A 121896-nucleotide genomic window follows, 5' to 3' on the forward strand; every position below is an offset into this window, starting at 1 on the left:
AAAGTCTAAGGGTGTCGCGACATACCCCTGAAGACACCCCAAGAGGAGTATACTGATTCCTGTGTCACGACATAGGTCTTAGTGTGTCGCGAAATCGACTTTAGATAAGAATTAAACATGAGCCAAAAGGCGTTTTGTAACACCCCAAACCTGGCCTAGATGTTATGGCCAAATTTGGCGATGTCACACGGAAAGGGATTTGAAAACTTGTCTCTTAGCGGAAGCTTTTGTAACCAATTAATTTAGGGAAAATCGTTTCTATTTACAAAAAACTATAGTTTTTAGAAAAAAATCGTGTTTTGTGGAGTTACAATTTAAAAAAAATCCATAAAAATAGTATAAAGTCCCAAATTTAAAGCCAACCAGCCCATAGTCTAGAAGACACATAAAAAACCCCAAATAAGTAATAAATTCTAGGCATTAACATAAAATAGTCTAAAACTTACGTGTGGCCACCGTCGAGTTCTCTGCTGCACCGACCTGTCAAGTCTGGGGATTACCTGTACAAATTAAACAAAGAAAGGGTGAGTTTTCGCAAACTCAGTGTGTAATCCCCACAGAAAACATGCATACAAATAATTAACCGAATTCGGTTAGATACAGTCCGGGGCCTGTGCCCATCACAGAATCAATTTGGGCCTTAGCCCGTTCAGATACAGTCTCAGAAATACATTAGGACCTTGGCCCATATCAGATACAGAATGCAGATACAGTAAATCAGAATCCTACCCACCAGTCTTTACACACCATGTGGGGATTAAATCAACCCACCCATCCCTACACACCATGTTTGTCAAAATCGACACATAATCGAGAAGGTTGCAAATGAGTACGCCATAACAAGCTTAATAGCCTTTCAGATACTTCGTCCAAATATCATCATCCCACCCCGATGTAATCCAACATACAAAATATGCCATGAAATTATCCAATTAATTATACATACATTCAGATATCATAAGTGATGCTCGGTATAGAAATCAGACAGACAGATCACACATGTAGGGTCTAAATAAAGTTTACTGACCCTACAATAGGTCCACAGTCGACTTGGGCGACCCGTCCAACCTTATAGAACTTTTTAGAAAAATGGGCTCACATGCCCATGTGGCCCATTCGGCCCAAATTGGCCTTGGCTGCGTGATCCATTTTTAATGTAACCCATGCTAGTTAATTATTCATATATGTTTTCACTATTTACTTTTATGTTCCTTCAAAGTTGTCTTCTTGAGTCACTATTACTAAATTATTTATATCTTGAGCTACAAAATTTCAAATTAAGATCCTCTTGATGTTTTTGAAACTAGACATAAATAACTTTCTACCTTAAAATTTTTAGAATTTTTGGTTTAGCCAATAAGTACAGTAAAATCTTCAAACTTACCCCTATTCTGCTGTCTGATAGCTTTGGCCCTTCTTTGCTAAAAAATAATTATCTCTTAGTACAAAATTTGGTTGATGTTTCCATTTGTTTCTATTGAAAATAGACTCATTAATAATTTAAACAGTAAATTTAAACCCCTAATTATTTTCCTCCAATTTTTGATAATTTTTCAAAGTCAGAACCAGGGAACCCGAATTCATTCTGACCTTGTCTCACAAAGTTGATTATATCTCACGATTTACAATTCCATTACTTACACCGTTTCTTCTATAAGAAACTAGACTTAATTAGCTTTAATTCTATATTTTGTTCATCCTCAAATTCGATTTCCAAAATTTATGGCTATTTTTCAAAGTTAGCCTACTACTACTGTCCAAACAGCAAGCAATTTCGGCTTTTCACCGAATCCCTCATTTTTGCGTTTTAGGTACACACCTGGTTTTGTTTGATGCTAAAACAGTCCCCGAGCACTCCAAAGCCTATAATCAAGATACTCAACATCAATTTAATGGATTTACAATCGAATTGACAACCAAGAACAAATAGAAATCGAACTTACCATAAACGATAACCCTCCGTTTAACTATTGTTAAGACGAGACACTGAATTCACTAGTCTGAGCCTCCCCCTACGCCCAAATCGCAGAGAAAAAACATTACCACTTCAGTCGCTAAGAGATTCATGATAGAAACGAAAAGAAACACTTACTGAAACTAAGCGAGCACTAACTGCGTGCGAAAACGAAGGAAAATAAATGGATTAGGGAAAAATCAAAAAGAAGAAAAAGAAGAGAAAGATGGAAAAACTCAGAGAATTTCGGCAAGAGGAGAGGGTGAAGAATAGACGACAAATTTTTTTTGGAAAATAGAGTCAAAATTCGGTTATGAGAAAAAAATAAAATAAAATCCTGATAACCCCCAAAATCCCTTAATCTTCTCCCCTAATTCCCACTACACACCCACTACTCAGAATCCCCCTATTACACAACTCTATCCCAAAATCTGAGGAAAAAACAATACTCTTTCCTGCATAAGGATTCGAACACAAGACCTCCACCATAATAACACACCATTTAACCACCAGACCAGCAGGCCAATTCTAATATAATTTACCCAAAAATCTAATAAAAGGCTACTGAACAAGAGTAAAGCCTAATTCATTCAAATTACCAAAATTTGCCTAAGCGAAGGCTTGAAATTGGGACCTCCCAAACACACCCAAAACACATAACCACTAAAGCAGACAGATATTTTATGTCACACATTCACAATACCCAAAATTAAAATTTTGGGGTGTTACATGTTTTAGTCCGTACAATCAAACTTAAAGCTCGAAAACATTAGCTAACCTATGGTTAAGGACGACGACCACCTAAAATCTATAAATAGGCTCCTTTCTCACATGCTATGGGCATTAATTACATAGGTTAGAATTCTGCTTTTATTTTTCAGTTTAGTTTTTCTTCTTCATAGGTTTTTAGATTTATTTTCAATTGTTATTGTAACACCTCTAACCTGTATCCGTCGCCTGAAGAGGGTTACGAAGCATTACCGTAAAAACATAACTTTTAAAACATACATTTGCAAACTTTAATATAAACATACCATAATCCATACATAAACACGCATATCATCCCTCAATAGAGCCCTCGAGGCCTTAGAAACACTTTAGAAATGACTTAAGACTAAATAAAAAACATTTGGAACATTTAAGAAAAAGTTAGAAAAATTTAACTGCAGAGGTCACACGGCCATATGGCCAGATCGTGTAACAATCGAATTAGGGACACACGGTCATGACCCAGCCCATGTCCATGCCCGTGTAAGTCTCTGAGTTGGGTCACATGGCCAAGTTATGCGCTCGTGTGCCAGGTTGTGTGCTAGACCATGTAATTGCCTGACTTGCAACCTTTAAAATCTACAGGGGACACACTTCCGTGTGTCACATATGGCTGAGACACACGCTTGTGTCTTAGGCCGTGTGGACAAGAAATTGGCCAAAATCAATCTATTTCTTTTACCCATTTCAAGCATGTACCTACAAGCAATTTGCACCCTTGTCCAAGGCATCAAAACATATCAAAACATGCACAAAATGACCAATTCAAATGACCAAATTCCATTCAACAAATATGCCAAATAGGCACCTCAATCACAATCAAACTAACATACCTAAACTTATGCATATTTGAACACATTGCTACCATTTTAAAGCATACCATACTGGACCTATACCATGTCAATAATGACTTACCATTTGAACCATTACTCACATGCATCAAAATCACCCAAGTGACACAAACCAACCATTTCCTAATGGGACCAAACAATCAACATATATATACATGCCAAAATCAACATTTCCCATTCAACCCAAACTTTAAACATAAGTCCACTTATATATACCATTATACCCTTGATCAAAACTTCAAAAACTACCGATATATTCGATGGATAGTGTGATAGATCTCTGACAAGCTTCCAAACCGATCGAGCTTCCGATAATCTATAAAACATAGGAAAGAAAACTATGTAAGAATATAATGCTTTGTAAATTCATAAATTATGAACATAACTTACCATTTCAATGCATAACCTTATAATTTAAACATGATTCAATCCAACATAAGCTTGGCACATGACTAAGCATCATCAACAACACATGTTAACATATTCAAGCATAATCCACATGAATTTAACATAGGTAAGCCATTACATGTAAACATAATTCATTTGAATTCATCATTATCCTTAACATATCATACTTTTAATGAAACTTACCAATTCAACCCTTTTCATAAATAAATGACATAATTCCTTTGTAAACACTTACCATTCCTTTCCCTTTCATGGCCATTGAACCGTTTAGAATATCAATGAATATGCAAAATAGCTCACAATAACTGGGCTAAACATATAACCGTAACCTTTCCTTTCCTTTACATCATTGTTCACACGAGCTGTGAAATGGGCCTGCTCACACGAGCTATGGGTCAGAACGTAAGCTACCTGATGCTGGTCACACGAGCTATGGAATACCTACAACAAATGCAGGACCTTAGCCATTGGTAGGACATTCAAGACCAGCACTTGAAACATGAAAACCCTAATGACATGTCATTTGTATCCTATGAATTTTTAAGGCTCAAACGGGGTTCAATAATCGTCGTGACATCGTTGGATTTACATCATTCAGTTAAATAGCAATCAACATATTAACATATAGATCAATATATAACAATAAAAAGATATATAATCATATGAACTTACCTCGATAACAAAGACGTAGAAACGATATCAACAATTTGAGGCTTTTGCTTTTCCTCGATCTAACTCCGTACGAGGTCTATCTTGATCTAAATATAAAAATGAAATCCATTTTATAATTTTATTATTCAATTCAGTCCAAAATTCATACTTTTGCAAAAATACAATTTCCCGTAATATTTTAACTTATTTACAATTTAGTCCTTAATATCGTAAATTAAAATTTATGTAATTTCATTCATATTTGATGCTAGTCGAATTACCTTGGGACTTATATCAAGCCATACAAATCATCATTTCACGATTTTACCATGATATTTTACTACTTTAACAAATATGTCCAATGATAATTTCATAAAAAATCACTTTACAAAACTTGTTTATTTAACAACAAGGACTCATAATCTTTCATTAAATTTGAAGAATCATGCAAACATGCTCATGGAAAAACCCTAAACCTTTAAAAATTTTGCAAATTAGCCCTTGGGCTAGCTAAATTAAGCTACAATAATCCCAAAAACATAAAAATCATTAAAAACGAGACAAAATATCACTTACATAAAAGAGCTGTATCTAGCCGAACCTAGCAAGCTTCCATGGAGTTTCATTCTTTTAGCCTTCGGTGGAAGAAGATGAAACTAAAGATTATATCTTTTACTTTCTTTAATATACATAACATATTTATTGGTTTACTAAATTAACCTTATTAATAAACCTTTAAATCATTTCATTTTATGTCCATAAGTGTCCACTAATAATAATGGTTTAATTACCATCTAAGTTCTCTTACATTAAAGTTTCATAGCTATTGGATACCTTTAACTACTAGAACTCTACTTTTGCACCTTTTACGAATTACTCCTTTTTACTTAATTAAGCATGCAAACATCAAAATTTCTTAACGAATTTTTTATACAACATTACTATCATACTGTAGACATCAAGATAATACTAAAATAAAAAATTTCTCGTCGAATTTGTGGTCCCAAAACTACTATTCTGATTCCACTAAAAATAGGCTGTTATAACTCTCTCCCCCTAAAAAAATTTTTGTCCCCAAAAATCTTAACAGAAAAGAGGTTCGGGTATTGCACTATCATAGCTTCTTTCTATTCCTAGGTAGCTTCTTCTATTCCCTGACTCTGCCAGGGAAATTTAACTAAAGTTATGCTTTTATTTCTTAATTCTTTAACCTCTCGAGCTAGAATTCTGATCGATTCTTCATTGTACGTCATATCAGGCTGAATCTCAATGTCAACAGGTGAAATCACATGTTATGGATCTGATCTATACCGTTGTGACATAGACACATGAAATACATTAAGAATCTTTTCTAACTCTGACGGCAATGTTCATCGGTAAGCAACTGGACTGATTCTCTCAATGATCTCAGACGGCTTGATAAACTATGAACTTAACTTTCCTTTACGATTGAATCGAAGAAATTTCTTCTAGGGTGACATTTTATAAAACACTTTGTTGCTGACTTGAAATTCTATGTCTTTTATTTTCAAATCCACATAGGATTTTTGTCGATCTAAAGCTGCTTTGAAACTCTCTCGTATCACTTTAACCTTTTTTTTGGTTTCTTATATCAATTCAACCCCGAGAAGCTTTTTGTCACTAAGCTCAGCCTAGTATAATGGAGTTCGACATTTTCAACAATACAAAGCTTCGTATGGTGCCATCTTTATGCTCGATTGGTAACTGCTGTTATATGCAGATTCAACCAATGGTAGAAATCTCTCCCAGTTACTTTTGAACTCTAAAACACAACACTGAAGCATATCCTCGAGTATCTAAATTACTCGCTCAGATTGATCGTCGGCTGAGGATGAAATGTGGTACTAAAATGCAAACGAGCACCTAGGGCTTTATGTAGCTTGCTCCAAAATTGAGACATAAAATGTGGATCTCTATCATAAATAATGGAAACTGGCACATTGTGCAATCTAACGAGCTCAACCACATACAATTCTGCTAACCTCTTGAGTGAAAAATCAAGAATGACCCAAACAATGACCCAAACAACGTCTTTCTTTCTCGGAGATAGAGGCAATCCTGATACAAAATCCATCGTGACATGTTCCCATTTTCACTTTAGAATCATCACTGTTGGAATAAACCATAAGGTACCTGATGCTCGGCTGTAACTTGCTGACAAACTAAACATCTCAATACGAACTCAAAAATCTCTCGTTTCATACCTCGCCACTAGTACATTTGTTTCAAATCACCATACGTTTTATTGCTACAATAATGAATAGGCAAGCTACTACTGTGAGCTTTCTGTAAAATCTTTTGAATGAATTAGTATTTCTCGGAACACAAATTCTATCATTAAAGTACAAACTATCATTGGAACCAACATGAAAGTCTAAATCAGGTGTCATCTCAATCTATTTCCATTTAGCTACCAACACCACGTCACATTTCTGAGCTTCACAAATTTGTTGAAAAAACATCGATTTAGCTTTCAACTCAACTAAAAATGAACCATCATCCATCAATGTCAACCGCGAGGTTAATGCTCGCAAAGTAAATAGAGGCTTTTTATTCAAAGCATTAACAACAACATTAGCCTTTTTGGGATAATAATCAATGACAAGTCGCAGTCTTTCAATAATTCGAGCCATCTGCGTTGTCTCAAATTCAAATCTTTCTGTGACAACAAGTACATCAGACTTTTATGATCTGTGAAGATGTGACATTTTTCTCCGTACAAATGGTGTCACCAAATATTCAAAGCAAAAACAATCGCTGCAATTTCTAAATCACGTGTCAGATAATTATTTTCATGCGGTTTCAATTGTCAAGAAGCATATGTTATCACTTTGCCTTCTTGCATCAGAACACAACCTAAACCGTTCAACGATGCATCACTGTAAATTACAAATTCTTTACCGTAATCTGGCTAAACTAACACAGGTGCCTCAATTAAGAATGCTTTAAACTGATTGAAGCTTCGTTGACATTTCTCTGGCCATTCAAACTTAAAATTTTTTTGCAACAGTCTTGTCAACGGTGAAGCAATCATCGAGAATCCTTTGACGAATCTTCTATAATATCCGGCTAAACTGAGAAAACTTCTAACCTTAGATACATTTCTTGGAGGCTTCCAATCTACCATAGTTGAAAGTTTTCTCAGATCAACTTTAATGCCATCGGCTGATACAACATGTCCCAGAAATTTGACTTTCCGAAGCCAGAACTCACATTTGCTAAACTTAGCGAACAATGGTTTTTCACGCAAAGTTTGCAAAAACTTTCTCAAATGCTCGGCATGCTCTGTCTCATCTTGTGAATAAATCAAAATATTATCAATGAATACCACAACGAATCTATCTAAGTATGGTCTGAAGATTCTATTCATAAATTCCATAAATATAACAGGCGCATTAGTTAAACCAAATGACATCACAAGAAAATCATAATGTCCGTACCTGGTTTTAAATGCAGTTTTTTGCACATCCGAATCTTTAACCCATAATTGATAGTAACCAGAACGAAGATCAATCTTCAAGAATACCATCGCAGCTTTCATCTGATCAAACAAATCATCAATAAGCGACAATGGATACTTTTCCTTATTATGACTTTGTTGAGCTATTGATAGTCAATACATAATCGCATGGATCCATCTTTTGTTCTATCTGTCAATTCTTGCAACTGTGCTTTTAACTCTTTCAACTCAGTAGGTGCCATTCTGTAAGAAGCTACCGATATCGAAGATGTTCCTAGAACTAACTCAATAGCAAACTCAACCTCTCTGATTGGCAGTAACCCAAGTAACTCCTCTGGAAATATATCTAAATACTCACATACCACTGGTACCAATTCTAGCTTCGATTTTTAAACTCTGGAATCAAATATATATATGTGACAGACACTTTACGACCTTTTCTAACATATTTCTGTGCTGACATAGCTGATATAACATTGGATATACTATATAGTCTATTCGGTTCAATTCAAAGCTTTTCACCATTATGAAATTTCAACACAATATGCTTTCGTTTACAGTTCACAACAGCATCATGCAGAGTTAACCAGTCCATACCTAAAATCACATCAAACTCATCAAAGGATAGTAATATCAAATCAGTCAGAAAGTTGCAAGTTCGAGTCATCAAAGGATAGTTTTTACAAACCTTATCAACTAAAACATACTAACCTAGGGAGTTCATTATTTTAATCAAAAACTTAGTAGACTCAAAAGGTAATTTCTTATCTGACACTAAATTCGTATCAAAGATAGAAAATGTACCAGTGATAACATCTGGCGCTAAAGCTTCCTCTCTAGCACAAATTGCATAAGCTCTAGCTGGTGCACGTGCCCCAGATCTCACAGTAGAGTCTTTTGTCTCAATACAGATATTTCCCACATTTTTAGTATTCCGTGGTGGTCTACCTTTTACAACAATATTACTTGGTCGATTAGTTTGAGGCTTTTATTTGTCGGACCTTCTGGGCAATCTCTGAGATAATGTTCATACGAACCACATTTGGAACATGACCTGTCTTTCAATTTGCATTCACCAAAGTGTCATCTATTACATTACTGGCATTCAGGATTGTTGCTTTTGACACTGCCCACACTCGCTATAGACGTAGCCTAAGGTTTCGAGATCGAATGTTATTTACCTCGACCCTTCCCAAAATAACCTACCAAAGTTGATGAACTATGATATTCTTTTGATTTCTTCGGTGGTGATGAGTATTACTTTCTCAAATGTCATTTTCCCGAATCACGAGCCTCAGAATTGGCTTTTCTCTTTTTTTTGCTAAACTCTTCAACCTTGTGTGCTCTATCAACTAAAACCATAATTTTTTTAGCTCAATAATCCTGACAAGCAACTTTATATCTTTATTTAGTCTGTCCTCAAATCGAGTACACATTTTAACTTCTGTTGGTACACATTTTCGGACATATTTGCTAAGTTGCACAAATTTCCTCTCATACTCTTATACTGACATTCGACCCTGTTTTAGCCCAAGAAATTCTTTATGTTTCTTATCAAGAAATCTTTGGCTTACACATTTCTTTTAGAATTCAGTCTGAAAGAATTCCCAGTTAACTCGATTTCTCGATACAACCGCAATTATAGTGTTCCACCACTGGTAAGACGAATCTTTCAACAATGATACAACACATTTCAAACATTTCATAGGAGTACATGATAATTTATCGAAAACTCTGATCGTATGTTCCATCCAGAACTCAACTCTCTACGAATCATCTTCAACTATACCTCTAAAATCTTCAGCCCCACATTTACAAATTTTATCAACTAAAGGCTTACTCACTCATGCTGGTTCCAAACCCTAAGGAACTACAGGAACTGGTTGGGGTACTGGTGAGGGTGGAGGTCGTTGAGCCATCGGGTTCATTCGTACGAACTCGGTAAACCACTCATTCATCATTTGGAAGAAGACTTCCTTAGCCTCTCCTCCCCGGCCCTCAGATACGGGCCTACTACACTTTAAGCTGCTCCGTGAACAGAGGCTTGTGCGTTACTTTCAGCCTCATCAGAATCAGCTAGGTTGGATGACATTATCTATATGAAAACATAGTTCAAATCGAATCAGGAGTTATTAAACTATCACAGGTTATATAATGACATGTATTTCTAGACTCATACATGCAATGTCCAGTCTGAGAATCGACTAAACCATAGCTCTGATACCACTAAATGTAACACCTTTAACCCGTATTGTCACCAAAATAAGGTTACAAAGCGTTACCATAAAATGTAACTTTAAAACATACATTTGCAAACTTTAATATAAACATATCATACTCCATACATAAACATGCATATCATCCTTTAATCGAGGCCTCAAGGCCTTAAGAAACATTTTAGTACCGATTCAAGACTAAATCAAAAACATTTGGAACATTTAGGAAAAAGTTAGAAAAATTAAACTGCGGGGGTCACACGGTCGTGTGACTCACACGAATGAGATACATGCCCCATGTCTCAGGTGATGTAACAATCGAATTAGGGACACATAGCCATGTCCCAGCCCATGTACGTGCTTGTGTAACTATCTGAGTTGGGTCAAACGACCAAGCCACATGCCCATGTGCTAGGCCGTGTAACACTTGAAATAGCCTCACATACCCGTGTGTTAGGCTGTATGCTAGGCCATGTAACTACTTGACATGCAACCGTTAAAACCTATAAGGGTCACATGGTCGTGTCGCATGGCTGTGTGTCACACATGGCTAAGACACACACCCGTGTCTAATGCCGCGTGGACAAGAAATTAGCCAAAATCAAGCCATTTCCTTTACCCATTTCAAGCATGTACCTACAAGCCATTTGCACCATTGTGCAAGTCATCAAAACATACCAAAACATGCACAAAATGACCAATTCCAATGACTAAATTACATTCAACCAATATGCCATATAGGCACCTCAATCCCAGTCAAACTAACATACCTAAACTTATGAATATTTGAACACATTGCTACCATTTTAAAGCATACCATACTTGACCTACACCATGTCAATAATGTCTTACCATTTGGAACATTACTCACATGCGTCAAAATCACTCAAGTGACATAAACCAACCATTTCCAAATGGTACCAAACAATCAACATATATACATACCAAAATCAACATTTAACATTCAACCCAAACATTAAACATAAGTCCACCTATACATGCCATTATACCCTTGATAAAAACTTCAAAAACTACCAATATATTCGATGGATAGTGTGATAGATCTCTGATGAGCTTCCAAACCGATCGAGCTTCCAATAATCTATAAAACATTGGAAAAAAAAAACTACGTAAGCATATAATACTTAGTATTTTCGTAAATTGTGAACATAACTTACCATTTCAATGCATAACCTTATAATTTAAACATAATTCAATCAAAAATAAGCTTGGCACAAGCCTAAGCATCATCAACAACATATGTTAGCATATTCAAACATAATCCACATTAATTTAACATAGGTAAGCCATTGCACATGAACATAATTCATTTGAATTCATCATTCTCCTTAACATATCATACTTTCAATACAACTTACCAATTCAACCCTTTTCATAAATACATGACATAGTTCATTTTTAAAAATTTACCATTCCTTTCCCTTTCATGCTCGTTGAACCGCTTAGAATATCAATTGATACACTGGATTGCTCACACGAACTGTGCTAAACATATAACTGTAACCTTTCCTTTCCTTTACATCATTGTCATATGAGCTGTGAAATGGGCCTACTCACATGAGCTGTGGGTCAGAATGTAAGCTACACGATGCTTCACACACGAGTTGTAGAGTATTCGTAACAAAATGCAGGACCTCAATCATCAGTAGCACATTCAAGACCAACACCCGAAACATGAAAACCCTAATGACATGTCATTCATATTCTACAAATTCCTAAGGTTGAAACAGGGTTCGATAATTATTGTGACATCATTGGAATTACATCATTCAGTTACATAGCAATCAACATATTAACATATAGGTCAATTTATAACATTAAAATGATACATAATCAGATGAACTTACCTCGATAACAAAGACGTAGAAAGGAGATCAACAATCCAAGGCTTTCACTTATTCCTAATCTAACTCTGTATGAAGTCTATCTTGATCCAAATATACAAATTCAATCAATTTAATAATTTTATTATTCAATTCAGTCCAAAAGTCATACTTTTCCAAAATTACATTTTTGCAATTTAGTCTTGGAGCTCGTAAATTGAAATTTATGCAATTTCATCCATATTTCATGCAAATAAGTCCCTAAATGATAATTTTATGAAAAATCACTTTACAAAACTTGTTTATTTAACAACAAGGATTCATAATCTTTCATTAAATTTTAAGAACCACGCAAACATGCTCATGGGAAAACCCTAAACCTTTAAAAAAATTTAAATTAGTCATTGGGCTAGCTAAATTAAGCTACAACAATCCCGAAATCATAAAAATCTTTAAAAATGAGACAAAATTTCACTTACATGCAAGAGATGTATCTAGCCAAACCTAGCATGTAACACCCCAAACCCGGCCTAAACGTTATGGCTGTATCTGGTGTGTCACATTGAAGTGTCTCTCAAAATTTAGACTTGTTGATAAAACTCGTTTCTTAAGTTTGGAAACCTCTTTAGTAATGTTTAATGGAACACTTAACCAAATGTTTGTCTTATTAACTGCTATTATTATATTAAGTTGATTTAAAATGCGGAAGCATTTGAAAACTCTAACGTTTAAAGTTTGTGTCTTTGAAAACCGTAATTATTTTAAAAATTCATTTTCACCTAACTTACAATATAAAATATGTAAGCAAAGCCCAATTAAAGTTAAAAACCAAATTAAAGGCCTTATTACAAAACAAAACCAACTTATAATTTAAACTAAAATAAAAGAAAATGTATTAGCAGCAATAATGTGGCCACCTTCGACTCCCTTGCAGCACCGAATCGTCTATGGCTGAGGATTACCTGCACAGTTAAGAGAAGACGGTGAGTTTACGATACTCAGTGTGTAATCCCCTTCAATCAAACAGTAAACAACAAATGAAGCGATGCGGGCACAGGCCCTATTCAACACAAGATAGTGAGGGCCTTAGCCCAATTCAGTAGCAGTGTGGGCCTTAACCCAATATAGTATCATTACAGTACAGAAAATGCAACCCATCCCAATCTAGCCAACACACCACTCCGTACCACCAACACACCATGTGGGGATAAAATCAACCCACCCAGCCAACACACTAATGTCGCAGTAAAACTGCCAGTAATAGAATCGCAACAAAGTTGCCAGTAACAGTATACGTGGCAAAGCCACCAGTACGTCCACAGTCGTCTTGGGTGACCCGTGCGACCTTATTAGTACAGTACACTTCCTCCAAATATAACAACCCAACCCCATGCAATATGTCGTGACATAATATCATACATGTATACAAAATGTCATGCTCAATCGTAGTCATACATATCATAAGGCCATAACAGTCATATCATTTTACCCTTAGGGGGTATTACAGTAAGTTACCCTTCAAGGGTATTTTGGTAATTTTACCCTTTAAAGGTATTTCGATAATTTACCCTTCGAGGGTATTTTGATAATTTTACCATTCGAGGATATTTCAGTAATTTTATCCTTGGAGGGCATTTCGATAATTTTACCCTTCGAGGATATTTCGGTAATTTTACCCTTCGAGGGTATTTCAGTAATTTTACCTTTCAAGGGTATTTTGGTAATTTTACCCTTCGAGGGTATTTTGGTAATTTACTCATGAATCACAGGTTGGGCTTGCCACTCAAGCGATCGCACCCGTGTGGTCTCAATGCCATATTTCGACTTTTCAGCTTTTGCCGTTCTACAGTTACAGTTGGGTAGTTACAGACTTGTTGCGATTTGCAGATTCCCTTTGTTCCGAACACTCTTATTTCGAAAACCAATGATCATCGCACCCTTGGTTCCCAGGCAATGTGCCAATCAACCTCGACCACCACCAGTTAGGAATGGAAGCAATGCAGGTTGGAGAAAGCGACGAAAACCTTGAAAACCTCACCAATCTCCATCGACAATAAGGAACAACTGAGATGATATATATCTCTCCACAACAAAAACCTCCCCAAATCCCAATATTCTCTCCGCAAATCTCTCCAAATATCCCTCCTCAATTCTCTCTATGACCAATTCAAACTCCATTTAGTGGTATTTCAATCCAACTCTACCACCCACACGAATTAGGCAGAAAATAAATACTCCTTTTTTGATGGGCCACCACTCAAACCTTAGACCCCATGTACACTCCACACGCCCCTTACCACTTGACCAACAACTCCTTTGTATCATATTTTAACCACAATACTTTAAGAACATACTATCTAGATTCAAGGATTTTATTCACTTAAAATAAAAATTTTGCATAAGCCAAGGCTTGAACCCCTGACTTCTCAGACACTTCCAAACACTCCTAAATCACTTAACCACTAAAGCAGACATTCATTTTTCACATCATTGCACAAATAAATATTTATGTGCAATCTCCTAACTGTTCCTTGTTCAAAACCTATTTCTTCTAGGCCCAAAATTTGGGGTGTTAGATAGCAAGCTTTCATGTAGTTTATTTCTTTTAGCCTTCGGTGGAAGAAGATGAAACTAAAGATGATATCTATTTTCTTTTTTTAGTTTACATAACATATTTATTGATTTACTAAATTAACATTATTAATTAACTTTAAAATCATTTCATTTTATGTCCGTAAGTGTCCACTAATAATAATGGTCTAATTACCATCTAAGTCCTCTTACATTAAAGTTTCATAGCTATTGGATACCTTTAACTACTAGAACTCTACTTTTACACCTTTTATAATTTAGTCCTTTTTACTTAATTAAGCAGGCAAACGTCAAAATTTCTTAATGAAATTTTTATACTACACTGCTAACATACCATAGATTTTAAGAGTTTGTGGTCCCGGAACCACTATTCTGATTTCACTAAAAATGGTTGTTATAGTTATTTGTTCTATTTTAAGAGATCTAAATTGTGGAGACGATCAAATGTGTGGATTGAATTTATTCTTAATAAAAATCAAGTGTTTTCTTAAACTCTATACTCTGATTTATTCATCATGCTCTATCTTTATATTGTTCTTATATTTTTTATGAAAACTATGATGAACTAATCCTTCTATGGGGGATTAGCGAGTGGAGGTATGATCCTTTAACTGTTTTGTAAGGTTACTCAATGGACCAGCTGCTTAGGACAGGAAGAACCTAAAACCCTAGGTCTGACAACCCTAGGAAGTTATCAAGGTGGGAATTAACCCAAAATTGGTATGACCTATCCGTGAACACCTTCACCCCCTGTCGGTCTAAACTTCAGGTTGGAAGATAAGTAGTCTTTACCAACTCGTAATTTGAGTAGAAGATCAGAAGATCCTACTGGATTCTGACTAGTTGATTGACAAGGAACCTGAAGCAACAATTGATGAAGGTTACTGAAGTGAGCTAATCATCCATAATCAGATTTGATTTATTCTCCTTTTCGATCTTTTGAAATTTATTTCTTTATGTTATTTTATTTTTATATATTAAAAAAACTCCTTTTATTTTTGCTTTCGTACTATAACATATTTAGAGTACTAATTAGATCTTTCAGTGTTTAACTTAAAATTGATTTTGCACTAGCCTCCCTCGGGTATGATCCTCAGAGTACTCACCTACTCCGTTGTAACTATATTACAACGAGACTCGTATACTTGCGGATAATGCCTCATATATATATTTTACTGCAGTATTCACATTCTAGATGTTAGTAAGTCTAAATGCAGTCAAGTTATTGGCGCCGTTGGCGAAGAGGCAAAGTCACTAGTTTGATTTTAATTTTTTGCACTTCAAAGAATAATTAGGAATTTTTTTGTTGTAGATATGATTTTTAATTTTTATTGTTATTAATCTTCTCTTTCTGGGTTTAGTGTATGACTCATAATAAGGGAACACCTATAGAGCTGGTTATAGATCCAGAGAGAATAATCAGGAGAAATCATCGACAACAACAGCATCAGCAGATGCAAGATCCACCACCACCTGTTGTAGGCAAAGTACCACATGAGAATTCGCTGTTCGACAATGCTAACCATAGTATTTTGGGAAAGCCACAGACACCACCATAGTTACCTATAAATTTACATATGGCTCGTAACGATAAAACTTTAAGAGATTATGCATTACCGAGTCCGAACATAGTTCAAGAAAGCATAACGATGCCAACTATTTCAGCGAATAATTTTGGGATCAAACCAGCAGTCATTCAGATGATCCAAAATAATTTACAATTTAAGGGCACATTGATAGACGAACCGAATCAGCACTTAAAATGGTTTCTCCAACTTTGTGATACTTTCAAGTACAACGGGGTCACTTATGACACTATTTATCGTCAGTTTTCCTTATTTCTTTGGTTGATAACGGCTTTTCTTGGTTAAACTTGCAAGCACCAGGATCTATCATGACATAGGATGAGCTCGCGGGGAATGCAAGATCAGGACTAGACGGATCAGCAGGAGGAGCCCTCATGAACAGAACGTACGAGGATACTTACTAAATAATTGAAAACATGGTGTTGAACTCCTGTCAGTGGCTCATTAAATGTTTCACATATGGCCAGAAATATGATACGATGAAAGTTATCCAAGAGGATGACAAGTATCAACAGTTAGTGGGTAGACTTAATCGTATCGAATCTACAAACAATTCACTGTCTATGTGTGGAGGAGATAAACCGCTCTTCCACTACATCAATAATCCTGCTAAGGACGCAAATTATATCGGGAAAAGGGGTGGAAACCCTTATTCAAATACCTAAAACCTGGATGGAGAGATCACCCGAATCTGAGATGGGAAGGAAACCAATGAGGAGGTAATAGTTCGAACCAAGCTAAAAACACTAACTATCAACCTCTTTATTTGCAAAAACTTTAGGATAAGGTCAACCCAAGTGGCCATAACATGTGTTCAACATTTGGATAGAATCAAGGGGGAGATGTAGTCAATGAGAATGGACGTAAAGCGGGTGCAATTTAAATGCACCAATTCAATAACAATAGTGACTAAGCTTGAGGATCAAATGAGCCAATTGATGAGCATGATAGGTGACATCGAACCCCGATGTCGCGACAACAGTAAACTGCCAGGGATGTCGCAACACAGATGTCTGTGTCGTAACATCGCTTCAATTTTTTGCAGGGTTGACCTAACCCTATTCACGCAACCCAACGACTTAAGCCCTACTTTACCAAATTTTTAACCATCAAAACACTTATTTTATAACCTAAAACCATATTTTACTTTTAGTTTAACATCTCTTAATCATCTAATTCCCTAAAACCTTCTAAACTCTTTAAACCCTAAAATTTATTATTCCCTTTTTCTTTTAGATTTTCTTGGAAAATTTTCTTCTTTTAGTCTTACTTGATCTAGGAAAAGAAGGAAACATCTCAAGGAATAACGAAGAAACATGTGTGACAAGGATCCAACGTTTAACACGAGGTTAAGGGTTTTTAACTCAACTTTTACTGTTCCATTGAATTCACTTGATTGAAGCTTCATTAGTTAGTAGAACTAAACATGCCTCCTAGAAAAGTTAGATGAACTAATAAACTAGAATCATTGATGGTTCAAAACCCCTCTAATTTTCTAAACCCGGATATTGAAAAATATTTTGTTGAACTTCAAGGAAAAAACCTTTATACAAGAGAGGAGATTTGATCCATCCATGATTCTTTGTAAGGAAATATGACCTTTGGTTAGATGCCATAGGTGGAACATTTTTATGATCCCAAAAGATAGTGTTGTGATCCCTGTTGCTCAAGAGTTTTATGCATTTTTGTGGGACCAAGAGTCTAGAAACACTGAAGGCTATATGTAGGAGATGTTCCATACTATGAAAAAGATTTTATTTATGAAATTGACTTAGAGTATTTTTGAGACAAAGATATGGATAACATTATAAACTTTTTAACTGAAGAAAGTGGCAAATGGAAGTATCGTTCAGGTACCAATATCCCAACATCCTTTCATCAAGCTATTATGTTTCCAGAAGCTAAAATATGGATCCAATTTGTATTCAAACAAATTGCCCCTACTTTAAATGTATATAACATTAATACCTTTCGAGTTGTTTTACTCTACGCTATTTTGTAGAAAAAGTAGGTATGTATTGGCAGATGGATCCTCCAAGATATGAAAAGATGTATTAGTGGTCAGAAGCTGGGAGTTTTTTTCCCCACTTAGTGGTGGCCTTATGAAAAAAGGTAAGTGTACCCATGACATCCACTGCACAATTGTTGAAACCTTCCCGGTGTATTATCGATGACACATTATTCCAAAAATACACAGAGCTGCGAGCCAAACAAATAAAAGATTACAACAAACAACAACAACAACAAGAACCGAAAACCACACCAGGTTCATCACAGAGGTTGACACAAGCTGTTGGTGAGAGTAGTCATCTAAAGCAAGATTGGATGATACAATGGATGCAAGAGTCGGGGCCAATTTTTTAAGAATTTGATAGGAAAAACAATATTCGAGTTTCTAATTATACACCTGACATGTTTGGGCCAACAAATTTGGAGCAGGAAGATAAGGTGCATGAAAGAGAAGAGGAATGAGAGGATGATGAGGAAGAAGGAGATGAATAGATGGATTTTGATGAGGATGATTGAACATTGTTATAATTTTGTTTTGAAAAACTTGTATTAATTTTTAGATAATTTTAATTTAACTTTGTAGGAGTAGGATTAATAGTAGGTCCTTAGTTATATTGTGTTTTGTTTAAATTTTCTATGTAGAAACCTAACACAAAGGAGACACAATAATTTGAGCTTTACATGAGCAAAGGAGGAAGCACCCACCATTAGCAGTTGGAACAACCACGATCAATCAGGTAAATTCTTTCCTTATCTTTTATGGGCTACACATTAAAGACAATGTGTCAACTAAAGTGTGGGGGGTAACATAGAAAATTTGTTTGCTTTTCTCTTGATTTTTTCTATCATATATGTGCTTGAACTTGTAGAAATACAACTGATTGGTTAGGAGCATGTACATAGGCTGCTTGTGTTTGCAAATAAATTTGGCATAATGATAGTTGATTTTAAATTTTTTATTATTAGACTACTAAGTTTTATATCTTACACTGTAAATAGGCATTAAGCAATCAACTGTATCAACTGATATAGAAAATATAAGGAAACGAGCATGCTAGAAAGAATGATAAATGGTTGAATTTGAGTTTTTTTGGTTGATTAAATTTGTGGATATTGATATATTAAGGGATGGCCTAAGACATTGTTTGGAACACATCTAGAGGAAAAAAATTGACCTATTTGTATTCACCTTTAGTACTGATTTTTGAGCTTGTTAAGGCTTCTTGATGAACCTCATTACAAACCTCAAGCCTAGAACATTAATTTGTATTTGCCCTTTTTCTTTGGTCTAATATTGCACGACTATAGATGTCTGGCCATACATATTGAGAGTTAAGTAGATACACCAAGGCGGAGTTTGTAAAAACAGAGTGGAATAGGAAAGATTGGTGTGATATATAAACTATAGGTTAGCATAAAGTGCAAAACTGAAAAGAAAAATCCAAAAAGAAAATTAGTACGAGTAAAAAAAAGTTCTTGGATAGTGAAAAAAGCATTTGTGAGTGAGATGAATTGGAAAAGAAAGTCACAAAGTCACAAAAATAAGAAAAACTTGGTCATTAGTGCATACAAACTCGTAGGCTAGCCATAGTTACTATGTTATGTTATGATTTCCTACGTGGAGAAAAAAAAAGAAGGTGAGAGAAGGAGAAATAAGGTGGTGAGTGAGTAAGGGTCACTAAAGGGGACAGAATAAGGATCGATACGATGTGCCAAACTATTTTCGTGTTTGTAACCCTTTTGATGCTTACTGTTTTTTATTCCATACCTATCCTAAGCCTTAGAACATTACAAGTCGAAAAGTCCTATGTGACCTAAATATCCTTATGCATAAATGGATATTATATTAAACAATCGCATAAAAAACTATTTGTATACTTTGTAATATAATTGTATGATTTATTGATGGATCACTACAGGTGAGACTCTTAATGTTTGTATACTTTGTAATATACTAAACTTAGATGTTTGTGGTCAAAAGTGGTAAGTCAATTATTCATCATGTTAAAGTTGTTCGTGAATATGAAATACCAAGTAGTGTGCTCAAAAGTCAATACTTGTATGGTATTTGCTCAAGGGACGACTCTTTTATTTCTTGTTTTTTTGTGTTGCTTGAGGACAAGCAATGACTTAAGTGTGGGGGAGTTTGATCTGTCGTAATTTAGTGTGGTAGATTAAACTAATTTACGCACTTCAGGAGCTTGAAAGCAAGCATTTTCATTAGGTATTGTTTATGTTTTTGTTAGTTTTCGTTAAGTCAATAAAATGTGAAAATTGAGTCTTTTATTGACCTTAGGGGATGAATGACGCCTAAAGGTGAGCTAATGACCTTTTTAAGTGTGTAGGAGACCATTAGAAGGTGTACTAAATCGATACTGGTCACTATATCGCAACACAAAATGATCAATGTCGTAAAATAGGGCGCAGAATGGAGAAATCATGAGACTGCATTCGATGTCGTGACACAATTTAAGGGTGTCGTGACATACCCCTAAAAACATCCCAAGAGGATTCTACTGACTCTTATTCTGTAACACAGGTCCTAGTTTGTCACGACATTGACTCTGGACGAGAATTAAACACAAACCAAGAGGCGTTTTTGTCCGCACAATCAAACTTAAAGCTTAGGAATGTCTGCTAACCCAGGGCTAAGGACGACGGCCAACTAAAATCTATAAATAGGCTCATTTGTCACATGATATGCACACCAATTACTTAGGCTAGAATTCTTCTTTTAATTTCAATTTATTTTTTCTTCTTCTTAAGGTTTTAGATTTATTTTTAGTTGTTCTTTGTTCTATTTCAAGAGATCTAATTTGTGAAGACGATCAAATGTGTGGATTCAATTCATTTTTAATACAAGTCAGGCATTTTCTTAAACTCTATACTCTAATTTATTCGACTTGCTTTATCTTTATATCGTTCTTATATTGTTTATGAAAGCCATGAGGAACTATTCCTTCTATGGGGGATTAATGAGTGGAGGTATGATCCTTTAACAGTTTTCTAGGGTTCCACAATGGATCAACTGTTTGGGAAACGAAGAACTTAAAACCCTAGGCCTGGCAACCCTAGGAAGTTATCAAGGTGGGAATTAACCTAAAATTGGTGTGGCCTATCTGTGAACACCTTCACCCCAAGCCAGTCTAGACTAAGGTCGAAAGATAAGTATTCTTTGCCTAATCGTTATTTGAGTAGAAGATCGAAAGATCCTGCTGGGATAGCGACTAGTTGATTGACGAATAACCCAAAGGGATAGATGATGGGGATTATTGAAGTGAGCTAATCACCCATAATCATATTTGATTTATTCTCCTTTTCAATCTTTTGAACTTTATTTCTTTATGTTATTTTATTATTATACCTTAAAAACTCCTTTTAATTTTGATTCTGTAGTATAACTGATTTAGAGTACTAATTAGATCTTTCAGTGTTTTGGTTAAAATTGATCTAGCAGTAGTCTCTTTTGGGTACGATCCTCGGAGTACTCTTTTACTCCGTTGTAACTATATTACAACTAGACTCGTATACTAGAGGATACAGCCTCGCAAATATATCTTTTACTGTAGTATTCACACTCTGGATGTGAGTACATCTTGGGGTGGTCGTACGCATTGCTAGAATTTGCCATTTGGTGGACTCTTTTAGGTAACACTCTGTCAACCCCAGATACATTGGGGTGAACTTGTTAGTTCATGGATCGATAGATTTTTTAGTGTTTTAGGATGAAAACAATGGCTCGATGAGAATCATTAGAGTTTAGTTGAGACCAAGTTAGAATTTAACTAGAGTACTGTAGATGATAGCTTGATGTGTTTAGGTAGCTGAGCGATTTGTTAGTTGACTTGTTTTAGTTTTCAAGCAATATTTTGCAACTCACTAAGCTGATTAGTGGTAGTAGTTATGTTTGGTGGATGATTAAGTTTCAAAATTTTTGACAAGTCTATTCTCGGGTTTTAAGGGCTATAGTGGGATTTTCTGACCTTTCCACGAAGCCTTGTCCCAATTTTTTGTGCTATATAAGGAATGCCGATAGCCTACATGTTTCACCTTTGTTTTTCTTTGTTTTTAAAAATTTTTAAGGTATCTTCGTTAAAGAAGATGAAGGAGGTTCTAGTAGTTAGTCAAAACACCTACGTTAAGTACTAGTTTATTGGTAATTTCTAGGAAGCCCTTAGGTTGTTGTTGAAAGGATTTATGTTTTTGCACTAGTGCATGCATGATTAAATAAGATAAATTGTCTGATAATTATAACTGTTTCTTATTTAGCTCAAGAAGCTAGTGAAGGTCCGAGCAATCGAGGGAAAGGACCAGTAAACTAGATTTTGTTCTGAAGCTTGTTGGTGAGTTCCTTCTTACTTGCTTTGAGTTATGATACTTCCATGATATGTGGGTTGTGTATGGTAAGTTGCCTCTACTATGAATGAGTCGATGTGCTGTGTCTGGACACGTGTGTAATAAACTAGTGTTGTATGTATAAGTATGGCCATTGACAAGGTAAAAACACCCTCATTGTTACATGAGCCCAGTACTAGACAAATTGTGATATGTGAAAATATTGAAAGAAAATCTATTTGGTTGCCTCCGATAGGGACGTTATATTGCAAACTGGATTGGCAGATCACAACTCGGCCTTGCAAAAGAACACGTGTTAAACTTAACAAGGATGATATGAACATGAATATGACTGAATTGTGATTCTGAATTCTAAATTATAGGTCCAAGGTTGGCACAAAGAAGGGTCGTTTATAAACATGCATGATTTTGAGAGATATGCATGAGTTGGCGGAAAGTAAACGCCCGTGTGCTATGTATGCTATATTTAAATTGGAAAAGTGTTTCCACCAGTGAACTGTAAAGAAAATTGTTGATGAATTGTGTCTGTACAACAGAGTCTCATGAATAAGTCAAAATTTTCTTATGGGTATCAATGCGTGTTGATTAACAGTATTTTTGCAAATTATATTACGTCCATTTTTGAAACTCACTAAGTTCAATTGAACTTACTTCGTTACTTATCCTTTTTCAAGCATATTTCTAGCAGAAGAGGAATTAGTTGAAGGGGACTACACCAAAGCTGTGATTGCAAGTGAGCCACTTGTTTATTTTTGTATCATGTACGGCTAATTGGCGGATGGCGTGCTCATACATTTTGTATCTAACTTTTGAAATTATCTTCGTCATTTGTATTATTCTATTTTAAAAATAGATTTTCCCCTCACCATGAAAGAGTACGCCAAACTGTAACACCCTAAATCCAGCCTAGATGAGAAGGTCATGTTTAGAACGTCACATTAACTTACCAAAATACATTCATACCTAGAGCGAGCTTTTCAATCCATAGTTAAGTCATGAAATCATTCATTAATTGAAAACATTTTTATTTGAAGCTTAAACACGAAATCAAAGACTTAAATTCACACACACACATATATTTAATAAGTCTGATAGATGACCGAGTCCCTCATCCGTTGGCCGCTTAGTTTTGGGAATTCCCTAAAATTCATTCAAAATAGTTAGCGTGGTGCAACTTAGAATAAAAAAAATTAGCCTACGTGTAATAGCTGAAATATTATTGAGCGTTCAGTTAGCAAACTAAGTCCTATCAGTCAAATTAGTAATTGAAAACAGTTTCAGACACAAAACAGGTTTGATACGTAGTAGATCAGTTACAAATGTAAGTGTAATACAATTACAATAACAAATACAGATGTAATACAGACACAGATATGGATGCAATTTCCTACCCTAATCGCTACACACCATCTCCATCCACCCTACACACCAATAGGTATATAATACCATCCATCCCTACACACATCATAATATCAGTATGACACGTTGCACGATTACAGTCTCATTGCCAAATAAAATATAATTATGGGTGGTTTTACCACCAAGTTAGTATAGAACACTTCCTTCAATTCATAACTTCTGCCCCATGCAGGTGCAAAACAAATGACAAATATATATAATTCAGATACAGATACGATCACACACTTTTAGTATAATAGAGTGTCGATATCATTAATAACTAGCTCATACCGATATCAAGAATCAACTTATATTCATGATAAAATAGACCATAAAATTTAGTTCAGCTCATACACATCTTACGGACAGCGTACATTCGCCTTGCACATCAACTACAACTTTAACAGAATTTTAGTTTCCAAGCTCACATGGTTGTGTGGCTCCACACGGTTTGGTACACGGCCGTGTGAGTGCCCGTGTGTCTCAGATCTGAAGTTAGTGAGTTTGCAAGCTAGACACACACCGGTGTGTCAGCCCATGTAATCCAAATCTGAAGTCAGTGAGTTACACGGCCTAAACACACGCCCGTGTGACAGCCCGTGTGACCTTTGCACCTTATTTTCCCACAGACGGTCTAACACATGCCCTTGTGACCCAAATCCAAAGTTAGGGAGTTACACAATCCACCACACGGCCTACATCACGGTCATGTGAGCACACATTCCCATGTGGTAGACAATGTGCCATCGACTGTCCCATTTTCGACGAAGAAAAATGTAGAAAAGCAAAGGGTTTCGATACCCACTTGTTACACGACTTGTAGAAGCATCCAAATGCAAATTATAAGCCTAAACCATTTTCTAAATGTCCAATTCAACAACATATTCGTAAAACACACAAGTAACAACAATCAATTTGCTAAGTAAAGCAAGAAGCATTAAGCGTCTCTTGAGTTTCCCGTAACGTATCGAAACACAATGAACAACAAGATTATCAAACACCACGAGATTATGAAGAATTTCCCCAATTTGCACAATAACACATAATAACGAAAATAATCGACCTAATTTTCCTTAAAGCCTACCGTAGTAAACAATATCGCAACCCAACGTAGTAATTATGCAAGATAGATAAAACAAAAAGAAAGTTTTAAGAACAAATGTAAACTAAAAAAAGGGGGGAAAGAAACGAAAGATGACATTTTATAGCAGTAGAGGGAAGGAACCATTTAAGATTCAGATCAGTTTTATGGAAAAGTGTAAAAACTTAAATCCTTGTTGCATACGTAGAGACTCGAACACAGAACCAGAGAATAAGTAGATATTTAACCGTTGAACCACTAGGCTCCTTGTTGACACAAAAGTGCACAGAATTAAACTTAAATGAGGAATCCTAAGCTAAGGTTTCAAATAAAGAAATTTAAAAAATTCCAAAATTTATACAACTCGAACCTCAGATCTCAATTAAGCAAACAAAACACACAACCATGGAAGCAAACACATATTCATCGACACAACTTAATAAGAAAAACTCAAATTTTGGGGCATTACACAAACTCCATTGATTTGTATTTTATAAACTTATCTTTTATATGCACATACCAAAGGTAAGCAGTGGTTGGATAATAGAACTTTTCTTGTATAATTCCTATTACTTTCTTTAAAGATGCATTACAAAACAAAAGAGGAATATTAGTTTTTAACTAAAAAGGAAACCTTCATAACTATTTTCTCAAAGGTTTAATTTAGCTAAAGGATTTGAATCCATCTATAACGCACAAATCCATTGAGGGGCTCTGCTTGACTGTTTGATACAAGCCATATCTTTCTGACGGGCTAAAGGGTGTTATAGTATACCACACTATAAACATGACAAGTGAATAAATCCATAAATGAATTTAGGATAAATTTAACTTGGGTATTGTCTAATGTATTATTAGTTTATATAATAACATATATGTCTCTATTTTCTAAAAGTCATCTGCTCCGATACCCAAGACAAGGTGTCTCCTCAATTTCTATTACACTATAGAGTATTTAGATAATCTACTAAAATAAGTTGTCTTTTCATATTATGATTTAACCACATCTAACTTAATATTAGTTAAACATTAGATAATCAATTAATCAATATTTCTTACATTTTGCTTTGCGTGCAAAAATCATTGAGGAAAAATGAAAATCTTATTAATGTGTAATGGCATTTTATTCAAACCAATCTGTTCAAAAAATTACAAGTATAGAATGACGAATACACTACACTTAGGGCACTAGATCCTAACAGAGGCTACGTATAAAATATGCACCAACTTAGGAATTCTCTAAACTCTTGTAAAGTATACACCAACTCAGGTACCTACACATTGATGAATATTTTAGTTATTAACCTTAAATCTATCAATAAAGAAAATATATACTTAGATCGGGGTAAGTGTTAGACTATCTTTTTAGGGGTTGATCCTTTGTGCTCAAGGTTGATTGTTTAACGTTGGTAGTCGAATTTTTGTTTAAACTTTGAATAAAGTTCTTAATTAGTTCATTTGGTATACTGGTTATAAGGTCTGGAAGGGTGTCGGATTATCATTTATTAGAAATACCTAGGTGTCTAACTCGAATTCGTCGAAAAGACAATCGAAAAAAGTCAAAAAACTCGCTATCAACGTCACATGGCCGTGTGACAGACCGTGTGAGCCACACGGTTGTCTGCCAGGCCGTGTGCAAACCATGTGGTCCATACTATTTGGGCTATTTGGGTCTTGTGGGAAGCACGGGTATTTATAGATCATGTGGGCCACACCGGCTGGGCTAGTTAGGCTGTATGGGCCACACGGACATATGGGCCCATTTTTTGAAAATTTTCACCTAGGCCCATTTAACTCTAAAATTCGTAATTAGACTTTTTCTGGGGTCCGTATTGGTTAATAAGTTTTGAAAAAATGGTATATGCTTCTGTATGTGATGTGTTTAAGGTATGTGAATTATATATGTACGACTTGTGTTCTGTTAGTTCTGATGGTATATTTTTGTTTTGCTATGTTGAGTATGAGCATATGATGTTTGAATCTATTTGATTTGTGTATATTTGGATTCTGCTATATGACCATGCATGTGACGTTATGGCAAAATTGTTTTGTTTATGTGGCATTTGTGATACGTCTGTTCTACTAAAGCATGAAATGTCATGCCTTCTGATATCTGATATTGTATGATTGCATGTTTCACATGCTTTCATTATGATTCAGTATATGCATACAATGTCACATTGCATGGGGTTTGGGATAATATGGAAAGAAAAAAGTTCTTGCAGTTTAATGATCTGCACTATCTGGTGGTTTATCCACATTTTTGTTCTGACAGCTTGGCTACAATATAGTGGCTTGGCCACATATATCCGACCTCGCAGTTTTAACTACAATCTTTGGTGGTATTGAGCACAACTATTTTTTTGGTGTATTGGATGAACGAGTTTCGGGGAACTCTATTTGGTGTGTAGTGGAGTTGGGTAGGAAGCTTTCTAAAAACCTGCATTATGTTTTCTGAAAAGTATTGCATTGGCATAAACATGCATTCTTAGTTTTGCTCAATTGATCAATATAAGACTTTCTATGATGTTATGATTTGTTTGTTGTGTTAGTTGTGTTCTCGGTTTGAGTTTGTTGCACACTGAGCTTTATAGCTCACCCATTTGTTTTATCTCTGACTTTTTAGGCAATCTTTGAGTTTAAGATCGGACGGCGTACAAGAGCTCGGATTGATTTTCTGGATAAGTAAATAAATCGATTTATGACTAGTTTAAATCTAATCTTTTGGTTTGTAAATTTGTTTTTGGACTTGCTTTATGGTTTCTGCTCATTTTCATTGGATTTTGGTATTTTTAGCGTAAAACTTCGATAACGTACGATTTGTCAAATTACAAATCAGTTTTCAATATTAAATTCGAAAAAAGAAATTTCTATTGTTATGAGATTTTGTGGCTTTATTGTAAAATAAGTGTTTTCGAGTATAAGATTTTCTAACAATATGTAAAAGTTTTGCCACACTTATATTATCGAAACATAAACTGAAAACAAAAGTTTTTTAATGAGATCAATTAATTTTTTTTGTAAAATAAATAATTTTGTGCGTAATTTCCAAAATAACATGTAAGTTTTGCAAAAAAAAAATATTTTTAGAACTCACAAGTTTTGAAGCTGGATTTAAATTTCTGGGTTTTTAAAAAACTAATGTAATTCCTCCAGATTCAGTCATAACGTTTAGGCCGGGTTTAGGGGTGTTACAGGTATATAGTATTAAATGATGGTAAAATTTCTTATACAAGTGTATGATTTATATAGGGTGATGTTAGAATGTTAAAAGATATATGTATATATATTGTTATGATATCAAGTGAACTAAATTAATGGTTTGTGATTATATCTTGAATTATGATTAGAACAGTACAAAACATGAGTAAAGGAATGAATTGTATTAAATGTTTTGATATGTTAAAAGAGTCTGGATGAACTTATGAATAAATACAATTAGCATGCTAATAGGGTTACTTTCGTGCTTGTACGGGATATGTGTAAATATGGAGTAACAGATTTGACAGAGATATCATAGTTTACGTTAAAATCCTGCAATTGTTGTGGACTATCGTGCTTTGTCTCTACGGAGACTTTGGTGTGGTGGAGGGATGATATTATACATGACATGTAATAGTGCCTACGGGCTTTGCACTACAGTGTACTGGTGTATTCATACGTTTTGCATCTAACTTTTGAGATTATCTTCTTCATTTGTATTATTCTATTTTAAAAAGAGATTTTCCCCTCACTATGAAAGGGTACTCCAAACTCCGTTGATTTGTATTTTATAAACTTATCTTTCATATGCATACACCAAAGTTAGGCAATGGTTGGATAATAAAACTTTTCTTGTATAATTCCTAATACTTTCTTTAGAGATACATTACAAAACGAATGAGGAATAATTATTTTTAACTAAAAAGGAAACCTTCATAACTGTTTTCTCAAAGTTTTAAGTTAAGCAGAAGGATTTGAATTCATTTGTAACGCCCTAATCCATTGGGGGTCTGTCTGGCTATTTGATACACACGATATCTTCTTGACAGGCTAAGGGGTGTTACAGTATACCATACTATAAATGTGACAAGTGATTAAATTCATAAATGAATTTAGGATAAATTCAACTTGGGTCTTGTCTGATGTATTATCAGTTTAGATAACCACATTTATGTCTCTATCTTCTGAAAGTCATCTACTCTGATACCCAAGACAATGTGTCTCCCGAATTTGACTTGATAGACAACATAATCGTCTTTCAATAGATTTGCTCAATTTCTATTAAATTATGGACTATTTAGATAATCTACTAAAATAAGTTGTCTTCTCATATTATGATTTAACCACATAATATAACTTAATATTAGTTAAATTTAGATAATTAATTAGTCAATATTTTCTTACATTTTGCTTTGCATGCAAAAACCATTGAGGAAAAATGCAAATCTTATTAATGTGTAATGGAATTTTATTTAAACTAATCTGTTCAAAAAATTATAAGTATAGAATGACGAATACACTACACTTAGGCACTAGATCCTAACAGAGGCTACGTATAAGATATACACCAACTTAGGTAGTGAGAGATTTATGATAGTGGCGGTCAACAATTCAATTTAATATACACTAATTATACACAAACTCAGGTACCTACACCTTGATGAATATCTTAGTTATGAACCTTAAATCCATTAATAAATAAAATATATTATTAAAGTTCCATTAATCGAAGATTTCTTAACCACCTCTGATATTTCTCCTTGCAATCACTTACGGTTTATTTTACCCTCTTAGTTAAAATAGATTAGATTAGGTTAGATTTAGTTACATTTCTCTTGTATGTTAAATTGGTTTTAGTTGATTTTAAGCTTAGTATATAGTTAGTTTAATTAATTAAGCCAATGTATTTACTTGGTTCGGTTACTAACTTTTTTCTAGATTCAATGATTGGAATACTTCTTCAACAAAGTTATTTTGTTGTAATTTATTACTTAGCAACGATCTCAAATACTTGCGAGTAGTTGACGAAAATGGGAACAATTTTGAGCGTTAAATTATATTTTATTTTTTTTACTATTTTCATCACTAGCTTTTGCAACACCGATCGATCTGAACTGAGTCTAGGCTAAGTTTAAGCATAATATTAACACAATTTATATTTGCTCAAGCTCGATCTAGCTCAAAATATGGACTTAAAATTTTGTCCATATCTGTCGATATTGATAGTGGCTAGAATGCGTATGAAATGTGATTTTCGATGTCATAATCCTTCACCTTCAGCTGATAGTAACTCGATCTCAAGTTGATTTTTGAAAATATTGAAGCTCCTTTTAACTGATCAAATAAGTCATTGATACGAGGTAGAGGGTCTCGATTCTTAACTGTCAACTTATTTAATTGCCGATAGTCAATACAAAGTTTCATCGAACCATCTTTCTTCTTAATGAATAGAAATGGAGCTTCTCAAGGTGATATACTACTGCGTATAAAACCACGTTTCAACAAATCATGCAACTGAACCTTCAGTTCTTTTAACTTTGTCAGCGCTATACGATAAGGGGATATGGACACCCGATTAGGTGGTAATCCCGGCAATTTCTCGATAAAACACATCATAGAATTCACAAACATTTAGAATATTACTGATTTCACTATCCTAGTCTTCGAATTTATAACATAAGCTAGAAAAGCTTCGTAACCTTGCTTCAATAATTTATCAGCTTGGTTCGACGAAATAATCCGAGTCGAACCACTCATTTTAACGCCATTAACTTCTATAATCTTACTATTCAAATCTTGAATCGATAACTTTTTCTTTCGATAATCTAAAACCACTCTATGCTCAGTTAACCAGTACATACCCAGAATTACATCAAAATCACCAATAGGCATTATAAATAAATCTATTGGAAACGTTAGGTTTTGAATTTTTAGTAGGTATCGTTCCATACTTGATTTACTAACACTGTTTGATACAACGGACTTGATATAGACATAGCTACTCTTGACATCTCAGATTTCATACTCTCAGATTTAACCAGATCAATATTAACATACGAATGAAAAGAACCAAGATCTGTCAAAGTATAAGCAGGTGTAGAGAATAATAGAAAAATACTTGCTACAACATCGGTAGCATCGCCCTTATTACGTGTCCACACAACATAAGCACGAGTCGACGCTTTGGCCTCCAATTGATGAGGAACTGTTTCGTTCCCTTTTCTTGATCCACCCCTTAAAACTGATCCACCTCTACTCGTCCCTCAACCCTTAACTGTTGAGGCAACTCTCTGTGTAGCTTCAGGTGTAACATTTTCATTCTTCGGACACTCAAGAGCAAATGTTCTAGTGATCCACATCGAAAAAAAAAACCTTTGTCAAATTTCAGCATTTTTCTCTAATGTTTCTTCCCATAATATTCATAGTTTGGCATCTCAGAAGTTCTATTCGACCCTTTTACACTTTCAACAGAATCTATAGGTTGACGATTCGCACTCTATTTGATGTCTCTGATCTTGCAACTGTCTTCCCATGATTCTGAGACCCTTTGCTTTTCTTTGGTACTGAATGTGAAATAGGAGTCCTGAAACGTTTTCTTGTAACACGAAAAGGTTCAGATTTTTTGCTTAATCCCAAGGATTGCCCTACCATTTTGGCCCGTTCAGACATATCAATGAACTCCTTAATCTTTAATGCAACCAACTGAGTCTGGATTTCATCTCACATTCCTCGAAAGAAACCCTTATAGCTTGCTTCTTTAGTAGAAACAAGTTCCACCGCATACTTTTTAAGTCACATATACTCCCGCTCATAATCTACCACAGATAAATCTTCTTGCTTTAACAAAAGAAATTCTTGTTTTCTATCTTCGAGATACAGTTCCCCGACATACTTCTTTTGAAACTTTGCCTAAAAGAACTTCCAATCTATAGCCTTTATAGGAACGTATCGTGTGGTAATTTTCCACCATGTAGGCTTCCCATTATAGTAATGATACCGCACAAATAATACTCTCTCGGGACGTGCACTCTAATTGTTGAAGAATTTAGGTTGTAGATTCCAACCATATTTAGACCATTAATGGATCAGCTCTTTTTAGTCCAGCAAATTCTATAGTACCGTATCTTTTCAATTCTTTAATAGGAGCTCGTTTGACCATTGGTGTGGCTATTACTGGAGGATTGATTCTCGCTACTCTCTGTAAGGCTTCAACAATAGTACGGATTATGTTTTTATCACTTTTCTCCTCATTAGTGCCCCTATTAGCACTCAATTGTTGAGTACAATCCGATGGAATACTCGATGCTAGCAAATCAGTCTCATCTAATCCTCATTAGGATCTTCATTTCATGAATATCTTGATCTACTACATTATTAGATTCATCTGACATCTTTTAACTATAAGACAAAAACAATTAAAATCAATATCCAATCCCGAGTCAAAATCAATTTAACTTTGTTATGTACCTCTAGAATCAATTTCAAACTTGATTTAATCCGAGAATCGGCTAAACCTGTACCTTTGATACCACTAAATGTAACACCCCTGACTCGTCTCCATCGTCAGATTTAGGTCACGGAGTATTACAATAACATTTTAATCATTTAACATTATTAACTTACAAATATAGTTTGGTTAATTAATTAAGTCATGTTTTTTTATTTGGTTTAGTTACTAACTCCTTTTTGGATTCAATCGTTGGAATACTTCCTCAACGAAGTTATTTTGTTGTAATTTATTACTTAGCAACAATCTCAAATACTTGCGAGTAGTTAACGAAAATGGGAACAATTTTGAGCTTTAAATTGTATCTTATTTTGTTATTATTTTCATGACCACCTTTTGCAACACCAATCGAGCTGAGCTGAGTTTGGGTTTGAAATATGGACTTAAAATTTTGCCCACATTTGTCGATATTCATAATGGCTAATCTGAGCCTATTTTAAGTCTGTTCATAATATTTTTAATTTCTTCAAAAATATTTATATTAATTTTAGTTTAGTATTTAATAATTGTATAGATTTTTATTTACTAAAGTTTTATATATAAGGAACTTAATTTTTTTAATATTTAGATTATATATTGTTATAGATTTAATTTTCATGTATTATAAATTATATAATATATTATTTACAAACTTAGAAAATAGGTTGAGTTGGCCAAGTCAAAACTTGGGTCTTAAATGCTTGAGCTTGAGCTCAACTTAGATTTTAAAATTTGTCTACATTTTTGTTTAAACTCAGCCAATTACTTTTATTTAGATTCTCCTAAATTACGAATAAATTTTTGAACTTGATTGAATAATCCAAGTAATTGTAATTAATAAATCTCACAAAATTATTTATAATTGGAGCATTTTAATTATATTGTTTAATTCTTATGGAGAGAACAGAGTAAATGTACAAGGATTATTTTTATTTTTCAAGTTTTACTTTTTAAAGAATTACAAGGTAAAAAATTTAAAACTCCTTTTTTTTTATTCAAGACTTGGACTCCAAGAAATGTTAACTATTAAATATTCTTTTTGGATCTTTGTTTTTGATGTTTTGCCACTGCCCTTCTCTTTCACGAATAACTCTGAATGGACTTTACTTGAGACCTACATAATTATATATGCTCTATCCACTGAATAAACAAATAATATGCTTATGTATGCTCTTGCATCAGCAGCCTATTGTACCTTTCTGAAATGATCGGACTCCACACTTGGCTGTATATATAACAGATATTGGTACGCTAGTGTTATCATTCACTTCACTTTTCCTTCTTTCTACTCATATTTCTATGGGTTTGCCTCACTTTGTGCTGTTCCCTTCCATGGCCCAAGGCCACTTGATCCCCATGGTAGATATCGGTCGATTGTTTGCGCAGCGTAACGTGATTGTTACCATAGTTACGACACCTCATAATGCAAGCAGAGTCCAGAAAACAATTGATCGAGCTGTTGAATCAGGCCTCGCTATCCGTTTAGTGCAGCTCCGGTTTCCAGGCAAAGAAGCAGGGTTACCAGACGGGGTTGAGAATATGGACATGATATCTTCGATGGAGGACTAGTTCAAATTCTTCACTGCAGCAAACAGTATGGACGAAGCAGTGCAGGAATTATATGAGAAGCTAACACCAGGCCCCATTTGTATTATTTCAGATTTTTTTCTTCATTACACCCTCAAAATTGCTACTAAGTTTCAGGTCCCAAGGATATCGTTTCATGGAATTTGCTGCTTCTGTTATCTTTGTGTGCACAATCTAAAGTCCTCCAAGATACTAGACAACATAACATCTGATTATGAATGCTTCAAGGTGCCAGGCTTGGCTGAAAAGGTCGAATTTACTAAACCCCAGTTACCGCTTAACCTTGATGAATCCTGGAAGGACATTTTTGATACAACAACAAAAGCTGACGAAGCATCATATGGGGTTGTCATAAATAGTTTCGAAGAGCTGGAATCACCATACGTCAAAGAGTACAGGAAGATAACAAAAGCTTGGTGCATTGGTCCAGTTTCTCTGAGCCACAAAAATGAGTTGGATAAGGCTGAAAGAGGTAAGAAGGCTTCAATCAATGAGCAGCAGTGTTTGAAGTGGCTTGATTCTCAGGAACCCAACTCTGTAATTTATGCTTGCCTTGGGAGCATGAGCACTATGAAATCTCCCGAACTGATAGGGTTGGGTTTGGGCCTGGAGGCCTCGAACAAGCCATTCATTTGGATCTTAAGAGGAAATAATGACGCATCGAACCAGGTGACGAAGTGGATTGAGGAGGATGGATTTGAGGAAAGAATAAAAGGAAGAGGATTTGTAGTTGTGGGATGGGCTCCCCAAGTACTCATTTTATCACATCCTGCAATAGGAGGGTTCCTAACTCACTGTGGATGGAATTCAACAATCGAAGGCATTTCTGCTGGCGTTCCATTATTAACATTGCCACTTTTTGCAGACCAGTTTACCAATGAGAGACTTGTAGTACAAATACTAAAAACCGGAGTGAGCGTTGGGGCCGATGAACCTACGGCCTGGGGAGAGGAAAAATCTGGGTTCAAGTTGACGAAATATTAGGAATAACAGTTAGTTATAGTTAGCTGTTAGTATCTGTTAGTAACGGTTGTTAACTAAAACTCTCAGTTTGTATTATATATACTGGTTATCAGTTTGCAAAGATATATACAGAAGTTATTTTCAAGTCAGTTTTATCTTTGTTGTTTTCTTTAACACGAATGAACATGTTAAAAACGCAATAGACCAAATGATGAATGAAGGAAATGAAGGAATAGACAGAAGAAAACGAGCTAAAGAGTTTGGAGAGAAGGCAAATAAAGCTGTTGAAGTAGGTGGATCTTCTTATCTTAATATGACATTATTAATCCAAGATATCATCCAACAATCTTCAAAGATGGGTGTGGATATGATTCCAACCTCCCATAGCGAGGAGAACTAAGGAGATATAATAATAGCGAGGCTTTATCTAATAAGAAAATCGAGATAAAGTCAAAAAGTGATTTAATCGGTTGATGTAGTTTTGTTTTGTTTTTTTGTTTTTTTTCCATTCATTAATTTGTATCGTATCATCATCATTATATGTCTTCTATAAAACCATTACAGTTTTTCAATTACCATTACTTAACAGCATTGATTTACTTTTTCCATTTTTTTCCTTCTTTTCTCACTCGATGGTCGACTCTCAATCGTTGAACTCCTCATGATCCCAAACACTAAATGTTAGGCATATTCATAGTGCCATAATTTCCAACTGCATGTACTTTGGAAATGTGAAGATCATCTACTCTATAGTGCCATAGTTGCCACCATTTCCCTTGAGGTTCTTTTGTTAGAACTATAGAACATTAATATAAACATAATAAACCATGATTTGTCATGTCAGATTGTAAATAATAAAAACGAGATAACAAAAGTATAATTGAATCCATCGATATGTTGATATCTTTGAATCTTGTGGTTTCAATCTTCCAAACTAACATACAAGAAGGTAACTCCTCTTTTCTAAATATGGAATGTCAGAAAAGTTATGTATGTGTAATTTGGAGACATGACACTAATATAGAATTTTTGCACATTCACCTTAATTTCTAAATAGTCCACCATTAATTTGAATTTTTTTACTAGAGTATACATATTTGACCAATACTTCATTTCATTTAATAACTGAATCCCAATAAGCCTTAACTGTAACAACTCGATTTTCAGTGGTATCGTAAAAGGCGATTTCGAAATCTCATTTTCGTAAATCGGGTTCATAAATTTTAAATATGAATATTGACAAAGTTGGTATAAAAGAATATTAATGTTTTGACCTTCAATTTTGTCTATTAATGGCTTAATTAGGGTACATGAAGTAAATTGTAAAAGTCTTATCACTATAAGTTTTTAATTGGCCAAAAACTTAGGGACTTAAATTGCAATTAGTCAATGTTCCGAAGTGGTAAATAAATAATTTTATAATATGTAGTAGTGGATAGTGATGTAAAATTCCACTAATTTTGATTAATGATGATTAACTTTAATTAATTAAGTCTTAATTAAGTTAAATAAGTCATTAAATATTTAATTAAAGTATATAAGGCAAAATTGAGTGGGACTTTTCGATATTCTTCATTTTACCTAACCTGTGATGCTTTTAAAAGCTAAGAAAAACCATTTTTCAAGCTCAAGCTATTTTGTCCCTAATTGATCAAGAATTGGATCAAATCAGAGATAAAGGAGGAAAAACCAAAATTTTCAATTAGTCCCTGAATATTCAACTTGTTTGTTGTTTAGATCAGACAAGTTCATGTGATATTATTTATATAGGTTGTTGTGTATTTGATTTGTAATTATATATGTGCTTGGTTGTGAATTAATTCAAAATGTAAGATTTGGACTAAATTGAAAAGTGGTGATTATATGTGAAATTGATACCTATATGAACTTAGTAAAGGTTAGGATACGATTGACATGAAAATAGGGTTTTATGTTTGCTTGTATGGGATTAATTACAAATGTTACTGAGGTCCAACATTTGTTGCGGATACTCAAATACATATGACACAGGTTTAGCTAAGACGAGTAACCTGATGTCGTTTTAAAGGTTCAGCCTGAATGAGTAACCTAACACAAATATATTCAATTGATACAAGCAACTGGTGTGATATAGATACCTATGTATCTGAGTTTGTTTACTAGGGTTCATCGAGCGAAATACTTTATATGAAATGAGAATTGGAAATGAGATGAAATGAATTTGAAGTTTAAATGAATGAATATTGAATGAATTAAGTATAATGCCTTTCATCATGTATGTGAATATATTACTCTTGAATTGAATGAGTTGAATGAGTTTTTGAGATTGGTTATCCAAAATGACATGAATTTACTTGTCACATAATTGAAACATCATAGGTTGTTCGATTATAAGTTAAAGTTGTAACACCAATTGATGAACCCGAGCTACAATGTGTTACATTTGTTGCTGGAGCAACTACAATCAATTCACATTTAAAATATACTAATTATATGATAAAATCAAACAATAATACATGCCTTAAACATATCAAAGTAAATCTAGGTTTTATTTATCTATGAAAATAATAATATAGAACAAATCAACCAACTATTAGGGTCATATAAACATTTCAATTAAGGCACCATCACATATCTCACACACTTTTCAATCTATGGAATTATAATTTACATCTACTTTTATACATATGCATATCAATCATATATATATATATATATATATATATATTACTACTAGAATATAAAATACAACATTTGATTATATCATCATTCAAGCTGTCACAAAACCCAACCTATTAGGTACATTCCAAATATAAATAAAGTTGGAAACAACAAACATTGCTGAGACCAGGATTGTGGATTGGATGCTGAGGTTGATGCTTGAAATGTCTTGAATTAAATCTAACTGGTGCACGAAGAAAACAAATTGTACGTTGAGTAAAGCACCCTATGGTATTTCTAAAATTTTATGTAATATTAGCATTAACAATTCTACCCTAAGTAAACATGTATATCTATATGCACATATCTACAATATAATTATAATAATAAAATTAAAACTTATCAATATCAAAACATGCCCTTATCGGTCCTATTTCCAATTTAACATTTCTCATATTACCTAATTCATTTGTTTCAATTAAATAACAATTATTTTCGTCTAAGTAGACTAGTAATTTTTGAAAAGATTGGTTAATAAAACAAATTTATTGATTACAATTAATATACTTTGTATTATTTTCCTCAAATGATTTTACATGCAAAGAAAAATTGAAGTAAATGTTGCTCAATGGTTGTCTAATGTTTAACTAATACTAAGTGATATTACGTTGCCAGATCGTAATGTGAAAAGACAACTTTATTAGTAGACAAACCTAAACATTTCCTTAGTCTAATCAGAAATGAGCAAACTGATTCAAAGACTAATATGTCATCTATCAACTCCAATTAGGGAGATGCATTGTCTTGGGCATCTGAGTGGATGACTCCTAGAAGATAGAGACATAGATATGGTTGATTGGACTGGAAGTACATCGGATAGGACCCAAGAAGAATAGATCTTAAATTTTTTATGGACTTATTCATTTGTGACGTTCATAATGTGGCATTCCTAAATCCTTACTAGATGGCAAACTATGTATATATAACTCGTACACTTTGATGTAAGTAAAATCCTGAGTTCGAATAGATAAGGAACCAAAAGCTGCTGCATTAGGTAAATAACTTCTGTAGTACGTAATGTCGTTCACAACACTGAAATTCATAGCTCGAGACATGGGTAAATGATATCCTCTCATTTACATTACATGGTTGATGAAAAGTACACATTGCCACCACGAGTCATTCGTCTTTGTGATGAATGACTTGATTGCTATTTGATAGTGATTACCTTTTCATGAAGGAAGATGTAATGGTTACCATGAGATAAAATAGGATCATACTGGGAAAGCGATAATTATTAATCATCTGAGCCTTAATTACATATTTCCAATTGGTCCCTCCGCTAGCTCGTTGAAACTAAAAATGAATTGTGTGTTAAATCGAAAATGAATAGAATGAATAGAAATAGAGAAATAGAAAACATTCATAAATTATTATGGTTTTCTCTGAAATAGAAAAATGGAATCATTTGGAAATGACTGTGGTTTTCTCAAAATGGAACTGGAAATACTAATGAAAATGAGAAATGATTCATTTGTAAATATAAATGGATTACTTAGAAATTATTAGAAGAATAACTTTATGTTTTTGAGGAGTTTAAAGCCCAAAAATGAAAATAAATCTTTCAATCATAGTGAACAAGTTGAATTGTGAAATATTGAATATTTTCTTGGAAATTTTTCCAATGGTAAAATCACCCGTTCCTAGTTTGACTAAGAAGTTGTTTTTCTATTTGAAAAAAATCTTTACAATTCAACACAGGGCTGTATCTTCTCTCCCTATAAATAGATGACATTGGTAGAGCTATTTTTTACATATCTTGAAGAGATTGTTACTCTGTCAAAAAATAGAGAGAATTTATTCTCAAATATTAAATATATTTTTCCAAAATAGCAATTCTACCAATTTCTATTAAAGCGGATAGAATTTTTGTTTTTCACCCAGAAGGAAAAAGAAAGTTTTTCTGGTTTTGTGTTTTTATTTAATTGGTTGAGCCCACACTCGAAGCAGTCTGTGGTATGAGAATAGCAGAGAAGACCATTTGGCTGAAAGCCAGAAAATATCAAGGATCCGCAAGAAATATCACAAACCAGGTCAGTTTTCAAAATTTTAATTTTTTGGTGTGCAAGAAAACCATTTTCAAACTAGATTTTTTTCCAGCACTTACTACTATATCCATTCTTTCTTCAAATAAACATAAGCCTTTCAGTATAAAAACGTGATATACGAACTTTCTCGGGACTTATGGGCCTATGTACGCTCAAGATTAACCTGAGATAGAAAAAGGACAAATTTGCAACACTTTCAAAATTTTAGAAAAGGTATCAATACCAAATTTAGCTTTGATGTTTAGAAAACTCTTCATTAAATCACAAGTATTAATACTTGTCATATTATACTGATACCTATTTTACAAAGTATCAATATCTATACTAGTATCGATACTATTTTAAGATTCTATTTTGGTAAAAAATAAAACAATGACCCTACGTATTGATACTTTAATCCGATACCGATACCATTTTTAAGTTCAATGTTTGAAAAAATTATGAAAAAATCACTAAGTTCCGATACCCTCTTCAAGGTATCGATACCATTTGGAAAAAAAATTTAGAATTTGCATTTGATACCTATTTCATTTCAACCCAACTTCAACCTATACCAAAACATGCTCAAATATGCACAAATGAACATTCCTTCCTCTCAACCATTTCCAATACCATATCCATACTAACATATATGTCCCAAGGCATATCCAATACATACACTAACCGTATATCATCATCAATACTATCCATTAGTGCAAATCATTTAGTTTACACATTCTTAACTAGTTTTCTCTAAATCTTTAACATTCAACCTTTCATAGCATAGCAAGAATATATGCAAAAGATTAAAAGAATTAGCATGAACACGTTACCATTGTACATGTCATACCATGATCAAGTTATGGCAATTTAGATTGAATATACACATATACTTAACTAGCATTTATAAACCTTAAGTAATTAACACCAAAGATTCAACCTATTATTAGTTTATACCAATATTATTCGATCAGTCATAATCAAATATCAATTCATCATATTCAATTTATTAGTCAATTTATCATCTCTTTACGATTTAGTCCATATCAAACCTTTTGTACCAGATTGTAAATAATTCAAATTATAATCACACAAAAACAAATTCATAATTCAAGAATATATTGAAAAATATATATAACATACCATATAAACTTACGGTTAAATCAACAAACAAATTGAAACTTTAAGGATGATTTAACAATTTTGTCTTTTCCGATTATTTTTTGTTTAGTCTAATTTCCGATCTATACAATTATTTCATTCAATTTATTAGTTTCAAACATCCTATATCATCATATTATGTGCATGTATCAGTTCAGCTTCATTATTTAAATGCCCTAAATTTTTATATTTTATTCAATTTAGTCCCTAAAATCAAATTTGTCATAACTTTCAAATTTGAGTTTTGATTTCAAAATTGATCTCATCATCCTTCTACAGCTCTCTAATATCTATAATTACAGAAATTTAGCATCACTTTTGAAATATTTACACTTTAGTCCCCATGTTCAAAACTAGCAAAATTCATTTTAAAAATTAGTCTTTTTTTCATATTTAAGCTTACAATCTAACCATTTAACACCAATATTATTAAGCATTCATCAATAGAAACTTTTGAAAACTTTAAAAATTTAGAAAGTTAACATATGGGTTAACTAAACCGAGCTTTAACGATCTCAAAAATATAAAATTTATGAAAAATGGGCTTCAATTCACTTAGCATGCAAGGATCGAAAGTTTTTGAAGCAATAACCCTATTCTTCTCCTTAGTATTGTGAGGTTCAAGATGATAATGAAGGAAATATGCTTTTGTTTATTTTATTTTATCTATTATACAAATAATAATAGTATAAATAAAAATTTAATATTATTTTTAACTAAACATTCATACCAACCATCCACCATAGTCTAAAATGGTGTATTTTCCACTTTAGGCCTTGGTTTAATTACTAAATGAGCCCCTAAGCCTTTGGCCAAATTATAAATCTATGATTGCGAACTTTTACAATTTAGTCTTTATACATTAATTAATTATTAATTTGATAAAATTAAAGAACCAAACTTTAATATAGTTTTATACTAACCTTGTAAATATTAAATAATATTTATAGACTTGAACATCAAAAATGGGATTCTGAAATTGCATTTTTTGATACCACAGACATTCGGATCAATACAATTTAATTAATTTTAATCTATTTAATCAATCCACTATTAACATAACCAGCCACTAACATCCACCTTGAAATTTTCTAATTTTTATTTTAAACCTTAATCCATTTTCTACTTAAAAATCTATAGCGATTTGACTTTACAGTTTAGTCCCTGAACCTTAATTAATCACTAATTTAGCTAAGTTACCTATCCAAAATTCAATTCATCCATATAATAAGTCTATGATTTTCTTAATTTAATAATTACATACTCGATTTATGAAAATGGGGTCCTAAACCTAAAACTTTTGGCACCATTAGAAATCGGGTAGTTAAAAAAGCTCACATTGTTGTTGTTTTGAAATTGTCATGTTTAGCCAAACTATGCTAGTGTATGGTAGCTTAAGGTATTTAATTGAAAGATAAGGTAAGTTTTGTTTAATGCTTATGACCTTACGAAGCATATTTTATGTTTACCTAGTTTGTTTTCCCTTTTTTTCCTTCTAGATTGTCACCTTGCGGAATACGTTAAGCCGGATCGTCTCGAAGCTCGCATTATCCTCAATTTAGTAGCTATTTGGTCAATTTGAATCAATGATTGTGGCATGTATATAAGTTTTTTTAGTATATACCTTAATGTATAAGATGTCTTGATGAGTTTAGTAACTTGTGATGACTTGGTATTTTGATTCATATATGGAGTTGAAACTATGTGTATTTCACGCTTAATGAAGTGATGATCTACAGCTAAGTTGTGTGACATATAAAATGAAATATCTTAAAAAAGAAATGGTAATTTGGATGGTAGATGAATGAAGTAATTATGTATTTGAAAATTGATACTTGAAGTGTGCTAGTATAAGGTGACTTAATCTTGGTTAATGATATTCATGCCTAATATTTATAAATCATAGATGTGCACAAGGTGCATAGACGTTTGTAATTGAATTCAAATGGCATGTTTCAATTTCGTATAGCATACTTAAGGATAGGTGATTGTATGATTTGGTTGGTATGCCCTAATGTCATTGAAATGTTTAGGTTTAATTAATGTATAAGTGGTGAATGTCTTGATTAGAAATTAAATATGGATGCTAAGCTTTTTTGGTATGTTTTGATTCAAATGAATCTAACATTTGGTGAATAAATTGATAGGTTTGGTTGGAAACTTTGAATTAGGTACCAAATGGTTCATTTTTATCAAAAACAGAATCCACGTCCTAACGACTAACCTACCTTGTCACAACTTTGATCAATAGTGAGTCACAGCGCAACAACAAGTAGCCTAAAGTCATGGCCTGACATTCTATTTGGAAATGTCATGACATGGAAAGGGTGACATCACGACGTCAGCCTTGAACTTTTAAAACTTTGCAATGTGGTTGTATTTTGTGCTAGAATTGATAAAAGAGCTTTCCTAAACTTGGTTGAGACTTGAAATTGAATTTTTAACAATATTTTGAATGTGGTTAGCTCTTGATTATATGATGCCTAATTAACTATAGAGCAGTAAAAAAATGTAGCATTTGTAGCTCAAATCCAACGATTGGGTTGGGCGAGGGGTGTTACATTAACCATTTTCATCATTTTTAATTTGGGTTAAACTTTTATGATGATAAACAATAACATGTAATTATTCTTACTATAAATGTTATGTCCATATTATCTAACAATCTCCCACTTGAACAACATATATATTAATTACCTAATTACATGTCATTATATAAAATTATGAGTCCAACACTTTACTATCATATCCAAAAGTTATTTCAAACAATCTTGTTCGTTAATTATGTTAACATAGAACCAAGACAACTTTCATTACATACATCGTAACTAAATTTATCCCTGTGTTGGATCTAGTGCCCTAAGTGTAGTATTTTCGTCAATGTACACTTGTAATTATTTTCGAATAGATTGGTAAATAAAATTATTCATGAATTACATTAATACCTTTTATAATTTCATCATTTGGTTCTTGCATGCAAAGAAAAATATAAGCAAATGTTGCTCACTTGTTGTCTAATGTTTAACTAATATTAAGCGGTATTATGTGTTCAGATCACAATACAGAAAGGCAATTTATATTAGTAGACGAATCTAAACATGTCCTTAGTCCAATAAAAAATGAACAAACTGATTGAAAGACTAATATGTCATCTATCAAGCCTAATTGGGGAGATGCTTTGTCTTAAGCATCAGAGCAGATAACTCTCAAAAGATAGAGACATAGATGGGACAAGCTGGATTGACAGTACATTGAACTGGACCCAAGAAGAATAGATTTTGAATTCGTTTATGCATTTATTTAGTTGTGATATTCATAGTGTGTCACACCTAAATCCTGAGTGGATGATAGGCTATGTATGTGTGACTCATACACTTTGATGTAAGTAAAAGCTTAAGTTCGAATAGATAAGGATTTGAAAGCTGATACATTGGGTATACGACTTTTGTCGTATGTAACGTCATTCAAAACAGTGGAATTCATAGCCTAAGACATGCATAAATGATATCTTTTCATTGGCGTTCCATGGTTGATGAAAAGTAAGTGGCGCCATAAGTCGTTCATCTTTGTGATGAATGACTTACCTACTATTTAATAGTAATTGACATTTCATGAAGGAAGATTTAATCGTTACCATGAGATAAAATAGGATCATATTAGGAGAACGGATATTATCCCAAAGAGATTAAGGATATTCTATGAGAGTACCACACTTAGACAAGGTTATTGAACGAACATTAATCGAGTTGCTTTTATAATGGTATGTCGTTGGGGAGAGCTCAGTCACGATATTATAATGGAATGACTTCGTGACTAAATGAGTTTATAATTAATAGGCGGAAAGTTGGAACTTAATGATAAATCATTTGAACATCAATTGCATATGTTCAATCGGTCCCTCCGCTAGCTCATTGAAACTGGAAATGAATTGCATCTTAAATCAAATTAACAAAATGAATAGAAATGGTGAAAATGGAGAAATAGGAAAAATTTGGAAATGATTATGGTTTTCTCCAAAATCAACAAGGGATATAAATTTATAAATTTTCACAAGTACATCCTCAATAATACCCCTAGGAGATCTAATTGATATAACCGTTAATTGAATACTCATCCTAGTGGGTTTGGGTTCCCAAGACCAAGTTGTTTGAACATCTTATAAGGCATGACATTTATCCTAGCCCCTAAATTAGTTAAAGCATTTTCAACATTTAAACTACCAATGAGATAAGGAATAGTAAAACTCATTGGATCTTTAAGTTTGTTGGGTAGTTTGTTTTGGAGAATGGCTGACCAAACTACATTGAGCTCCACAATCAACGAGTCGTCTAACTTCCTTTTATTTTTCAACGACTCCTTTAATTTTTTTACGTAATTTAGCATCTACAAAGGGAATTAACAAATGGTAAGTTAATGTGCAATTTTTTTAAGATCTTAAGAAATTTACCATATTGTTCATTTGTGAGGTCTCTCTTCAATGCTACTAGGTTTGGAATTCTTTGTATTCTTTAACTACTGGATTTTGCTCTTTCTTGCCTTCCTTAACCTCATCATTTTTCCTAGCAGCATCTAGCTTCAGTTTCTGTTCAGGCTTGACTAACCCTTCCATGCTTCAAACAATGATTGCATGTGTAACAACCCAAACCCGGCCTAGATGTCATGGTCGAATCTGACAATGTCACAAGGTAGTGTGTTAGAAAATCGTAGCTTTGTTTAAAACATTTTTCGTTTAGAATTACTCAATATCTTTTATTAATTCTAAAATCGTGATTCTTATTCAGTCATTAGTTCTCAAAACATTATGCGTTGCGGAAGCTTTTTAAAACAATTTGTGTCCTTGTGGGTATTTGCTAAAACACATGCATTTATTTTAAAACCCGTATTTGTCCTACCTCTAGCAGATATTAAACATAAAACAATATAAGTCCAAATTTTAAGCAAAAATTCATAGAGGCCTTTATTACAGTAAAATACCCCAAATAAAACTTTATTAAGTACGAGACAGTGTAAAAAGGGGTTGTGTGGCCACTGCGAAGTCTTTTGCAGCTCTGATCCGTCTAAGTCCAGGGGTCACCTGTATAGATAAAATAGAAGGGTGAGTTTACGAAAACTTAGTGTGTAATCCCCCTATAAATAAGCAGACAGAAAGCAATCATAGTTTGGGCCTAAGCCCATTTCAGTAACAGTTTCAATTTTAGTTAAGGTCTTAGCCCATTACAATATAGTAGAAGTCATGCGTTTGGACATTGGCCCATTACAGTATCCATATTCAGTACAGTAACAGATATACAATATCAAATCCTACCCAGCCAGCCTCTACACTCCAACTCCGTCCAGCCCTACACTCCATGTGGGGATATAATCAACCCATCCAGCCTTACACTCTAAAAAGTATCGAATGCGGCACTAGACAGTGGTTTGTAGCTGAACTGCCAGTAAATTAGGCTCGAGGCCTTCCAATGCACTTCCTCCGAACAATATAAACCCCCATCCTAATGCAATACAATATACATATATGACATGCTAAAACATAATATCATGCAGAAAATCACGGCATACAGTATCAAACCATTGGAACATCGTCATGCTTACTAACATGCATAATCGTATCAGTCACACAGACATTTCAGTCAATTAGGGGTCTTGGTAAGCTTACCGACCCTATAATAGGTCCACAGCCGACTCGGGCAACCCGTGCAACCTTAGCCAACAAATAGTAAAAATGAGCCTACAAGCCCATGACATTTGCTAATGTGGGCCCACACTGCCCTAAAAGGGCCTTGGCCATGTGGATCACACAACCTGGCTCGATAATCCCACACACCCATGTGGTTTACCCATGTGGGCCCATACGCTTGTGTGGCCCACATGGCCCAATTTGGTCCGGCCTATGTATTGCTCACGACGAGCCTCGTCGATCACACGCCCGTGTTTAGTCACATGGCCTACCACACAGGCGACCATACGCCCGTGTGGCATCGACAGTCCCACTTTTCGGCTTTTCACCGATTTTTAATTTTCAATGTTGTGTTTAAACACCTGTTATTTTTTCACGGCAAAACACTTTCGAGCTCAGTAGTTCCTAAAATTGATCATTCACTTTAATCTTTAGTTTCAACTCATTAAAGCACAACAACACCAAATCGAATATACTTCCATTTCAAACGCACAATACCTACATTAAAACTCCAAATGAATATACTAACAGTCCATAGAAGAGGGACCTCAATCAAAACAATTCCTTGCTGTCAAGACAATAGCAACATCCAATCAACATTTAAATTAGGCACAAAACAAGGTGTCGAAGTTTTACTTACCAGAATAGCGACGAGAACCAAACCACGAGAACAATCAACGATAGAAAAATGGAATGACAGAGTGAAGGGGACAAGAATCAGCAATATGAAGGGGGACGAAAAGAAAAAGAATCGGCCTAAGGATCAACAATTCGGTAGCAAGCAACAGGAACAGAAAGGAGGTGACCGCAAGAAAAAGAAGAAAAAAGATAGGTAGGGAAGTGTGCAAAACTGAAAAATAGAAAAATAAATAAAAAAAAGTAGCAGAAATTCACTACTAATATTCGGCAAAGGAAGGAGAACAGTTGATAGAAAATTGAGAGGAAACAAAAGCTAAAGCCGAATTGTAGGAAAAGAATCAATTTCGGCACCACTACTGATCACCTACCTTGATCCACTCCTCAAGACTCTCTTACAATCCCTCCACAAACCATCCACTTCCCACCACACCTTAAATTCCTTATTTTCCTCCACCAATCCCACAACTATCGAAATCTCCCTCATTATCCTCCAAAAAATCGGCCACAACCTCTCCACACTTCTCAAATACTCAGAATTTTAGTCAAACTACAACATCCACACGACACAAACAGTGAAAATAAATCCCTTAATCGCATAGAGATTTGAACACAAGACCTTTAGCATATTTACACTCCACGGAACCACTAGACCAGCAGACCCATTCTGACATATTTTACCAACATTTATTTTTAAGTCTACTGATCAGAAATAGGGGTTTATTCATTTAAAAACAAAAAATTACCCAAGCTAAGGCTTGAACTTGAGACCTCTCAAACATTTCCCAGAACACTTAACCACCGAAGCAGACATACAATTGTGTCACAAACATAAAAAAATTATATAAGAGATTTTGGGGCGTTACAGCATGGATTTGCTCCATTGGGTTAGTTTCAGTGTTGCTTTGCAAGCTACCTTGTGGTTTTTCTGAAACAAGTTTGGCAAGTTGTCCAATTTAATTTTCAAATCCTTGAATCAATGCTTGCAGATTTTTCAAAGTTGTCTTAGTGTTTTGAAAATGAGTTTCTGACATCGAAATAAAATTTTCCAACATCACTTTAAGGTTCAGTTTCTTCTGTTGCTGATAATGTATTTGAAAACACAGAGGGGGTTGTGACCTTTGATTTCCTTGACCATCTCAAAAGAAATTTAGATGGTTCCTCCAACCTACATTATAGTTATTACTATAAAAATTATTTTGAGATTTAGAATTTTTACCTATAAAATTGACTTCATCATGCTCCATGCTAGAACCAAAAGGTACACATTCTGAATTGACCATCCCCTCTCTATTCACATCATATTGCACTATCGAATTCACCTGTTTAGAAAAAGTCAAACTGTCAATTTTTTTACCAAGAGCTTCAACTTGACTTGTTAACATAGAAACTGCATCAATATTAAAAACACCTACTGCTTTAATTGGTTTCGTTCTCATGACTTGCCACTGATACTTATTCAGTGTCATCTCCTCAATAAACTCATAAGTTTTCTCAGGTGTTTTATAATTCAATGTTCCACCAGCTGCTGCATCAATTAACTACCTAGTTGAGGGTTTCAAACCATTGTAGAAGGTTTGAACTTGTAACCACAAAGGTAATCCATGATGAGGACATCTTCTCAAAAGAACTTTTAATCTCTCCCATGCATCATATAATGTCTCCAAATCCATTTGAGAAAAAGAAGAGATATCATTCTTCAACTTAGTTGTTTTAGCCGGTGAAAAGTATTTCAACAGAAACTTCTCGGTCATTTGAGCCCATATAGGGATAGAACCTCATTGCAATCAATTTAATCATTGTTTTGCCTTGCTCCTAAAAGAGAATGGAAACAACTGTAAGCGTATGGCATTATCAGTGGCATCATCAATGGCTTCATTAATCTTGAAAGTGTCACAAATCTCTAGAAAGTTAGCCAAATGAGTATTCGAATCTTCATCTTGCAAACCATTAAATTGAATATGTAACAACCCGATTTTTAGTGGTGTCGAAAATAGTAGTTTTGAGACCATAATTCTTATGAAATACTTTGTAAATATTTTTTTAATTAATATATTTACAAGGTCTATAAAATCATATTAAATTTTGGTTCAGAAATTTTATCGTTTAGATAGTTTAATAGGTAAATAGGACTAAAATGTAAAAAGCGCAAAGGTTGAGTAGTTAAATTAAAGGAACTAAATGGACAATTTAACCCATGGGAAATTAGTCAGTGGTATTTGATGAGGTTATGCTTAATTAAGTGGTTTAATTAGGCTTAGTGCATAATTTATTAAATCTTAATTAAGAAAGTTGAAATATTTACAAAAATGACATAATATGTATAACAAATTAAACATAAATTAAAGAGAAAAAATATTCATTTTCTTCTCATCTTCTCTATGGAAATAGAAAGAAAAATTTAAGGTTTCCATTATTTGATTTGAAGCTTTATTGATGCCCGTTTTTAGTAATTTTTATGTTTTTGAGCTCGTATTAGCTTAATCTAGCAAGCCCGAGGATTAATTTGTAAAACTTTCAAACGATGTGGATTGTGCCATTGTTCAGTTGAGTTGTTTCCTTGAAGCTTTTGAAATATTTCTAAGTTTTGTTGTTAGATTAGACTATTTTGTAAAGTAGTTTTGATGATTTTAATGTTTAAGGACTAGGTTGCTAAAATGATGAAATTGTTTGTACTTGAAAATGAAATAAATGAAAGTAGGAGCTGGTATGAGGCTATAGAAGAATCGGCTAGTGTAACACCCCTTAACCCTAAACCGTTACCGAAACAGGGTTATGGAGCATTACTAGACATATCAGATCAAATAGTCAGAAATCTCAAACATTATAAGATTATTTAACATTCACATCACAATTTAATATTATTATCCCTTATCTAATATCCACTTAAATAACAACTTAAACATATTATTCATTAATCACAATATAACATACATATATTTTAACATAAAGTAACCAATGTCATCATTAATTTTGTTACAATTATTTTGTAAAATGACATACATAACATCCTAGGTACATGCCATTACCAAAAGAAATGTTCACCACCACAATTAGTTCGGAATCGGCTTTGGATGCTGATTCAATGATCTGACTTTAACTTAACCTGCGCACGGAAACAACCGTACGTTGAGTATGGGTATACTCAGTGGTATTACCATAATTCAAATTTTATAACATTAATCAATAAATTATATACATTTAATTTGTGTCTACAATTATTCATTAATTGTCTCATACTTTAAATCAACTTGATAATTAATAACAATAAGCAATATTTCAAATCTTGTATTTAATTGTATTCACATATACTTCACTATTTCAAATCATTTTATTTTCACTTCTCATTTTTCAACAATAGCTATTTCAATTTGCTTTTCTTTACTTATATTTTTACATCATCTCATACTACCAAAGCCATTTCATGAACTATATCATTATCTATTTCTTGAACTCATGGTTCATACATTTCATTTTCATATCTCAATTTAATATCTCATTTCGATTCATATTCAAGATTATTCAATAAAATTTATATTTTCAAATTATTCATTTACCCCTATTAACTTGACTCGGACTTTGGCGGATACACGGATCCAACCAAACACACCAGAATGGCACTCAGTGCCTCATCGGATAGTTCGAAGCAATAGTTGACACCCAGTGTCTCATCGGCCAAGCCGAAGTAAGTTGGTACCCAGTACCTCGTCGAATCTATCCAAAGTAACAATATGACACCCAGTGTCTCATCGACTCAAGGTCGAAGTATCCCTGAACATTTCCAATCCTATGGCATGCCAACTATATCCGACTCAGCCCGACTAGTTAATAGGGTATTCAAATCTTTTTTTTTTCTATTTCAAATTCACTTTCGATTCAATCACAATTCAATTCAGATTCACTTCCCACTTTCTAATCAATATACAATTCAATACCAATACATATTTCAGATATTCACATATAATCATACTCCGATTCAATCCAAACCACTTTTCAATCAATACACAATTCACATATTCACACATAATCATAATTTAATTCACTTTTATTCAATTAATATTTTAATTCATTTTCCAATCAAATTCAAATCACTAATTATTTTTCAATCAATATACATTTCAAATACTCACGTATTTTCTTCATTCAATTCAATTTGATTCAAATCCAAATCACTATTATCGTTTCAATTGCTTACCTAATTTTACTTACCATGCATTTTAATATCGCATTAATTCTTTTAATTCAAATCATATCACTAGTAATTTCCATTCAATTCACATACAATTAAATATCATTTAATTTAATAAAGATATTCACCTTATTTTTATTTACTAAACATATTATTCAAAATTCAACAATTACTATTAATAAATTCAATACCAATACGTATTTTCATTTAATTCAATCATAATTCTTACCTCAATTTGCTTATCATGTATATTAATTTAAATTTTAACAATTAATAATTAAATTAGAATTATGGAAATACTAACCGAAATTTTCTCGAATCACTCCTTGTTCACCTTCTCCTTTTCTTTCTCGGACAATGACTCTTGCACGACATAAGCTACGTTAAACAATTAAAAATCATTAATACACAATTTCATCAAAATATTTCCATTTATACCTAAACTTTTCTTAAATTCTAATTTAATCTCTTATCAATACTAATTTTATTTTCCCAATCTAAATCCATATTCTCTCTTAATTCTTACTATAAACTCACTTTAACTCTTCATTTTCACCATAAATCCCTAATTTCGAAATTCTCTCAACTTAGTCCCTATTAATTCAAAACCCATAATTTATTTTACAAATCAACCTTTTACCAACTTCTAACTTGAAATTCAATCAATTTAACCCCTAATTCATCAAGTAATTCAACATAATCAATGTCTAGAAATCTAATAACTTCCAAAATTTCAACATAAACCATGAAATATTTTATTCTAGAACTCTAAAAACTCAAAAATTATAAGAAAAGGACTTAATTTGACTTACCAATTGAGCTTAGAATCTTGAAACCCCAAATTTTCTTTCCTTCCTTCCCTTTTTCTTTTTCTTTTCTTTCTCCCCTGTTTTCGTTTGCCTATTCTGTTTCCATTTCTCTTTTTTCTATCTTTTCTATCTTTTATTTAATTAGTTTAATATAATAACAATAATAAAATAAAATAATATTACTTACTTAAATAATAAGTAAATATGTAATAATTACTAATATATATGTATCTCATTTTTCCACATGTCATCATATACACCATGCATTTGTCAACAATTTTGTTTATTTGAAAATAATAATATAATATAATTAATATAATTTACAATATAATAAAATAACAATATACTTTAAAAAATCTAAGATTTTTATCATGCATATGTCGACTCTACTTTAGAAAAAGGCATAATTTCCTATTTGGTCCTTTTAACTTTTCTTTATTCTATAATTAAACTTTTATCTCTATTGCAATTTAATCCTTTTCATAATTAACCTCAATTCAGACAAATTCACTTAATTAAAACCTAATTAACTACATTAACTAACTTCGTAAATATTTATAATAAATATTTACAAGTCCGATTACAAACGAAGTCCGAGAATACATTTTTTTCAATTTTGCCTTTTTAATCAATTAACCATCAAAAGTTAAAATTTCTTAACAAAACTTTAATACTACCTATTGACACTCCGTAAATATTTATAAAAATATTTACGGCTCAATTTATAATATCGAGGTCTCGATACCTCTTTTTTTTACTCAATTTACCTAATAATTTCTTTTAAATCACAAAATTCACTAATTTTAGAAATATTTCTAAAATCACGCTTAACTTATAATTATTAATTAATAAATTTTTCTAACTTTTTTTTCATCGGATTTAGTGATCTCAAATCACTATTCTGACACTACTGAAAATTGGGCTGTTACAACTAGGCTTTGGTGTAAAAGAAAATGGGTAAATTGCATGTTTGGGGCTTGGGGATTAAATTGAATAAAGGTGAAAAGTTTAATGAGTTGGTGGTGTTTATATAGGCTTGTGTCAAACTTATGGTTTTGGCTGATGCTATACTTATGCTATAAATTATGCAAATGAAATGTTAAGTTTAGTTTAAGTTCATACGAGCTTACTAAGCATTCATTACTTATGTCGTTATTTTCCTTTATTTTATAGATTATCAAAAGCTCGATCAGTTGGAAGCTCATCGAAGACTTATCACACTATTGAGCAACTATTTCGGTAAATTTTGAGTATTTTGGCCAAGGTTAATAATGGCATGTATAGGATGTTTTGTAATGGTGATTTGGTATGTTTATGCTTTGAAGTTTATGTTTGGTTTGGTGAACTTTAACACCTCATTAAGTTATGTCATTTTGGTACTTTAAAATGCTTGTAAATAAGGTTCTTTTGGTATATTGATGATGGTTTGAAAATGGTCATTCGTGACATGTTTTAGTACATCTTTGAACTAGAATGCATGAAATGAAATAATGTTATCTTGTTTTGGTACGTGATGTTTTGGATACAAATATGGTGCCTTTGAATGGCATATTGGTTAGATGACTTAGGTTGTTTGAAATGGCATGATTATGTGTATTTAAATTATGCTTAAGTCCCTTAAATGTGTGCCTAAATGGTTTAAATGATTGGGAATGAATTGGACTTGTAATGACTTGATTTTAGGTAAATTTTTGGTTCACACGGGCTGTCACACGACCATGTGTCATCTGAGAGTTTCTTAGTGTTTCAAGTTAATGAGTTACACGGCCTGACACACGGGTGAGTGTGGCAACTCAGAGAGTTACATGGCCTAGCACACGGCCTTACACACAAGCGTGTGGAGCATCTCAGTAAGTTACACAGGTGAGGACACGGGCTAAGACACGACCATGTGTCCCTTGTTCGAATGTCACACGGCCTGGCCACACGGGCATGTGACCCCTGTTTTCCAATTTTTGCATATTTTTTCTTAAAAGTTCTGATTTGTTTCAAATTAGTCTCAAATTACTTCTAAGCTACTTTTAAGGCATCGAAGGCTCGATTTAGAGACAAAATGCATTTGACTGAATGGATTATAATTTGTTTAGTATATTTAAATGGTATGATGTTAAATGTTTTTCGATTGTACAATAATGCTCCGTAACCTTAATCCGGCGACAGAGACAGGTTAGGGGTGTTACAAATGCCTTGTCTTAGGTATCAAAATAGATTACTTCTAAAAAGATAGAGACATATGTGTGATTGTTTAGACCCAAGTAGAATTTACCCTAGATCCATTTCTAGATTTATTCACTTGTGGCATTCATAGTACAATTTACCTTAATCCTAAGTAAGTAACCGACTATGTGTATGTAACTCCCTAAGTAAGTAACCGACTATGTGTATGTAACTCGTATACTTTGATGTTTTAAACGCCTTAGTTCAATTGATAATAAAGATAAAAGCTGATATATTGGGTATACAACTTATGTATGACATTATTTTACTTACAATAGTGGAATTTATGACCCGATAAAGGGTAAATAGCATACTCTCGTTAGCACTGCATAGTTGATGAAAAAGAAATGTGGCCATGAGTCATTTGTCTAAGACGAATGATTTTATTACTATATGTTACTAGTTATCATGAGAAAAAATAGGATCACATTGAGTGAACGAATTTAACCCAAAGAGACAAAGGATATCCTATGAGGATAACACACTAATGACAATGTCATTGGACAATCATAATTTTAAGTAATTTCCGTAATGGCATATAATAAAGGAGAGTTCAATCATAATACTTTTAGTGGATGAACAACATAACTAAATAATGTTGTAATTAATAGATGAAGAGTCGAAACTTAATTACAAATTATTTGAGCCTAATTCGATATGTCCAATCAGTCCCTCCACTAGCTAAACACAACCATATACTTATTGCATTTGAATCAATACATTGAATGAATAAAAACATGAATAGAGAAACAGATTGCACGTATCACTATCCGTAGTGAATGCATTTTCTCACAAGAAACAAGAGATGACATAGTGATTAATTTAATTTATTCAATTATTATTTAATTTATTGTAATTAAATAATTGAAATTTGAAGTGAAAATTAAGTCAAGCAGTTATAGTTTTACAAAATAAGACAATTAAACTTATTTACTCAAAAATTCTAGTACGATAAAGTTGTAATGATTTTAACAAAATTAAAAATGAATTGAGAAAATAATTTAATTGAATGAATTAATCAAATTTAATTAATTAATATTTTAGAAATAACAATTAATTACTGAATTAAATAAATTATATGAGTAGTGTAAATAGCCCAATTGTCCCAGGCCCATTCGGAAATAACAAACCAAAATAAAACTAAAAAAATACAAAAATCCAATATTAAATGTTCAGTTACAATAGCTCGATTGCAAAATAAACCCAAAATAAAAAAAATAAATTCCAAATCTAATTCAGCCCAACTAAGGGTCAGCAGCAATAGAAACCCTAGGTGCGCCGCACCTAGGCTACCTCCGTCCACCTCTCTTACACACCTCCACATGTGCATCTCCGTACGCCAGCTGGCCAATGGCCTTGTACCTGTAAAATGAGCGAGAAAGAAGAATCAAAAAGGCAATAATAGTGTAAAAAATAGAAAATATATAGAAAAAAAGGACGATTTTCGGGCTATAAAAAGATCCCCCGATTCATGTATTGTTTTTTTTCGATCTTACGAACACTGAATTAGCAAAAAAATACCAAAAGAAAATAAAAAAAGCAATAAAAAAATAGAGTTTTTGAAAGGTATTCTGAGGTTTCATTTTTTTCTTTCGATTACTTTCTTTTCTATTTCCTTGATTCTTGATTTGTTTTATTTACTAAATGTAAAAGGGGTAGCGAATAATAAGAGAGGGACTTACCTTCATAACGGGGACGTCGAATCCCTGTCCACTTCGTCGTAATCGGAGTTCGGACGGGGATTATAAGGTCTGAGACGGCGAAGAGGCTAGGGTTTTTTTTGTTACTTTGTTTTAAAATGGCCGGATATAGGTTTTGGTTTTTTTTTTAGCTTTATAAGGATCGTGAAACGGTACCGTTTAAGGCCTGTTTCAATGGCTCCAAAACAATACCGTATTGGCTATACCCAATGACCCGACCCCGACACAGCCAGATCCGCGTGTTTTGGTCTTGGATGGGATATTTGCACCACGAGTCCTTCTGCTTTAGTACACGATTATAATTCTATTTGCTTTATTTTCTAAATTTACCCAGTATGTATTGAATTCTACCGTTTTGGTCCCTTTAAACACAACGTTTAGGAAGCCTGGGTTAATTTCCCTATTGGTCCCTCAACATTTTTGCGCATTTATTTTAGTCATTTTATTTGAGCTTTATTAATCTTTCATTTTTTAATTTATGCTCCAAATTTTATATTATCTTGCAAATTAATATTTTTTTAAGCTTCATTCATTTACATTATCTCTTTTGAAATTATCATACATATTTTTATTTATTTATTTATTTGCATTTAAAAAAAGATCAATTATGTATATTTTTCACAAATTATTCTATTTATTTCAAATTGTATATATCATTTTTATTAAATTGTTTATTCATATATATATATATTTATGTATATTATTAGTTTTAATTCTAGTTTTATATTAAAATTCATCTATATATTAATTATTTCAAGTTATATATTGTCTGTTTTTTAAACTATTATTATTTATTCTTTACTTTTCTATATAAAATACATCTTGTTTTTAAATAACTTCATATATATATATATATATATATATATATATATATATGTTTTATATTGACACAATATGAGTTGAATTATGTATATGTAATTTTAAATATTTTTATAAATGATTTATTTAAATTTGTTCTATACATAAATATTGTTTTATTTTGAATTAATTTGTATACTAGTTTTTTTAAAGAAAATTTTTGTTTTATATTATTTAAATTGCCCTTATAACATTTTTAAAAAACTTTCTTTTGTATAGTTTTCTTGATATTGTTTTATATTATTTTAGATTTTCCCACTACTCATCTCATTTTGGTATTAATATAGATATTAAGATAGCATGTTATATGATTATTGTTATTATGTGTATTGTATTTCTTAATTTGTATTTATTGATTATTTGTCGTTCATTAGTGTACATTTTGTTTTTGAGATGTTACTTTGCGTTGTACATTATCATTCCATCGCGTTTTATTCGCTTAAAAAGTTTCGTTTAATATTATTTAAGCTTTGAAATCATTTTATTCAAAAGCTTTCAAGATAACGCAATACTTGGTATTTGGGGTCTTCGAAAAGATTATGCCCTAACTTACTGGGTTCCAATTTTTCTCGTTGAATCTAAGTAATCAAGTATCCTTTTTTTAATCAAAACACATAAATAACAAGCTCATTCTCGAGGATTCGATACGTTGTATCCCAACTCATTAGATATGACATTTTGTTCTCTCAAGACGATGATTTTTAAAAAAAATAAAGGCAATATTCTATGTTTAGAATTTTGAGAAATTGTGCCCTAACTTACTGAGCTTCGATTTTTCATTTGACTTAAACAATTGAATATTCTTTTTAAACTTCACTGTATGAGTTTTAACAATCAAAGGACAAGCTCATTTTTTAGGATGAGAAACATCATATCCTAACTCATTGGGTGTGATAATTTATCTCTCCGAAATAAAAGGGTCTTAGCATGTAATTTGATTTATACAAGTGTCTTTTTAAATAAAATGATCGTATTTTAAAATCTTTGCGAATTTTCGACATTAAGACATTAATCAACCAAATAGGTACCAATTTTGGGCGTTACGAGGGTGCTAATCCTTTCTCGTACGTAACTGACTCTCGAACCCGTTTTTTCTAAATTTTGTAGACCAAAATTGTTTTAATAAATTAAATTGTTACGAGGTGACCCGATCACACCTCATAAAAATGATCGGTGGCGACTCTCATTTTCATTTTCGTTTTCAAAATTAAAGTTAACCCCATTTTTTAAAAAATATGGTTTCGACAAGTAAATTTAAAGATTAAATAACACGAATAATTGAATTCATGGAACACCCAATTTGAGCCCATTTAAATGTGATGAGCAGCATCCTTTGGTATCTAGGGGGGTGTGCCACCCATCCTAGTATAATTCCAGTAGGGATTATTTGTGTTTTCTATTAAATATTTTTTTCTTGTGTAAGTAAAATTCTAATGATTTTTCTTTATAGATTAGGTCAAAATACACGCATCATTAAGCTTAGTTACTAAGCATGATGACATTTATTTTTCCAAATCAATTTAATTTGGTGAGAACTAGAAAGAGAATTATTTTATGCCATTGAAAAATTAAAAATTTTCTTTACGCCATCAGTTGGTGAATTAGAGTTCAGTCTCTAGTCTCTAACCCATATTAGTATTTTAGTTGGGTTTTCCAGGCGGACAATACAAATTCACCTTAACTTCTCCGCAAGTATTTGTGTCTCTTCCTTTTATCTTTCCCTTTTAAACACCAAATAAATATCCTCCTGCTCTCTCTTTTTTCTCTTCTTTTCTTTCTTTTTTTGTTTTTTCGTAAATTTGGACCTGACTCTTATGATGAGATCTTATTAATATAATTGGGTTTAGGGTTTGGATGATATCGATGCGTTATGGCAGGAGTTGGAATTCGGAATATATTGAAGCCTATCGTTTTTCCATTCAGAAGAATCCAATACATTATTGATCAATAAGAAATGACGCTTGAGATTTGGGTTACAAAATTAGAGCCCCACGGGAACAGACCCCTGTTTTTAGTTTTTGCAGAGGAGGAGGCTGGTGAGCCAAAAGAGTGGCATCTCTAGGCTTGAATCATAACCCCACAGAGCTGTTATGTTGGCCTTGAATCTCTTAATCTGGTAGTTTTAACCAAGAGCTACCGCTTCCCACAAAAATCTGTAAATGGAGATTGGCAGGCAGAAGCTTCAGCCACGACGGAGCCCGGGGGGGGGGGGGGATGGATGTGGTGGGAGTGAAATCAGCGGCCAAGAGCTTCATTTGCTCATTCTCAAAGGAGGGTGAGTTTCCAAAACTAAAACACTCTAGTTAATTGTTTGATATGTAATTATGCATGCTGCACTTTCCAAGAGGGTGGCATGCGTTTACTTTCAAGGTCGGCAATCGCATCGAATACTTTATTTTCACTTTCATTGTAGGTGTTAAAGAAAAAGACCGACACTTCCAACGTATTAAAGGGACAAATGACTGTAAACATGAGAATTCAAAAACACGCATGAAATAATAATAATAATAATAATAACAACAAAAGGCGAAGTCAATAAAAGCATGCAAATGGCTTGAATTGAATATGAAGTCTCGATCGATGATCGCTACCCACTGCCAAAATCGCCAGGTATAGTTCGATTATCGCACGATGCTGGACTCTTTCTGAAATTTCCAAGCAATTCTTTTATGACCTTTAAATTAGATTTGGATCTGCCCGTTACTAATTGAAGTCATGATGTGCACAAAATAATTTATGGAGAATATATATATATATATATATATATATATATATATAAAATAATTGATGAAAAACCAAATGAGTTCTTTTTATATATATATATATATATATTGTATAGAATATAAAATGACTAAAATAATCTCATAATGATGTTTAGTATTTTATAAAATGAATATGTGTTTTAAGTACGTAATTTCTCAACTTATTTAAGATTTGGTTGATAAATGCCACCAATTTGATAAATAAATTAAATAATAGTATAAAATAAAATATTTGGTATATGAAGATTAAAGTTGTTACCTATAAAATGCGGAACCTTGAAACCGTAGAGCCTTGAAGGAGCTGATATCTTTGAAGAGGGAAAAAAAAGGAGAAAGTTCAAGGTAGCAGTGGCAGCGAGAATGCAATGCAGAAGATGGCAGACACACCATCAGGTCTCCATTTCTATCACCCTAAACAATTATCTTCATTAATTTAAGTTATCATATGTTTCTAGCACTCTCGACTTTGAATATGTGATATTTAAATCCATATAATACTCATAGGAATAGTATTGTAATTCAAATATTGTGTATAAATAAATTTCGATTTAACTCAACATTTAAACTTTATATAACTATTTAATGGCATTGTTATAGATTAAATATCTCAATTTTAATGCATGTGATGTTAGTTTATAGTAGAATTCCCTTTTTGACAGTTTACAAATGACCGAGGTTGGAAATACTTTACTATTTTCTAAGTATTTCTAATTAAAATTTTATTTCAAGTGAGCGTACCAAAGCCTACTAACATGCATAGAAGAGACCATACATCCACTAATCTTTCCAATTATTACAGGGGACTGGTTAAATTAATGTCTCTCTTTTTACAACTTATGTCATTAGGGTGAGCATTTGATCGAATCAAATCAAAAATTTTTGAGTTAATCTAGCTTTCAAATCTCATTTTATCATCCTAACTTTATTTGAAGTTTTCTCGAATCAAGTCGAGTGAGATGGAATTCGAATCGAATCGAATCGAATATATTTGTTCGAGTTAAATTTTAAAAAATAATTTTGGATCCTTATAACCATTGTCACCCATCGTAATAAAATTTGTCCACCTTAATCAAATTTTTTTATTAATTTTCATCACCTCATAATTTATTTATTATTTTTTTATATACTGGTTAGCTTCTTTGCTTGCTTAGTTGTTTCAATTATCTTGATTCTTGTCACTAAATATTTTGGAATTAAAAATATATTAAATGTAAAAATATAATTTTTTAATAAAAGTTATTTTAAAAATAAAATGTGAAATTGATACCAATATAAAATTTTAACACGAATATTTTATGGCATAATTAATAATTCAATTTTAATATAAATATTCAATATGACTAAACAATTCAATAATATAAATAATATAAAATGTGAAATTTAATTTAATAATATAAATAGTAGATATAAATCAAATTATTACTATTTATGTTTAGTGATTTTTTTTTTGGATAATTTTGATTTTTTATTTGAGAGTAAAGGGTGAGAAGTAAAAGTTTAGGGGGAAAATAAAAAGTTTTGGGGAATAAAAGTTTGAGGGAGAGTAAATAGGGGGAGTAAAATTTTGGAGGGAAAATATTTAAAAAAATTGGAGGGGGGAGGGTTTGGGGTAGATGAGAGGTGGGATGGGAAGGGAATAAAAGTTTTAGGGGAAAAGTGGGAGGAAGTAAAAATTTTTGGGGAAAATAAAAGGTTTTGAGGGGTTTTGGGAGTAAAATTTTGAGAAAAAATAAATGAGAGAGTAAAATTTTGGTAGGAAATGGATTTTGGATAGATTGGGGGGTTGGGAGGGGAGTAAAAGTTTTGACGGAAAAGTAAAAAGGTTTGGAGTTTGGAGTAAAATGTAAAATATTATAGTTTGATATTCGAATTATTCGAGTTATTCGAATTCAAAAACTCAACTCGATTCGAACTCGAAATTTGAAAAAAAAATCGAGTTGATTCGAATAACTCGATTCGTTTAACTCGAAATTCAAATTTTTTTTTATTTTTTTGAGTCGAATCGAGTTCACCCCTAGATGTCACTATAAGTAACAATTTTGAATTTCAAAACACTTTGATATAAGCTTCATAAATTGATTTATACCTATTTCTTTGAATTTCTATGCAAATAGTTTCACTGCATCTCAAAGTTTTAGGTTATTTAAACCATAATCATAAATTTAGCTATTTATGTTTATATTTCTTTTTGTCAATTTGGTTCTTATGTTTTTTTTTCTAAATTTGTCTATTAATCTTTCGGAAAGAGTCAAATCATTTTTTAACAAAAATGCTGGCAAAAACATCAATTTTTAATGATGCTGTGGCAACCAGTACGACAATTCAAGTGTGTCAAATTGAGCACTAATTTTATACGTCACATCAATAAATAATTTGAATTTTATGAAATTAAAAAAAATAGCACAAAATCCATGTAGATTACTATATGAGGTGCCATGATTACAAGTTTAATGTTTTCATCAACATTTTCATTAAAAAACAACAATCTAACTTTTAAAATATTGAGAGCCAAATTCAGATAAAAAAAAGAATAATATTAGTCAATTTAACAAAAAAATGTAAACATTAAGGGTTACATTTATCATGATGCATTTATTTAATTTAGCAAAGCTATTTACTAGTACTCTTAATATGATGTATGTACATTTTAAGTTTCATTTTACTCACAATTTAATCTATTTCTTTTTATTTTAATATCGTAAATATTTTATATTTTATTTATTATATGTTATTTTTAAACAAAATTCTATATTGATTAATTTAATTTATTGAATGGGTCACATCAATTTTCAACCAAATATATTTGTACAACTCAATTAGAATACCCATACTAAAATTTAAATTTATTACACTAAAATACATTTTTTAAGACGTCTCATTTATTTATTATTTAAATATTACTTAGAGATGTATGGTGCTTTTTAAACCCTAGGGACAAAGCAAGGCCCGTCTTGTTAAATGATTAATTTTCAATCTTTTAACTTTTAATCATTTGAATAATAAAAATATATTTTGATTCCTTCTAAAATTAATTATTTAATTTAATTTTTAAAATAAAATATTTAAGTTTAACCTTATCAATTTTATAATAGCAAAATTTATGGTTTCATCCTTAACCAAATAATTATCTTTATAAGCTAATTTTACAATTGCTTTGTGACACAAATGTTGAATGGAGGTGATGGGCTATAGTGGCCACTTCGATTACCACAACAATAAACAATTTAATATAATTTAAATAAATGACACAAATAATTATTTATACAGTTTGATTTCTTTACATCTGTAAAGTCTAATTCGGTGAGTCAATCTATTATCTTTTCACCAATATAACAAGTGAATGATGCCTTAACACTCCTCGATGTATAGACTTTAGTATTTAAAAACTAGATCGCTCACCTTTAAATTTCCCCCTAAAAACTCAGGCTATAAACACAAATTGTTTACTCTTAAATGCACTTACAAAAATATATATGTTCCTAAATGAATAATAAAATGCTATCTCTCAGCTCAATATATGAACCTATACAAGTCTCTCAATATATAGAAGTTTTGAGGCTTACTAGCATATTAGAGATCAATTACAAACTAACCCATTAAGCTATAAAATAGCAAAATACAATGCACTAATAAGATCAATACAAAGTGGATTGTTGGAGATTCATTTTTCAATTGTATCTTCAATGAGATCCTCTTCGGTTTTTTACAATCAAAGGGATTCAATTGCTTAATCCAAAACAATCCAATCTATAAGAATAGTTGCTTTAAAAGGATTGGTCTTCAAAACCAGATTGCACATGATCACAATATTAGTATCATTCAAAGCTCAAAAATTTTGTTTTAATAAATTGTCAACTTCAAATATAGCAAGTAGTAGGTTGTTACAAGAACAATGAAAGTGGCCACATCCAATTGGCACTAAACAAGCCACTTCAAAAACTTGTATTTAACAAAAATAATTTTGAAATGCAAGTAATACAACTATATTTAAAGCTAAATTTCAGTATGTTTCCGACTTTTATTTTATGCAAGATTCAAATTTATCTTAGTTAGTCATCTTTTAAAGGATGAAATGCGATAAATTTTATGTTTAAATTATGTAGAGCCTATACTTCAAAATTATTGGAGCATTACAATAATTTATATGTTTTTTAGCAGAGAAAAAGGTTGAAAAGTGTAAACAGACGCATGAAAAGGTTAAGAGTGGAGATGAAAGAAATAAGTGAAGAGCAAAGAGAGATAAAAGTTGGGCAAAAAAAGGTAAGAGAAAAATTTGAAGCCATTGAATTAGAATGCGAGGAACTTCGAAAGGAGACTATCCTTGTAACACAACAAACTGCAAACACTCAAATCCGCCTTGCTCTTATGTTCCAAATCTTGAAAGCTAGACAAAACCAAGAGCTTGACAAGGCAACCATACTCACTCATGCTCTTCGGTACCTACTATTCTCTTCACTATTTCTTTTAAACTACTATAATCTACTTTATATACAATTCTAATTTACCTTTTTCCTACAGTGATTTGATAGAGAGAGGGAACCAACAAAGGAAGCTTTGATGGTAGAGGATCTTGCTGCTACATTACGGTCCCCATCGTGTTGTATTTTTTTTTTTTAATAATTTCAGGAAATGTGGGCATGATTGTTTGTGAGGATGCCTTCAAATGGGTCTCTTCCTTTGTTTGGTTTGGTTGTTGTTTACTATCTGTTTGGTCTTGGTCATGGACATGGTTGATTTACTTGACTTATATTGAATTATCTTTAATGCAAAATTTAAATGTTTTTGACATATATACGTGAAGTTTGAATCTTCTCGAATAGTCATAAGTATGATTAATCTAGTCTCTCAAAAATTAAAGGTTTTTGTTATTATCAAATATCCAAAAATAAGTATTGGTGGCTTAAAAAAGACATGTTTTCCATTTTTGATTTAATTTTGAGTAAAAAAAACAAAAGCATGGTAAAAGCTTCTTGTTTTTTTTTTTTTTAAATTAAAGAAAAGGTGGGAGATAAGGTCACTAATTCTGCCAAGATTGATGCCATGAATTTTCTTCAGAGATTCAACCTTTAACAAAGCTATAGAAACAACATGATGACAAATAATGAAGATACAAGTGACAAGGGACCCCTGTGAGAATAGATTTACATGTGAGGGTTCTTTCAACCAACGACGTTGGAAATCCTTAGCTTTTATGACACAATGAACGAAGCTCCAATTCAAATATCAAGCTTTAGTCCACCTTTCCTTTCCTTTTCTTTTCAGTTGTTGTGAGGAGCTCAGCACCTACCATTCCATTATCTGAGAGCTGTCTTCCCTTGATAAAGGCATTCTAGAAGACTGAGATCATCCAAGATAGGCTTCATTCTATTAGCAAGCAGTTGGGACATGATTCCGTACACGGTATTACAAACACTACCACAAGAAAATGCCAAAGCCAAGAATTTTATTCAGAGGAGTCCAAATAAAATCATAAATTTTTTATATTAAAACTTTTTAATTTGTTATTTTCTTTAGAGGGGTTAAAAATGTAATTTTATGCATTTAATCAAAATTTAAAAAGAAGTTTAAATTTATTGTAAATCCATTGATAAATGGATGTCCATAACCCCTAAACTTATCTTATTGTCCATAACCCCATATTCATTATCTTGTAACCCCTAAATCATTTATAAGGCACCTTAATGCTTTGTAACTTATGATTTTTGAAGCCCTATAAACAGAGGGTATGTGTGACACCTTATACCCGATCCAGTTGTTGGATCCGAATTTAAAATGTCACATTTCGTTACCGAAGCAACTCACTTTTCCTTCTTTTTTTGTTTTTTTTTTGAAAAGGAAATGTAGTGGTAAAATTATTTTATAAAAATTCCAGCAGCATTTCTGCCTATTTTACATAAAAACCCCTGCAAAATTTAGATTTTCACAAATTATTCACGTTCAAATTATCTCCCAAATCAATTCTCAGCACTATGATTTCTCAAAAATATCAATAAGCTAGATTTCTATGCTTTTCTATTTTATCAAAACATTAGTTACAAAATACTAGCTAAGTAAACATAATGAAAATATTAAAATTCAGTTTACGCCATAATTTTATATATTTATAAGCCTAGGTACATGCCCTTTACATCAACTATAAAGTAAACTCTTCACCAACATTGTTTGAGCTGAACGGTTCTTTGGATACTGTTGGAACGATCTAACGAATCTAACTACCTGCGCACGAAAAAATAAACAAACCGTACGCTGAGCAATTTTTATGCTCAGTGGTGCTAATATCATATAAATCATTACATAAGTATTAGAGACAAATTAATTGATAGAAATAAACTAAAATATGATTCTAAATATCATTAATAACATCACAATAAAAGAAAATTCTAATATTAATAAATTTTAATATTTTGATATTGACAAATCGAATAATGAAAATAAGCTTTTTAATTAAATCCAAAATCGCGGAATTAATTTAATTTGCACAATATGAAAATTCAAATAAATTCAAGTTTTGTTTTCTCTTTCTTTCAATTTAGATCCCATACTAAAGTTTAGACTCATAATCAGATACAGAATCTGCCACCCTGAGTTTTTCGGCAACAATGGCTATCAGAATAGTCCACGACCCTCTAGGAATTGGGATTGCCCACGACCCTCTGGGAATTGGGGCTAACAATAATAACAACTGGCCGACTTGGTCTCTCCCTAGATCCTCTGGGAATTGGGGAGATCTAAATTCTCTGACATAAAGACTCTATGGCATGCCAACTATATCTGATTTAGTCTAACTTAGTGAAACGGGGTAAAAACCAAATTTCATTATCCATTTCAATTCTGTTTCATATTCAAATCACATATCGCCTAATGTAAAATAGGCTTCCAATTTGAAACATATTAAATATTTTCTTGCTCAATCATCTAAAATCATAATACTCAAATTCAAATCATAACAATGAATTCGCTAATTTAGTCTTATGAAAAACATAGTATTCATTTTGAAACATAATTTTATAAATATTAACTAAATTATTCAAGCCCATCCAAATCTCATAAAAATAAAATAAAATAAATATAACTAGTCATATTAAATTAAATATTCTAAAGCTTAATGTAATGAAAATAAGATATTAGCACAAGCCGAAGTTTTAATCGTTTTACTCCTTTTCTTCGCCTTTCTCCTTCAAGATATTCGCTTCGTTTTTAGCTACAATAAGAGCAATTCAATACGAAACAACATCATTTATCCATTCTAAGAGTAAAACTAATAAAAACAAACTTAATTATGCATGATTATTCTTATTGACAACTTAAGTTTTCTAGTCTGAAATTTCGCATATCTTTTGGCTCGATTATCTGTTTTCAATTCCGTCTTCACCAGAGTACTCAGTGCTTCACAAGCTATCATTTAGGACCAATATTACACAAAGTGGTCAATGTTCTCTACTTCCCATTTAACATGGCCAAATATACCAAATAAACTTTTCTTCTATTTTTGTTTCTTTTTCACATTTCTAACAAGTTAGAACTCATCTTTTAATAATTTCCTATTCAAAAATATATTTATTTCACTTAAGTTTTCTAAGCTTCCATCAATGTCCTTTAATGACAACTTTTAAAATACTTGATAAAATAAAAAAACTATTAATATAATATATATATATATATATATATATATATATATATATATAAAGCAAGTTTCAAAGATTCAAAATCTAGAAAAAAATTGAAGAAAAATCATACCTTACACTTGAATTTGAATGAAAATGATGGAAGAAATTTTTTCTTTCCCCTTTGTTTGACGTTAAAAGAAAGAAGATGAGAAAGATGTTATCTTTCTCTCTTTTTCTCTTTTATATATTATAATATTAATTAATAAAATATTATTACTTAAAAAGTTATTTAAAAGCCATCATGAAACCATTATTTTTAAAAATAATAAAAATTACCATTAAGTCCTTTCCATCAAAATAAAATAGGATAATTGCACTTTAATCTCTATTTTTCTAACTTATTCAATTTAATCATTGAACTCGATCCTGAACTTTTAACTTAACCACATACTCCTATCAATAATCCTCTATGTTTTCATGTCCAGTTTTCTCTAAAAACGATCACAATTTCTTATACTACTATTTATTTGTGGATCACTTAATTCAAAAACTTCTACCATAAATATTTTTCTTCTCTTTTTTTTTTTAAGTGGGGATGTTACAGTATGTACAAGCTTATTGGAGCCTAATGTGAAAGTTGAATCATCCTTTCATCTTCTGTTTTTCTCTCTTGTTAATTCTATATTTATTTTAAGTTTTATAATGGGCAAAATCAAAAAAAATTAGGGGGGCCAAAATTAGATTGTAATGTTTACGATAGCAAAAATGCGATTTCACCATTTTAATTAGTTTATATCTTAATTGCCAATTTCACCATTTAATCAATTTTTTAAAACAATAAATTGAATATTTTAAAATTATGAAGGAATTGCCAATTAAATCTTAGCTTAGTTGGTATCAATATTACGACTTGAATTCAAGGAACTTAAGTGTATTTTTCTTCCTATTTAAGAGTTGGGGTGAAATTATGGATAATTGTAAGCATTATGTAAAATAAAATTTGGAGGAATTAAACTAATTATTTTAAAATTGGAAGGAATTAACAGAGTGAGTTGCAATGTGAACCAATTCTTTCAAAAGTGTATAACTTAATCAAAGTCAAAATTAAACATTTCCTCCTTTCCCTTGAAGTGTTTTATTGGACATTTATTGTGGATTCAAGACACTACAAACTTTTGTATGGGATAAGCTTTATTCGAAAATCTTGGGCTCTTCTTCTTCTTCTCTTTTTAGTTTGACCTGGATTTCAACCAATTTATAGGTTCCAAACAATTACGTAAAATGAGAATAAGAGTTGAGGGTTTCAAGGCTCTCGCATGAGGGCTATGGCAGAAATGTCATCCTCTATAGTACTTTAACAAATTATAAATATTTGAGTTAATATAATCATTAAATTATATTTTAATTTTTTTAAATTTAAAATTTAATTCTAACCTAAAATGATAATTTTATAATTTAACTCTTTTATAACTATAAAATTTTAAGTTAATATAATCACCTTCGACTACGTGCAAAAGCAAGGAGGCTTGGGCTTAAAGCAAAAAGATTAAAGTCAGCGGGCCAACCCATGGTTTCTTTATAACCCAATTAACAACAGTGTAAAGCGCCCTACCTAAGCCTCATCCCATGCCAGATGCCTATTCTAACCCTTATCTTATTATCCAAGCCAATCCCAGCAAAAAATTTTAATTATCTTTATAGCGTATATAACTATAAAAAAAATATTAATTATCTTTAAATTTAATATTTAATCTCTATATTTTAGTTTCAAACATAATTTTATTATAATTTTATTAATTAATTTAAATAATTAAAATCATCAAATTATCTATTAAAATATTATATAACTATATATAATTTTAATATTGTAAGCCCTCAAAGAGTAACATCTAACTTCTCATTTTCCTTGAATTTGTCTTGCTTTATATATATATATATATTATAAGGTAATGGTCAAATTTCAGTTTTAGCTCATATATTATGCTATAACTTGAGATTTAATTTATACTTTATTTTTGTCATAATTTAATCCTCCACTTTTAAAATGTATTAGTTAATGTAAATATTTACTATTATAATGACCCGATTTTCAATGGTATCGAAATAGTGGTTCGAGGCCACCAAATCCAACAAGTAAGTTTGTAAATATTATTATTTAATATTTATGAGTCAAATATGGTTTTAAAATGGTTTTTGAATCAAGAATTTATGTTTTATAATGATTTATTAGGTCAAGTGGTTTTAGAAAGTGAGGTATCGGGACCTCATTTCTATAAATCGAGCCCTAAATATTTTTATAAATATTTACGGAGTGTCATTAAGGTAGTATTAAAGTTTCATTGAAAAATTTTAATGTTTCGATAGTTAATTAATTAAAAGGACTAAATTAAAAAGGTGCAAAACTTGCTAATATAAGAATTAAGTGATTAAATTGTTTAATTAATAAATAAGGAAGGACTCAAAGGATAAATAAACCTAAATTTAATGGATGAGGCGGCATAAAATAAAATAATAATAAAATAAAGCCTCTAATGGCAAAATTGTAATTTTATGAAATTAAATAAAACAAATTGAAATTGAAAAGCTTTCTATGCATTTCTTCTACAATATTCTGCCAAAAATCGACATAGGAGAAAAGCTTAAGTTGGTTCTTTTATATTTTTGCTTCAAGTGAGTTCAATTCTTACTCGTTTCTTATAATTTTATATTTTTAAGATTGTTATAATTAAGTTTAATTAAACCTTACCTTAGTTTTTATTTTATTAAAATTTTTAATGTTGCCATTGATGAATGTATATGATTTTAGTCATTAAATGATGAATTTGAGATGTTCGTTGATATTTAAAAGTATTTTATTAAGTAATTTTGATAAATTTTTGATTAGGGACTAATTTGTTGAAATAGTAAAAATACAAGGTTTTATTGTGAAATTATTGTAAAAATGGGTTGTATTGAATTCCATGAATATTCGGCTAGCATGGGTTTGCATTAAAATAGTTAATTTGCATGATTTGGGCTCAAGAACTAAATTGAATAAAAGTAAAACTTTAGGGTAACTTTGTAAAAAGTCAAAATGACCAAATTGCATGAAATAAATTTTTTATTGTTTAAATTAATAAATTTAATGAAATTATTAATTTAGATCAAGATTGGGTGGAAAATCGAGGAAAATGAAAAATTACCAAAATGCCCCTAAATCTTAGTATTTCTGCAATTTAGCCAAGTAAGTTCGTATGAACTATATTCTGTATAATTTTGATTAAATTGAATATTAATTGGTGATGAGTATTATATATATGTGTGTGTGTGTGTGTGTGTGTGTGTGTGTTCTATTGTTGAAATTGAATTATTATTGGAAATATATTATCGAATTTAATACTCAGTTTGGATTGAATGCGAGATCTGAGTACATTCGTAAATTGGTGTTTGCTGGTATTGGAGGGAGACATCGGCATATTACCCAAGTAAACTGGGGTTCAACATCTGTTGCGAACTCTCATGTTTTGCTTTCTGTTTGTAGTGATTTGGGTGGATCAGCTCTCCGAGCTTCTATTTAGCTCTTATGAGCTTCTATTGGTGTGTTATGGTGGACCAGCTCTATGAGCTTCTGTTGATGATGTACTCTTATCCAAAAGTTGTTCTTCGTATGGAAAATTTCGATAATGTAAATTGTTTCATGAATTTGAAAGATTTGTTAATTATTGAATATTGACCCGAACATCAATGAAAATGAGATATGTTGTGACTAAATGAGATACATGAGTTATTACTCATGAATTGAGTATTGAATGGCTAATTCCAATGTATAAACAATTGTGGTTTGATATGTGAATAGCTATTTATATAACAATTGTGTGAATTGGGACATTGTTAATCAAATAAAAGATGTTAGCATGTGCAATTTGAGTATAGTATGAAATGATGTTGAAATGATGTGCTAATATGTATAAATTAAAAAGGTTGACATTTGATAGTTAATTGAAATGGATTGAATTGGTATATAAAATTTGAATGTGTTGATTATTTGAATTGAAAGGAATATATATGTGTGTAAATGTGATAATGTGCAAATATGCTAATTGGATATTGGTTGTATTTGGAAGTGAAATTAAACCTTATTAACTGTATCGGGCTGAGTTGGATATAGATGGCATGCCATAAGATTGGAATTTTTCAGAGATTTCTTCAACTTCGAGTCGATGAAGCACTGGTGTCAATTTACTTTGGTTTAACCGATGAGACACTGGGTATCAATTTACTACTTCGAATTATCCGATGAGGCACTGGGTACCAAACTAGGATGTTGGTTGGATCTGTGTATCCGTCCGAGTCCGAGTCATTTTAATAAGGGTAATTAAATAAAACGGTACTATGATTGATATTGGATGATATTGTATGAGAATTGAAAATGGGATAGTGATTTGAAACATGAAAATGAGTTATATACATAAATGTACTAACTTGTGTATTGATGATGGTGATTAGGCTTATGTCAAGCTTGAGATTATGATTGATGTATATGCTTATGTCTGGTATTATACAAATCACATGATAAGTTCATAATTGAAATGTGATATGATGAAAAAGGGATTGATGAGTTTATTAATGTACATATATATGAGATGTAACAACCCAATTTTGACCCTAATCGGACAGAGTGGTTTCGGGACCACAAATCCGAGTCAAAAAAATATTTCAATATTATTTAGAGAGTTTATTATATATGAATTTGATTGTGTGAAATTTCCATGTTTAAATTTTATCGTTTGAATGACCGATTAAAGAAAATGACTTAATCGTGTAAAATTAAAAATTTAAAGGTCAATCTTACAAGCACCTAATTGTTGTTGTCTTTTAAAAATGGGGGATTTAAATGACAATTAGGCCATTTAGATGATAGTGGGTGGCAATGGTCAACATTGCCCTTGTATTATATGTTTTATAATTAAATTAAATAAGGTTAAAATAGTAAACCAAAAATATATATGTTATTATATGTTAAATAAAACAAAAAGAAAATAAATTCATCATCATCTTCCTATTGCCGAATTTGAATTAAGAAAAAAACAAACAAAACCTAGCTAGGTTCGGCCATTAATGAGCTCAAATTAAGGTTAGTTCTTTGTTCGGGTTTTAATAATTTTTATATTTTTGAGACCGTTGCTTTGAATACTATCCGACCCATGTTTGAATTTTTAATTTTGATGAATATTTTGAGTTGTGCCATTGATGAACATTTGTGTTATGTGATGTTTGATGATGAATAATGAAAGATACATTTTAGATTAATATGTTCTGTATTGGAAGTTTTGGTGAAATTGAGTAATTAAAGTTCAATTGTGAAATTAAATTTTTGAGGGATTAAAATGTGAAATAAATGAAATGTGAGGACTTTTATGAACAATAGGTACATTCGGCCCTTGTATGTTGTGAACAAATTTTGTGTATTTTGTGTTTTATCCAATAGGCACTAAATTGTAAAAAGTGTAAATGTTAGGGGCAAAAAGTGGTAATTCACCCATTTATGTGTTTTTGGATTAAATTGAATGTAATTATATTTAAACTAGCTTATTTTGAATATAATTAGATCAAGAACCGAAGAAATCAGAGTTGGATCGGGGAAAAACTAAAGTTGTCGATTAATCGTCTCGTTTCAACTTTTCAACGTACAAGGTAAGTCCATTAGCAATTTGAGGTTATTAAATCAATATATATGCATGAATATCTATTGTATTTTGGTGAGCTGAAATTGAAAGTATATGGATTGAATTTGATTTAAGTATGAATGATATATATATATATATATATATATATATATGTATCATGTTCGAAAATATATATATGTATAAATACTTGTTTTTAATCAAAGGTATTTATATATATAATATATATGTATACATAAGGTCCGAATATATATATAAGCATATACATGTATAAACCTTTGGACTTGGTTAAAGGTATGAATGTGTATATATATGTACACGTGAGTTGTAATATATATGTATACTCATGAATAAGTCTTGAATATATTTAAAGGTATGAATCTTATGTATGTATATGTACTTTCGAATATGTGTGTATATGCATGTACAAATTTTTGTATTGAATTAAAGGTATGAAATTGTTAGCTTAGATTATCTATAAGGTATTAGAATGTATGATATATATTTTCTTTGAATTGATTTTTTTAATGTTATGAAATATATATATATGTATTTAAGTGATTCGATTAGTAAATGTATATTACTTAAGGAATGATAAAAGTTAAATGATAAGATTTTAATAGTAGAATTTAAGTTATTAAGTTATATGTATATATATATGTGAGTGTACGGATGTCGAATTAAATTATTTAGCTGAATTTGGTATTTGATCTTTATATATCTATGTGGTTTAAAAATATAGTTTATAAATTATTGAGCTAAATTTTTATGTATGGACAATATATACAAATATAGTTCGAACATGAGTAACAACTTCTGTAAATTGAGATTTTTAGGCTCAGTGCTTATCAAGTTTATTGTCAATGAAATAATTCAGACTTTATGTCTAGCAGGCTTGATGCCGGTGAAATTATTCACACTATAAGTCTAGCAGGCTTAATGCCGGTGATTCATTTCGGACAATAAGTCTAGTAGGCTAAAAGTCGGTGTACCGAATTAGGTTTTAAAACCTAGCAGGCTAAGTGCCGGTGAATCTGTTTAAATTATGTGAGAATATGCAATTGATATATCTATGATTTTGATTATATGGAATTGATGAATACATAAACATTCGACCTATTTTTCAGTTACATGTGTTTGATGAGTATACAAATGTTCAGTCGTATGATTTTGGTTATATTAAATTGATGAGCATATATATATTGGGTCTAAGCAATTATTAGATATATATGTGCATTCGGTATATGCATATATTAAATATATATGCAATAGGTATATGCATTTGCTAAGCAATTGATAAATATTCGACAAATGCATTCAATAAGTATATATATACATGTTTTGTTAAATGCATTCGGTTATAATGTTTATTTAGTATATATATATGATCGGTTATATGCATATGATGTATCTGTATACAGAATCAGTAGATTCTAGACCGACCTTGAGTAACCAAGAGGGAGAGGCTAAACAAGCCTTCTACCAAATGATGAACGACTAGTTTACTCAATATATTCAGACTAATCCTGCTGCACAACAACCTCTACCCTCGATTAATCCATCTTCAGTTCCTGTTATACCTCAAGTGAGTGATCCGATGAGATTACTTAAGCCTCATATTGATAAAATTCAAAAACACGGGGCCGAGGAGTTCAAAGCCACTGATGATGATGATGCTGAGCGAGCTGAATTTTGGCTCGATAATACTATTCGAGTGTTTGATGAGTTATCTTGCACCCCTGATGAGTGCTTGAAATGTGCCATATCTTTGCTACGGGACACTGCATATCACTGGTGGAATACACTAGTATCGGTGGTTCCGAAAGAGCGAGTGACCTGGGAATTCTTTCAGACTGAGTTCCGTAAGAAATACATCAGCCAGAGATTCATTTATCAGAAACGCAAGGAATTTCTTGAATTGAAATAGGGTCGGATGACAGTAACAGAATATGAGCGGAAATTTGTGAGACTCGGTAGATATGCTCGAGAGTGTGTTTCGACTGAGGCTATTATGTGTAAAAGATTTGAAGATGGGCTGAATGAAGATATTAAACTGTTAGTTGGCATACTTGAGATAAAGGAGTTTGTAGTACTTGTTGAACGAGCTTGTAAATCCGAGGAGCTCGGGAAAGAGAAGAGAAAAGCTTACTATGAAGCTCAAGATTCCCGTAAAAGATCATTTAGTAAATCATTCCAGTTGGCCTCAAGGAAATTCAGAGAGGATCATAGCCGATCTAAAGCTGTTGTAGGGTTTCCTAAACATGATCGAGATCGAACCCCTGTGAGTTCACGAGCTACTTCAGTTGCTAGTGTGGGTAATGTTCGACAAAATAGATCAGAGTGCAAGAATTATGGGAAATGGCATCCTAGAGATAGCAGATTACATGATCGGTCTTGCTTTAAGTATGGTTTAAAGGATCATTTCATTCGAGAGTGTCCAATGGTAGCTGAGCAAAATACTGTACAGAGTACTAGACCGAGTAATGTGTCAGTACGAGGTAGACCACCTAGGTATTCGGGTAATGTAAGTGGTAGTTAGAGAGGGACAAAGGACACGGCAGTTCGATCTGAGGCTCGTGCACTTGCCAGAGCATATGCCATCCGTGCTCGAGAGGAGGCTTCTTCTTTAGATGTTATTACTTGTACTTTCACTCTTTATGATAATAAAGTTATTGCATTGATTGATCCTGGTTCGACTCATCCTTATGTGTGTGAGACTTTAGTATTCAGTAAGACTCTACCTGTTGAGTCTACTTAGTTTGTGATTAGAGTTTCGAACCCTTTAGGCCGGTGTGTTGTGGTTGACAAAGTTTGTAAGAATTGTCCGTTGATAATTCGAGATTTGTGTTTTTCGACTGATTTGATGTTGTTACCATTTGACGAGTTCGATATAATTCTGGGTATGGACTGGTTGACTTTACACGATGCTGTGGTTAACTGCAAAAGAAAGACTATCGATTAAGGTGCCAGAATGACGAGATTATTCGGATTGAATCTAATGATCTGAATGGTTACCATCAGTGGTATCCTTGATGTTGGCTCAAAAGTATGTGAGGAAAGGGTGTGAAGCTTATCTTGCATATGTTCTTGATAGTAAAGTGACCGAAAAGAAGATTGAATCTCTGCCAGTTGTGTGTGAGTATTCAGATGTGTTTCCCAAAGAATTACCGAGTTTGTCACCTATTCGAGAGGTAGAATTTGGAATTGAGTTAGTACCGGGGACGACTCCGATTTCAATAGCTCCGTACCGTATGGCACCGACTAAATTAAAAGAGTTGAAAGCACAGTTGCAAGAGTTGACAGATAGAGGTTTCGCACGACCGAGTTTTTCTCCTTGGGGTGCACCAGTTCTATTTGTGAAAAAGAAAGATAGAACGATGAGAATGTGCATTGATTATCGGCAGCTCAATAAGATGACTATAAAGAATAAATATACGTTGCCACGTATTGACGACTTGTTCGATCAGTTAAAAGGGGCTTCAGTGTTTTCGAAGATAGATTTGAGATCAGGCTACTATCAGTTACGAGTTAAAGACTCTGATGTACCAAAGACTGCTTTCTGAACTAGGTACGGACATTATGAGTTTTTTGTTATGCCTTTCGGACTTACTAATGCACCTGCTGTTTTCATGGATTTGATGAATCGGATCTTTAGACAGTATCTAGACCGGTTTGTGGTAGTATTTATAGGTGATATTTTGATCTACTCTCGTGACGAAACCAAGCATGCCGAACATCTGAGACTTGTGTTACAAACTTTGCGAGATAAACAGTTGTATGCAAAGTTCAATAAATGTGAGTTCTAGCTACGCGAAGTCAGTTTTTTGGGCCATGTTATATCAACATCGGGTATTCGGGTTGATCCGAGTAAAATTTCAGCTATACTTGATTAAAGACCTCCGAAAAATGTCTCTGAAGTTCGAAGCTTTCTAGGGTTCGCTGGTTATTATAGACGGTTTGTAAAAGGGTTCTCTATGATTGCTACCCCGATGACAAAGTTACTACAAAAAGATGTTAAGTTTGAGTGGTCAGAAAAGTGCCAGAAAAGTTTCGATCAGTTGAAAGTTCTTTTGACCGAAGCTCCAGTCTTAGTTCAGCCAGAATCGGGTAAAGAGTTTGTTATTTATAGTGATGCATCTTTAAATAGTTTGGGCTGTGTTTTGATACAGGAAGCCAAAGTTGTAGCCTATGCCTCAAGACAGTTAAAGCCGCATGAAAAGAACTATCCGATACACGATCTGGAATTGGCCGCTATTGTATTTGCATTGAAAATATGGCGTCACTATCTGTTTGGCGAAAAATGTCATGTTTATTCCAATCATAAAAGCTTGATGTATTTGATGACTCGGAAATATCTGAATTTGAGACAGCGTCGATGGTTAGAATTGCTAAAAGATTACGAGCTTGTAATTGACTATCATCCGGGAAAGGCTAATGTTGTTGCTGATGCCCTAAGTCAAAAATCACTATTTGCTTTGCGTGCAATGAACGCGCATATGGCTATGTCTGATGATGGTGTGATAGTAGCTGAGTTGAAAGCAAAATCGTTATTTGTTCAACAGATTTGTGAAGCTCAGAAAGCTAATGATGATTTAATTGCAAAACGAGCTCATTGTGACTTAAATGTTGATCCAGAGTTTCTAGTTGATGCTAAGGATTGTTTGAGATTCAGAAACTGATTATATGTTTCGAAAAATTTAGAGTTAATTCAGATGATTTTGAATGAAGCTCATAACAGTCAATTATCTGTTCACCCGGGTAGTACAAAAATGTATAACGATCTGAAACAGCACTATTGGTGGCATGGTATGAAACGAGACATTTCTGACTTTGTTTCGAAATGTTTAATATGTCAGCAAGTAAAATTCGAGCATCAGGTACCTTCTGGGTTGCTTCAGCCGATCATGATACCTGAATGGAAATGGGACAGAGTTACTATGGATTTTGTATCCAGTTTACCGTTGACACCGAGCAAGAAAGATGCAATTTGGGTGGTTGTTGATAGATTGACAAAATCGGCTCACTTTGTTCCGGTTTGTATTGATTATTCACTTGATAAACTTGCTGAATTATATATTTCTCAGATTGTGAGATTGCACGGAGTACCTATTTCTATTGTTTCGGACAGAGACTCGAGATTCACATTGCGATTTTGGAAGAAACTACAAGATGCTTTAGGTACGAAACTACATTTTAGCACAGCTTTTCACCCACAAATAGATGGTCAATCCGAACGAATCATTCAGATACTTGAGGATATGTTGAGATGTTGCATTCTCGAGTTTGAAGGTATATGGGAACGATACTTACCTTTGATTGAATTTTCTTATAATAATAGCTTTCAATCTAATATCAAAATGGCACCTTACGAGGCTTTGTACGGTCGTAAATGTCGTACACCATTGTATTGGACCGAGCTCAGTGAAAATAAGATACACGAGGTCGATTTGATTAAAGAGACTGAACAGAAAGTGAAAGTGATTCGAGATAGTCTGAAATCAGCATTGGATCGTCAGAAATCTTATGCGGACTTGAAAAGAAAGGATATAGAATTTCAGATAGAGAAAAAAATTTTCTGAAAGTTTCACCATGGAAGAAAATACTCAGATTCGGTCGTAAAGGCAAATTGAGTCCGAGATTCATTGGACCGTATGAGATTATAGAGCGTATCGGACCGGTTGCATATAGATTGATGTTACCACCTGAGCTAGGAAAAATTCACAATGTATTTCATGTTTCGATGCGTAGTAGATACCGATCTGATCCTACACATGTGATTAGTCCGTCAGAGATTGAGATTAGATCTGATATGCCATATGAAGAAGAACTGATTTACATTCTAGCTCGTGAGGTTAAAGAGTTACGAAATAAGAAAATTTCGTTAATTAAAGTACTGTGGCATAAACATAGAGTTGAGGAAGCAACCTGGGAGCCAGAGGATACAATGAAAGAATGTTACCCACACCTATTCACCGGTAAGATTTTCGGGGACGAAAATCCCTAAAGCGGGGAGAGTTGTCACAACCCAATTTTGACCCTAATCGGACAGAGTGGTTTCGGGACCACAAATCTGAGTCAAAAAATATTTTAATATTATTTAGAGAGTTTATTATGTGTGAATTTGATTGTGTGAAATTTCCATGTTTAAATTTTATCGTTTGAATGACCGATTAAAGAAAATGACTTAATCGTGTAAAATTAAAAAGTTAAGGGTCAATCTTAAAAGCACCTAATTGTTGTTGTCTTTTAAAAATGGGGGATTTAAATGACAATTAGGCCATTTAGATGATAGTGGGTGGCAATGGTCAACATTGACCTTGTATTATATGTTTTATAATTAAATTAAATAAGGTTAAAATAGTAAACCAAAAATATATATGTTATTATATGTTAAATAAAACAAAAAGAAAATAAATTCATCATCATCTTCCTATTGCCGAATTTGAAACAAGAAAAAAAAAACCTAGCTAGGTTCGGCCATTAATGAGCTCAAATTAAGGTTAGTTCTTTGTTCGGGTTTTAATAATTTTTATGTTTTTGAGATCGTTGCTTTGAATACTATCCGACCCATGTTTGAATTTTTAATTTTGATGAATATTTTGAGTTGTGCCATTGATGAACATTTGTGTTATGTGATGTTTGATGATGAATAATGAAAGATACATTTTAGATTAATATGTTCTGTATTGGAAGTTTTGGTGAAATTGAGTAATTAAAGTTCAATTGTGAAATTAAATTTTTGAGGGATTAAAATGTGAAATAAATGAAATGTGAGGACTTGTATGAACAATAGGTACATTCGGCCCTTGTATGTTGTGAACAAATTTTGTGTATTTTGTGTTTTATCCAATAGGCACTAAATTGTAAAAAGTGTAAATGTTAGGGGCAAAAAATGGTAATTTACCCATTTATGTGTTTTTGGATTAAATTGAATGTAATTATATTTAAACTAGCTTATTTTGAATATAATTAGATCAAGAACCAAAGAAATCAGAGTTGAATCGGGGAAAAACTAAAGTTGTCGATTAATCGTCTCGTTTCGACTTTTCAACGTACGAGGTAAGTCCATTAGCAATTTGAGGTTATTAAATCAGTATATATGCATGAATATCTATTGTATTTTGGTGAGCTAAAATTGAAAGTATATGTATTGAATTTGGTTTAAGTATGAATGATTATATATATATATATATATATATATATATATATATATATATCATGTTCAAAATATATATGTATAAATAATTGTTTTTAATCAAAGGTATTTATATATATATAATATGTGTATACATAAGGTCCGAATATATATATAAGCATATACATGTATAAACCTTTGGACTTGGTTAAAGGTATGAATGTGTATATATATGTACACGTGAGTTGTAATATATATGTATACTCATGAATAAGTCTTGAATATATTTAAAGGTATGAATCTTATGTATGTATATGTACTTTCAAATATGTGTGTATATACATGTACAAATTTTGTATTGAATTAAAGGTATGAAATTTTAGCTTAGATTATCTATAAGGTATTAGAATGTATGATATATATTTTCTTTGAATTGATTTTTTTAATGTTATGAAATATATATATGTATTTAAGTGATTCGATTAGTAACATATATTACTTAAGGTATGATAAAAGTTAAATGATAAGATTTTAATAGTAGAATTTAATTGATTAAATTATATGTATATATATGTGAGTGTACGGATGTCTAATTAAATTATTTAGCTGAATTTGGTATTTGATCTTTATATATCTATGTGGTTTAAAAATATAGTTTATAAATTATTGAGCTAAATTTTTATGTATGGACAGTATATACAAATATAGTTCGAACATGAGTAACAACTTCTGTGAATTGAGATTTTTAGGCTCAGTGCCTATCAGGTTTATTGTTAGTGAATTAATTCAGACTTTATGTCTAGCAGGCTTGATGCCGGTGAAATTATTTAGACTATAATTCTAGCAGGCTTAATGCCGGTGATACATTTCGGACAATAAGTCTAGCAGGCTAAAAGCCGGTGTACCGAATCAGGTTTTAAAACCTAGCAGGCTAAGTGCCGGTGAATCTGTTTAAATTATGTGAGAATATGCAATTGATATATCTATGATTTTGATTATATGGAATTGATGAATACATAAACGTTCGACCTATTTTTCAGATACATGTGTTTGATGAGTATACAAATGTTCAGTCATATGATTTTGGTTATATTAAATTGATGAGCATATATATATTGGGTCTAAGCAATTATTAGATATATATATATGTGTGCATTCGGTATATGCATATATTAAATATATATGCAATAGGTATATGCATTTGCTAAGCAATTGATAAATATATATTCGCAAATGCATTCAATAAGTATATATATACATGTTTGGTTAAATGCATTCGGTTATAATGTTTATTTAGTATATATATATATGATCGGTTATATGCATATGATGTATCTGTATACATATATTCGAGGTATGTGTTTGATGTATATATATATTTGATTATAAATAAAATGGTTTAAGGACAACAAATGCTAATATAATAATTATTTGTGTTATTTACGATTTCAGTGAATTTGATTTGGAAATTATATGACTTTTATATATATATTTTTTTTAATTATGCTATAGACTTACTAAGCTATATAAGCTTACTTTGTTCGTTACCTCTCTCTGTTTTATAGACTTTAGATCAAGCTTCAAGGGGATCGTCAGCAAGTTCATCACCCTATCTATTATCTCGGTATTTAAAATATTTAAATTCTAACTATGGCATGTATAGACTAGATAAATGTTTTGAAGGTCATATTTTGTTGTATTGTATATGATAATTATAGCCATACTAAAATGGTTTATTTTCTTATGGATTTGCTAGTTTGCAATGTTTTTATTAGTTAGATTTTAATGTCTTTGTTTATTAGAAATGGTTAGAAGAGAGAAGTTTAAAATTTTGCATTTTGTTTTATAATAGACCAAGCTTATTATATTTAAATATATATATAATATATATGCATTGATTTTGAGATGGTTCTGTTTGTTCAGTAATGCCTCGTAACCCTAATTCGGCGATGGATATGGGTTAGAGGTGTTACATGAGAAATTACGTATGTTATGGTTGAACTTACCTATGATATGAATAAATATATTAATTAGCTTATTGATGTTGTTATTTAAGTTTATGTTTAATCAATAGAATGAAAAATAAGTAAAGGAACTTATTCGTAGTTTTATGAGAAGGTTAATGATGGTGTATAATGTTTATAAAATCCTATAAAGTTAGAAATGAATATATATATATATATATATGATGTTGATAGACTTACTCATTTATGAGTTAGTGGTTATGTAGTTGATAAATCTTGATGCATTGATATAGTTTTATATTTAATATATAAAGTTTATTATTGAATTGGAATATTATGTTTAAAGGTCATACGAGTTTACTAAACATTCATTGCTTACGTAGTTGTTTATCCTTTATTTCACAGATTATCAGAAGCTCAATTGGGTTGGAAACTTGTCGGAGTTATATCACACTATCCATCAATTCTATCGGTATTTTTAGATGTTTTGATTTTGGTTATAATGGCATGTATAGGTTATTTTGGATAAATGTTGACCTATATGTGTTTTGTTGAGATAAACCACTTATTTGACTTGTGTTTTGGTATTTTGGTATGTGCATAATTTGCCTTATAATGTTGATGTGTGGAACGATTTGTGGTTGAATAATGAAAGGTAAAATAGTAATTGAATATGCATATGAGGTATGTTTTATAACTTGGTGTGATTTGGTACTATGCTATAGTAAGTGTAATGTATTTGATGCTATTGAATAAGTGATAAAATTGGTACCAAATGTTAAGTTTTGGTAAATGATTTACATGTTGTGTGTTAATGCAATTATACATAAAAGTTGGTTGGTTGTTTTCTTGGTTACATGGATTACATGGTTAAACATGTTTATAATTGTCATTTGAGGTGTCTAAGGGCATATTGGTTGTATGTGAATATACTACATGTTTAAGACTTGATATTGCTTGTTTTGGATGCCATAATATGGCTTGTTTATATGCATAATGTTAATTTTAGGTTGACACCAAATTGGGTGAAAAAAATTACTTATAAAATAGTTTATTTTCGTCCACACAGGTAGAGACACGGGCGTGTGTCTCAGCCGTATGTGACACACAGCCAGGTGACACGGCTGTGTGTCCCCTGTAGCTTATAAAGGTTTGCAAGTCAGTATGTTCACGCGGCCTAGCACACGGGCGTGTGGTTTGGCCGTGTGACCCCTGCAGTGTTGAAAATTTTTAAATGTTTCCGAAAAAAAATTCTGAGTTTTCGAATTAGTCCCGACTTGTTTCTAAAACGTATTTTGGGCCTCGAGGGCTCGAATAAGGGACAATATGTATGAGTTTGATTGGTTTCTGACATGAATGTTATGTTATATGAAATGTTGAAATTTCTGTCTATTTGATCTGTAGACTCCGGTAATGCTCTGTTACAACTATTTTTAACCATTTTCATCAAAATGTTTACATTGATTTTTCTTAAAATCATTATTCTAACAACAAAAATATTTTATCGTGGCGAGTTTGAAAAGATGCTTTTATGAAAATATTCTCATCATTATTTTGAACATTATTTTTATTATTATATGATTATCAAAGGATTTTTTAATTTTAATATGACACACGATGAATTTAATAGAATTGAAATGATGATAATATCTAGATCTAAATTTTAAATTTAAAAAGTAGAGAAATTAAATTCTTAAAATAAATGTAGAGATAAATTTCAAAACATTTTCTAACTTTTAAATTTTTACTCTATATATGTAAATATCTACGAATAGATATCAAAAATAGAAAAGGAATTGTATGAAATTACGATTCCACATCATTTCATCCATTTCCAACAAGAGAATGACAAATAAAATTTTTGTTACTGAAAAAATTCAAATCCAACTAAAATGGTAAAAGTCAAGATGAAAAATCTTATTTATCATTTTTATTGAAAAGGATAGAGATGACGTAAAACCACGCTTTCATACAATCCTTTCTCGAGAAAGATATAAGAAGTGAATACACCACATCATCAATTCAATATATGGATGAAGAATAAAATCAGAATAATTAAAATATAGCTTGAAAACATCACAATAACTAAAAGAATATACAAACTAAAGTTGTAAATACAAATATACCAAATCAATTAATTATTGTAACCCAACGTATACTTCATCGTAATTCAGTTGTATGAATAAACAACTATTGTGATTACGCCCTCCCATTGTTTCACTGCAAATAATTTAAAAAGAAAAACATTAATAGTAATTCTTCATAATATATATTAATCTTCTTTTAGGATGCAAAACAAACCGAAGCAAGTGAGTTAAATGGGAAGCCTTAGCAATATCGCCATCTTGTCGTGCCTTGAGGATGTTGAACATGATAGCCAACCGGATTTGAGTCACTGCCGTTTGTCGGATTACTTTGCTAGTTTCAATGCTGAGTTGTTGGCATTCTTCGCCTATGGCTTCCATTCTTTTTCCAACTTGCCTTTGCCCTTCATTTATGCTTTTTTGCTCTTCCCTTATCTCTTCTATCTCTGCTTTCAACCTCGCCAATCTTCTTCTCCTACTTCTCTTTGCAATCTTCCTCTGTCAATAATACTTTTACTGCATTAGTAACATCGAAACTTACAAGGAACTATAAACTGTTCAATATATATATTTGAGGTTCCCACACTTTGATTCATAAACCACAAGAAATAAATATATATAATTAATATATTAGGAATATGGACCATAAAATGGAAAGGAGAATATAAATAGATAAAATATGTCATAATATATGAAAGTTATATGCATGTACACACAAAATGAAAAAGCTTATGATATGATTATTGATAAACTCTTTTAACCAACAGATTCCACCATCTTGCAGGTTATCCCGTTCACTTATAGGACATAACCATCTAAAAACAAATTAGCCTGACCTTAAAAGAATTAACATTAATAATATATAAGTATCCTCCATCCAAATTCGTTCAATTCAGTATTATTCTAGATTAGAGTTTTGTCTCTTGATTTTGTTAAGAGTCGCGTGAAGTCTACAGAGTAAAAAAACATCTTGTCAGATCAAGTTGCGTGTCACCAGCCGAAAGGACATGAGCATTGCGCACTTGATAGGATTTGAATGCTAGCCCTTTAGCATATGTGCCCTTGGATGCCATATAAAAGGCAAAGGTTCAAACCCTACCAAGCGCACAATGTTCATGTCGCCTTAGCAAGTAATCGTGCACCACACACAATTCGATCCAACAAAACATTCTCATTCTGTGAACTTCGACTCCAGCTCAGCCTCTCGACAGAGTTAAGAGACAAAACTTTAGCTTGACTTAAAAACAATATTGACCTATTAAGAGATTCTTCGAATAACATTTCTAAGATTTCTTTGAAAAAAAGCAACCTGTCCTCAACATGTACAATATACAAATGAAGGTTACAGGCTCTAAATATTATAAATACCTTTCGGCCCATCAATCCGACAATAGGTGAAAGCATGCTCTCTTTTGTAATAGCCAAGCTAGCAACACATCTTATTTATAACGTTTTCATGGAGTGCTGGCTAAGAAACTTATCGTCATTAGAATTAACGTGGAAGTAATTGCTAAGTCAATGACTTCATTATTAAAATCATCACAATGGTTTCTGTACGGTATAAAAAGAACATAAATAATATTTATTATTTAAAAATAACATAATTTTTTATTTATAATTAAACTCCAAACAAAATATTTAATAAAAATTTATATTTGAATATTAAGTTTGAGGTTGAAAACTTAATCAGCAAGTATTGGGAAAAGAACATCAAAAAGTCTCATTGTCCGCATTGAAATTCTATTAAGAATTGGAGTTGACGACTTCCATCGTGCGTCTCCCAATCTCTTATTATTTTTATACCTCACTTTCCAATTTCTAGAATCAATTACCAGTAATTATATTCTCAGGGGTAACAATATTATTAAGTATAGAATTAAATGGCAAAAAAATAAATGATTATGTGAAATTATAAAAATATATATATCCTCATAATAATATAACTTAGGTTAAAATATATCATAAGCTCTCTACTCTTTACAAATTTAAAATTTAATGTGTGGACTTTTATTTCCAGATATTTATGCTCTGTTTGGTTTCAAGAAACATACATCATTTTCGTTTTACTTTTATTTTCTTAAAAATAAAAATATTGAAGAAAATGTGTTTGGTAAAAATATTTATAAAATAAATTTAGAAAATGAAAATGGAGATATATTAAAATTAGAAAACAATAAAGAAAAAAAAGTTGTTTTCATTGTATTCATTAAAAATGTTTTGTAAAATGAAAATGATGAAAATAAGATATTTTAGTTTTAGATGAATTTGCCCCGTTCAAACACATATAAACACAAAATTATTTTTATTAACTTTTTAATATTATATTTGGTACCCTATTTCATAATATATATATATATATATGTAAAATCTTTTATTTTATGTCTATTAGAGAAAATTAATTACCAAACATGTTTTCATTGTTAAAAATATTTTTCTTTTTTATTTATCAAACATGTTTTTAATTTTAAAAATAAAAATAAAAATTGTTGATGACAATTTAAAATTCAAGTACAATTGTTAACTTTTTATTTTTGTTAAATTTGTTGATGAAAATTTTGAAATAACAAAAACTCACTTAGTAGCAATATAATTAAAAATGGTGTTGTAATGAAGATGAATTTAAAAGAATAATTTCAACAATGTTAAGTTGTACATGAATTTCAAAATCTGAAAAGTAAAAGACTAAATTTCAAAAAATAAAAATACAAAAATTAAATTATAAATTCACAAAGAGTACAAAACTTTTAACACATTTTAACCTATAACTTACTTTGTATATAAAAGTACAAATTGATGATAGGTCATACCTTCATATTAATATTCAAACCTGCTATTTTTAGTAATTTATTAGAATAAATTATAAACTTAATAAAATATTTTTTAAACTATTTTTTTTATATTTTGAATATGTCTAATATCAATATTAAATAAACTTGGTTTTTTAAGTGTGACAAGTAGAGTATAATTACAATTACAATTACAAGTTCAAGTAATTACAAGTATCAAATTATTATAAACAAACTGTCTGAATAACCACCAAGTAAAACCAAACTATTTCAGTACAAGTGGACTAAGAATTGATACAATCCGGACTAAAGCCAACAAACTGGGACTAATGGCCTAAATATCTCATACATGATAGGACTCAGAAACCTATGCATATAATTATGTTACTATCATAGTCGTATATTTTATCGTGTTTTAATTATGTTACTTTTCACATATATCTCTATTATTATTTAAGCTTTTGACTAAGTTGGTGTTACCCTCAACCAGGTCACCAACTCGGTTAGGGGTTTAACATCCTCAAAATTCCCTTGGTTGTAACAATGTTATTTTTAGTAGATATAAGCTGAATTTTTCAAAATAAATAAAATGTGATTTGTAAGTGTTAGTGGAGAAGATAGTAGGAGACTGGAGAAAATTTTAAAAACTGATGTATTGAGAAATATTAATGAGGTATAGACTAAATTGGAAGGTTTTACTAAATTTTGGAATCAAAGTGAGAAAATTAAAATATAAAAGGATTAAATTGAATTAGTGGTGAAATGTGTGATGACATGGACAATACTTTTACCAAGAGCTAGTGGATAATGATGATGGATAGATTTTTATGAATAAGTTATATTGTTTTATTTTATATTTTATTATTGTTATTACTATTATTATATTTTATTATTATAGTTGTATTTTAAAGGAAAGATGTAGAAGATTCTTCATCTCTTTCATGTCACCACTATTTAGAGAGAAAAACTTTTCTTTCCTTAATAATTTAGTCCCCTGTCATCATTAAAGGCCCTTCCAAGTTTGAAATTGTTAAGTATGACTCCTATTTTCAGCCAAATTTGAGAATAATCTTTTAGTTAAACTTTGTTTATTTGTTTCAGTCAAACACTAACTAGTTTAGATTATTTTATTATTATTTGACATATGAATTTAGCCTATAAATAGGCTCTTTTACAACATTAATAAATACACTCATTAGAGATTAGAACTCATAACACATTTAGAGAATTTTGTGTTTACGTTTTGAGGGTTCTTTGTTTTCGGGTTTTTGGGGTTTAGTTTTATCTCTATCTTTTGTACTCTTCGTTCTTTTGTCATTATAGTAAAATTATCTTTACCCGTGGTTTTTATCCTCTTTGGAGGAGTTTTTCCACGTTAAATTTGTGTGTTCAATTTCTCAATTTATTCCGTTATTTTTACTTGTTGTTTAATCGGGACGATCCCTAACAAGTGGTATCAAGAGCTAGTTCAAAGATCAGCCCATTCAAATATGGCAACAACAAGGTTTGAAATTGAGAAGTCCGATGGTGAGACAAATTTCAATTTGTTGCAAGTTCGAATGATGGCAATTTTAGTTCAATCCGGTTTGAAAAAGGTTGTTACCGGGAAAAAGCCTGAGAATCTAAACAAAACAGAATGGGAAGAGCTTGATGAAAAGGCCTTGTCTACAATCCAGTTGTGCCTCGCGAATGCGGTATTGCAGGAGGTATTGATGGAGAAGACCTCATCCGCCTTGTGGAAAAGGTTAGAAACTATTTATGCGACTAAGTCTCTGGCTAACCATTTAGTGTTGAAACAATATCTATTTACGTTTCGCATGAACGAAGGTGAGCTTCTTAGAGATCACATCAGTCAATTCATAACTCTTTTAAATGATTTAAAGAACGTTGAGCTTCATATTGATGATGAAGATCAAGCTATGCATTATTGTGCTCTTTACCCCCTTCATACAAGTCTTTCAGGGAGACCCTGATTTATGGCAGAGACAAACTCTCGTTCGAAGATGTGAAGGGTCATTTGTTGAGTAGAGACAAACTCGACAATGAGCTTCATTTGGATAGCAAGGCAGATAGGAAAGCTTCCGTTTTGATAGCATCAAAGAAACGAGACAAAAAGTGTCGCTATTGTAAAAAGTTAGGTCACGTCAAAGAAGATTGTTAAAAACTGTGAAATAAAAGAGCTGCTGAGAGCAACGAGGAAGATGTACCTGGTGCTAATTTGATCGATGAAAGTAGTGATGATTTCTTGTTAGTGTCAATGAGCGATAACTCTAAGCTCACGTCCGAGTGGATCCTAGATTCGGGATGTTCTTTCCACATGTGTCCCAATAGAGAATGCTTCTCTACATGCAGTTCGGTTGAAGGTGGAGTTGTGCGCATGGGAAACGATTCATCTAGTAAGGTAATTGGTATTGGTACTGCTAAAATTAGGATACACGATGGGACGATTAGGACACTTTCAGATGTCAAGTATGTACCTGATTTACGAAAGAATCTCATCTCCTTGAATATTTTAGACTTGAAAGGATGCAGAATCAACATCAAGCGGCTCTAAAGTATCTCGTGGAGGTCTCGCTTTGTTAAAAGGTAAAAGAACTGGCAGTCTTTATATTCTGGAAGGTTCTACAGTGACCGGTGAAATCGGACGTCCCTCGTCCGTTACAAAGTCGAAGTCAGCTCGTTTGGAGCGGAGGCAACTTGGTCATAGGAGGGAAAAATGTATGCCCGTTTCGTTGAAGAGAGGTTCTCTTTTGGATGCAAGTTTTGAAAAGTTAGGGCACTATGTTCGTGAAAATCAAACCCGGGTTAGTTTTGATTTGGCAGTATACAAGTCGAAGGCTAGAAGTCTTCCAGTTTCTAAACACAGATTCGACTTAGTTAATTCCCTGCATAGTTCAAGATAGGCTCGTGGCGGCCTTTGGCAAAGATGGCGTTCTGGAAATATGAGTCAAGTTGGAGATTTGTTAAGTATGACTCCTATTTTCAGTCAAATTTGAGAAATAATCTTTTAGTTAAACTCTGTTTATTTGTTTCAGTCAAACACTGATTAGTTTAGATTATTTTATTATTATTTGAAATATGAATTTAGCCCATAAATAGGCTCTTTTACAACCTTAGTAAATACACCCATTAGAGATTAGAACTCATAACACATTTAGAGAATTTTGTGTTTACGTTTTGAGGGTTCTTTGTTTTCGGGTTTTTGGGGTTTAGTTTTATCTCCATCTTTTGTACTCTTCGTTCTTTTTCCATTATAGTAAAATTATCTTTGTTTGTGGTTTTTTATCCTCTTTGGAGGAGTTTTTCCACGTTAAATTTGTGTGTTCAATTTCTCAATTTATTCCGCTATTTTTACTTGTTGTTTAATCGGGACGATCCCTAACAGAAATCAAATTTCCATAAAAACCTTAACTAAACCAAGTTACCCACAACCTAGTAAGCTTAATGTTCAAGTTGGAAGTGGAGTGTTCATGTTTGAATAGAGAGAAAACCTAGGCTCTAAGGTAAGATCTTCATAATTTAGAGTTAGTATCATGTTTATTTTAATTATTTGAGCATGAAATTATTATTTGATAAATGTTTTGATCATACATTTTTTTATTTATATGTGAAGAAGACAAAGATAAAGAGGTTGATGTTAAAGGTGTTAGAAAGGGAAGCAAGTAGATAAAGGTTGAAGTGTTGTGAAGCCAAAATATGTAAGTACTTTAGGATTTATTCTTACCTAATTAAATTATTATGAGTAAATACACTATTGCCCATACTAATACTATGAAATTAAATGTATATAATATAATAAATAAGTGTTAAATTCAAGAAAATGATTTATGAATGCGGTTATTGATGGTATGGTTAGTTGAGTAGAGTAAAGGACTAAATTGTAAAGTGTTGAAAAGTGTTGTGTGATTATGAAATTTTCTTAAGGATTTGAATTTGTGAAATAAATTGATTATTTTGAAATTTAATTGTATTTATGTCATTGACAAAGCCCATGTAGACAAGTCTTGAACTTGTGGGATATAGATGACTTGTCATTAGGAATTCCGTAGCACGCTTGTGAATTTAGCACTTTAGTGCTCATGTTCTAACACTACTAATGGTTGTGATCATCTACCACTTACATGCTTGTTTACTCCGTGATTACATCCTGTATAATCTTCTTGTTCACTCGAGTCTACAATGGGAAACGTGAGTGATATATGAATGATAAGTGAATGATGAAAGTGTGACAAGTGAAAATGTGTTAATTAACCTTGTTATTGTGTACTTATCTTTTGTTTAATTCTTGTAATCATGTTAATCATATTTATTTATTTCATGGAATTACCTAATTGAATTCAAAGGTAAGATATTAATTCTTGAGTATTTACTAAGCTTTCACAAGCTTATTGTGTTGTTTTGAACGCATAGGTAAAGATCATTTTGAAGACATCTTTTGAAGTGATCATCCTCATCCTCATCCTCATCTCATCATCAAGCAAGGATTGAAGTGTATGGAACTTTTATTTTGGTAATTGAGTGCCATGTACACAGAATTAGAACCATTGGAATATTTGTAGTAAATTAGCTAAGTGGTTCCAAAGCTATGTCATGCATGTTTAAAATTATTTTATACCTTTGGATTATCTTTCTTAGATGGATATATTCATGTATTATATGTGATTTTTTAATGATATTTTGATATATTTAATTTCTAAAAATGTTTAGAAATGTTGTGGAATGATTAGAGACGATTTTGACTTAGTTTTAGGTGTTTAAGTCATGTCTAGGGTAATTTGTCCTCGATGTCACGACATCCAACATTTACTATTGCGACACCACAGGTCAATGTCGTGGCATTGAAGTTATTGGAGTATTCTGCCCTCAGTGATGCGACACCCATTTTTCAATGTCATGACATTGATCATGTTTACCCTGTTTTAACTCGAATGGGCCTTGAATGGTCTCGATTTGTAACCAAACTTTAGGAAGCCTAGAAATGACTTGAATAACTTCAAATAAGCTTATATATATGTTAAAATGAAGTGTTCAAATAAATGTTCAAGTTAAGCGGTCATCATGTTCAAAAGTGATATTCTTTACTCAAGATATAGGTTCAACTCGGGTAAAGGGTGTTACAAAGGAAATTATGGAAATATCCTTTCATGATTAAAATAATTATTTTATTCTAGGGTACTTTAGTCTTTTATTTTAAAAAATATGCATATAGTGAGATTTGAATCCAAACCAATCACATTAATAAAACATTTAATTTATCATTTAGATAAAGCTTTAGTTTAAGATTTTTATACATTTTAATTTTATTATGCACACTATTATTATTTCCATCAATTGTATATATTATTAATGTATTTGATTGAGTTGGTGTCAAAAGTTAACTCGACACCGACTCATAAACAATTTAATCTTTTTTAATTTTGATATCGTACATATTTCATGTGTTATTATTAATTAGTTTCAAGCCATACGTTTCATTATTTATTATATGTTATTTTTAAGCACACGTTTGTTTTCTATACTTGGGCTTATAGAACCGCAAATACTGGGGTTAAATAATGGAAAGGAAAACAATAACTTTAAATTTATATTAAAATGCAATTACATGATTATAGACTTATTTGGATGGACGGTGAGATTGATTTCAATGAGATTAAAATTAGTAGGGGTGGCGAGATTGGATGCTATACTGGGAAGATATGTGTTTCGATGCAAACACAATGATGATGATGAGGTGATTTTTTGTAAGAATACAAAATGACTATTGAGTACATTAGATTAAATTTTTTATATGATTAAAGTTATAACTTTTTTGAAAATTTAATTCATAATTAAAAATCATGTTGACACGTTATTTATTATATTTATTTAAATAATTTAATTAATATATTGTTAAATTAATGACAGTAAAATGAATACAAATTTTAGAAACCTTCAAAGAAAAATAATTAAAAAGTAAAATTGTTATCCGAAGAGATTAACGAGAGGATGAAGTGGTGGTTTTGATGGTGGTTCATCTTGGATAGGTTTCTAGATGGATGGGAATGAGATCTCTGGAAAAAGACTTCCTTCATCAATTCTTATAATTAGGAGAAAAGAATGTGTACGTGTTTCGAGAACACTGACAGTGAAACCAAATCTCTCACTAATATCCATCTGCATCATCTTCTTCTTCTTTAGCTCCAACTTAAAAGTTTTCTTTTTCCTTACATTTTTATTTTGCTCTCTAAACGGTAATTTTATTAACAAAAAAGAAATCAACATCATACCTACATGTGACCAAAAAAGTGAAACCAAATCCTTTGATTCTTCGTGTTCTGGGTTTTCTTTTTGAACCTAGACTCTAATAAAGTGTGTTTATTTGTTTCCCTCTTTTAGTTTCTATTTCTTTGGTTTTTTGTTCTTTAGTTTTCGTTTGATTTGGGTTTGCATGTCTGATGTTCTGGGTTATGGGTTTACATAACGGAGACCCGTGAGTTTCTGACCATCAGTTTTGGGTTTGCATGCCTGGCTTACAAATGAACATCAAGAAGAATGGACAGAAAATAAATAAATAAAGTAAGAAAAATATGGAATAAAAAGAAAAGGACAAAAAAAACTGGGATACCTTCAACAAAGAATTTTATTTGGAATTGAATTTAATTTTTTTTTTTAAATTACTCTTTTACCTTCAAAATAAAATTGGTAAATTTTTAATAAAAACCCTCTCTCGTTCAACTTTTTAGGTGTGCCCATGATGCCACATGGCAGTAAATGAATTTGTTTTTCAAAACTAACACCATTAAGCTAAAGTACTCAATTGAAAAGAAAAATACTATCAAAATGAACAATACAAAAGTACAAGTATCAAATTAACCATTTCACTAAAGTACAGGGATAAATCGTATCATTATCCCATTTTATTTTGATAATGCTAGTTTTTATTATAATTTTTTAATTTAAATTTAGTGTTTACATTATATTATTTTAATTTTTTACAGAGATTTATAGGTTAATTTATGCATATATGCTGAAAAAAATTAATTGAGAAACTATGCCAAATCCTAAAAATCTATTGATCTAGGCTGTTTTTAGAGAGAGAAAGAAAAATGCATCCTACAAGGCGCGTTTTCACCGATGTGACAATGAAAACGCGCCCTATAAGACGCATTTTCACTTAGGTAAAAAAAAGTTTCTTCTTCTTTTTCTTGCGGTTGAAAATTAGACATTTGTAAGCTTATTTTTATCAGTGTTTGAGATAGACAAGGTTATAGTTTTAAGGAAAGTGTGAGTTTACAGTGGTGTTGTGGAGTTGAGTGACCTACAAATCTCATTTGTCATGTGAATATGGAGCCATCTCTTGGGAAACTGAATCGCGTTGCAACTCAAGGTCCCAATTGATGGTGATTATACGGTCTGGGGTTAAAGTGTAACTAGGGCTTCAAGTTTACAAAGGTTATGTTGTCAAGGGATGGAGCATAAATGGGGCCATAGTTGATGGTGGTTATGCATGCACGACAACGAGTTTCTCATCAAAAGAGGATGCTTTATTAAACTCAAAAATAAATACAATGAAGAAAAATGCAATGGCATTTCAGTACAATTAAGTAATGCGTCTTATTCACCACCACCAAAGGCGGTGACCTCATTATTATAACTTGTGACAACATTGGGGTTATTCGATTTTTTAGATTTTTTATATGTAAAATTATAAAAAATTCAAAAAAAAAATCTAAAAAATATATAAAGGGGTTATAATGTAAAATTATAACATGTTTTATATTCACCACCACTCATCCTGTAGCGATTTCACTGCTACGTCAGATCAAAACGCCTCATGCACGGAGCGTTTTCTCTCTGGCCATTTCAACCACAAAACTTGTTTAATTCTAAGCCTCTACAACCAGGGATTCCCGGGATAAACTTGATCGAGAAAAATGTAGAAATCGCACGTGTTCTATTTTATCATCCTAGCTCGACTTGGAATTTTTCCCAATCGATTCAAGTAAAATAAAATTTGAGACGAGTCGTATTGAAACGAGTGAAAGTATTCGAGTTAAATTAAAAAATTAAACATTTCAAGTTAAAATCTTGTGCCAGTATAACTAATTGCATGTTAGAGCACATAAATTTGAAATCATATATATTTGAAAACTCTTCCAAATCAAAATAAAAAAAATGCTTTAGTATAATAAACTTGAATTGTTAATTAACTTAGTTAGGACCCCAAATTATTATTCTAGAAAGTTTTGACTTTTTAACTTTCTTTATATATTTTTAGATTTTTTTGAAATTTTATAATTTTACATATAAAACATGTTATTCAATTATTTGAATTATTCGAGTTATTTGAATTGTAAATTTTAAACTCACAATTTGATTGCATACAAACCAAACCAATTTAATAAATTTGTTTCGTACATTGTAAATAAATGTACATTTTAGATGTAAAAAATATATATATAAAAAATTACAAAATAACGTAATCATTAGCGTCCTGAATGTGTGCCACAACCAGGTGGGCGTCAAGCATACCTAGGGTCCTGTTGCACTGTTGTGTTTGGCAACTGCTCGTCGACTTCAACTTCACATTAACGTGCACGAAGAGGTTGACTATTGACATCATCTCTTCCTTTGTGGTTGAACCCAACCGTATCCTAGCCGCCTTTTGTGGATCCTCTTGAGTTGAGTCAGTGGTTGCAAGGATGACCCACCTCGGTAGAACAATGATGTTGGGAGAGTCTGCGACACTATCGATTGGCCGCTATGTGGTGTCGCCTGGCCTAATTACGGATAGAATATGGGAATTGAAGACGATACCAGATGCGTCAGTGTTGATGGCGGGATCGGCATGTAATATGGAGCAGTGGGTGACGGTCATGCATAATATATCCCTGAAGAAGGTGTTGATGCGGGGAATGATGGGGCGTGTTGTGGTGCTTGTATAAAATAAACTGGTGCTAAATGTGTTGATACATTGAATGATTGTGCATGTTGTGGTGGTTATATAAAATAAATAGGAACTGAAGGTGATGATACGGGAAATAAGTGTGTATGTTGTGATGGTTGAGAAAAAAAAACTAGGTTAAAAGAAATAATAAATAAACCACACTAATCAAGAGGTTGCGCGGCAATGGTGTCCTCTGATGCAGATGGAGCAAATGTCAATCCCGCCGCATCTACATCTCCCAATCTAGGATTGATGGGCCCTCGTCTTGGCCTCCTACGACAAGTTGGCTACTCCTCTCTAAATCTAACAGTAAATACAACTTGTCGTTATGCTTGAACCAATCCATGTAACTCGAAGACATCACCAACTTCGATGTAAGAAATGGTTCATGTGTTGGCAAGAATTCTTACCTACACTCTCACATCTCGATATACTTCTTGTGAAATGTTGGTAAATCTTCCTCGAGTCTTCCTCGCAAGTCAATCTTGTTGAGGTTATCAAGCTCCTAGGTAGCAGTGGAATAAGCTATGTACACCCAAACTGTTGCATGACTCAGTCAGATTTGTACATCTCGATTGTAGCAAAAACGACCAATGGCACTTTAATGTTCCAAATGTTGCAATTGGCCAAAAATTTGACCGATACGCATTCTTGAATCATCGGATCCGCATATGACATCCATATAAATTGTATTACGAATTTATAATTTTTAGAACATGTGTAACATTTAATTTCAAGTGCTATAACACATATTATATAACTTTGAAATTCATAAGCTAACCTCCTCATCGGTTTCTTGATCTAGAGCTAGTCAGATACCCTCGAGTTTAGTCGATATACAAAAATTAATAATCTAAACAACATAATAATTAACTATTTAAATTTAATTAATCCAAACGAATAAGTTGATTTGTATTTAAAATTTTATAAGAAAAATAAAATTGAAGAGAAAAAATTTGAAGAAAAAAGAATTTAAAAAATATTTGAGAATTGAAAATGAAAATTTGAAGATTGAAAAATAAAATTAGAAATTGGAGATTGAAGATTGAGAATTTAAGAAGAAATTGGCGTATTTGGGTGAAGAGAATAAATGTTTGAAGGATTTATATAAGAATTTTTATGACTGTGGGACCTTATTGGCCATTGAATTCAATGTTACCGTTGTAATAGTAGCGTTAACTAATGTTATAATGCACGTTTTCACTACACACCTTATAAGACAATAATTTTAAGAAAATCAGACTAATTTTTAAAATATTTTTCAGCATTTTCATATCTATAGAATAAAAAGGATGACATGTCTTTTTATTGCTCCTACTATTTCCTATATACTTCTTTTATTTGATTTATTTTAAATAATATTTGATATATTATTTTCATTATTTTTATATTTTAAAAATTAAAACATATGATTCAATTCAATTTATGGGTTTTCATCAAAACACCTCCTTAACATAGAACAGATAAATTAAAAACTGGGATGAAGAGGGATCAGAACACTGGCTTCCAATCTCTAACGATTTAGAGATTAACAAATCGCACAGTATGTTCAGCTTCGATCATCTGGGGAAATATTCATCACTTTCCCCTCTTATCTCCCATTTTATGAAGGCAATAAAATAAAATGTAAATAGGCTCAGACAATAGAAATGTATGATTACATCAACGAAGCAAAGCTCTCACAGTTTGATGGTATAATTTCTCGTCATCACAGCCTTAATCATTCATCAACACAGAGGGAGATATGGATTCAAAACAAATTTAGATTTTTTTCTTTAAAAAAAAAATAAGAGCTTATTTTGGTTTATTGATGCCTCAGAAATAAAACTTGAAGAGAATACATCAGGGAAAAAATATTCTCAGATGGTACGGACAAATGTTAGAACATCACAGGCAAGTAATAACCAGACTATAATGCTAATTTAAAACTTAGAATTCAAATAAATGGAGAAAAATAGAGAAAGAGGTGAGAGGCAATGGGTTGAGGCAGGAAGAAGAAAGGGATGAAGATATAAATAGGGATGGGAAGAAAAACCCTAACTATTTCTACCTATGTTAAATTTACGTCTTTGCCCTTACTATGCTGGTTTCAAACTTCCTTTTCCGTTCTCTCTCTATTTTTGGTAATATTCTCTTTTTATTTATTTATTATTTTTACTATAATATGTTTTTGGCCTTTATTTAGTGTTTTGACTCAAGCAATGTAAACTCAAATAGAAATTCTTAATTAATATGTATTTCTGTTTTCTAATTTGTTACATGCATAATGTTATATTTTTTACTTTTTTATATAGATAATATAAAATTAATATTTAAATACCTAAATGGTATAAATATACCATTATTTGTCAAAATGGTATGTTTTCAACAGTGTTGAGGGTGGAGGGAGTTAGGGTGGCGGCACCACCATTTTTTCTGCTGCAATCACGGAATCATCATTAGCATATGATTTCTGAAATATATATATGAAAACGGTGGAGGGGTAGGAGAGGCAACACGTGTATTTTGTGTCTATACACGGGTAAAATCAGGTAAAAATACGGGTGGAGGGTGCTTTAGAGGTGGCACTAGTGGAAGACTCTTGATAGGCAGCACCCAGTCACTATTTAAAGAGTGTTTCTTGAACGATTTTGAAGATAAGAAGAGAGGAGGAAAAAATTTGTTGTAGAAGAAGAGAAAATAGAGAAGAATTTGTAAGGTTAGTAAGTAGATATAAATTTTATTTTTTTACAGCATATTTTTTTGAAATAAAATATTAAGAAATTTAATTTGTTTTATAGATTTAGTATTGAAGATAGACAATCAATTTTTTTATAAGTTTATTTCGATGGAGTAATTTTAACAACAACAATTAGATGTATATTTGAATGTCCCCGACAAATAACAATGAGATTTAATAAAAATGTCTCGGTTGATGATATGAAGAAAATGATCAATCTAAAAATTGTTAGACGTTGTGGGAGGAGGATCTTGAAACTATTCTACAAATTTTCAGTTTCGACAGTTCTCATCAAATTTATCGAGATGCAACTTGTAGATGATGAAGACGTGGAGACAATGATTACTCTTTATTACAGGAATCGGAGCTACCTGATGTGGAGTTAACTGGAGATTTCACTCCATTAAGTGAAGAACATGGAGTTCAAGATCTGTGTACGATGGTTCCGAGAGCATACGTTGATAGGTGAACAACTGTAAGCAGGATCAACATCAATCTTAATGTTCCACCTACATTTGAGAACCTTAACTCGGGTCTCCGTTTACAAATACATCCAGTGGTGATTGAGATCGATATATATGGTGATGATGAATATGATAATAATTGTCCTTCTGACCACGGGTTGAAGATTGTAGTGATCCCAATCTAGACAAGGTCCTGGATGATATCGATGATGAAGACACGAATAACGATGAAAATGTTAATGCATCTTCACTCGGGAACTCGAGTTGAGGTATTGTGATACGCAATGTTCTTAGGGCACATATGTCGACCATAGATCCCAATGGGCGCATGCATCTGAGTTCTTGGAGTACCCTAATATACTACCTGCTCACCGATTGACTGCAGATCCCGAACATGTAGAGTTGTTCATGGGCCAAAATTTCGCAACCAATGAAGACTGTGTATTTTCCATTAAATGGTATAGCATTAATGGGTCGATTGACTACAAAGTCTTCTTGTCTAAATCGACATTATATATTGTGGAATGTTGGAGGTCGACAGAAAGCTGTAATTGGCGGGTACAAGCCGTATTTATCTAGAGGTCACAAAATACGGTAGGTCCAAAAATTTGTTGGGCATCACACATACACTTCAACACGTATGACACAAGATTACCACAAACTTGATTCCAAACTATCTGCAAATGCATCATGTCAATGGTGAAGGACATATCAGCTATTCCTGTATCAGTATTGATTGTCGAAATGCAAAAACGGTTCTAGTACCGAGTGTCATACTAGAAAGCATGGATAGCTAAACAGATGGCCATGGGGCATTTGTACGGAGATTAAAATGCATTGTACAAATAGCTACAGGGGTGGATATCCGCTATATAAGAGTACATGTTAGGGACTATCATTGAGTTGCAGACACACCGTACTATGGCCTGGACGACCAACTACAACTGGGAAGAAGAACTTTCTACTGGATGTTCTAGATGTTCGATCTATACGTGCAAGCCTTTCTCCACTACAAGCTACTTGTACAGGTTGATGAAACCTGACTATGTGGAAAATATATGTAGATCCTACTTATTACGGTTGTTCAAGACGGGAATCAGAACTTACTCCTGTTAGCGTTTGCCATCATGGACAATGAGAACATGGAATCATGGGAATTCTTCCTGACGTACTTACGAGCATATGTTGTTAGGGAGAACAATGTTGCGGAATCCCGGATCTAGACACAAGAGAAACACAAATTAGAAATAAAACGAGAATAAATAAAATTAGTTAAATAATAACAATAATAATAAAAGAAAAAAGGATAGATTTGCCTTATGGAACTCTTGGTTAACTTGTAACCAAAAAGGCCAATGATTGAGCGGCTCCCTACAAAACCCTTAGAAGAAGCACCTCTAGAAACACCGATGAACGGGAAAGAAATTTGAATATTTGTAACTCTGAAATACCCTTGAAAGTAACAAACTCCAAACTAAATAGCAAGAGAAGAATCACTCTACTCTCAAAAATTTGCCTCACACAAATTTGGAAGAAAACAAAATACTCTCTTTTTATTCCACCCCCCCAATGTGTAGAAAGCAAGCCTATTTATAGGCAAATTACAAGAGTAATTGAATCCTAATAAAACTCTTTAAAATTATCTAAGAAAATAAATAAATAATAACCTAACCAATAAAATTACTTAACTCATAAGTGATGTGTCCCAACCAATGAGAATTAAGTAAATAATAATAATAAGATACATAAAAGATTAATCCACCAATTTATGGGCTTTCACTATTCCAAGATTGGTCCAGTGAATTGCATTCCCGTATTTGTCAACGTCACGAACATGATGAATTAAATTTGTAGCAACAAAGTCTTGGACAAAAGCATTCATCTTTGATTTTAATTGTCGTGCCTTGCTTCGAGCGATTGGACCACTAGGAAAAACAACCCCTTGAGTGTCACCTCCTTGGCTCGTATCAAACAATATTTGCATCATATCCGATAGATCGAAAGGACTAATTTATACGATTAGGCGTTTCGGTGTTCTGTGAAAATTCGTTTACTATATTTGGCACATTGCGACTAATTTATACCGAGACAACAATAATGCAAACTCGCAAAAACAAGTTGTGAAAATGGGTAAGTTTTAGTTTCAACATATGTTTTAGACGATGCGATTGCAGGAAGTTCTATACATTCTGTTACCCCTATGCGCATGTTGTTGTAGCTTGTGCTCGTGCCTCGATTAATGCTGAACAATATATCAATGAGGTGTACACTCGCGAGTGCACATTGTATATTTGGGGAAACAAGTTCCCCGTCTTGTGTAATTTGTCTACATGGGAAATGCCTCCGCTGACTTTTGAGCTTGTCCTAGATAAGGGGTTACATAAGAAGTCAAAAGGTCATCCACAAGTGTGAATGGATGTAAGCAGATGAGGGAATAATAGTCGTAATGTTTGAGAATGACATCGTTATAGTAGTACAATTAATAACATCTTATAGTAGCACAAGTCAAACAACGTTATTAAATAATATTAGTTTAATTGAGCTAAAGGGATGAAAAATCATTATGGTAGAGATTTATATGACAATTAAGCCATTTCTAATTTAGCGGACGGGATGTATGTATGTTTTAAATTAAAAATATATTAGTTAATGACATTTTTGTAAGTTAGTTAAAATCATAAACAAAGTAAAAAAAAAGATATCATCTTTATTCTTTTCATTTGGAGAAATCGAATACACCATTGAAGCACCTCCAAGCTTTCGATCATTATAGTTACTCTTGCATGGTAAGGAATTTTAAACAATTTTCATGATTTTTATGTTTTGAGATCATTATAGTTTAATCTAGCTAGTACAAGGGCTAATTCGTGAAATTAACAAAATATAGAAAATATACTATTGATGATTTTAATTGATTTTGATGTTAATTGGTAGAATATGATGTTTGGGTGTTTAATAAAATATTTTGTTAAGTAATTTTGAATAATTTTCAAGTTTAAGGGTTTAATTGAAAATGAATTAAATTAAACATGATTTTATTGTAAAATTTTAGCATGTGAGGACTGATTTGGTATATTTATAAATTTGGTATAATGAGTATAAAGTTTAATTATAGAAATAATCATGTTTTGGTCTTAGAGACCAAATTGAATAAAATGTGAAAGTTTGGGGTTAATGTGAAAAGTTGTAAATAGAAAGTTATATGTATTAAATTGAACAATATATGAAATTGGGGCTAAAATTAAATTAAATTATATTATACATCAAGAACAAATAGATCATTGAGGAAAAGGAAAGTTGTTGAATAGTCTTTAAAGTTTTGTTGACTTTGCAGTTTAGCCTTGGTAAGTTCATACGGTATTGTTTTGACTATTTCTTAGTAATGTTAATATTATGAATTATATTATTTGTTAATATTAGATATATATGAAACATTACGTTTGAATTGGTGAGAAATTGATTGAAATGGAAATTGTTATTTGATTTTCTATATTGGGCCCGACTAAACATAAGATAGGATACAATTGGCATGCCAATAGGTTATATTGCACGCTGTACGGGTCTGACTTGAGTTGAGATGATGATTCCTGATTTATTCTTGTCCACTTAATATACTAAAGTCCAACATTTGTTGCAAACTTCCGTGTTATATTTATAGTGTTTCTGGCGTGTTATCGAGGGCAGATGTAAAGCTTTCGAGCTTGACACTTGGTGTTGAGGTGTGTTTTTGGAGGGATGTTAGCCTATGGGCTAGGCACTTGGTGCCAAGGTGTGTTCTCAATTGGTTTGGCTTGTTGGAGCGTTGTGGTGTGTTACGGTGGATAACCGCGTATCCATATATGTGATATCGTTCATCGGGTAGATTTTAAATGGTTAAATGACTTGCGTATTGAATTCTATAAATGTTTGATTGATTTTTGAGAGTATATCGTGAATTGATATTGACTGAATTCGTATTATTGAACGAATTATGCAACTTATATATTTGTATAACTCACCATTGATTAATTGTGGTTGACAAGATTAAAGGTCTATTAACATTTTTATTAAATGATTTTGCATGTTTATTCGGTAAGTTTTATCATTTTAACTTGTGAACTTACTAAGCTTATTAAAGCTTCCTCATGTCATTTTTCTGTTTCCTTGTAGATAACATTTTGCGAAATCAGATGATTGGATCAATGCGAATATCACACTATCTGGATTCTTTTGGTAGATTTTGAAAAAGTTTAATTGTGGGATATGTGGCATATAATAAGAGTATCTCGTATATGTTTTAAGTATTTACTGTTAGAGTATGCCCAAAGATAAATCATGAGATGGTTGTTATAACATACTTGATTATCATGTTTATTAATATAAGGCGTTACCATTATTATTTCGTTTCTTTTCTGTGTGTATAAATAAACTATTGTAATAATAATGTCCTGAGAATAATATGATTATTCTTAAAAGGTCCTTAGTCAAGTATTATTGTTGGCTATGACAACAATAATGCATTAAAACTAATATGTAGTTGACTGATGATAAAGAGTTGTCATTGATATGGAGTGTCAAAATCAATGCATGAATACGTGTGTTAGAGAACAACATATTAGATTGGCCCGTTATGAGTATGTTTCTTAGATTATTATGTAATTGTCACAACATTACTCATAATGATTAATATGTATATGATCCTCAGACTTGAGATCATCATAATCCCAACATCGTGAGTTGTATATTTTGATACAGTCAAACGTACACCGTAACTGGTTGTTCTGTAAAGGCTGATGTTGGATATACCACGATCTATGTAGAGGGATATGGTTGATTGAGATAGGATAAGTCTCTCCTACATAATGAGAGTAACATCTTAGGCCACTTGATTAAGTGAAACTAGAAATGCATGGCCATGCTCAAATAAGCTGATATGAGATGTCATACTTATTTGTATATCATAGTCTACTTAAGATATCAAGGAACATGGAATGAACTATGCAAGTGTGACTATTCCATGACTTGTGTCCAATCCGGAGATAAAGGACTTAAGGATCATTGCATGAAAGGTTAATCATTAAAAGGTTATGTCGAATCATGGTTTCTTGTGACTTAGGTAACAATGATGCATTGCTAGATGCCACTCATTGTTTATAACATTGGAATCGTTCTAGTATTACTGCTAACGTTACAAGAACCTACAAGGTCACACCCTATAGTTGAAATGAACGGAATAAAACTTAGTTGGTATTGTGTTTGATTATCGCTTGAATTAACTAATTATAGAATTAATTTAATTGGGTAATCAAATATCGAACACATTATATGTACAAGGTTGTTGTACGCATAATGAGAACATGAATTTGGTTAGTATATAGATTCAAATAAATATATAGTTTACCGAAATCATTATAATAATTAATGTAATTATAATTTTCGGTTTAAAAACATTATATTTATTTTAATTTCTAAAAACCCTAAAAAGGGATATAAAATCCTATTTTTCTTTGCTTGGTAGGTCTAGCAGCCGTCTAAGCAAAGTCTTCTCCAAAATTATTTTGGGGATTTTTTCGTTTATTGTCAATAGGGTGGATTACGTAGAGGCCGGGGTCACGATAGATTGTGGCTTGATTCGATAGCAGATCAGATTACTCGTTGCCAAGGCGTTGCTGTCTACTCAGAATAAAGATTCAATAATTTTGAAATCTTTTTCACCCCGATTCGTTCCTCACACATGGATCCATGGTTAGGATCATCGAATACTTTATTTTCTACTGCGCCGTAGGGGTGTCGGCGTTCCAACACTTACTACAAGTGGTATGTTTATACTTGTGTGATGAATATATGCTTTAATTAATATTTTGCTTGTTCATGGTTTGGTATGAAAATACAAGTATGGTATGGAACTTGTCATGTAATAGGTGAAATTGTTTAAGTTTTGATTGTGTCATATATGTGGTAATGGTTAGATTGATGAAATAATGTTTATGTTTCGTAATAGCTATATGTGATCATGTTCTAGACATTGTGTGATTATGGTATTGTTATGCTATTTGGTCACTTAGTATAAATCTTACTTAGGTGGTTAAATTATGGTACATTTGAATGAGAATAGATGAATAGAAGAAGGGCAAGTTTTGTCTTGAATGTAAGGTAGTTTTATGAGCTTATGTGCTACCATTTGATATATGCTTGTGACATAATAACATAGCTTTAAATTTTGGCTTATTTAAGTGTTTGAATTGTGGTGTCAATGATGACACATTGGTTAAGCACATAGGTTAATTGTTTTAGGATGATTTGAGTACGTTTGATTGTATTTTGAAGGCTTGTAAACATGTGTCTTTAGTATGTCTTGACACATAGGCAAGTGGGTTGAAAGTGGCTTGTTTCAGGAGTAATCTAGGCAGCACATGGCCTTGGACAAGGGCTATCACACGACCATGTGCCACACACGGCCACCCTACACGGCCGTGTGTCATTATTGTTTCATATGCAGGTTTCACACAGTTTGGCACATGGCCTGCGACACGGTCATGTGTCCATATTTCGAATGTCTACACAGTCTGGATTTTGTCACACAGCCGTGTGACCCCTATTTTCTAAATTTTTAAGTTTTTTTCCAAAATTTTTTGATTTGTTTCAAATTGATTCCAGAATGTTTTCAAACTGTTTTTAGGGCTTTGTAAGCTTGATTTAAGGCATGTAAGAGTAATTTTATCCCAATTTAAATGAATTAGTGAATGTTACTAATTATTTTGCATATTTGTTATGTTTTGAAAATGAATGTTCTGATTTGCTTGATAATACTCTGTAACCCTAATCCGATGACAGAAATGGGTTAAGGGTGTTACAAGTTTGATAAATTATCTCTTGGGCATACTATTTGAGTTTTTTTTTGTATTATTGAGATAAAAAAGCTAACAAACAAATACATAATAATTACAAATAAAATTTAGAAAACATCACATTTTTTACATAATAATCTTCTTTATACTAGTTAAGTAAATAAAAAACTCTCAAAATTTCAATACAATGGACCATCTATTAAGTACATAAAAAATCAATAATGTTAAAAAAGCAAAACATACGCCCCTTTCTTCAAAACATTCCTACAAAATAAACTATTAAAAAATTCATACCCTTTCATTACTTGCATCTAAAAACAAAAACTCACACCCTTTCTACAAAATAAAAAACTCAATAAATTTAACACAACCGTTTGCAAAATAAATAAATCAAAAAAGAATTCATAACCTATAAAACAAAAAAAATACATGTTCCATTTCTTTCTTCCCGTTCTACCAAAAGCAAAAAAAAAAAAAATCTAACCACAAACCTCATCCATATACACTCTTATATATATGCTTAAAGGAAACAAAAAAAAGCAACTGAAAAGCCAATTTCAAGCCCTGTGACCGATTGGTCTTGTCCGCTACAGGCGGTCACTAGGCAAAACTGGTGCTGCCTATCACCAGTCCTCCACCCCCACCTGACACATGCATTACAAGTCCCATAACTCAAGTCCCCATAAACCCTTTTAAATTTATTATATTTCAAACGATCATATATGGCCTATTTTCTTACTGGGTTTTTTCAAACCCCGATATTGGTGTCGCCTCTCATACGTCCTCCACCCGTTTAATATATTTTTTTTTCACAAATCATATGCTAATGATGGTTCCATAATTGCAACAAAAAAAAAACTATTGGTGTCGCCACCCTAACTCCCTCCACCCTAACACTATTAAAAACATATCAGTTTAGTAAATAATGGTATTGGCAAACCATTTAGGTATTTAAATATTAATTTTGTATTATCTAAGTAAAAAGCTCATATTTTCCTTTAAAAAGTAATATTATATTTGGTACCGTATTTTTATAAAGTGTCTAATATGATACTTATACTTTAAAAATATCCAATGTGATACATGAACTTGCAATATGTGTTTTATTATGATACTTGCACTTTCATAAAATGTCCAATGTATTTCTTATATCTTGAAAATGTCTGTTATGATACCTAAATTATCAATATGTATTTTATTATGGTACCTAGTGTTAATAACGTTATGGGGAATTGCTAAACCGACTAATAAAAATTCAACAAATAGAATTTTTTCCAAATCATTAAGTATATATGTAAAAACTAAAAAAATAAAATCAAATTTAAAATAAATAACTAACATATGGTTAATAAAATGAAGTAAATATTAAATTTACATAAGAAAAGAATACCATCTATTTAAAATAATATTTATAATTTTTAAGCAATATTTTTATTATCCATGAAAGTACATATAAGTTTAGTATTTACTTCTCTTTTAGTAATCATATGTTTAGTTATTTCAAAAAAAATTACGTATCAAATTTTCATTTATTAGTTTAGCAATTCACTAACTTCCTTAACATTAGGTACCATAATAAAACATATACTAATAGTTCAAGTACCACATTAGACATTTTATGACATTGCATTTATCATAATAAAACACATATTGAAAGTTTTGGTATTGTTAAGTATGACTCTATTTTCAGTCAAATTTGAGAAATAATCTTTTAGTTAAACTCTGTTTATTTGTTTCAGTCAAACACTGATTAGTTTAGATTATTTTATTATTATTTGACATATGAATTTAGCCTATAAATAGACTGTTTTACAACCTTAGTAAATGCACCCAGTAGATTAGAACTCATAACACATTCAGAGAATTTTGTGTTTACGTTTTGAGGGTTCTTTATTTTTCAGGTTTTCGGGGTTTAGTTTTATCTCCATCTTTTGTACTCTTCGTTCTTTTGCCATTATAGTAAAATTATCTTTGCTCGTGGTTTTTTATCCTCTTTGAAGGGGTTTTTCCATGTTAAATTTGTGTGTTCATCTTCTCAATTTCTTCTGCTATTTTTACTTGTTTGTTGCTTAATCGGGTCGATCCCTAACAAGTGGTATCAGAGCTAGTTCAAAGATCAGCCTATTCAGATATGGCAACAACAAGGTTTGAAATTGAGAAGTCCGATGGTGAGACAAATTTTAATCTGTGGTAAGTTTGGATGATGGCAATTCTAGTTCAATCCGGTTTGAAAAAGGTTGTTACCGGGAAAAAGCCTAAGAATCTAAATAAAACAGAATGGGAAAAGCTTGATGAAAATACCTTATCTGCAATCCAGTTGTGCCTCGCGAATACGATATTGTAGGAGGTATTGATGGAGAAGACCTCATTCGCATTGTGGAAAAGGTTAGAAACTCTTTATGCAACTAAGTCTCTGGCTAACCGTTTAGTGTTGAAACAATGTCTATTTACATTTCGCATGAACGAAGGTGAGCTTCTTAGAGATCACATCAGTTAATTCATTACTCTTTTAAATGATTTAAATAACGTTGAGGTTCATATTGATGATGAAGATCAAGCTATGCTATTATTGTGCTATTTACCCCCTTCATACAAGTCTTTCAGGGAGACCCTGATTTATGGTAGAGATAAAATCTCGTTCGAAGATGTGAAGGGTCATTTGTTGAGTAGAGACAAACTTGACAATGAGCTTCATTTGGATAGCAAGGCAGATAGGCAAGCTTCCGTTTTGGTAGCATCAAAGAAACGAGACAAAAGGTGTCGCTATTGTAAAAAGTTAGGTCACATCAAAGCAGATTGTTATAAACTGCGAAATAAAAGAGCTGCTGAGAGTAACGAGGAAGATGCAGCTGATGCTAATTTGGCCGATGAAAGCGGTGATGATTTCTTGTTAGTGTCAACAAGCGATAACTCTAAGCTCACGTCCGAGTGGATCCTAGATTCGGGATGTTCTTTCCACATGTGTCCCAATAGAGAATGGTTCTCTACATACAGTTCGGTTGAAGGTGGAGTTGTGCGCATGGGAAACGATTCATCTAGTAAGGTAATTGGTATTGGTACTGTTAAAATTAGGATACACGATGGGACGATTAGGACACTCTCAGATGTCAGGTATGTACCTGATTTACGAAAGAATCTCATCTCCTTGAGTATTTTAGACTTGAAAGGATGCAGAATCAACATCAAGTCAAGCGGCATTAAAGTATCTCGTGGAGCTCTCGTTTTGTTAAAAGGTAAAAGAACTGGCAGTCTTTATATTCTGGAAGGTTCTACAGTGACCGGTGAAATCGGATGTCCTCATTCGCTCTGAGTCAAGTCAACTCGTTTGGGCGGAGGCAACTTGGTCATAGGAGGGAAAAATGTATGACCGTTTCGTTGAAGAGAGGTTCTCTTTTAGATGCAGGTTTTGAAAAGTTAGGGCACTGTGTTCGTGAAAATCAGACCCGGGATAGTTTTGATTTGGCAGTGTACAAGTCGAAGGCTAGAAGTCTTCCAGTTTCTAAGCATAGATTCGACTCAGTTAATTCCCTGCATAGTTCAAGATAGGCTCGTGGCGGGCTTTGGCAAAGATGGCGTTGTGGAAATATGAGTCAAGGTGGAGATTTGTTAAGTATGACTCCTATTTTTAGTCAAATTTGAGAAATAATCTTTTAGTTAAACTCTGTTTATTTGTTTCAGTCAAACACTAATTAGTTTAGATTATTTTATTATTATTTGACATATGAATTTAGCCTATAAATAGGCTCTTTTACAACCTTAGTAAATACACCCATTAGATTAGAACTCATAACACATTTAGAGAATTTTGTGTTTACGTTTTGAAGGTTCTTTGTTTTTTGGGTTTTCGGGGTTTAGTTTTATCTCCATCTTTTGTACTCTTCGTTCTTTTGCCATTATAGTAAAATTATCTTTGCCCGTGATTTTTTATCCTCTTTGAAGGGGCTTTTTCACGTTAAATTTGTGTGTTCATCTTCTCAATTTCTTCTGCTATTTTTACTTGTTTGTTGCTTAATCGGGTCGATCCCTAACGGGTATCAATTGAACATTTTCAAAGTACATCTACTACATTAGACATTTCATTAAAGTACAGATATCAAATGTGACATTATCTTCTTATTCTTCTTTAAAAAAAAAAACCTTTAACTACTTGGAAAAAACCTCTTTATAATTATTATTTTAAAAATTCATATTCATTTATAAAATATTGCTACTTAATTAAACTAATTATTTTTATAATAAATAATTTATAAAATTCATATTCATATTGCAACATGTTGTGACGTAGTGTGATGATATGTGCAAGTATTCGTGATCAATTGCGTAATTCTGTGGTCTTCATCATCTTTTGTTGAACTTTCATTTTAATGATTATAGTGCTTTTTATTCATTCTATACATTTTGAACAAGTAATGTAAACGTTTAACACTAAAATTCATTCAGTTTGCTCGTTGCTAATTCTAGTATCAGTTTGATCAAGAATATTGGGTAACATTTTACATTTTACACTCTCATTCTTCTCTCAAAAACTCAACCCTTCATCCTTCTCCACCCTTCACACCATTCTGAAACACACAGTCTCAGATCAACATAAAACAATTTTAAAAATGATTTCAAACTCCTTTCTAGTTTTCACAACAACATTGAATACCCCTGTATCCATCCTGAGATTTTGAACTTCAACTCAACATTGAATAATCTTTTGCTGAAATCACCTTCAAAATTATTCGACTTTTTGGGTTCAAAACCAACAAAAGAATAATAATTTGAAGGTGAATAGATGAAGATACCCCTAAATTTTTCGCAAAATTTTTAAACATATTATGAACGTAATTATGAAATCACATATTATTATCCTAGTGCAACCAACCGAAAAATGAGAGGGATTCATACGATGCGTAGTTAATGATATAATAAGACAAGTAAAATTATGTAGCATTTGGGACTACAACCAGGAGAGACGCTAAGGGGTGAACAATTTATGAAGTATGAAAGCACAATAATGAGGTTGGGAGATCAAACCACACCGATGCAAGCATCGGACTCAGACCATGGTCTTATGTTCAGGCCTATGTGTAAACTCAAAATCGATATGCACAAAGGCTCGCTCAACTTCTGGTAGCTGCTCTAGCTTCTCCTGCAGTTTCTCACCAATGTTGTGTGCTTTGTTCAGCAGCATGTCTTCAGGCAACACTATGTCAACCTCCACAAAGTAATGGGAACCAAATGTATATGCCCTTACTGTGTCAATGTGTTGTATCTCTTCATGGTGGTTCCATATCAGATACGTCAATTTTGCTAGAAAATCAGGTGGTGCGCTTCTTCCAATTAGTGACCATACATTCTCAATCACTGTTCTGGCCCAGGTACTCATCGTGTATAGTGCTATCTGCAATTATGAAACAATGAGCTAATAAGCATATTAGTAGCATGCATGTGATTGAGAAGGAAATATTTTATTTAACGCACAATTATAGCTCCAGTTGGATCAATCCACCAGCGGAAATGAATAGCTAGAACAGCTGTTGCTAAACCAACAGAGTTAGTAACCACATCGAAGAAATGATCCTGCGCGTAGGCTCTAACGATTTCGTTTTTGAACTGCCGGCAATAGACCATGAGGACGAACTTCACCACCGTCACGAAAACCATAATCCCGATCATCCATTTCTCTTGCATGTGATTGATCTCCGGGTGGGACTATACAAAAGGAACCAAATGAGTAAAAACGTTGTGGCCAATGGCCATACCAAAATGACTTGATGGTAGCTGAGTAGCACACACCTTTGCAATCAGTTCCCTGACAGACTCCAGCAATATTTGTAATCCTAGAGTTGCCATTACTGAAGCAAAAACAATGATACCCTGGACAGTCAAAGCTTGGTTAATAGACATATTTGTGGTGACAGGAAAGAAATATATACATTTATTTTATCGAGAAATAACTTACAACGGGCTGCATTCGTTTCTTTCCAATTGGATAGTGATATTGATTGGGGGTTCTCATGGCATGCGCAGTGAACCATAGAATAAATCCCGACAGGAGATCCAAGAGTGAATCCAAAGTTGATGCAATGACTGCCAAAGATTTGCTTTCAATAGAGGCAAATACCTTGGCACCAAAAAGCACCAAATTGGCAGCGTTAGACGCATGAACTGCCATCCTCTCACTCCTTGCAAGTTGCTTCATTTCATCCTGAATACAGCGAGGTATTCACTATTAATATAACATTTACAATGCATTGATTTGTTGAGTTGTATTTGATGTTCAAGGCATAATGAGAAGCAGAGGTAAAAACCAGCGAAGAAGAAACAACCTCGGTTAGGCTATCGGGCAAACGACCCATCTCATTCATGGTCTCCATCTCATTAAATCCTGCAAGGAGCCTTTCTTGCTTTTTGTAGTACTCTGAAACCTTCCGCTGTTTCTCTGAATGAAAGGGAACCCAAAAATAACCATAACATCATTACAACAAGTCTTCATTAATTACTACAGGGGAAACAACATAAGGTAATAACGAAATCAGAGTTATATGTATCATACAATATCGTCCGTATCTATTGACACATATTGATTTGAAAATTATCAACGTTTAAAAATTATCAAATTTGACCTTAAACCTTTCGAAAAGAGTTGAATTGTTGTTTTAAAATTATTTGTTGACATGATAAATAAGACAAATAATGTCATGTTGGCATGAAATATAAAATTTTAATGTTTTAGTCAATATTTTTTAGTGTTGTTTGAACTGGACTGAATCGATCGGTCGGACCAATTGAATCGGGAACTGATCAAGGACCAGTCTAGAGAGTAGCTTTGAATCGGTTAGATTGGGAACCGACTAAAATAGATTAAAAAATAAATTTATAATATTTTTTTAATCATACTAATTGGACCGATCAAAACGATCGAACCAGCAAATTAGTGACCTAATCAATTTGATCATCGATCCGATTTGAATAACATCACGTTTCTATTAAAAATACATTTTAACGTTTTTAAAAGATTAATAAATAAATTTAACTAAAAAAATGCTAAAACATCAAAAGATGTGAAGTTAAATGAAGGGCTAATATCAATAATGTAGGATTGTGGTTTTAGGTACCACTCATACCTACTTGGGCCGGTTTATACCCGCTAGCTGGTATTAATCTATAACAAGTTTTCTTTTTTAAAGGCAATTTTAACTGTTTTATTTATTTCATAATTAAATTTAAAATAAAATATGGTTTTGGCATTTAATTAATATTTTAAAGTATTTTTATATTTATTTAAGTTGAAAATTAAAAATTTATAAATTTATAAATTTTATTGGGGTATTAACATATTTATACATATTGGATTGATGTATCTTTACATGTGTACATAATAATATACGTCCAGAAAAAGAAATATGTTCGTAAAATACATCAATGTCTAGAATAGATGTTGGTCAGCTTCTTCCTGACTGTCTATGTTGCAATCAGAAGATTTCCTTTACAGCTAGCAAATGCATACACAAAATCTTGAGATGCTTTTTTTTCTTTTCATGATGAATTATTTTCATCCTTCTACTTTAAGGGAAATTTTTTTTTTAATTTTTTTTAATAATCTTATTATAAGTTCTGATCATATTTGTTAAACTACCAATAATCCCTCTCCAACTCATAAATAATAAGATAATGCGCTTCAACACATTCGAACCCACATCCTCCTGCATTGATAACAATGTCTATGTCAATCGAGTTAAAACTCCATTAACTTATCTCTTTAGTTATTAAATTTGTATTTTTTGTCAAATTACTCCAAAATAGATAAAATAATAATGTTTGTTAACTTTGTTGAAGTGACATACACGCGGATTGCTACGTGGATGACATGTCAACATTTAATTAATTTTTTAAAAATTTAAAATCATTAAAATTATTATTAAACAATATATAAAATTAATTTTAAAAATTAATTAAATACTAACATATTATTTATCTGGTAATCCACATATATGCTTTAATAAAGTTAACAAATATTAATTTTTCATCATTTAATAAAAATACAAATTTAAAAATAAAACAACTTTATGTATAAAGTTAAAAGCGGGAAAAAATTCATTATATATATATATATATATATTGTATACATTACAAAAGATCCCATAACTGGTGGCAGCTTAGCATTTTGTTTATAATTTAATTTCAGGTGTAAGAAAAATCAATTTAGGCCTTAGAAATTCACCACAAATACAAGAAATTAAGCTGGATCCTGGATTGTTATTCAATTTTGTCCTAGGTCTCATCTCTTCATTGTTATTATTATTTATTATATTATTTCATCAAGGGCTGAATTCCCTGTAAAACTGCGCTTAATAATGATATTTGCATTTATTGTAGCGCCTAATATTCTATGCTTAGGTTTTTTTTGGTTTCTTTCCTCAATAATATTCTCTGCTTAGTTTATTAAACAACAATGGCCCCTTCCAAAAAAAAAAGAGTTTGCTATGAAATTCATGTTTTTTCTTCTTAATTTTACGTGTTAGGGGAAATGAATCTTTATTGGAACAAATTTTGAAGTGTTATTTTTTGAGTAGTTAATTTGAACATTGAACGATGAAAATATTGTACTTAAGGTATTTATGGTTGATTTCATTGGTGGACTCTAGGTGCTTTGGCAAACTTTATGAATTTTTTGGGACTCTCCTCAGATTTTTCTAATGAAGACTTCTCTTAATAAAAGAGTTGATTCCCCCTCAATTGTAGTTCATGACTCATTTTCTCAACAATGTCGTTTTCAATATTCGAATCTATATCTCCTTTTAGAATATAATGTGTATTACCATTGCACCCAATTAATAGAAGCAAATCACTACTAACACTCAACAGACAACACTCTTATGAATTGAACCTAAAACAATTTCAAAATGAAATAAACTGAATCACAATTTAGGTTCAAAATGGTGTAATTTTAAATAAGCTAATTATTCTTAATAAAATAAAAAAATTATAAGTTTTGATTTAAGATTATTTTGATGATATATTATTTGGATACATAATTTCATTTTAAAATGGATAGCGATTGTTTTCTTTTTCTTTCTTGTTTTTAATATCCTAGAAACTTTATGAATAGAAAAGAAGATGATGACAAATAAGGCCTAAAGCTTTATAAGTGCTAAACCTGACCTAAAAGTTGGAGAGACAATCTAGTAGAATTCCACTAGCTAATTAGGAAAAATTGGCTGGATCAGTATAAAAAAAAAGTGATAAAATTATTAACAAAAATGCACTGATTCTACTAATATTCATCATATGGCAATTAATTCGTTATAAGACTCATCTAATCATTATTAACAATTTCCTTTTCTGGATTGTCAGAAATTCAAATTTCAAGTTGCTACTTAATGACTTACCAAAAAACTAGAAAGATCATGCAATTTAGGCAAAAATGAGGACTCTGAATTTTTAATTATCGTTTTGTATATGACTCTTCGCACAAACAAGGACCAGCCAACACTTAGAAATTATGCGAAAACTAAAACAAAATTCTCACAATATTTCTCTCCACAGTAAAGCTGTTGAAACGAAATTCTTCAGAAAAGAGAGAAAAATCTCGTTGCAATTGCATAAGCCAGTATTTCATGTGCAATATCTAATTCCTCCAATCAAGAAAAAAAAAATCTACTAAAGGTTTGGTTGAAAATCAGCTAACCATTAATATGTTACGTTCCTTTCTTTTAAGAAAAAAGACTGGATTCATCGGACTTCTTTCTCTTCACAAGAGAAAAGAGAAATCTAAATTTGGAGTTCAATTCAATACTATTTTGAAAGCATTTGTTGTTCTTCATACATTGCTCTCCTTTTATAGGTGGAAGGGAAGCAGAAGGAAAAAAGAGAAGAAAGGAACTTACTAGGGGTACAAAGCAGGCGAGAGAAAGGATCGTCCTGAGAGGATAAGCTTTGTTGGGGAAGGCGAAACTCGTCGAGGTTGAGACGCCATGAAGACGACGACCTTTCATCTCGCTGAGGCAGAAGTTCTGTATTGTAATCATCGTTAACGTTGTGGATGCCACTCTCATTGCGCTCCATTGTTATTTTTACTCAACTACTTCCCTAAAACCGCTCCTTCCTTTCCTTATTATATATTTATCACGCAAAGTAGGGGAAGAGACAGCTTACCCTGTATTTCCTCCTATTTTACTCTACACATGACATGCCTTTCTCTTCGTGGATTTTGGTTTTGTTGTTTTCCCAGATATTATGGTTACATTGCTCAAGTTTTTAAATGCCTTTTTCAGTTTTTCTTTCCTTTTCATTATATCCAAATATTCTTTTTAAATTTATTTTGTGTATTCCTTTCAACTAGTTTTATGTCACATTAATAATTTTTTTCAAGATGAAAATATTAAAATTTATTATAAAATGTTGATATGACATAAAATTATTGAAAAAAGACACAAATGACACAGCATCATTATTTCATACAATCTTTTCCTCCATTGCAACAATATATAAATATTGGTAGCTGTTTTTTTTTTTTGTTCTTTTTGTAATAAATATCAAATAATATACCATTATTACCATGCTTAGAAGAGTTCAAAGGGTTATGCATTCTTAAGGACAGTAGTGGATCAAATATGTGCTAAACTCTGTCTACCATAGAAATTAAATTTACAAATTTTTAATGTGCCTCTAAGTAACGAGTTAGAAGCTCTTCAACAAGACAAAGCATGTGATGTATTTTAGCAAAAAAAAAATTACAGCTTTTATTTTCCTCTCTCCGCAAGTTGTCTTTTTTTTTTTTCCTTCAATTTTTTCAAGAATACAGAACATTCTTGGAAAACGTATGGATGAACATAAATTAGGCAATATGTGGCTTTTTTTTATGTATAAAAACAATTATGGGTTGGTTTATTTAAAAAAACAATTGCTTATAATTTCATGTTTTATTCACGCAAATTATATACGTAATTTTGGTTTAAATGTTTATTCTAAATTTACTATAATTTATGTTTAATTACCAATTTGATCAGATTTGGTGATGAATGTATTAATTTAGAGAAACAAAAATCTGAAATTGAAGATAGTGGAAAATTAGAGATATTAAAGTTGAAATAATTAAGGAAAAAGTGCAGAGTTTAAAATGAAAAGGTGTGGTATGAAATTGAAAACTATTCCTACCCTCTCCTTTGGAGGGTGGTCCAATCTTCCTTGTACACATCCTTCCCCTTCTTTATCCTCTTGTCAAAATCATCTCAACTTTGACAATTGATTTTATTTCGTAAATTTTAATAATTAAAATTGAGTTACTTAATGGAGTTGGTATTATTTTTATCATACTAAAACGAAGATTGTGGATTTAAATATAATTAAAAAGTATAATATCCTCTGATTTAAGTCATTGAGGAGTTTATAAATTATATAACAAAATTTCTCTTGAGTCCTTTTTATCAAGCCATATATATGCCTCAAATTATTCTATATATTAGCACTATACTTTTTAAAATTTTAAAAGTTATTGCGAGGAAAATATTTTTAAAGTTTTAAATAATTTTCTAACAATCAATTCTAGCCAAAGCCAAAGGGTAGTGTTCTATAATTTTTTTATTAATTAAATTATTTTTGAATTTTTATACTTTTTATTTATTTTTTAAAATTTTTAATCTATTTTTATTGTTATAACATATGGATGCAATGCTACGTGGCACTTTCTAATTGGATTGAAGTGCCACATGGCACATTCTATTGGACCACAATCCAACCAGTGTTTTTTAACGGTAATGGATTGAATTGATTAACGGAATGTAACTTTAGATAGAGACTATTTTGATTAGATACTAAGAAAAATGGTATACTTTAAAGGCCAAATTATACTTTAAGCCCTTATTATTATTATTATTCACCTAGTGGATGGGGCAATCTGTAGCTAGAAAGAAATTTATAATAGTTATTATATTGTCAAATTGGTTTTACGAGTAAATGCTTGAATTAGAATTCAACATTTTAGAGGTTGCTCATATAAGCGTCAAACCTTTTAAAATGGTCAAATAAGAATTTAACATTTACAGAAGTGCTCAAATAAGGGCACTCTTTAGCTCAATTTATAGGAAAATTTTGATAAATGTTGACATGTTTAAAATAAAAGATGTTGCTTGAAAAGAAAAGCAAGCAACTAGAGCATAATTTGAAATTTGAGAAGCCTTTATTTGAGCAATTTTGAAAAAGTTGACTCTGATTTGAGCATTTTCGAAAAAGGTTAGGCTTTTATTTGACCATTTTGAAAAGTTTAACTTTCATTTGAGGACTTTTATAAATGTTGATCCCTTGTATGATAACTTTGAAAAGTTTAGCTCTTATGTGAGAAGGTATTAAAGAGTTGAATCCTAATTTATGCATTTAGCATTGGTTTTTCTGATAATTTGATAGATATAAATGATAATTAATCTCATGATAACAATTTGCAACTAGCGGTTGCTATGTATTTGTGTTTATATGAATCTCAGGGCCTAAAGCATACTTAGTTCATGGTTTCACATGTGCATCAAATATGATATATTTGCTTGATGATCAAATTATTTACATTAAAAAATAAAGATAGTTTAAGCTAGTTTTCTTTTAAAACTTCAAGATATTTTTAAATTCTTAAAGGTGCACAATTTATGAAAGAGAAGAATAAAGTACAATATTTAAGGAATTGCTTAGCATATTTGCATCCAGTGGAACGTCAACAAAAGGAAAGGGTTGCGTGATTTTGTGTTTTGGAGGGACACTCACACGATTGATGTGCCAAATTAAATTAATGTTGAATGCTCACTGTAGTCTTTATCTATGATGGATGAAAAAAGCATTATATGATCCACTTTTATCCAAGTGATGAATCCAGGATACATATTTTCTTATCATTTGGACACACGGTCATCTTTTTAGGCAATCCCTTTAAAAAGTTATCACTACTTTCTATCTAAATTAAATTCCTTTTAAATTCCTCTTCGTCTTAACTTATTTTTCTAATAAAAAAAAAAGTTTAAATTTGAATCATCGTTGTATTAAAAAGAATTAATAAATTCATTTAAATATAATTTGATTAATTAACAAGACGAAATTAAAATTTATTCAACCAAACATACTAAGAACAAATATAATCCAGATTAAAACTAACTAATTGAACTGGATTAAAACCTACACATATAGCAACATCACATGATAGAACTCAGAGACCCACATATATAATTAAACATGATAAGTCTCAAACTTGGGTACTTAAAACCCAAAGCTTCTGCCTTTATTAACAGTATCAAGGCCTCATTAACACGTAAGGTTTTTTTTTTATTTTTAAAGAACTATTAAGGTAAGTACACATTTTTAATGTTCAAAGTAGGAGTAAGGATTAACCTCCCAAGTATCACATTAATTTTTTTTCATGAACATGGATAGTTGTAACAAAAGAGTAAGAGTAGAACATGTCCATTAATTAACTTAATTTTGCTTGCCACCAAATTATCCTATTCTTGCATTTCAGATTGCTTAATCGCCAAATTAGGGTTCAATCCTCTTCAAATTGATTTTCTCTTGTGTCCAACAACTTGAATTCAATCTTATCTGTTGTGCCTTATCATTAACACTATGATAAGTTATGTCTTACAGAAGTACTATATAAAGAGTCATTGATATCCCATTCCACTCATTCTTAATTTGTGGTATATCTTATTTGATTCAAGAAAGAAAACGTTTACAATATATGGTTGGCATATTTAACCAAAAATTTTAAGTACATGATTTTCATCATGCATAACTAGACAAAGGAAAATCATAATATGGCTTGAAATATATAAATTTATTAATCTATAAATCCTCACTTATAAAAATTCAACATCTAGATTAGAATGGTCTCAAATTGATTTTGAATTTATCAATTTCAAATCCACTTTATTTTGTTGACATTTAAATAAAGAAAATTGAAGTCCAAATCCTTGGTTGAGTTGCTTAATCCAAGCATAAGGTAAACCATTTAAGTATGGATATTTTAATTATGATAAAAAATAAAAATAATTATAAACAAAATTTAACTTTAATTATATTAAACAATTATTATTTAAATGTGTGTATATTTTAACTAAATAAATTAAAACAATATTTTAGTAAAGATTTGGATTCTTTTAACTCTTAAAAGTTTGGTCTTCCATTTATTTTTCAAAATATTAATTAAACATAGATGAAAGTTTTTAATTCACTTATAAAATTAAAAAATTACATTATCAATGTATCAATCAATTTGATAATACGTTCGATTTACATGATTATTATGTTTAATTTTAATAATTTTTTAATGAAATGTCATTAATTTTAAGCTTATTATTTTATTTTTGATTAGGTGCAAAAGCGAATCCGAAAAATAAAAAGAGTCAAAGATATGGGTTGTTGTAAAAGTTTTGGGCCAAAAAGATATTTATTTTAAAATTATAAAAATTATACTTTTAAAATTTTCATTATGATAATATTTTAATTTTCTAATATTTTATCTTTTAAATTTTTTGAGTAACTCTTTAATACTAGATTAGGTTACAAAATTTTAGTAAGATTAAACTTTTATGCCAATTGAGTATTAGCTCGATTGGTATGAGCATTGTTGCCAATGCAAGAGGATATGGGTACGAGTGCGCTAAAGCGCATTATCCTCTTATTTATTGGTTAGAGAGGGACTATGAGTAGTTCTAGACATTATGTCAAAAAAGTAAATATGATTAGAACTCGCACTTAAAAACTTTCATTTCGGTATTTGTTACTTCTCTGATTTAAGAGATAGACACCGTCTCATAGAAATCGAATTTAAACGACCCGCATGATTGAAGTTGTGGATATGCATTTCATGGTTGTTCGTCTGGTAAAGGTCAGTTGTTAGGCATTCTAGCAATTAATTTAAACACAGAAAGGTTGGTGGTCTAATGCATCATCGACCACTATAACCAACTTATCGGTTCAAGGAGAAGATTTGTTATCAAGAATTAGTTCGAAACAAGAGTCAGAATTGAGCCTGAAGTTAGAATATTATCACATTGCTTTATTCAATCTAATTTCGTTTCTGTCGAGGGCTGAAAAGATTTTAAAATCATATCAAATGATGAAATTTAAAAAAGGATAATCAATTGTTCAAGTCATGTAAAGAAATCGAGTCCCAATACGTTAGGGTACAATTCCTCATAATCCCCGAACTTTGAATATCACTTTTATTTTATGCGAAAATCTTCATTTCGAGAAAGTAACAGGTCACACCCAATACGTTAGGGTACAACAAGTTAAGTTCCCAAAAATGACTTTTATGCTCATGCATTTTGAATAAAGAATATTCTCGGTCATTTAAGATTGACAAAGAAAATCAGAACCCAATACGTTAGGGCTCAATTTCCCTCGAAAATCCCAAACTTCAAATAATGCTTTTATTCAAAAAAACTTTAAATCAAGAAAATAACTTTGATGAATGGTTAAAACCAAAATATATTTTCAAAAAAGTTAATATACAATATGATCTGATCCTTTAATTTACAAATATACGAATAAATATTCGCAAATATATATACAAATACAATATATCAAGAAAGTTGCAAACATATGTACACATATATCGAACACACATACCAGCATACATGTAAAAAGAGAGAATGGAATATATCAAAAAAACAAATACAAATACATGTGTGAAAACAAAATAAAAGTATAAAATACGCATATGTATACATTTACAAAATAAAAAATGTATGGGTATATCATGAAAATATGAGTGTATGTAAATATATGTATATATGTACAATA

At 31.8% G+C, this 121896-nt stretch overlaps 3 protein-coding genes, 4 non-coding genes and 1 pseudogene across 8 annotated transcripts; 3 read left to right on the forward strand and 5 right to left on the reverse strand.

Moving 5' to 3' along the window:
* The first annotated feature begins 33919 nt into the window (after positions 1-33919).
* On the forward strand, positions 33920-35789 carry LOC105782721 (UDP-glycosyltransferase 73C25-like; annotated as a pseudogene).
* Positions 35790-49014: 13225 nt separating this feature from the next.
* Positions 49015-49121, forward strand: LOC128032805 (small nucleolar RNA R71). Its single transcript, XR_008189142.1, has one exon. It is a non-coding gene; the product is annotated as a small nucleolar RNA R71 (small nucleolar RNA).
* Positions 49122-60063: 10942 nt separating this feature from the next.
* On the forward strand, positions 60064-64721 carry LOC105782728 (uncharacterized). Of its 2 annotated transcripts, none has more exons than XM_012607663.2 (3): positions 60064-60343; positions 64106-64386; positions 64469-64721. In XM_012607663.2, exons 1-3 carry the CDS (start codon positions 60311-60313, stop codon positions 64506-64508), a joined length of 354 nt encoding a protein of 117 aa, XP_012463117.1. In that variant the 5' UTR covers positions 60064-60310; the 3' UTR covers positions 64509-64721. The 2 variants fall into 2 exon arrangements, with proteins under 2 accessions (XP_012463117.1, XP_012463127.1); XM_012607673.2 differs by having other exon boundaries at positions 60069-60343; positions 64109-64386.
* Positions 64722-84457: 19736 nt separating this feature from the next.
* Positions 84458-85807, reverse strand: LOC105782734 (uncharacterized). The gene is made up of 3 exons (XM_012607685.2): positions 85772-85807; positions 84621-84901; positions 84458-84539 (listed from the first exon to the last, which is right to left on the reverse strand). Exons 1-3 carry the CDS (start codon positions 85805-85807, stop codon positions 84458-84460), a joined length of 399 nt encoding a protein of 132 aa, XP_012463139.2.
* Positions 85808-97601: 11794 nt separating this feature from the next.
* Positions 97602-97703, reverse strand: LOC128033305 (small nucleolar RNA Z103). The gene has a single exon (XR_008189522.1). It is a non-coding gene; the product is annotated as a small nucleolar RNA Z103 (small nucleolar RNA).
* Positions 97704-97747: 44 nt separating this feature from the next.
* On the reverse strand, positions 97748-97832 carry LOC128033471 (small nucleolar RNA snoR116). Its single transcript, XR_008189553.1, has one exon. It is a non-coding gene; the product is annotated as a small nucleolar RNA snoR116 (small nucleolar RNA).
* Positions 97833-97925: 93 nt separating this feature from the next.
* LOC128033482 (small nucleolar RNA snoR117) lies at positions 97926-98011 on the reverse strand. The gene has a single exon (XR_008189554.1). It is a non-coding gene; the product is annotated as a small nucleolar RNA snoR117 (small nucleolar RNA).
* Positions 98012-110999: 12988 nt separating this feature from the next.
* LOC105782743 (metal tolerance protein 10) lies at positions 111000-116354 on the reverse strand. The gene is made up of 6 exons (XM_012607698.2): positions 116001-116354; positions 112440-112552; positions 112073-112318; positions 111907-111987; positions 111592-111822; positions 111000-111511 (listed from the first exon to the last, which is right to left on the reverse strand). The coding sequence occupies exons 1-6, from the start codon at positions 116176-116178 to the stop codon at positions 111167-111169; spliced, it is 1194 nt and encodes a 397-aa protein (XP_012463152.1). The 5' UTR covers positions 116179-116354; the 3' UTR covers positions 111000-111166.
* Positions 116355-121896: the final 5542 nt, after the last annotated feature.

This window comes from Gossypium raimondii, chromosome 1, assembly GCF_025698545.1.
Source record: "Gossypium raimondii isolate GPD5lz chromosome 1, ASM2569854v1, whole genome shotgun sequence".
Lineage (NCBI taxonomy): Eukaryota > Viridiplantae > Streptophyta > Magnoliopsida > Malvales > Malvaceae > Gossypium > Gossypium raimondii.

Excerpts from the sequence above, each read along its gene's own strand:
- LOC105782728 (XM_012607663.2), top strand. The coding sequence starts at position 60,311 with ATGCAATGCAGAAGATGGCAGACACACCATCAG. Across the intron at positions 60,344-64,105 it reads GATGGCAGACACACCATCAG|CAGAGAAAAAGGTTGAAAAG; the intron begins GTCTCCATTTCT and ends TATGTTTTTTAG. Across the intron at positions 64,387-64,468 it reads ATACTCACTCATGCTCTTCG|TGATTTGATAGAGAGAGGGA; the intron begins GTACCTACTATT and ends TTTTTCCTACAG.
- LOC105782743 (XM_012607698.2), bottom strand. The coding sequence starts at position 116,178 with ATGGAGCGCAATGAGAGTGGCATCCACAACGTTAACGATGATTACAAT. Across the intron at positions 112,319-112,439 it reads TGCCCGATAGCCTAACCGAG|GATGAAATGAAGCAACTTGC; the intron begins GTTGTTTCTTCT and ends CGCTGTATTCAG. Across the intron at positions 111,512-111,591 it reads ATCCAACTGGAGCTATAATT|ATAGCACTATACACGATGAG; the intron begins GTGCGTTAAATA and ends TCATAATTGCAG.
- LOC105782734 (XM_012607685.2), bottom strand. The coding sequence starts at position 85,807 with ATGCTTTCACCTATTGTCGGATTGATGGGCCGAAAG. Across the intron at positions 84,902-85,771 it reads TCGGATTGATGGGCCGAAAG|AGGAAGATTGCAAAGAGAAG; the intron begins GTATTTATAATA and ends TATTATTGACAG. Across the intron at positions 84,540-84,620 it reads CATTTAACTCACTTGCTTCG|TGAAACAATGGGAGGGCGTA; the intron begins GTTTGTTTTGCA and ends AATTATTTGCAG.